The sequence below is a fragment of the Lissotriton vulgaris genome, chromosome 5 (assembly GCF_964263255.1).
Source record: "Lissotriton vulgaris chromosome 5, aLisVul1.2, whole genome shotgun sequence".
Taxonomy (NCBI): domain Eukaryota; kingdom Metazoa; phylum Chordata; class Amphibia; order Caudata; family Salamandridae; genus Lissotriton; species Lissotriton vulgaris.
In genome coordinates this window covers 1,929,804,869-1,929,926,764 of record NC_141693.1, presented here as the reverse complement: position 1 = coordinate 1,929,926,764, position 121,896 = coordinate 1,929,804,869, and the positions used below count along the sequence as shown (strand labels likewise).

The following is a 121,896-nucleotide window of genomic DNA, read 5'->3' as shown; positions in this document are numbered from 1 at the left end:
CATTTGCGAAAGGTGTAACTATTGGCACTGTAAATGACAAAGCTATTAATTTCACTATTTTCAAAACTAACACATAAATAAAAAGTGTTTAATTTACAATACCAATAGCTCAAACTTTCCTAATGCGAGACCTATTGCATTGCAAATGCTTGTTAATATGGGTTATGTGTGAGACTAGTTTACTGCAGACATTTGACGGAGAAATGTTGAGTTGTTTCCTGCAACATCCTTAAAAAAGTTTCTTATAGATCTGAACAGGACCTCACAAAGAAAAAACGGGAGGGTGTCACAGAGATTATTTAAATTAGTGAGCTGCTACTGTGTTACAATATTTGAAACACACCTAACTATACCTGAATGTTTAGGTGTGTACACATTTCGAATTTGGACATGTGCCTGTATTGTAGACGAATCTAGGACTCTAGTTAATATTCCCGATGTATGCCCTTATGTAGTTATATCAAATCATATCCTTATATAGGCATAAGAATCATACCCATATTAAGACATAGCCAATGCAGTCCAAATACGGCAAGGCTACTCCCATAGACTCCTAGAAAGCACAATGTGTTCTTAGATAAACCAAGCCTCCAGCAGCCTGGTTCTTCCCCCTGCTTCTGTATAGATTTGTCCTAGAACTCCTGGAGTCCTGAAAGAACTGCGAGTTCTTAGTGACGTCTTATGTCCAACCTTACGTCAAACTCGGCACTTTCCAGGTATAAATATATCAGCATCCGCCCTAGCAAAACACACAGTGGTTTGGAGCAGATCGACTAACTACTTGCCCGACGCCCAGCTGTAGCGAGTGCCGAAGGAAGCTGACCCTCCCGCTGACGCACTGAGAGAGACGCTGTCTTTTCTCCTGCCGAGAAATCCAGCTCCAGTGTTTCCCTGCTACCCTTGCGGGTTGCTGGGGGATCGAGTCCTGAGAGAGAGACACAAGACCTCCTTCATTCTATAACTAAGGTACAGAGCTGATTGGACCTTTAGAGAATTCTTGGTTTAGATACTTGGCAGCAACTATTGGACCTTTAGAGTAATCTTGGTTTAGATTCTTGGCAGCAACTATTTAACTTTAAACTACTTCTCCCGTACTTCTTCCCATGTACTAGGCTTAGGTTAGGTACACCGGGGTAGGCGTATCTTAGAAGCACCAGTTGAGTATTTTTTGTCATTATTTATCATTGTATGTATTTTATCCATTTTAAGTACCGTATGGCTTAGAAACCATACCATGCTTTTACAGTATTATTTTATAATATTCTTTTTACTGTACGCACTTTACTTTATGACAAGTATTGCAATTGTAGCAATTCACTTCTCTTGCATGAGAAAGAAGACTGCTCAATAAATAACCTCTTTTATTGAAAACACCCGTCTCTCTATTTCTCTGCACTCCTGGTGAAACTAAGCATGCAGGATTGACTGAGTAAAATAGCTATCTATTGTTTCCGCGAATCTAGAGATATACTCCTTATTCTTGGGGGAGCAAAGTTGTCATGTTTATGCGGTTGTCAGAAACGGATCCCTTCTTGTGTACTCAAGAAAGTTTCTAGTGACCTCTGAGCTAGCTGGCATTCATAATTAAGTCTAACATATTCAATAGAGACCTAGTAGACCTAAGTCTTATGTCTAAACTATCATTTATGTTATTCCAATGCCCAGAGCCTATTGGGAATATAGGAACTACACTACACCTGTGCACTGGCTAAAGAGGGCCTGAAAGAGTAGAAACTGGATCAGAAGTTGAAAGCTGTCCTGAACAGGGGCCCTCCAAAATAGGTTTGGCCCAGGGCCTCCAAAATCCTTAAGTTATCCCTGTGGCACGCACCATTGTGACCCTGCGTGCTAATGCTCTTTTTTTAAAAACTTTATTTTTAATGCAGAAATATACAGAAGGCATCCAACTGTTCTGGGTACCGCGCCAGTGACATAAATCAATGCTTCATCATCATTATAACTCTGATATAACACAGCCATTTAGCCCACATCCCGGAGGTCGGGCGGCAATAGCAAATCAGTGTCATAATTATTGATTCCTGTGGTGGCCTCCAATCTCCGCTCCACGGATCATCTAGTTTCTGCTTTTCTTGTGATCCCAGACGTGCGACCCCACTGCGTGCTAATGCTCTTAGATTCAGAAACATTTCTATCTACACAATAGAAATGTTACTAAAGCTAAGAGCATTGGCACGCAAGGTGTATGCTTCCCTGTGGTGCGCAGAGATTTTTTTTCACTCTTATGAAACGCTTTGGCAAGTCCCGAACTAGAAAGAGAATGGCCTGGAAGGGAGTGCCCTGTAATTGGTGGAGATGTGGGGTTTCTCCACAAAAAACAGTACAGTTCTCATTTGCAACTACACTTCTGCAAAGTGTTTTCACATGTAAATAAATGCACAGCTCATAAATATATATGCATATGTTACTGCTTATAGTTGTGTGCAGTTTCATAACGCTGTGACAATTGCAGCTTCCCAGGAGGACTCCGATAATTTTTTGGTGACTTCCCAAAAAACTCATAAATCTACCCAAACATAAGGGTAAAACTATGGTTGAAGATTTACATTGTTTTTTGTAAATTAGGACCAGGACCATTTTATGTAGGGACATCAGAGGTTTGCTCAGTACAGACGTAAGCAAAATGAATGAAACATTATCCCTTACCCCTCAACCAGGTAGAGACATTTTTAAGCCATGGGAAAAGTGGGCTCTGGCCCAGGTCCCCAGCCTATCAGGCTGAGCGAGTCCGGTCTGTCTGCAGAGTTTTGCCCTGATTACCTTCAAAAATTCTGAAACATATTTTATTGACTATCATTTTCCTGTCATTTATTTTTAATGTGGGTGATGGTGCATTTGCTCTATTACTCAGTCCTGCTATTACATTTTGCAACATTACTTTGCGATCAAGACAGGACCTCACATATGAGAAATGGGAGGGTGTCACAGAGATTGTTTGCATTAATATTAGTGAACTACTGCCGTCATAATATTGAAAACACACGGCCCCCAAAATCCTTAGGATGTCCCTGGAAGTGTGTGCCAGGAGGGCCTAGCTTCCGAAACATAACATTTATATTTTGTAAATAGAAATGTTTCTGAAGCTAACAGCATTGGCAGCAGTGTGCTTCTCAGAGTGTAGCTTCAGAAACATTTCTATCTTGTAGATAGATGTTTCTAAACCTAGGCCATGCTGTCACGCACCTCTGAGAAGCATAGATGCTGCTGTCAGTCTGTGAGGTACTCAGCATTGTTATGTCTGTTGTGAAGCTCTGTGGTAATACTGAATAAGCAGCTACCTATATTAGTATATGACATCTCTTTAGTAATGCAATAACTGCACTTTCACTATTCCTTCATTAACCTTCTTGCTTTCTCAAATTTCCTTAAATATGCACCATTTGCCCACTCTTTTTTCCAATATTTTCACCGGGGGGGGGGGGGAGCCCCCCTTAAGTTGTTCAGGCTCCCTCGCCATACTCGCTCGACGCCGTGCACTCAAACACAGATTTTAAGCCTCACCATTTTCAAATGTCACCAGCCGCTACTGGGGCGAACATAGCAAACACAACAAGATGATGGACGGAGTGCTGAAACATTTCATCCACTCACCCTTAGTCGCATATCTGGGTTTAATCCATCATTTGTTTGCTCACTATGCCCCCCCAGTTTGAACCCAGTGATATGCAAATCAGTCTTGAACCTGTTCCTCATGGATTCAAGCTAGCTTGGCCAATGAGGGGTGTTACCCTGAAACTGGTCCCAGAATGCTTCTTTCTGGTCTGGGGAAGACCTGACTTGGTAGTTCGGGCTGGACTGTTCGAATGAGGAACAGGGTCAAGACTGATTTGCATATAGCTGAGTCTGAACTGAGATGGCGAAGTCAGCTTAAGAACGATGAAGGATTCAACCCAGATCTGTGACTGGGGGTGAGTGTCTGAAAAGTTTCAGTGCTCTGTCCATCATCTCCTTGTGTTTGAGTGTCTCATCTTTAAGGCATAACCCTTTCCTTATTTTATCACTGGAACATTTCAGAACACACTGATCATGTAATCTTTCTTCAAGCAACGCATCAAATTTGCAGCTTGCCGCCAACTTTCTTAAACTAGTCACAAACTCTTCTACCGTCTCTACTTTCCCTTGCTCCCTCAACCCAAAATAATACCTTTCCATGATGGTGCTCACTTTTGGTAGAAAATAAAGATCGAGCTGCAGGATACACATCTCATACTCATTCAATCCTCTTTGGACAGAATCGCTCAATTATGGCAAATTTTCAAAAACTTCCTGCCCCTCTCCTCCCAAACAGTGTAGCAACAGCACCTGCGTACGTACAGCATTTAGATTTGTCACATACTCTGGCATCATTTTCAAAAATCTTTTTCCAACTTTTGCCACTTCACAGGTGGTTCCACTGGACTTGTCATAAAAAATGGAGGAGCTGTAACATTCTACATGTTTTACAATTTTCCACAAAAAAAATGACTTTCCCACAGCAAAATATATTTAAATATGCCAATAACCTAAAATAAAGTAGCTAATGACTGTTGTCCTCAACGCAAAACCAAGCAAGCTTAGTCTGAATAAGATAACAAGAAAATGTGTTACCTCACAATCTAAGTCTCAAACCTCCAAATGTGTCAGTCATGAACAGGTGTGCCTGTCACTGATATGAAAAGAGATGGTATGCCTGTCACCGTTCCTACCACACTGAAACAAGCTGGTGTGCTTGTAACCGTTATGACAAGCAAAAGAGGTGTGCCTGTCACCACTCACTTGTCGTTTCTGCCGCAAATGCCACAAATAGGCCGTTTTTCCACAAATCAACACCTTTCCCGTTAAAAATGTTATTTACAAAATGGCCGCCAAAGTTGCTGCGTAAACCTTTAGATCTCTTTCTGCGCTTGGTTGGGCTTGTTTGCTTTCTTACGATGCGCCCAACACTTTGATCAATTTTACTGTACAAACGAGCTTGCTTTCCGCCCTGCCTGTTGGCGCCCATATCCCGACGTGCAGATCAGTGAAATGCACAGCCGCAACATGCGTTTCACCAGCTACATGCTCAGTCAGTTAATGCCTCAACGGATTTTCGCTCTGCGACTCTTCGACAAGTAGCATACTGCCCACAAACTCTGGACCAGATGTCTTCCACGCACCGCGCCGCTTTACCAGCACTCTTGTGTCGTCTCCAATCTGCCACAGGAATCCAAGCATTGGCTTTCTTCAACACAATGTTGAGGCGTTACCAATCAGAGATGCCGACATAAAAGTCAGGGGGGGGGGGGTTTAACCGGAGAAGAAAACCTAATAGCCTGCACTATTTAAACGGACTGATGATAGGTAACCTCTCAAAGTTTAAATATCTACAACTAAAAAGTTGGGCACAAAGCAGGGAATCGACTTTGTTTATTGTCAATATCTTAGAAGATCAATTGATAACTAAACTACCAGGAAACAAAGAAGTAGCACTCTGGTACTGGCATCTTCAAGACATCATGGATGGAGAATTCATCTTGGAGGAGGAGCTATGGGGAAATTACTTGCCTCGGGCGCAGTTGCAGAATATTTGTCAAGTATCTATGCGCACAATTTATATCACAGTTAAACCTGCTTTTTTAGAAGAAACAACCCTTTTTCACTCCATAGGACATATATAACACCTGAAAAACTAGCTAAGATGGGGAAAGGAAGACGAACCTGCTGTGCTGAATGTGGTTTGGAAAAGGTGTCAGACATCCATATGTTCTTCCAATGCCCCACAATCCGCGAGTTCAGGGAAAAAGTACAAACAACAACGACAGGTATTTTGGGTAAAAAAATAAAGGTATGCCTTTCTTTAGTTCTCTTTGGGGTGATTGACGAACTTGTAGGTAACATCAGAGATATGTTGTTTTATGCAATATTACTGGCTAGTAGGGAAGCTTGTCGCAAATGGATGCACAGCATGCCTCCACAACACTCAGAATGATTGAAATCATTCATATATATTTCTAAGATAGGACAGGTAAAAAAAATCTAAGAAAAAAGCTTTCAGGAACCACCTATTAGCATGGTTGGAGCGCCCAGGAGGCTTGTGAAAAAAGAAAATCCTTGAGGGCAAATTGCTGATACAAATATATAATTATATCCAATGATTACACCGGCTAACACTCCTGAACTGCTACAGGGCCCCTATGTACGTCGCAAATCTAAGCAGTATCGGTGTTATACCGTGTGAGAGAGACAGCCACAGAAAGGTTGGTGCCTATTGTAGTATGCCCGGTAGCGGTTGGTATCTCTTCCATTAACAAGGGCAGAAAAAATTGACATCTTTCTATTTTTCTGAGGTGAATGAGGAGAAAAAAAGTTGAAAAAATAATGTTGAGGTGAGTCTGCAATCGTCGCCAGTGTAATAATGTAAATCATGATCCAGACAGGCAATATATGTTCAAGACCAAGACTCTTTATTCTCACCTCAACCATCGGCGAGCACGGCCAACCGTCCATCTTGCGAATGCTCGCTTCACACACACACACACCATGTTCTAACATGGAATTCAGCTACATCACATGTGTTGGCTGGCTATGTTCTGGTTTAGAGTTCTGTAATGGAATAAAGATACAACTTGTTTTGTAACTTTACCTGATATCACACTTACAAGGTAACAAATAATATAAGAATAATAATAAAGACCATTTTAAATGCTGAATTAATTTGATATTGGACCTCAGCATCTTCTTATCCCCTTGAGTTAGTTTATGTCTTTACCAAGGTACTTAGGAAGGACCATATCATGGATTGCTTGATCTCTCAGACCATCCTCCCTGATTATTCTCGTGTGAGCTCTGAAATTTGTGAGATTGTTAGGCCATGCAGACGTTTATGAGACTAAAGATTTATTACCTCCTTGATTATAGAATCCTCCATTGCTCCATTGGGGAAGGTTGTCTCTGAGATGATGTTTTGCAAAGAAGAGCTTGTTCTGGTTTGGCATCTTCCTCAGTGTCCCTTGATGAGGGTTGGAGCTTCTTGTGGTGTGTCAAGGTGGACATCTCAAGCCTATTCACATATGGGCAAAAGACTTGGGATGATGATCTGTTCTTGGATATTGTTTTACCTAATCGGATTGGACCGATTTAAAAAGGAATGCTAGCATATGGTGAAAACTATTCTTAATTGATCTGTACATCAACTCCCAAGAGTTTCTGGGTATTTTACAAAGTACTGGATGTATACAAACGGAAACCTTGATGTCAGTAGTCCCAAGGGTTCCAACTCTGCTGCAGACTGACTCGCCCAACACTTGTTCCCTTCTACAATATATAAGAAGGAGGTAGTGGTGGCATAGAGAGGTCCCACCTCAGAAAAAGAACATTTATTCTTAATGTGGGTATTGTAATGTTATTTGAATCTCAGGCAATATACGTCTCCGTGCCAATCGAGGTAACGCAAACACCCCACTACCTAGGGTGTTAATGCATGAAAATCAAGAAGATTCCTGTGCTAACATTAATTTGACGATTATACCTCGGCACTCTTATTATTTGTAATCACATTTAGTACTTGTGATCATCCGTTTTACATACATTTAAGGGAGCTTTACACACAGGAAAACCAGATCTTTACAATTTGAAACTTATACTTTATTTTAGGTATTTTAAAAACCATACAGAACATTGTATGACCATGCATACTTAAACTTTAGACATTTAATGATGGTGAACATTTATACATGGAGAAACAGCATGGTCCGAAGGTGAAGAGATGAAGCACACACAACAGTTGACACGAGTTTCGTTACAAAGATGGTACAGTAGCATCCCTGTTCTCTGCTGATGAACAGCAAAGACCAAGGTACACATGCCCAAGTCCACTGATGTCAAACTCTTCTATTTTCATGTAACATAAACAAATTACTGCTTGCTGAAGCAGATCTTCTGCAGGCTCAGGTCTGTTGACCTGCTTCCAGTCTTCTGCCTGTCCTTCCAGTGCTCCGTGCAATTGTACAGACTGACTACCAAGACCATCATTAGCAGCAAGAAACACAAAGTGAGCTCAAAGTGGGGTCTACCACTCGCGTAAATCAAAGTTGAGTTGATGCCATTCAATGTACAATGCTCCAACGTCATGTCAAAATTTTTTGAATTTGGATTGGCTACAGCGGCACTCCATTTGCATTTCTGTTGCGAGTCCATGGCTCATTCCAAAGTAAACACAAGGTAAGTTTGGTTAAAGCCAAAATCTCAGATAAAGTAACCAAAGATCTTTTTTTTTTAGAAGAGACTGCTAATTTTAAAAAGCTACCAACTTTAAAACGGACATGAACAATAAGTAGCCTATGTAAAAATTACAGAGAAGGCTTCCCTTGTTGAAATCTGTACACCTTAAAAATTGTTTTTAAAACATTTGAGTTAGTGGTGCATACAATTTGCAGAAGAAGACAAAACGCTCAAGGGATTGTACATCAGACTCATCACATGGGCAAACTAAAACAGCATTGTTGTCGTACTGGCCCACGGGAAACAAAGTAAATATATTATAGTCCCTACACAAAACTTTGATAATAGGGATCACAACTCAGCTCAAATATTTCCAACAGTGTCTTTTTTCATGAAAAATATATTACCTTATGCCCCATTATCCTGTTTTTATCCCATATCCCACCTTTCCTATATTTTAAACTTGCTTAAAATAGTATAATCTTATATTTATGCTTCTTGTCAGGGCATAATGCAAAAGATTTGTAAGTGTTTGTCACACAATGGATGATGTCTGAATGGATCTATAAGAAGGTGGCATCAGGTCCCCAATTCTGTTAGCTCTCTCAGCAGCTTTTTATCTTCATCACTCATCCAGTTGAAGGTGTTTGTGGCTCTTCAGGTAATCTGTGAAGTAAGCCTCCTTTTCCACTAAATAAATGGAAGTCCCACCAGCCCAAAAGATCTCTGCTCTGGATTCCGGTCACTTTTGAGTGTTTGCGACTATCCCTGTTAATGCCTTCCTTTGTGTTACAGCAAAGCTAGGCTTCCAGCAGGGCTTGATGTGGCGGCGTCAAGAACAACCCATTGGCGGCGATGGAATGTCCCAGAAACTGATATTTTCTTCCTTACTGTTTAGTATGTTGGATAAGCCAGGCTTGGGTACAGGCTGGGTGTAGTGTAAGGTATTAGCAATACAAGTGTGTTCTGGCGATGGAGAGCATGTCAAGGAGCCGCCATCTTGCTCATCCCAAGACCAGACCCTATTTCAGTGATTTGGTACCCAAACTATGGAGTACTGTTCCCCCAGTTGTATGCTAGAGTTGGATGTGTGTGGATCGGAAAATTTCCATTGTATATAATGTATGCCTGTTTATTTTATCCGCAAGAAACATATAGTAGCATCTACCCAATACAAAAAAATCACAACATTCGCTCCTACAGGTTGTACCCGACATGGGTGTCTCCCAGACGCCTAATTTAATCTTTTCTTTCTATGGTATTTTTTATATTTGCCTCTGAACAAGTCTCAAACAAAACATATAACATGGAGGGTATATTAGTGCTGTGTTATATCAGTCCCTTTCTTAACGTCTATGTTATAACACTGTGAAACATATTGTTCCCTTGTGGTATTAAGTACTTTATTTCTGGAGACAGTGATGGGGAACCTTCTAATTGTATCATCTCTTTACTTCAAAACATTAGGTGGCCTTTTCCTCTCATTTTGTTTAGCTTACCCCTCAAAAAGCGTTCTCTGCTACAGCACTGACCTTTGGCATGAGTCAGAAGGTACGTGTGCTTTGCACAGTGCTGTGCGCACAATCTGATCGATGTTCTGACAGACTGAGACTTACCTTTGAACTCGAGATCTACAGTCTTCAAAACTGAGCACTAGACCCTTGATTAATGAAGCAGCCCCACCCCAGTGGGCTTCACCAGTCAAAGCTTTTATGTAGACCCATCTGGGCTTAAGCAACAGAATTGACTTTCAGCTTTCTCTCAGAGTCGACTATTGACCCCACCTCCCCCTGCAGCGATCTAACATTTATTGCTCTTTGGTGCTCATTAACTTTGAGTGGTAATGGAGTTTCCAAAACGTGTACTTGATCTGCTCCAAATATTTTGGTGGTCCTCGCGTGTGTTTGTCAAATAATATAAAAAAATAAAACCCGGCAGCATCCTCGCTCTGGACCTCTTCTTTGGCTGACACAGGAACCGGATGCTGGAACTCCCTTGGCCAATCCCGGTGCTGCTTTTACCAGCATGAGATGAGCGCTAGGATTGGTGGGAGCGGCATCACTCGGTGCTCTACAGCACTCTGGAGGCTTTGGCTTGCTCTAACCCAGCTGTCTTAAGACAGCTGAATAAGAAATGTTGAAAGTGTGCATGCGTGGCTGGCCTTCATAAGACGGCCAGCCAAAAAGACATGAGCCCTATAAACAGTGCAATACCAGCCCACCCTCCTCCCTGCTGCTGCCACGTAGCAGCGGCCGGCCCCCTTCCTGATGCTTGGCTCGGGGCAAGAAAAATTAAATGGTATTTAATTACCATTTTACTTTTCATCTCTGGGGCTTTGGATGGATTTTTAAGTGGGGCGACGATCCACCGCTCAGAGGAAGAACCGTCCCTGCACATTGTAGAAAATCCTGCACTATTAAGAACAGTGGGGTGATACTGGAAGAAGGCTGTGGTATTGTGCAGATGGCTGGCCAGGCACATCATGCAGCGCCCGGGTCTGGAGCGGAATCGGGCCACTTACACCAAGCATGAGAGACAGGGCTTCCTGCCTGTCACAAAGATGAATGGTAGGAACTCCAGACGTAGTCATGAGGTAAGTTTCATGTAGAGGTTTATTTAGGCTAGATGGAAGATGGTATATTCAAGTATAATTCAAGGCCCCACCAGGAGCAGGTTCTTAGCTGCTCAGCCCTCAGGCTCCAACTGTCTGTTCTCTCACAACCAGGCACACCAACATTCTGCTCTCACATCAACATTCTAGCATTCCAATACACATTCATACAGGCTGAGCAGCAAGACCAGGAGATCAAAGTACAACACTGCCCAAACAAGTCAACAGCATGGAAGGAATCAGGGAGTTACTAGACTTGTCTTCAAACAACAGTGCTCCCTTGAGGACGTGAGTAACCGATTGTTGGAATGCTCAATGTCTGAATCAATCTGAAAGTAAGAGCAACATACATGTTTACCTTTTCTCTCTACACACTCGTACGTGCAAAATACTGGCATGTACATTATAAAACAGTGTGTGACTACAGGGGTATGCCTCCACACCTTCCTGTGTCACAGTAGAGAGTTCCATAATTGGGTAAGGTAACATAGTGTTACATGTTTACCATCACTTCACCTTTTATCGTGCAGTGTATTGCATTGAGTGAACTGCACTGAGTGCTCACATACATGTTTTCAAGCTAACGCAAAGAGGTAGAAATCCCTCTTGGATTTATGTTTTTAAAACATTGTGTCTCTGTCCTGCCCCACTCGATATGCCTGTATATAAGAGTGCTATAATTCAATTTGTATGTGGTGTGACACGTGCTCTCAACAGGAAAGAAAATATGGGCAATGACCAGATATATTACTTTTTTATTATAAATGTTTTTATTCATTATTTGCAATATAAACATGTAATTAAAAAAAATCATGCACACATGATACAAATTGGATGGTGAGCAATGACATGTTGTACAGAATAAACAATCCAGCACCGCAGTCATGAAATGAGAGAAAGAGATAAGACATCAATTTCAAAGATGAACATAGGTTGATAATCACATCAAGATTGTCTATATTGGTCGACATTGGGTCAGACTTCACAACTGTAAGAGCACAATCTCATGTGTTCCCAATAAGGGATCAACTCCCTCCCCCTCCTCCAGATATATTACTTTTGATCGGCATACAATCAATGATTTGTTTTTCTTTCCAACAGGAACCGGAAATGACTGACTCAATTATTGTGTGAGTAGCCCCTTTGCATGTTTTGCGTATTTGTTTGTTTGCCCCACCAAAATTGGATAGTTCAGGAGGCCCTCTTCATTTAGACCAGGGCATACTCTAGTCATGATGAAAGTCCACGGACCTTTTCAGACCAGTTACAAGTAAGGGCTGAAACATGTTGACTCAGTCGAAGGGTGCAGAGATATAATCTCCCTGATTGCCCAAGATACATTTTTATCTATACCTACAACAATAGTTATTAAAACCTATGTGTTTTAGTGTATTTTTATTTCAGACCCTGGTAAAACAATATTCTCAAAAGTGCTCCCTGGGATACAGTTGTGCCCATCCTGGTTTTTAGGGACCAAGATGTGACCCGATGATGAACTGTGCCACTTCTAAAGCGTGTGAGGGTCACTAATAGAAACAATTAGGATTGTTGGGTTATTGTCACAAAGAGGATGTACCTTAGACAGTCTTCAACCCCACCTTCTGGGTTGGAATATGACAGGCCAGTAGGATACATTTAGTGTGATGCCTTTCCTGTTTGGCATGTGATTGGGAGAAATGCTGTACTATTGCGTGTAAGACTCAGATTTTCAGTAGACATCCATGCCACTGATAGGACTATGCTGCTGCAGAGATGGCTGTGCTGTGAAGCAGGAGGTTCTGCCTTTTAGTAGACAGCCATGTCACCGAGGATTGCTTCTGGAGAGAAGGCAACTCTGTTGGTAGAAGGCGGCTGTGATTTGGATAGAAGGCTCTACTTTTGGTAGACAGTCAAGCCAATGAGAAGCTCATGCTGCTGGGGAGAAGACCGTGCTGCTGGGGAGAAGACCGTGCTGCTGGAGAGAAGACCGTGCTGCTGGATAGGAGGCCGTGCTGCTGGGTAGGAGGCCGTGCTGCTGGGTAGGAGGCTGTGTCATTGGGTATGGTGCTGTGCTAGTGAGCAGAAAGCCATACCACTGTATAAAAGGATATTATGTTGGGTGGAAGGCCAGGCTTTTGAGGAAGTAGACGTGTCATTTAGAAGATTGCCATTAGAGACAAGGTACTGGGACTTGGCGAGAAAGATGCGCCTTTGTGTGGAAAGCATCTTGTTGTGGAGCCATTGATGTAATTTAGAAGGTGTTCTATTACAGAGAAAACTGTTTCACATGAGAGAGTGATGTATCATTGGGCAAGGGATGTCTCACTGGAGAGAAGGCAAACCCATGTGGGATAATTATAAAAAAATTTGAAAGGTCATGGTCTTGAGAAGAGAAGGCTTTGCCACCGGGTAGGACTCCTTGTTTTTGCGGGCCTATTGTGGTGATTTCTGCATGATTAGGCAGAAGATCTCTAGCTAGGTATTAATGGGTGTTGGGTTTGTGGTCTCCATGGTGCGCTGATTTATGGTTTGGAATCTTGGTAGGGAGCTGCTGGTGACACCTGGTATGTGGGTTGTGGTGGCAGCTGGTAGGAGGGTGCACAGGCCTCCTGGTAGGTAGGTAGTGGTGCTGACATCGGGTACTGCCCTGGTGCAGGTGGCTGGTAGCTGGGCGGCTGGAAACCGGGTGGTGCTGGGGAAGACTGACATGGTTGTTGAGGTGGGTACCCAGCTGGTGCAAGTGACTGCTGGGCAGAAGGCATCTGGGGGGCTGAAGTACCACAGCTGCCTGAAATGAAAAAACAAACAAAAAAGACGTGAGAGGCTGTGATAAAATGAGACAGCCTAAAGAGGTGGACATGGAGCAGGTCTGCAGACATCAGCCACTCACTAACCATTCACTTCAGGCAAATGCCACTCATTGACCATTCACCACAGGCAACATCCACTCACTAACCATTCACCATGGTCAACAGCCACTCACTAACCATTCATCACAGGCAACAGCCACTCACTGACCATTCACAACAAGGAACAGCCACTCACAGGCCATTCACAGCAGGCAACATCCACTCACTAACCATTCACCATGGGCAACAGCCACTCACTAACCATTCACCACAGGCACCAACCACTCACTGACCATTCACTGCAGGCAACTGCCACTCATTGACCATTCACATCAGGTAACAGACACTCACTGGCTATTCACCACAGGCAACAGCCACTCACTGACCCTTCACCACAGGCAACAGCCACTCACTAACCATTCATCACAGGCAACAGCCACTCACTGACCATTCACAACAAGGAACAGCCACCCACAGGCCCTTTGCAGCAGGCAACATCCACTCACTGACCATTCACCATGGGCAACAGCCACTCACTAACCATTCACCACAGGCAACAACCACTCACTGACCATTCACCACAGGTAACAGCTACTTACTGATCATTTACAGAGAACAGGTCAAATACTATTCACTGAAGAGATTGGTTACTTACTGACCCTTCACTACAGAGAAAAGCTACTCAATGACTAATCACCCCAGAAAACATACTCACTGACCATTCATCGCATAGTTCAGTTATTAAGTTACCAGTCATAAAAGAGAACAACTGCTTATTGACCATTCACTATTTATTACATCAATCACTGGCTATTCATCACAGAATGTAACTACTCATTGACCATTCTCCAAAGAGAGCAGCTATTTGCTATTCCTAGCCAATCATCACAGAGAGGAGCCATCCACTGTCAGATCATTAGAGAGATCATTAACCAATAAGAAGATCCTCTCACTGGCCAGTCAGCAGTGAGTAGCAACTCAGTAAGCATTTACTAATAAGAACAACCATTCCCTGACCATTTATATGAAAGAGCAGCCACTCACTTACAGTTTTACCATTGAAAATAAATTCATGTGGACCGCTCACTGAATACAACTACTCACTGAAAATTCCCTACTGCGAAACAATAAGTGCTGTCTAATCATTACAGAGATTAGTCACTCACCATCTGTTCATTCACCACTAAGAACAGTTCTTCTCTGAACACTCACCATTAGGAGCTGCCACATGTTGAGAATTCACTCACAACAGCCACTCTTTGACTATTCACTGCTGAGAAATAGTACTTAGTGTCCGTCCCCTTTAGAGAACAGCAGCTCACCATTTGGTCATTCACAGCAACTCACTGTGACTGATCACGTTTGGCTTTGGTCAAATTGCAGGAGCCTGACCTTGCTGAATATGTGCACAGAAGGAGTGACAGAATGGGCTAAACTTAGTTTCAAAGAAGGGGGCGGGGGTGTCTCCAAAATGTCTCTTGACATCTGCTGGACTATACCACCACATCTCTCCATCCGAGTGGCATTTCTGTGTGCCTCTCTGAGAAAATCTGATCGATAAAAAGCTTCAACTAATCTTAGCCACTGGTAGTTACTCTGGGTCATATTCTACTCCAACCTTTTTCTTCACTTTTCCTCCACAGTCTGCTTCCAAACATAAATGAGCGCATCAGTCCTGTCCCCGCACAATGCGAGACAGTCTTAACCAAACTGCTAGTTGTCATCCCCTCTGCATGGGAGTACAAACAACTGTCGACAAGTTTTAGCCTTGTTGAACCCCATAAGTGAACTACAACTGGAGGTCAATCCAGCTGCTGCAGTCGATGAGCTGAGACTCACCTTTTATTTCCACTGGGTCTTCTTTGAACATTGAGAAAGGACTGGTGATATACAGATTACTTTTCTATTAAGGCGCACCTATTAAGTCACTGTTGACCAAATAGGGACCCTTGTGTCTAGTCAGGGTAATGGGGTACACTCCTAAAATAACCCCTGCTCACCCCTTGGTAGCTTGGCACGAGCAGACAGGCTTATCTCAGAGGCAGTGTGTTAAAGCATTTGTAAACACATACAGTAACATTGGAGATGGACACCACACAGGTTGTAATATTGAAATAATTATTTGTATATAGACTTAACACAAGACCACAAACGACAAAATCCACAACACTGTACTTCAAAAATGGTAGAAATAGCTTAGTTCTCTTTAGATGTAAAATGCAACACTTTGAGTTCAATGTACCTTTGGCTGCGTAACGCTATACAACGAACGTGTTGCAGGGAAGGTGATGCTTCGGTTCCTTACACGCAAGAACGGTGATGCATCGGGTCCCTACTGTTGCATAGGGGATGTGTCAGTTCTTCTCTGGTGAGGAGATGATGCGGCCGTTTCTTACTGCGCTCCAGTGGCCTTGCAACCAACAGCCCCGTAATCCGATGAAGATCCGGTGCAATAAAACAAAATGGCGTCTTCTTCTTGATTCGACAACGATGCGTGCTCGCCCAACGGCCGTGCGGCGACTCAACGATTCTTCTGAGCCGCGACAGGCCCTGCGACACACTTCTCTGGCGATGCGAGGTGCTTCGGGTAATGCAATGGCGACAGCGGCAGCACGCTTCTCCAGTGATATGACGGCGTCTGCTGCGACAGCGACACTCATCTCTGGTGATGCAACAACAACAGCTGTGGCGGCGACACGCTTCTTCGCCTTGAGTCGCGCTTCCAGCTGCCAGCGACATGCAGTCTCTCAGAAGGCCCAGCACAACAGCTAGCACTTCCATTCCCAGCAAGGGAAGGCAGGGGAGCTGGTTGGTAATGTCTGTGGTCCCTGAGACTTCAGCAGGAGGCAAGTTCTATCTCAAGACCTTGGATATCCTTTACAAGTTGATCTGAAAGTAGCACAAAGTCGTTTCTCCTTTCTTTGGCAGTCGGGCAACCACTGCAGGCCAATCCCCCAAACAGCACTCAGCTTAGGGATAAGTTTCCTCCTCAGTTTCTTTGGTTCCTCTCCTCAGCAAAGGTTCTTCTTGTTTCCCAAAAGTGATCTAAAGTTCTGAAGTTGGGTACCCATATTTATCCTAGCAAATACTTTGTCCTCCGAAGGCAGAGGGTCCTGTACCTAATCCAAACAGACTCCTTCTTTCCTTTGACAGTGTGGGCCATGGACATCAGACGTACCACAGGAGGTGGAGCCAGCATTGTGGATGGCAGGCCCAGACCTATTCAGATCCCAGGTGCAACTCTTCCCACCCATCTACATGCAAAATGCTCTATTCAGCCCTGTGCTGACTCACCCCGCCTCCAGCAATCCCCCAGGCCCTGTCACTCAAACTCCAGACAAGGAATACACAACCTAGCAGAGGCAGGCTTGGATAGTTAGGCAAGAAAATACCTACATTCTAAAAGTGGTACTTTCAAAAACAGAATGTTAAAACCAACTTCATTAAAAGATGTATTTTATCATTCTGAGTTCAGGCATACTAAACTCGAATTTCTACCTAATTCCCTCTAAACTCGAATTTCTACCTAGGATTATAAGATGTTATGATCAAACTGCCCATTCTGGCCTATGGGAAACAGGTAGCCTTGCAATAGTGAAACACGAAAATGGCTGTAATTCACTATCAGGACATGCCACACACATCAGGGCATTTCCTACCTTTTACCTACAGTGCACCCTGCCCTTGGGCCTACCATAGGGGTGACTAATATGCAGAAAAGGGAAGGTTTAGGGACTGGCAAGGGGGATGCACTTGCCCAGTCAACATGGGAGTACCAGACTGCACACAGGCTCTGCAATGGCAGACCTGAGACACACTTTACAGACTGCTTCTGTGGATGGCACAACCAGTTCTGCAAGCCCACCAGCAGCATTTGATTTACAAGCCCTGGGCACACGCAGAGCACTGTACTCGGGTCTGACAAGTAAACCAAACCAGTTGATTATGGCGTCACTAATCCATACATCAATTTACAATAGGGAGAGCATATGCACTTTAGCACTGATGAGCAGTGGTAAAGTGCCCAGAGTCATAAAACAGCCAACAACAGGTCAGAAGAAATACAGGAGGAAGGCAAAAAGTTCAGGGATGACCCTGCAAAAAGGGCCAAGTCCAACAGTCCCACCTAAAAACAGATGCGTTCATGCTACATAGAGAATCAACAGTACAGAGGGGTATGGTCATGGCCACTGGAATTATGTTTCACATTATAGATTTGCCGCCTTAGCCACATAATCCAGCATCTGCTGCATAATCTGCTGATTTTAACAAAAACCTGGAGTATTTCATCCAATTCTGGAGGCCTCAGCTAGAGTACTGCGACCGGCCTGTAGACATGACCTGGAGTACTCTATCCAGTTTTGGAGGCCTTACCTGGAGCGTTAGGTTCAGGTCTGGAGCCCACACTGCATCAAGTGCAGCTGAGTGGGGCTCACCTCAAGTGTCAAGTCCTACTCAAGTATTTGTCCTATTCTTGAGGTTTTAAGTGGATTATTGTACTCTCTTTGACTATTCACTGCTGAGAAACAGTACTTAGTGTCCGTCCCCTTTAGAGAACAGCAGCTCACCATTTGGTCATTCACAGCAACTCACTGTGACTGATCACGTTTGGCTTTGGTCAAATTGCAGGAGCCTGACCTTGCTGAATATGTGCACAGAAGGAGTGACAGAATGGGCTAAACTTAGTTTCAAAGAAGGGGGCGGGGGTGTCTCCAAAATGTCTCTTGACATCTGCTGGACTGTACCACCACATCTCTCCATCCGAGTGGCATTTCTGTGTGCCTCTCTGAGTAAATCTGATCAATAAAAAGCTTCAACTAATCTTAGCCACTGGTAGTTACTCTGGGTCATATTCTACTCCAACCTTTTTCTTTACTTTTCCTCCACAGTCTGCTTCCAAACATAAATGAGCGCATCAGTCCTGTCCCCGCACAATGCGAGACAGTCCTAACCAAACTGCTAGTTGTCATCCCCTCTGCATGGGAGTACAAACAACTGTCGACAAGTTTTAGCCTTGTTGAACCCCATAAGTGAACTACAACTGGAGGTCAATCCAGCTGCTGCAGTCGATGAGCTGAGACTCACCTTTTATTTCCACTGGGTCTTCTTTGAACATTGAGAAAGGACTGGTGATATACAGATTACTTTTCTATTAAGGCGCACCTATTAAGTCACTGTTGACCAAATAGGGACCCTTGTGTCTAGTCAGGGTAATGGGGTACACTCCTAAAATAACCCCTGCTCACCCCTTGGTAGCTTGGCACGAGCAGACAGGCTTATCTCAGAGGCAGTGTGTTAAAGCATTTGTAAACACATACAGTAACATTGGAGATGGACACCACACAGGTTGTATTATTAAAATAATTATTTGTATATAGACTTAACACAAGACCACAAACGACAAAAATCCACAACACTGTACTTCAAAAATGGTAGAAATAGCTTAGTTCTCTTTAGATGTAAAATGCAACACTTTGAGTTCAATGTACCTTTGGCTGCGTAACGCTATACAACGAACGTGTTGCAGGGAAGGTGAAGCTTCGGTTCCTTACACGCAAGAACGGTGATGCATCGGGTCCCTACTGTTGCATAGGGGATGTGTCAGTTCTTCTCTGGTGAGGAGATGATGCGTCGGTTTCTTACTGCGCTCCAGTGGCCTTGCAACCAACAGCCCTGTGATCCGATGAAGATCCGGTGCAATAAAACAAAATGGCGTCTTCTTCTTGATTCGACAACGATGCGTGCCCGCCCAACGGCCGTGCGGCGACTCAACGATTCTTCTGAGCCGCGACAGGCCCTGCGACACACTTCTCTGGCGATGCGAGGTGCTTCGGGTAATGCAATGGCGACAGCGGCAGCACGCTTCTCCAGTGATATGACGGCGTCTGCTGCGACAGCGACACTCATCTCTGGTGATGCAACAACAATAGCTGTGGCGGCGACACGCTTCTTCGCCTTGAGTCGCGCTTCCAGCTGCCAGCGACATGCAGTCTCTCAGAAGGCCCAGCACAACAGCTAGCACTTCCATTCCCAGCAAGGGAAGGCAGGGGAGCTGGTTGGTAATGTCTGTGGTCCCTGAGACTTCAGCAGGAGGCAAGTTCTATCTCAAGACCTTGGATATCCTTTACAAGTTGATCTGAAAGTAGCACAAAGTCGTTTCTCCTTTCTTTGGCAGTCGGGCAACCACTGCAGGCCAATCCCCCAAACAGCACTGAGCTTAGGGATAAGTCTCCTCCTCAGTTTCTTTGGTTCCTCTCCTCAGCAAAGGTTCTTCTTGTTTCCCAAAAGTGATCTAAAGTTCTGAGGTTGGGTACCCATATTTATCCTAGCAAATACTTTGTCCTCCGAAGGCAGAGGGTCCTGTACCTAATCCAAACAGACTCCTTCTTTCCTTTGACAGTGTGGGCCATGGACATCAGACGTACCACAGGAGGTGGAGCCAGCATTGTGGATGGCAGGCCCAGACCTATTCAGATCCCAGGTGCAACTCTCCCCACTCATCTACATGCAAAATGCTCTATTCAGCCCTGTGCTGACTCACCCCGCCTCCAGCAATCCCCCAGGCCCTGTCACTCAAACTCCAGACAAGGAATACACAACCTAGCAGAGGCAGGCTTGGATAGTTAGGCAAGAAAATACCTACATTCTAAAAGTGATACTTTCAAAAACAGAATGTTAAAACCAACTTCATTAAAAGATGTATTTTATCATTCTGAGTTCAGGCATACTAAACTCGAATTTCTACCTAATTCCCTCTAAACTCGAATTTCTACCTAGGATTATAAGATGTTATGATCAAACTGCCCATTCTGGCCTATGGGAAACAGGTAGCCTTGCAATAGTGAAACACGAAAATGACTGTAATTCACTATCAGGACATGCCACACACATCAGGGCATTTCCTACCTTTTACCTACAATGCACCCTGCCCTTGGGCCTACCATAGGGGTGACTAATATGCAGAAAAGGGAAGGTTTAGGGACTGGCAAGGGGGATGCACTTGCCCAGTCAACATGGGAGTACCAGACTGCACACAGGCTCTGCAATGGCAGACCTGAGACACACTTTACAGACTGCTTCTGTGGATGGCACAACCAGTTCTGCAAGTCCACCAGCAGCATTTGATTTACAAGCCCTGGGCACACGCAGAGCACTGTACTCGGGTCTGACAAGTAAACCAAACCAGTTGATTATGGAGTCACTAATCCATACATCAATTTACAATAGGGAGAGCATATGCACTTTAGCACTGATGAGCAGTGGTAAAGTGCCCAGAGTCATAAAACAGCCAACAACAGGTCAGAAGAAATACAGGAGGAAGGCAAAAAGTTCAGGGATGACCCTGCAAAAAGGGCCAAGTCCAACAGTCCCACCTAAAAACAGATGCGTTCATGCTACATAGAGAATCAACAGTACAGAGGGGTATGGTCATGGCCACTGGAATTATGTTTCACATTATAGATTTGCCGCCTTAGCCACATAATCCAGCATCTGCTGCATAATCTGCTGATTTTAACAAAAACCTGGAGTATTTCATCCAATTCTGGAGGCCTCAGCTAGAGTACTGCGACCGGCCTGTAGACATGACCTGGAGTACTCTATCCAGTTTTGGAGGCCTTACCTGGAGCGTTAGGTTCAGGTCTGGAGCCCACACTGCATCAAGTGCAGCTGAGTGGGGCTCACCTCAAGTGTCAAGTCCTACTCAAGTATTTGTCCTATTCTTGAGGTTTTAAGTGGATTATTGTACTCTCTTTGACTATTCACTGCTGAGAAACAGTACTTAGTGTCCGTCCCCTTTAGAGAACAGCAGCTCACCATTTGGTCATTCACAGCAACTCACTGTGACTGATCACGTTTGGCTTTGGTCAAATTGCAGGAGCCTGACCTTGCTGAATATGTGCACAGAAGGAGTGACAGAATGGGCTAAACTTAGTTTCAAAGAAGGGGGCGGGGGTGTCTCCAAAATGTCTCTTGACATCTGCTGGACTGTACCACCACATCTCTCCATCCGAGTGGCATTTCTGTGTGCCTCCCTGAGTAAATCTGATCAATAAAAAGCTTCAACTAATCTTAGCCACTGGTAGTTACTCTGGGTCATATTCTACTCCAACCTTTTTCTTTACTTTTCCTCCACAGTCTGCTTCCAAACATAAATGAGCGCATCAGTCCTGTCCCCGCACAATGCGAGACAGTCCTAACCAAACTGCTAGTTGTCATCCCCTCTGCATGGGAGTACAAACAACTGTCGACAAGTTTTAGCCTTGTTGAACCCCATAAGTGAACTACAACTGGAGGTCAATCCAGCTGCTGCAGTCGATGAGCTGAGACTCACCTTTTATTTCCACTGGGTCTTCTTTGAACATTGAGAAAGGACTGGTGATATACAGATTACTTTTCTATTAAGGCGCACCTATTAAGTCACTGTTGACCAAATAGGGACCCTTGTGTCTAGTCAGGGTAATGGGGTACACTCCTAAAATAACCCCTGCTCACCCCTTGGTAGCTTGGCACGAGCAGACAGGCTTATCTCAGAGGCAGTGTGTTAAAGCATTTGTAAACACATACAGTAACATTGGAGATGGACACCACACAGGTTGTATTATTAAAATAATTATTTGTATATAGACTTAACACAAGACCACAAACGACAAAAATCCACAACACTGTACTTCAAAAATGGTAGAAATAGCTTAGTTCTCTTTAGATGTAAAATGCAACACTTTGAGTTCAATGTACCTTTGGCTGCGTAACGCTCTACAACGAACGTGTTGCAGGGAAGGTGAAGCTTCGGTTCCTTACACGCAAGAACGGTGATGCATCGGGTCCCTACTGTTGCATAGGGGATGTGTCAGTTCTTCTCTGGTGAGGAGATGATGCGTCGGTTTCTTACTGCGCTCCAGTGGCCTTGCAACCAACAGCCCTGTGATCCGATGAAGATCCGGTGCAATAAAACAAAATGGCGTCTTCTTCTTGATTCGACAACGATGCGTGCCCGCCCAACGGCCGTGCGGCGACTCAACGATTCTTCTGAGCCGCGACAGGCCCTGCGACACACTTCTCTGGCGATGCGAGGTGCTTCGGGTAATGCAATGGCGACAGCGGCAGCACGCTTCTCCAGTGATATGACGGCGTCTGCTGCGACAGCGACACTCATCTCTGGTGATGCAACAACAATAGCTGTGGCGGCGACACGCTTCTTCGCCTTGAGTCGTGCTTCCAGCTGCCAGCGACATGCAGTCTCTCAGAAGGCCCAGCACAACAGCTAGCACTTCCATTCCCAGCAAGGGAAGGCAGGGGAGCTGGTTGGTAATGTCTGTGGTCCCTGAGACTTCAGCAGGAGGCAAGTTCTATCTCAAGACCTTGGATATCCTTTACAAGTTGATCTGAAAGTAGCACAAAGTCGTTTCTCCTTTCTTTGGCAGTCGGGCAACCACTGCAGGCCAATCCCCCAAACAGCACTGAGCTTAGGGATAAGTCTCCTCCTCAGTTTCTTTGGTTCCTCTCCTCAGCAAAGGTTCTTCTTGTTTCCCAAAAGTGATCTAAAGTTCTGAGGTTGGGTACCCATATTTATCCTAGCAAATACTTTGTCCTCCGAAGGCAGAGGGTCCTGTACCTAATCCAAACAGACTCCTTCTTTCCTTTGACAGTGTGGGCCATGGACATCAGACGTACCACAGGAGGTGGAGCCAGCATTGTGGATGGCAGGCCCAGACCTATTCAGATCCCAGGTGCAACTCTCCCCACCCATCTACATGCAAAATGCTCTATTCAGCCCTGTGCTGACTCACCCCGCCTCCAGCAATCCCCCAGGCCCTGTCACTCAAACTCCAGACAAGGAATACACAACCTAGCAGAGGCAGGCTTGGATAGTTAGGCAAGAAAATACCTACATTCTAAAAGTGGTACTTTCAAAAACAGAATGTTAAAACCAACTTCATTAAAAGATGTATTTTATCATTCTGAGTTCAGGCATACTAAACTCGAATTTCTACCTAATTCCCTCTAAACTCGAATTTCTACCTAGGATTATAAGATGTTATGATCAAACTGCCCATTCTGGCCTATGGGAAACAGGTAGCCTTGCAATAGTGAAACACGAAAATGACTGTAATTCACTATCAGGACATGCCACACACATCAGGGCATTTCCTACCTTTTACCTACAATGCACCCTGCCCTTGGGCCTACCATAGGGGTGACTAATATGCAGAAAAGGGAAGGTTTAGGGACTGCCAAGGGGGATGCACTTGCCCAGTCAACATGGGAGTACCAGACTGCACACAGGCTCTGCAATGGCAAACCTGAGACACACTTTACAGACTGCTTCTGTGGATGGCACAACCAGTTCTGCAAGTCCACCAGCAGCATTTGATTTACAAGCCCTGGGCACACGCAGAGCACTGTACTCGGGTCTGACAAGTAAACCAAACCAGTTGATTATGGAGTCACTAATCCATACATCAATTTACAATAGGGAGAGCATATGCACTTTAGCACTGATGAGCAGTGGTAAAGTGCCCAGAGTCATAAAACAGCCAACAACAGGTCAGAAGAAATACAGGAGGAAGGCAAAAAGTTCAGGGATGACCCTGCAAAAAGGGCCAAGTCCAACAGTCCCACCTAAAAACAGATGCGTTCATGCTACATAGAGAATCAACAGTACAGAGGGGTATGGTCATGGCCACTGGAATTATGTTTCACATTATAGATTTGCCGCCTTTGCCACATAATCCATCATCTGCTGCATAATCTGCTGATTTTAACAAACACATTGTTTCTACTCAAATACTTCAAAAGTTACTAAAAACGAAGTGACACCTGTTGCCGCACAGTGAAAGGCCCTTTTCAAAGGTTGACTGGTCACCTTTCTTTTGTTTATTGCAAATGAGGTGCAACCAATGCCCAGACAGTGTTAAGTTTAAAAATGAAGTAATATCACAAAATGCGTCACATTATGCTTCATAATTTTCCTTTTCTTACAGCATAATTTATTTAACCCTGCTGGATAATTTGGCCCTCGCCTGCTGCATAATTCCAGAGGCCTTGGGTATGGTAAATCCTTGGTGTAGAACTACCGTACACTTAAGGACTTTGCTCCTCGGAATGGAGGGTAACCTTGGAACTCGGTGTTTCTTCACAGATTACTACAAACTTTTCTCTATGCCCCAGTACTGTTCCATGAATATATTCCAATGGTGAAATGTGTCTTGAGTAAAAGCTGGGTTTCCTGCACAGCCCTTAGCCCAGGTTTACCAGACTTGGCAGTAGGTAAGAGGTTGATTACTTGGAAACTGTATTTTACAGAAGGCACTGCCCTTTACAACTACTGTCACTAGAACACAAGCAGAGCGATGGGGGTTAGAAGTCCCTTGAGTAAAGAATGAGAGATGGAGAATGAGAGGAGGGCATGGGTTCTTATACCCCTGGTCTGTAACATTATGTCCTGGCTGATAGCATAATTTCATTGTGTCACTTCTGCTGGACGTATGGAGTAATGTGCCAAGACGGGAAGACCTCACCTTGAGTTTTGTGTATAGCCTGGAGACTTGACTTGGAGTACTTTTCACCTAGGTATGGAGGCCTCACCTGGAGTACTGTATCTGGGCTGCAGCATTAACCTGGTGTATTTCATGCTGTTGTGGAGGCCTCAACTGGAGTACTGTATCTGTCCTGCAGACTTTACCTGGATTATTCCATTAATTTCTAGAGGCCTCATCTGGGGTACTGTGACCGGCCTGCAGACATGACCTGGAGTATTCAATGCAGTATTTCATTCAGTTCTGGAGGCCTCTCCTAGAGTACTGTGACCAGCCTGCAGACATGACCTGGAGTATTCCATGCGGTATTTCATTCAGTTCTGGAGGCCTCTCCTAGAGTACTGTGACCAGCCTGCAGACATGACCTGGTGTATTCCATCCAGTTCTGGAAGCATCTCCTAGAGTACTGGGACCCGCCTGAAGGCATAACCTGGAGTATTTCATCCAGTTCTGGAGGCCTCAGCTAGAGTACTGCGACCGGCCTGCAGACATGACCCGATGTATTCCATCCAGTTCTGGAAGCATCTCCCAGACTACTGGGACTCACCTGAAGGCATAACCTGGAGTATTTCATCCAGTTCTGGAGGCCTCAGCTAGAGTACTGCGACCGGCCTGTAGACATGACCTGGAGTACTCCATCCAGTTTTGGAGGCCTTACCTGGAGTGTTGGGTTCAGGTCTGGAGTCCACACTGCATCAAGTGCAGCTGAGTGGGGCTCACCTCAAGTGTCAAGTCCTACTCAAGTATTGGTCCTATTCTTGAGGTTTTAAGTGGATTATTGTACTCAGTTTGAGAGTCCACACTGCTAATGTTGTGTCCAGTACAGTAAACCTTTTCTTGAGCATGGTGTTTGGGGATTCATCTGGACAGTAAGACCTACATTTCTGTAGGTCTTATATTGTAATTGGTATTTATATAGCACTTACTACCCCAAACAAGGGGTCAATGAGCTTTATGGTGAGTAGCACGCTACTCCGAACCCAAAATGGATTTTGTGCTCTGTTCTGAAAGCAATTTAATGATTTTTATCCCCTTTATGAGACCACATGTGCAGTACAGTACTCAGTTCTGGAAGTCACATCTGCAGTCTTGTGTCTAGTTGTGGAAGCCACGTCTGCAGTAGTGTGTCTAGTTCTGGAAGCCACATCTGCAGTATTGTGTCCAGTTCTGGAAGCCACATCTGCAGTATTGTGTCTAGTTCTAAAAGCCACATCTGCAGTATTGTGTCTCGTTCTGGAAGCCACATCTGCAGTATTGTGTCTAGTTCTGGAAGCCACATCTGAAGTATTGTATTCAGTTCTGGAAGCCACATCTGCAGTATTGTGTCTAGTTCTGGAAGCCACATCTGCAGTATTGTGTCTTTTTCTCGGGAGGGGTACACTTTCAGTACCACGTCCGGTGTAGTGTGCCCAGCACAGGAGGCTCTACAGGTAGCATTATGTCCAGCATTCTAAATATTATGTCAATATAGCGAGGTAATATCTGGAGAGTTGAGTTCAGCTGCAGAGGCACACAGCCTTTCATACTTCCAAGGTTGGTAAACTTGAGTACCATTAAATTGTTAATCAGCATTGTCTGATAATCACATTTATTAATTGCAGTACTTACTAATGGTGGATGTGCTATATGAAACATTGGATAAAACATGTATTTTCCTCCTGCTCCCCCAACTCGTTTTTGCGCCCTCTATGGAACTATCACTCACCGATCATTGTGTGGTATCGAACTGCAACTAACCATTCACGACTGTCTGTAAAACGGAGAGCAACTACTTAAGATGATCTACCAGTGTCTGTACCATAGAGAGCAGGTACCGAGTGACCGCTCACTACTCTGTCTCTTGTTCTAGTGCGAGGGGTTCAGGCCACGTTTTGGTGGACATGGAGGGATTAGCCTTGACTGCCGCACTCTCAAAGCAAAGTGTTCATCACACTCTGCGCCACTCAGAGCAGGGACTCAGTGACCATTCACCACCATCTGTACCACTGAGAGCAGCTACTCGGTGACCATTCACCACCATCTGTACCACTGAGAGCAGCGATTCAGAGACCGTTCACCACCATCTGTACCACTGAGAGCAGCTACTCAGTGACCATTCATCACTCTCTGTACCACTAAGAACAGCTACTCAGTGGCCATTCACCACCATCTGTACCACTCAGAGCAGCGACTTAGTGACCATTCACCATCGCCTGAACCACTAAGAACAGCTACTCAGTGACCATTCACCACCGTCTGTACCACTGAGAGAGAGCAGCTACTCAGTGGCCTTTCACCATCATCTGTACCATTGAAAGCAGCTACTCAGTGGCCCTTCACCACCGTCTGTTCCACTGAGAGCAGCTACTCAGTGACCATTCACCATTCTCTGTACCACTGAAATCACTTCCCTCTGCCTTTACCACTGGGAACAGCTACTCAGCAGCCGTTTACCACTCTAGCACCACAGACTAGCTGCTTGCTAACCATGTATCAGTGCCTGCACCACTATCATTTTCAATCCAAATAAGAGACTAACATGTCCACTGCTCACATTAATTTCAAATATCACTATGCTAATTCACAACTAAGCCTTTTTGGGTTCTGGAGTTGTGTGTTACTCACAGAAAAATCTCTTTGATGCCTTGTCAGATGTAGTAAGCGCTATATAAATGCAATTACAATTAACTACTCTGAGTGATCAAAATACTCACAGTGCCCACAGTGGCATGGCCCGTCTCGCCTCCGTCGACGCTCGCGGCGACGCTGCCTGGCACTCCCATGGTCACAGCTGCAGCTGCAGGGGGCCTGCTGAGGTGCTTGCTGCGCATTACGACTCGCCTCTGCACGTTCACGCTTCTTTTTCACTGCATAACGTATACCTACGTGCAAGGGGAGAAAAAGCAGAAAAGATAAATTAGTGTATTGCAGCAATGCTCCTGTGGCACCAGGAACTGGAAACCCGCAGCTATCCCCAGATTTGAGGTGGGCGAGCCACTTAAAGCTCGAGCCAGGCTCCAGCTAGATGCCAGGCTCTGGCTCTGCTCAAGGTCTTCTTGGAACCTCCAGCCCAATATGAGGGGATGGGGTCCCAGGGGATTATTAAAAATTAGTAAAAGAGGCTATTTTTTTGTTACGATAGATTTACCGTACGCGGACGGTGCGATTTACGTAAGTCGTCCCATGAGCGTACCTAAGCAAAAAAAAGTAAAATATTTTTAGATATTTATGAAGTGTATGTGTTTAGATGTTTGGTGGCTCTAAAAAGAGCCCTTGTGTTTATTGGGAGATTTTAGTACCTACAAGTAAGTACTGAGGCAGAGTATTAAGTTTATAAGGAAGACTCTGTTTCCCTCATCTGTAAAATCTACACCATCTCTCCTATAGATGCCTTGCATATTGAAGCGCAGATTGTTGTTGTAAATGGAACCCATTCTATAGTCTCGGAGAAAGGCAGAAACTGATTTATTCACATGTTTCCTAGCTTTCTCAATCTGTGGACAATATTGGTTGGACCAGTTCCATTTCTGCCTTTGGCATATATTAGAATAGACAAAGGCAGTTTGGGGGAAAAGTGTCATCAGTTGTCGAAAGGTGTCCTTCATAAACATTTCCAGTCCTACCCCAGTCAAAGTGCCTAGGTCATTGCCACCACAGTGCAGAATTATGAGGTCAGGGTGATGGAGATGCATAAAGGATTTCAGCAATGGCATCAATTGCTGCCACTTTCATCCCCTCTGTCCAATCCATTTAATGTCTACATTTGATAAACCTAGGTCTTTGTGAGTTCCTTTCTGTTGTGCATACCTTTCACGCCAGAAAATATAGCTATGTCCCACAATCCACACTTTAAACATCTTGAAGATAGGTCTGGATGCATTCAGATGGTCTCTGTAAATGAAAGGGCAGTTTGAAGTTTTTTTTTCTAAAATGGTGGATAAGTGGACGTTTGAAAAAATCAATGAAGTGATTGGTTGTTTGAAATGTTACTAGCTACAAAAATAGTGTGCATGTTTCTGTTTTTTAAAAGCCTGATTTTTATTGGTTAAGAAAAACTGATAGAAAAGAACGTTACATAAGATAAGCTGGTATATTCTGAAGTCAAGCACACTTGCTGTTTTAATTTGCAACAATGTATGATGAACTTTTCACCTGTGTGCTTAGTTAGGTGTTTCCTGAAGTGTTTCTATGGTAACTGGTAGAATGTGGTTGGGGGAATGGTTGAAAGTTTTGTCAGTTAGAAAGGGTTGAAAAGTTCAAGCAATATAAAAGTGTGTTTCATTTTGTTTTAATGTGGGAATAAATGTGATTTGTTACTTATTTGTGTATGTGTGTAGATTGAGTATGTAGATTGATAAGAAAAGTTTGCTTTTTGGGATAGTACTTTTTTTTTACCTCCTAGGGTTGATTAGGGAGTTTTTCCAATGATACTCAATGTTCAATTTTTTTTATTTCTTGCTTAGGTACGCTTACGGGACAAATTCCGAAATTCGCACCGTCCGCGTATGGGAAATCTATCGTAAAAAAACAATAGCCTCTTTTACTAATTTTTAATAATCCCCGGGGACCCCATCCCCCGGGGCTTTAACTATATGTTTGCGGGGGAGCTCATGGCCCCCCCGCAGCCCGGGGACCACCACCCCTGGGGCTTTTCTATGTTGGGAGGGAGGCCGCGCGGCCCCCCTCCTGAAGCCATTGAAGGCCCTGGGGATCACCACCTCCTCAGGGCCGGCTCCTGCAGTGTCCTGGGGTGCCTACCCCTGGGACACTGCTGTTTGCTATGGTAGGGTAGGAGCCTCGTGGCTCCCACCCTACCATAGCAAACTGCTTTTCGTCAGAGAGAGCACCATGTCAGCTGCTCTCTCTGATGAAAAGCAATGCCGGCTCTCTAAGGACCTGGGGAGCCGGCTGGGACTTTGGGGGCTTTGGGGCTCCCCCCACGGTCCCCAATGTTTTTTAGTAAAAGAGGCAATTTTTTTTTACGATAGATTTACCGTACACGGACGGTGCAAATTCTGTAAGTCGTCCCATAAGCGTACCTAACCAAGTAAAAATCAATTTAAAAAATACATTTTACAGATATCTTTCAATTTTATATGTTTATGTGTTGGTTGGTTCTATTGAAACTTTTTCTGTTTATTAATACTTGTAAGTAAATACTTAAGCATAGTCTAAAGTTATTGAGGAGAAGTGTTTTACAGTGTGCTGAACTTTTGACCTTTGTTGATAGTTGAGTTTTGCATAATCTGTTGGGGGTAGGGTGGAAAGTTATGTCAGTTTGAAAGGTTTGAAATGTTGAGCCAATGGAAATGTGTATTTGTTTTTGAATTATTGTGTGAAGGAATTTGATTTGTTAGTAATGTGTATATATGTGTAAAAAGAGAGGGAAAATGTGCCATTTCTTTGGTTCTGCTGCAAGCACTGGAGCAGAGAGATTCTGTATAAGGTTATCTGCTGTGTGAGTGGCATTCTTCTTAATCTACCAAACTATTTGAAAGGTGAGTTGATGACTTTAAAGGGATTGCGTGTGGTGCATTTTATTTTTTGTAAGAGTAATGTGTTTATCTTTGTAAAGTTTGTAGAATCATATTCTGAGTTTGTCTACTTTTGGATAACTATTATGGTCTAATCATTTGGTAAGTTAATGTGTTTAGTTAGTCAGCTTTTTGGAATAAAGTGCAGTACTAAAAAAAGTAGAATGTTTGCAGTCACTTATGTAATGCCTTTAGTCAGTATTCATAGACTGCTGCATACACTGATATTGTGTGTCATGTTTGGAAGTAATGCTGGCAAAAAAGTAATGCTGGAAATTGGAAATGTATTTTGAAAATGACTCAGGTTTCGGCACTGTAATGTAGTGCTCGTATACATGGACCGTGTTCTGTCTCTTAAACGTTTTAGTGTGGGGAATGTGTTTTTATAAAAGGTATGGTTTTAACAGAAATTTTTGACTAGGATCACACTGAGTGTCTGTGTAAATGAAATAATTATATTTGCACCTTTTTTATAATGTTACCTGTCTCTCCTCACAGTCTACCTCTCTCTGCTTATAGTGTTTTCTTTCTTCTGATATTGTGTCTCATGTTTGGAAGTAATGCTGGCAAAAAAGTAATGCTGGAAATTGGAAATGTATTTTGAAAACGACTCTGGTTTATGCACTGTAATGTAGTGCTCATATACATGGGCTGTGTTCTCTCTCTTAAACGTTTTAGTGTGGGGAATGTGTTTTGGTGAAATTATGGTTTTACAATTTTTGACCAGGATCACACTGAGTGTCTGTGTAAATGAAAGAATTATATTTGCACCTTTTTTTATAATGTCACCTGTCTCTCCTCACAGTCAACCTCTCTCTGCTTATAGTGTTTTCTTTCTTCTGATATTGCGTCTCATGTTTGGAAGTAATGCTGACAGAAAAGTAATGCTGGACCACTGACTGGAAGGGACGTTTATCTGTGGGGCGGAGTCAAGGAACATGGTGGCGGCAGGCTAGCGGCTGTCGCGGAGCTCTCCACCCGAGTGTACGAGTAGCGAAGACCCGGCAGAGCTTAGCGGTAAGAAATTGATGGCCGGAGGCTCGTGAGCTTCCCTATGCCTTGAGAATGAGCGGCTTTGTTGTTTTTTCCTTGTTTTGAGGAGAGCCGAGGCGGCGAAGGAGAAACAGAAACGCAGCGGTCGGCACTAGGACCGCGGGACTGGGAAATGGTTATAGCGATCGTAAGCTGGGAGGACGTCGACGGAGGAAGTACGCGGGACCCGAAAAGCAAGACTTTGCAAGCGGCAAGAGCTGATCTGGAAGCCATAACGGAGGAGCCTGTCACGAGTGTAGGAGCTAAGATAAGTGGTGAAATACGAGAGGGGGGAACTTGGAAGTGGGGTAGATGCCAGTATTTAAGAAGCGTTTTCACATTACAGCAATACAGAGGTCCAGTATTTTGGGGGCATTTGTCGATAAGTAGATATCCCTTCCCTGCCATATTATTCACCCTTGCTAGAGGTAAAGCTCGTATGGAGGCAGCCTCACCAGCGGCAACAGCAATAGCACCAATCATATTTCACCAGAGGGAAGGGGGCCTAGAGACCGAGGCTGGCACTGGAGCTCCTACACTAACAGACTCTAATTTAGCTAAACCAGAGTATAAGGGGAAGGACCAGGTTAACAGCAAGCTGGTTAAAAACCGAGGAGAGGTAGTTAAAAATAGATATCAGTTGAGGTCCAAACAAGAGCTCAAGCAGCGGGGGGTTCTAGATTCAACTGAACTTGGAGAGAGGGTGAGACCCTCACCTCTTATTCCACATAAAAGCAAGAGGAAACCTAGTTCCAAGAAATCAATTATTAGTAAGCCTCTTCAGCAGATTCCAACGCTAAAAAATACCCCCTCCCTCAAAAGTTACTTTAAGGTGCTAGAGAATATGAATTCCTCAAAAGAGGGAGCAGGTGTAGAAGAGGTCCAGCAGCCTATGCAGGAGTCGGTGCCTACCCCCGCACCTGGTCTGGTTCTCTCTAACAGGTATTCCCCATTGATTGAGATTAGAACCGAGGAGGCTTTAGTGGACCCAGAGAGTCCAGTAAATACAGACAGTGACACTCTATTAAGTTGTGGCGGTACCGACATTACCTCTGATAACTCCTCACTCCATCATGAACTCTTGAGTCATAGTGAGTCGGCGGGAATTCATACAAGTGTATGGGACTCAGATACTGCTCTTATAGATCGGGCCTTACCAGAAAAAGAAAAAGAAAAGGGAACAGAGGAAGATACAGGCGTGTTTTCTACTTCCCCGCAGGCGATAGATAAGATTGGGCTTTTGCTTCATTCCCTGAGAAGCGATCTATTGGAGAAGTTCGAAATCTCTGAGACTAACCAAAAAAGATTACAGGATAGGTTTGACCTACTAGAAACTAGAATGGAAGGAATAGAAGCACGAACAGTTACCCTGGAGAAAAAGGTCTCTACTTTGTCAGGGATCACAACATAAACCAGTGAGGAACTAAGTGCCTTAAGGAAACAGAATGAGGCGCTAATGATGGACATGGAGAGATTGGAGACGCACTCAAGACGGAACAACCTCCGTATTCTAAAAATACCTGAAGGAGAGGAAGTAGGGGATATAAAGGCCTTTGTCTGCAGACTCCTTAGAGAGGGGGTACTAAAAGACCATACAGACATAGATCTTGAAGCGGAGATACAGAGAGTGCATAGGGACCCCTTCAGGATACACCAAGACCGCAAAGGGCCTAGGAAAATATTGGTTTACTTTCAGACTTTTTCTGTGAAAGAGCTGATATTGAGTAAAGCTTTAGCTAGTGCTTCTCTTCACTACCGGGCCAACCCATACCAAATCAGGTCTGACATAGGAGGAAGAACGGCTCAGAGGCAATGGGAACTGGGGTCAAGAATGCCAGAGTTGAGATCTTTTGGAGCAAAAGTGCAGATGAAATTCCCAGCCCTGCTCAAGGTCATGTGGAACAATAAAACATATACTTGCAATCAGCCGGAAGAGGTAGATGATCTGTTAAAGAGAATGAGGGAGTAGGTAAGGTCAGGTCGATGATTTCCTGTCCTAAATTCTAAAACATCTAAATACCTAGCCTTCATTTGTAATAATTAAAAATACATACATTTGTATATACTCCTGTATTTAGATGGTGTCTGAAGGGCATGATATAATTCTGAGACGTAGGACAATTATTAAAACAAGATATTAAATAATTAAATGATATACCAAACTACACGAAGTGTTGTTAAAAAAACAAACAAAAAAAAAAAAACACATAATCACACAGTTTTTGGGGTTTACACATTAGGTATGAATAAATTCACGTAAAAGGAGGGAGATGAGGTGGGAAAGGACCGAACTTAGGGAAGCATTAAAATTATACTAATCTGCATCGATTAACTAACTTGTGTTGCTATTAGTAGACGTGGACACGGGACAAGGGACTAGAGTGATAGAGAGGGCTCGGCAGGTGGAGAGCTCCACAAGGGCAGGACAAATGCCCAAGATGAAGGGGGGGTTCCTTGAGGAGGGGGGTGTGGGGGAAGAGGGGGGGAGGGTGGAAAAAAAAGAAAAAAGTCCTCATCTAAATATAGAAACTCTAAAACAACTATCTATACACATAGACAAACACAGAAACATAAACACACAATTAGCTATTTAGGTAATATAATAGAGCTGAACAGGGAGAGTAAAATATGGTTATGGCTACTAACCCCCATATAGCAGTAAAATCATATCTTGGAATCTTAACGGAATAGGAAATCGAATGAAACAGCAGAGGGTTTGTGATTTTTTAAAGAAGCTTGAAGCTAGTATATACTTACTTCAGGAGACCCACATTGAGGAAAATTAGTGTAAGAAGGTCTTTGAGAAAAGGCATTGGGTACAGGACATTTTCACCCACATGCATCAAACTCCCGTTTTGCGTTTCCAAATTTGCGATTTTTACCGAATCGCAAATATGGATTCGCAAAACATGATGCATCATTGAAAATGCTAAATATTTCCGAATCGGTAAAAATCGCAATTTTTACCGAATCGCAAATATTATGCGAATTCAAAATTGCGAATTCGCTATTCTCATTGATTCCTATGGGCCAAAAGGCCCATAGGAATCAATGGAAATTGCGAATTCGCAATTTTGAATTCGCAAATGTTGATGCATTACATGGGTGCAGGGGGGGGGGTCCAAAGGACCCCCCCCTGCACCCCTGAAATGTATTTTTAAATGGATGTTTCACACACACATGTCCTAAGGACATGTGTGTCTGTAACATGACATTGTTTAAAATGTAAATAAGAACATTTTAAACATTTTTCGCAAATTACCACGAGGTTCAACCTCGTGGTAATTTGCACTTCCAAACTTTGTTTTCGCAATTTGGTTTCAGAATGATGCATTGCATTTAAGGAATCGCAAATTTGCGATTCCTTAAATGCAATCGCATTCTGGAAAGTCGCAAAATTAGCGATTTTCATTACAAAATAATGATGCATCTGAAAAAGCATTTTTGGAGTCGCAAACGGACGATTTTAAGGAATCGCACCGTTTGCGACTCCAAAAATGCTTGATGCATGTGGGCATTTATGCTCTAGGCAAAAGGGAACAAATAAAGGAGTAGCAATAATCATTAGAGCAAACAGGAGTATTAAAGTTCAGAGGTGGGATACAGACCAGACAGGGAGATGGTTGGCAGCTGAGTTCTCAGTAGCAGGTACACTTTACAATGTTGCAGTCTATTATGGCCCTAATGAGGATAATGAAACTTTCTTGGTTAAACTCGAGAGGGTTTTAATTTCCAGTAGGGCACCTCTGATTTTAGGGGGAGACTTCAATCTTGTCCTAGACACTCAATTAGATCGTACCTCAAGAGCGAAATATACCTTGCCGAAGAAATCCCTCACTGCTCTTAAAAATATAATGAAAGAACATAATTTGTTGGATGCATGGAGAACCAAAAACGGTGATCTCAGAGAATACTCTTTCTATAGTAAAAAATACAAGCAATTTTCGAGAATTGATTTATTCTTGGTAGATCACCTTTTGGAACCAGTCCTGACCTCGGTTACTCACATCCCAGTAGGCCTTTCTGATCACTCAGTAGTACAACTCAACATTAACCTTTCAAATGCTACCATTGAACGCAGATGGACCCCGGATAGAACAGTTCTCTTAGATGTCAATATTAAAGCTAAAATCAGAAATAGCATAAAGGGATTATTTCTTATTTAATGTGGGCTCAGCACTAGAACAGACGGTTTGGGAATCATTTAAGGCTTTCCTCAGAGGTGTGTTGGGATCCCACATGAGATTAAAAAGAAAAGAGATTAAAGACACAGAAATTAAAGATCTTGATTCTATTAAAAAGAAAGAGCTGGAGCTTCAACATGCAGCTTTGGAGGAAAGGGAGAGGATTCCAGAACTAGAAAAAGAACTTTTTGAGCTACAGTTGAGTCTTAAAGCCAGTGCTGACAAACAGATTCACGACAGATGGGAAGTTCGCAAACTAAAAAACTTCGAATACGGAGAAAGATGTGGGGCACTTCTGGGGTGGAAAGCAAGAGCAGACAGGACCAGAAATAACATTGACACCTTGATCCAAAGGGCCTCTGGAAAACAGTTATTTAAGGAAGAAGAAATTAGGAAGGAAGCCAGAGGATTTATGGAAGAGTTATTTCAAGAAAACATCAAGGTCGGCATAGAAGACTTAAAGAAGTGGTGGAACCAAAGGGCATTACCCCAATTGAACGAAGAAGATAAGAGGACCCTGTCAAGAGATATCACTGAGGGGGAAATAAGAGCTTAATTAAAGAAAATGAGTAGGAATAAAGCCCCAGGCCCTGATGGTCTGCCAACAGAGATTTATAAAGATTATGAGGATGAGATCACTCCACACTTATTGACTCTTTTTAATAACATCTATCAGCTAAAAGGGGATATCCCACCTTCCTGGTTTGAGGCCACCATCACCCTAATCGCAAAACCAAACAAAGATCCAAAGAATATAGAATCATATAGACCCATATCTCTTTTAAACCCGGACCTTAAAATATTTTCTGGAATTTTGGCCGAAAGACTATCTAAAGTTATTAAAACTGTTATTCACCCTGACCAAAGGGGCTTCATTCCAGGACGACAACTTAATGAGCTGACCTTTCAGGTCATAGGCGCAATAGATTATGCTGTAATTAAAGGATTGCCACTCACCATCGTGGCAATTGATGCCGCGAAGGCTTTCGACCAAGTCAACTGGGTATTTCTGTGGGATACCCTAACAAGGTTTGGTTTTCCACCACCTTTTATTCAGGCTGTTAAAAACCTTTTACGGACATCCACGAGCTAAGGTTTTAGTTAACGGGGCCTTGTCAGACTGGTTCGAGATATCGAGAGGGACGAGGCAGGGCTGTCCCCTGTCTCCTCTCCTTTTTGATTTATATATAGAGCCTTTTGTTACGGTGATTAGGTCTGACCCAACAATTTCTCCTTTTAATATGGGTGGGCTGGAACTTAAAACTGCGTTATATGCTGATGACTTGTTGTTATATACTACCAACCCATTAGAAGCGATCCCAAAGTTATTTACTCTTGCAGAAGAATATGGAGCAGTCTCAGGATACGGCATCAACAAAAATAAAACAGACATAATGAACTGGAATAGTCCTATCCCCATTCCTGATGTAAAGATCAAGATTAGATACTTAGGTATACATATTACTGAAGATCTACTAGACATACCTAAAGTGTCTTGGCAGGTCGTGGTGAAAGATATAACTAAACTCCTTCAAAGATGGTCTAATCTTCCTCTTAGTATTTATGGAAGAGTTAATTTAATTAAAATGGTAGTATTTCCAAAAGTGACATTCTTATTTAACAGTATTCCGCTAACATTCCACAATAAAGATATTTCAAACCTTCAGGGGAAAATAAGTTCATTTATTTGGGCATCTAAGTCTCCAAGAATTGCTTAGAAGAAGTTAAGGAGAGGGCTAAAAATAGGTGGATTGGCTCTCCCTGATTTGCTTACTTACTGTCATGCATTTCACGTAAAAAATTTTAGACTCCTGGCCAATAAATTAGACGCATCGTCACATGGTCGTTTGTTTCAAGCTCTATTATCTGACTTACCTCAGGGCCTCGAATTTTTCTTGTTTAAATTTGGCGCCCAAAAATTCTACAAAAAAGTCCGCCTCAAAATTTTACTAACAGCCCTAAAAGTTTGGCAAACAGCATGTAAAATATGGAAGATTCCATATTACAATTTTTCGGCACCAATCTGGGACTCCCCCGGAACACCAGAATGTTTATTAGATAGGCTCTCATCCCCCCTGAGAGAGGCGGGTTTAAATCGCTAGGGAGATCTCCTGGTGAATCAAGAACTAATAGACTGGGCATCCTGATCCAATATAACAGGAGGATCTCTAGCTAGGTTTAAATATTATCAGTTATCATCATGGTGGGGAAGCCAAAACTGGATGTCAGAAACTGAAGGCTGTGACTTTTTAGACCTAGCAAACAGACAAGTAGGTTGGAAGGGTGAGGTCTCAGCGTGGTATAATGCACTAATTAGGGCAAATGATAGTCAAGAGGCAGAGATTTCAAAACTCTGGGGAGACATAATAGGAGAAGATCCAGAGAAACAATTGGAGGTGTGGTTAGATTAATTTGCAATATCTCAAAAAACAATAAAACCCGCTAATCTTAGACGAAACCATCTTTTTACGGCACACAGGGTATACTGGACCCCCTCCAAGCTCTCAAAAATATCTGGAACACTAAATGTATGCCCCAGATGTAAACATGCAGAGGCAGATGATATACATATTTTTGTAGAATGTAGTGAGATCAAAAACTACTGGTTATCGGTCTGCACCTTCTTGGGGGAGGTACTGGTTAGAACAATTACAGGTAGCCCTAGATTGATCCTTATGGGCCTGTTAGAAGAATATGACTTGACAGATAATACCAATCAGTTTATATTTTATGTGATTGTCATCGCCAGAAGAGAGATGTGCAAAGAATGGAAATCCCCAACCCCTCCTAGGTTTGCAGACTGTTTAAAGAACATCATGGCTATCAGTAAAATAGATCTCCAATGTGGTGGAGAGGAGGCGGAAAAGATCTGGGCACCATTGCTTAAATGGTCGGACAGTTAGACACTAAACGTCCAATGATTAAGCCAGGGGTTTGCGGTCTGGTCCTCCCCAGGACAAGGTACAGGAACATCGAACAGGGGAGTTGGACTATTAGAAAACCCACCTCTGGGAGAATTCTCGAAGGCCATACATATAACAAAATATTCCAGGGCGCACAGTAATGTTTTTGTGTTGGCAGAGTTGAGAGTTTCCATCTGGAGTCATTTTATCTGGTGGCAAATATGAGGACAAAAAAAAAGAAAAAAAAAAAAGAAAAGTAATGCTGGAAATTGGAAATGTATTTTGAAAATGACTTTGGTTTATGCACTGTAATGTAGTGCTCATATACATGGGCTGTGTTCTCTCTCTTAAACGTTTTAGTGTGGGGGATGTGTTTTGGTGAAATGTATGGTTTTACAATTTTTGACCAGGATCACACTGAGTGTCTGTGTAAATGAAAGAATTATATTTGCACCTTTTTTTATAATGCCACCTGTCTCTCCTCACAGTCTACCTCTCTCTTTTTATAGTGTTCTCCTTCTGATATTGTGTCTCATGTTTGGAGGTAATGCTGGCAAAAAAGTAATGCTGGAAATTGGAAATGTATTTTGAAAATGACTCAAGTTTTTGCACTGTAATGTAGTGCTCATATACATGGGCTGTGTGCTCTCCCTTTAAAGTTTTAGTGTGGTAAATGTGTTTTGTTAAAATGTATGGTTTTACAATTTTTGACCAGGATCACACTGAGTGTTTGTGTAGATTAAAGAATTATATTTGCACCTTTTTTTATAATGTCACCTGTCTCTCCTCACAGTCTACCTCTTTCTGCTTATAGTGTTCTCTTTCCTCTGATATTGTGTATCATGTTTGGAAGTAATGCTGGCAAAAAAGTAATGCTGCAAATTGGAAATGTATTTTGAAAATTACTCAGGTTTCTGCACTGTAATGTAGTGCTCATATACATGGGCTGTGTTCTCTCTCTTAAACGTTTTAGTGTGGTAAATGTCTTTTGGTAAAATGTAGGATTTTAAAATTTTTGACCAGGATCACACTGAGTGTCCGTGTAAATCAAAGAATTATATGTGCACCTTTTTCTATAATGTCACTTGTCTCTCCTCACAGTCTGCCTCTGTCTGCTTATAGTGTTCTGTTTTTTCTGATATTGTGTCTCATGTTTGGATGTAATGGTGGAAAAAAAGTAATGCTGCATATTGGAAATGTCTCTGCCTGAACCATCTCACCCTCTCTCTGCACCATCTCTTCTCTGCCTGCACCATCTCTCTCTCTTCCTGCAGCCCTGCTGCCTGCACCAGCTTGCTCTCTGCCTACACCATCTCCTTTTCTGTCTGCACCATTCCTCTCCCTCTGCCTGCTTCCTCTCCTTTGCATCTGCAGAGACCTATTATGATATGGCTGGTGGTGTGTATTAGACAGCGCTACCATGTTAAATCTTTTCCCTTTCTGCTTGTAGCCTCTCACCCTCTGCCTGTATTATTTTCTCTTTGTCGGTGTTACCCCCCCCACCCCCTCTGTGTGCTCCATCTCCCCTCTGCATGTAACATTTCTCCCTCTGTTTGCAGCATTTCCTCTCTGCTGCACCATGTCACCCCCTGTGTGCATCATCTCTGTCTCTGCCTGTACCATCTGTTTCTCTGCTTGAACCATGTCACCCTGTCTCTGCATCTTCTCCCCTCTGCCTGCACCAACTCTCCTTCTGCCTTTAGCCCTTCCCCATCTATATATATATATATATATATATATATATATATATATATATATATATATATATATATATATATATATATATATATATATATATATATATATATATATATATATCTCCATCATTTTATTGTGGGGAATATGTTTTGGTAAAATGTATGGTTTTAAATAATGTGTCTAGAATCACACTGAGCATCTGTGTAAATTAAGGATTTATAGTTGCTCCTTTTTCCATAATTTTCAGTTTCTGCTGACAGTCTACCTCTCTCTGCTTATACTGTCTCCTCTCTTGTGATATTTTTCCTCTTTCTTTATTTTCATTTGTCTTTCGTTATAGTGCTGCTTGTTCTCACAGTCTGTTCTGTACTCTTAGTATGTTTTTGTGCTCATTGTCCCCTCTGTCTCTTAATAGTATCCCTTATTTTTATAATCCGTTGTCTGATCTTTTGATCGTCTCTCTCTCATTATACGACGCTCTGCCTGCTTGTTCTCTCCTCTGTCTGCACTATCTCTCTCTTTGTCCATACATCTCCCTTCTGTCTGCATTATCTCTCCCTCTGCCTGCACCATCTCTCCATCTGTGTGTACCATCTCCCTTTCAACCTGCACTATTTCACCCTCTGCCTGTACCATGTCCCTCTGTGCCTGCAGTATCTCACCCTCTGCCTGCATCATCTCTTCCTTTCTGTCTGCATCATCTCCCCCTCTGTCTGCACCATCTCCCCTCCTCCTGTAACATCACTACCTCTGTCTGCATCATCTTCATTTTATGTATGTGAATGTTGGGAGATACCACAGGTTTCTCTCATGTGCACTGTCAATTACACTTTTACTCTGGGGGCGTACAAGAGGCCCACACAATAAAGACCGCATGCAGTTCTGTGACAGTATTGCTGCTACGGAAAGGCATCTGCAGAGTCCCAATATGGTATGGCTGGCGGTGTGTATTAGATATCACTACCATGTTAAACCCTTTTTGCCCCGGTCGTAAGGTGACCGGGGCAGAAAAGCGGTGGACGATGTTTCCCACTGCTGTGGAGCTGTTAGTCATGGCGGGAGGTCATTCTAGGTGGTGGGTTTTGGAAGCCTGGTGGGGGCAATCTGCCTGCCATTGTAATGGGCCCTTTAATGTCTCTCAGTCCTTATTGTCTTCTTATAAGTAATGTAATAGTGTATTTGATATAATTTATTTTTCTAAAGTGATATATACTTTTTATAATAGATTCTTTTGGTCACCACTAAAAAAAAATCATCATGCCTACTAAAATTGAGAAGAAAGGACAAAAGAAAGCCGTTTATTTAAAGAGGACTCATCTACAACATTTACCTGAAGATCAATGAGAGAGAAAAAGAAAAAAAAGTCCTGGTAAGAAAACTAAGACTTTTCTGCAAAGATTGACAACCGCTAACAGTAGTGTGCGCAGAGTAAACAATACTGTGAGTGTTTCTGTAACTAAGAGAAAAAAGAAGACTCATAGAACTCCAGAAAAAAACGGTATATAGTAAAAGAAGGATCAATCAATTTATCGACATAAGAAGAAAGATGTTTTATAATAGAAGTTTGTTTAATTTGACTTAGTTAATAAAGAATTGTAAGAAGAAAACCACATTTTCATAAGAAGAGAAAATGTATTAAAATTGTAGTTGAGAAAGCATTTAAATTGAAAAAAAAACTTTTCATTTTAGTAATCAATAGAATTCGATCACTAGATAAGGCAATGCATTCAATGAAGAGCAAAAGTAAGTGGAGAAGAGTAATTAACAGAACTAATTTTTCTGAGATGTTTCTGGGTGAATGGAAACATGGTTCAAGTTCTGAGCCTTTTTTTAATGAAGAAAGTTATCTGCAGAGTAATGATTTGTTGCATGCAGTTGACACTACTGGTCGTGCTTATGAAGTTAAAAATGGTTGTCCTATTGAGAAAGAGCAAATTGTTCCTAGAAATGAGGAAGAGTTGTTAGCTGATGAAGTTTTAGGGAGACATCCTAAAGCTCCAGTGTACACTTGGAATTGTAGTAGTATTTGTAGTGTACGGCAGGAGTCTATTGATTTTTTAAGCAATTTCTTACGTAACTATACTAAGAAAAGTGTTAAACAAAAGATTAAGATGTTGAAAGGATTAGACCCTTGCAGAGTGAGACAAATTACTGGATTGCAAGGACATTCTTTAGCTTGTCTTTCTAAAAAAGTGTGTTGAATGTTTTTCACCATTTCAGGATGTTAGCAGTTCATCATACTCAAATGAGGAAATTAGTGAGAAGGTTGTATTATGCAAAAAGTCCAGCACTAATGTTAAAAAAGTTGAACAGTGCTCTTTTGCATGGATCTGTATCAGATGTAATAAAGGTTTGTGATGAAATTGAGGTTAGTTATTTTGGTCCTGAAGAACACTGTGCAGAAATTGATCCGTTAATTGAAGGATGTGTAGAAGAGAATGTACAGCATTGTAGTACAGAAAAATTTGAGCAAGAAATAATTAAGTTTGAGGTGAATTCTGGTGAAAGGCCAAATTCTTGTATCTGTTGTCGACGTACTCACTATAATAATCAGACCAGGACTGTTGATCTGTATTTAAAAAGTGAAAAGAAAAATAATAATGAGTGGAAGGATTTTGCATCTTATTTGATGGTAGAGATTTGGGTTCTGATCAGCGTATTTGGAAATATTGTTATAATAAATTAGATGAGAATAAAATGCCTGCTGGAGCTGTGTATAATAATCTTGAGTTGGTAAATATTCCTTCTGAATTGATGGATTTAAATATTTATGAGTCCATTCTTATTCAATGTGTTCAACCATTTCAAGCTATTGTTTGTATGGAGCCTAAGACAGGGAAATTGCCTCCTTCAGATTTACAGAGAGGGTTAAAAGGAAGAGTTGCATATTTGCCTCTAGATTTAAAGAAACATTTTGAAACAATTGGTGTAGAAAATGTAGAAGATGAACCTTTAGTTATTTTAGTTAATGGTGTTCCTACTAAGTGTAAGAAAATCTGGCAGGAATTAGTGGATGTTTGGAAAGTGAAAAAGGCAACGTTGTATCTGATAAGAAACAATCAATATTATGAAAATGTGTTTCTGAGAGAAGAAGAAATAACTGTAGAAGAAGACAGTGACTTACCATCTGGACAGATTGAAAAAGTGGATGTGTCCAGAATAGAAGAAATCTACTAACATTATAGTATTCATCGACTTCATTCTAAAGAAGTGATGGGGGATACTATAGAGTTGTTCCAAATGAAAGAAGCAAAGGAAAATCCCATTAGTGTATGGGAAAAAAGCTTGGAAGCTCGCTGCTTTCCACAGTTGTTTCCAACAGGGAAAGGTGGACGATATGATGACCGACCTGTGCAGATTCCTGCATCTGAATACCAAACATCAAGATTGTATGCTGAAGATCCAAGATTTCAACAGTGTATTCCATATTTGTTTCATCTATTATTTGAGAGTGACTTGTCTGGACTTTCTTATGCAGTAAATCATATATTGAAAACAGGTGTACATCTGCAAAATGTTTCAGCAAAGGAATTTATGGATAAAGTACACCTGAAAGATAATGTTTTGGAATCTCATCTGATTAATCTCATGGCATGTCAGCGTGGTACTAATGGGTATTGGTACCGTCGTCATGGAGAACTTAAATGTATGCTAAGGAACTTAGGACCTCCTACATGGTTCCCTACTCTAAGCTGTGCTGAATATGCTTGGGATGATTTACTTCAATTTCTTCGAGTGGCGAATGCAAATATAGTAAATATTGAATACAAGACACCTGGAGAATTGTGTTCTTTGGATCCAGTTAATGTATGCAGGTATTTCAATCATAGATTTGAAGCTATGATGTCTTTTATCACCAATAAAAAAAATCCTCCTCTTGGAGAGGTTTTGGATTTCTTTTGTTAATATGGATTAAAGATGCTCCCAAATTTGGAACAGAGTCAGATGACACTGTAATGTCTTTCATTGAAAAATATGCAACATGTCATATACCAAAAAGTACAAAAGATAAGGACTTAAGAGAAAAAGTCTTATGATTTCAAAGCCATCGTTGTGGCAAATACTGTCGGCGAAAGTACAAATCAAAGGAAAAATTCTATAGTAAATGTCGTTTTGGATTCCCATGTCCTGTAATATCGAAAGGAAGAGTGAACAATTTTTGGTCATCTCTGCGACATAGTATCAGAAGAAAGTCTCCAAAAAATACCTACAACTGAAGAAGAAATGAAGAGTCAAAATATATAAATGATTACAACCCAGTAATTGTGTCTATGTGGAATGCTAACATGGATATTCAATACGTAGCGGACAATTCCATAGCTGTTGCTTGATATGTAACATCTTACATTACCAAATCAGAAAAGACAGAATTGAAGGAATTGTGGCAAGAGATTTCTCACGAGAAAGAGTCTAAGTAAGAAATTATATACTTACAGTTTGAAGATGTTATCTCATCGAGAAATTGGAGCGTATGAATGTTCGGATCGCTTATCATCTGCAAGTCCTTACTCTAAATCTAGAAGAATCATTTGGGTGAGTCTTGGTCTTGCTGCAACACGAAACAGAGTACTTAAGTCTGTTCAAGAAATTTAATATTTAGCTGAAAAGGAGCCAGAAAGTACAGATATTGTGAAAACAAATATGTTGGATACATATTATCCAAATAGAAGTCATCATCTTGAGAACATGTGTCTGTATGAAGTGTTACAAAACTATATTTTTAAACGGAATATACCAGAAAACAGCAAAAATGGTATATATGCCGTGATTGGTTCTGAAGGATGTCTGGTGAAACAAAGAAAAGTACATTTGATTAATCACCGTAAACTGAGTTGTGAAACACCTGACAGAAGGGAATTTTACTATTTAGCTCTTTTGCAACTTTTCAAGCGATGGCGTTCAGAATTGGAATTACTTGGAGATTTTGAGAGCTATGAAGATTCCTTCAATGCTACTAAAGACACTATAGGATATCATGTTTTTGCTAATTATGTGAAGGTGTTGAATGATGAAATCGAGCAAGAAGCTGCAATTGCAGCTGAGATTGCTAGAGACAGTTCTCAGGATAGTCACACTTCGGTTTCATTAAGTCAGGATCCATTAGGAGAACCAATTATTCAAAATGAAGCAGCAACTGCTATGGAAGAGGTGGAAACAGCAATGTATCAAGCTCTAGAAGATGTAAGAAACTTAGGAAACTTGGAAGAACAACTAAATGTTGAGCAAAAAGAAATATATGAGCAAGTGAGAGAACAGTAAGTAAGTAAGTAAGTAAGTATTTTTATTGTTTTTAGGTTAATTAAAACCATTACAAAAGTACATTGATAGTTCATGCATTCAGATAAAAGATTGTAAAGAAAGATATATTATTTTTTAAAACAAGAGAACTTAATAAAAACGTTTTGGTACGGGTATGTGGTCATGGTGTAAAGTCTTGGCCATTTTCCAACTAGTCCAGTCTGGTGCTCTCTGCCAGATTTTTTAGTTTCAGTTCCAGACATTTCAAGAATTTTACCAACTTCCCGTTTAGTGGGGGAAGGCCTGGGTCAAAACAAGCAAGAACCGCTTGTCTACGTGTGCGGATTTTTTGTTCGTTGAAGGCAGTTTTTAACAGGGCTACTCTTTCCTCTTTCAGCCTTGGGCAGATACATAATAGGTGTTCGAGATCTTCATTTTCTGCCCCGCACAGCCTGCCTTTTGTCCCACAGTCCCTTCTCAACCATGGTTGCAGATGTGGAATAGAGGATAAAATTCCTAGCCTGTATTTTAAAAAGGCTTCTTTTGATTTCCTGCCGTACCCCAGACTAAAGTATGCCTGTCGCCCAGGCGATTTATATGTGGCCAGAGTTATCCATGCGTGTCGCCTTTGTGAAAAGGTCGCTTTATCTTCCAAGTGTGATTGGCTTTTTATGCTCTTGTTTACAACACGCTTGAACTGCACATGCGGTAAAGGAGTTTCCCATAGTTCTTTGAGACCTGTGACAGTCAGGGATTCCTCTAAGAAAGTTTTCGCCGGCAATTGAAGAGAGCTGCTTAAGTCTAGCCATTTTTTAAAACCAACATTGGCTCGGCGTCACACAGTTTAGTATGGGATGCATTCAAATGTTCTTTGAGAGGGATTGTCAAGAACAAAACTTCATACCGTAAGAAGCAATATACTCAAGAGGTTTCACAGATAGAGGCCAATATACTAAAAGCTGAATCATATTTAGAAAATACAAACAACAGCTCAGACTATGCTATACAGACCAAACAGGAGGAGCTCACGAAACTTAAAGGACAAATGGCTTCTGTACTAAATCAGCGAATCCTGCAGAGGTGGGAAGCTAGTAAATTAGCTAATTTCGAATTTGGCGAAGGGGCAGGCAAACTGTTAGCCTGGAAGTCCAGAACAGATCAAAAACCTAATAATATCATTTCTATAATAACGAATTCTGGTACAGCGACTTCAGACCCAGAAATAAGATTAGCTTTTAAAGACTTTTTTCAAGCTATCTATAGGGAGGACAATAATATCACCCCAATTCAGATAGAAAACTGGCTTAACAAAATCACCCTACCGACTCTCCCTAAAGAGCAGGCGAACCTATTAGACCACCCAATTATGTTAGAGGAGGTAACATCAGCCATATTAAACAGTAAAAATGGGAAGGCGGCAGGCCCGGATGGTCTTCCGGTAGAGATTTATAAGCATATTGTAGCCGATATCGCCCCTTTTCTTACCAATTTATTTAATCTGATACTGGTTGAGGGAGACTTCCCCCCTCCATCATGGAACAAAGCTTCCATTACGCTTATCTTGAAACCAGGCAAAGTAGCTACAGCCTGTGGCTCATATCGCCCAATTTCAGTCCTCAACGCTGACTATAAGATTTTAGCGTCTATACTAGCTAAACGAATGGGACAGGTAGCCCCCTTAATTTTACACTCTAACCAGAAGGGTTTTGTTAAGGGTCGCCAACTCTACGAATTAATTTACGACCTTATAGGTGCAATTGACATGGCAACTACTTCATCACTGCCCTTGGCCATTCTTGCTTTAGACGCTGCCAAGGCCTTCGACAGGGTCAATTGGAAATACCTGTCGGGGGCCTTGGAAAAATTTGGGGTGGGCCGAGCTTTTCGTAGAACGGTGGAACTATTATACCATGAACCTTCAGCCTCGGTCTTGGTCAATGGTGGGCTGTCGGAACCCTTTACCATTACAAGAGGCACCCGGCAGGGTTGCCCGCTCTCGCCCTTACTTTTTGATATCTATATGGAGCCTTTCGCCCAATTGATTCGTGAAGAAATTAACATCGCTCCATTTAGTCACAGAAATTGGGGAAAAAAAGTGTCTCTATACGCGGATGATCTTATGATCTTAACATCTGATATCAACACAGCATTCCCATTAGTAATTAATCTGGCACAAAAATTCGGCAAAATTTCTGGCTATGAAATCAACGCCACAAAAACCGAGGTAATGGTATGGAACATTACTAATACGACATTACCAGTACAACCCTGTGACAATATGAGATATTTAGGTATTAAAATTTTAAATGATATCAACCAGATTGCCCACATAAATTTTACCCAGGTAGCTAAAGACTGCAGGAACTTAATGAATTCTTGGAGACATCTCCCATTGACGCTCTTAGGCCGCTCGAATCTGGTCAAGATGTCCATCCTGCCTAAATTGACCTTTATTTTCAACAGTTTACCACTTTACTTTGAGAAGAAAATGATAGCAAAGATGCAAAGTGACATTACTTCATTTATATGGAGGAATAAGTCTGTAAGAATCTCTTGGAATAAACTAAGGCGCCGTAGGGAGAAGGGGGGTCTGGCTGGCCCCGATATCCAAATCTATGCCTGGGCATTTCAGTTGGCACATGCTCGAATCCTATTTAAAACTCCAAAAGATCAGGGCATAGGCCTTATGTTTTCTACACTACTAAAATGTGAAGGTTTAAATCAAACAGGATTTTTATTTAAGTTTGGAGATCCAAAATTTTTTAAGAAAATTAAGTTGAAGATACTACAGGGCCTAGCAAGAACCTGGTACAACCTTAGAACTACTACCAAAATAGGCTACTATTCCAACGGTTCTCCTATATGGGATCTTCCAGCTCCACCTGAATGGACTAAAGATGCATTGATAAGCCCGCTAAAAGAAGCTGGGATTTTGACTTGGGGAGATCTCTTTTTTGAAGGGGAAATGTATTCCTGGGAACATCTAGTGAGTAGGGTAGGCTCAAACTTATCAAGACTGAAATTTCTCCAGATCTCCAGTTGGGCGGCAGCACAAAAATCTGACTCCACTCGCCAACTAATCCCTTCATTGGGTGATATCAGCCAACTAGAATCCTCCCTACTTGACAATGCCCTAAAAACCAAAGAGGTTTCCCATTTCTATAATTTAATCTTAGAGGAAATAGACGGAATATTCCACCTTCCAGATCATCTTTGGGGTCGTCTATTGCCGATAACTAATCTGCATGAACTTTGGGAAATATCCTTTACCGTGTTATGGGATATTGTAAAACCAGCGTGGCTGCGAAGAAACCACCTCTTTACCCTCCATAGGGCTTATTATTCGCCTCAGAGGTTGTCCAAATTCTCACCTGGTACACCAGTGGCCTGCCCTCGGCGTGGACAAGTCGAAGCCTCAGATGCACATATGTTTCACGATTGCCCACATTTAACATTTTACTGGCAATCAATAAGCAACAGACTAACATCTTCTATAGGTACCATGGTGAATATAGATTTAGGCCTTGTAATCTTTGGAGTAAAAGACAAAAAGCGTAGTGCAAATAATAACCTTTTGTTCTACTCAATTTTGGTGGCTCGACGAGAGATTTGTAAGCGTTGGAAAGAGGCCTCCCCACCGACACTACAAGATTGGAGTTCCTCCATGCTTTCTATATCGAAACTAGATTTATCTAGAGGAGGTAAACCAGAAAAAAGAGCTTTTTGGTTGAAACTCGATTGGTCTCAATGAGTAGAAACTGGGTTTTTTTTTGTTTTTTTTTCCCAGTTCCTATGATTACGAAGCCATGTCGAACTCCTTTTTGCTTATTCACATCTGTCCTTCATACCTAAGGTCAATTGTGGCATAGGCGGTGGTGTAATTTGGCTAATGGCAAGTTCCATCTTATATTGTTAAAGGGGTTGTGACTTAGCGTTAAGCTAATCTAGCTGTAGGGTCTTGGCGCTCCCTCTTAAACGACCGACCCCTACCAGTCATGTACTGAGACAGCATTTTAGTCTTCCAAGTCACACTCTTTCGAGCCCACGGCTCTGATGGTTCAGCCATGGTTGAGATGAGGAACAAAAAAAAAAAAAAAAGAAAAAAAAAAAAAAAAAAGAAGTCTAGCCATAGCAGATGGTTAAGTGAATTTTCTGGCGAGTTCTTGATTTTCTGCCAGCACTTTATGTACGCGCCTCTCCTCGCAAGGTTTTGGGAGGTCAGTCCAAACTCTAGCCGGATCTGGGCCTGTGAGGTATAGGTTGGCAGGTTAAAGAGAAGTCGATAAGCCTTTGCAATTGTTGTGTCCAGCAGTTTCGCGTCTTTGCCTTTTAGAGCCTCACTGCCGTATGTACTAGATGACTCTAGCTTAACTTGTACCACACAGAGCAGTGGGAGTGGAGTAGGACCATTTAGATTAGACTTTAGCTGTTTGAGCATGGTCGCTATCAGCATCCCTTTCCTCCTGATTCCCTCTAATTGGTTCGAGAAGCGACCTCCTTTGTCGAACAATATTCCCAGGTATTTATATTCTAGACAGTTTGCGACAACCTTTGTTCCAAGGAACCAAGTATGCAGCTTTTTGTTCCCATTTATAGACAGAACTTTGGTCTTGTCAAGATTTATTTCTAACAGGTTCGCTTCGGCATATCCTTGCCGTGCGTTGATGAGGTTTTGGAGACCTATTTTGGTGTGGCTGACCAGGACCACGTCGTCTGCGTAAGATATACTGGGCAACGCTTTACCTCCCAAGCGTGGGGCGTGCCCATTGCAGATTTCTAGGGCGGGTAGTAAGTCGGCTGTAAATAAGTGGAAGAGGGTCGGTGCTAAAACGCACCCTTGCTTTAGGCCGTTGGTGGTCGGAATGCGCCTGGAGAGGTGTGTGCCGTTGCCGAGTTTTACCTGGACCCACGTGTTGGTGTGCAGTTCGATCAAAAAGTGCAAAAGGGGGTCGGGGATCCCCCAGGAGGCCAATTTTCTCCAGAGGAGACCCCGGTTAACGTTATCAAACGCCGCCTTAAAGTCGACAAAGCAAAGGTGAAGAGCCTGTTTATTCACCCTCGCTTTGTCGATAAGTTGCGAAATTGCCAGCAAGTTTGTCGTAGTTCCCGTTTCTCTGCTGAACCCAGTTTGACTCGAAGGAATTATGTTGTGGTGTGTTGCCCATTCGCACAGGTGGGTCAGCAGGAGCCCCGCAAAATATTTGGCCTCAATATCCAGGAGTGCTATCAGCCGATAATTTTTTGGCAACGTTCTATCCCCCGCTTTATAAATTGGTGAAATGATTGAACCCCTCCATGAGGCAGGAAGAGTTCTAAATCGGCTCACAGATATGTAAAGAGAGGTCAGCGTTTTTGCCCAGTATTCTGGCTCAAGTTTGAAGAGGGCCGGAGGAATCCCGTTTGGCCCTGCTGCATCGTCCTTCCTTCCCTTCGCGATTAGCTTAACCAGAGCCGCGGAGATTCCAGATTCAAATTCGAACCAAGTTTTTATTGTTTGTGACGGTTGGCCCTCTAGGACTCCCTGGGGCTTACTTGTGGTGGCGACCTGCTGGTTAAAATGCGAGTCTAAGAAGGATTTCCATGAAGATTTGGTGATGTGGGACGTTATTCCGCTGTTTTTTGGATTTATAATTTTGTTTATTGTTGACCAAAACTGGGAGCTGTTGTTGCCCTTTGAGTCATAATGAAGTTTTGCCCAGAGGTCCTCTTCGTTGGATCTTTTGACTCTCCATTTCAGTTTTTTAAGGTCCGTCCGAACCTTCTGAAGTTTTGCAAGAAGGACCTTATCCCCCGGGTTTTTTCTTAGCATTCTTAGCTGCCTGTTAATCTCTTTTTTGTGGGTTTTTAGGGCTGATTTCTGGGAGCTTGAGATCCTCGTTAGGGCACCGGAGCCAGCAGATGAGCTGTGCCGTACGATAGATGAATATTGGTTTGCAAAATTGGCCGTAAATTGTTCCCAGCCTGCTACAGGATCGCCTGTGGGGTAGTTTATGCTTTTTAGTTGGTGTTTAGCAGCTTGTAATACCTCAGGCGTATTGGCGTATTGGCAACTAAATGTTGAGCAAAAAGAAATATATGAGCAAGTGAGAGAACCGATTAACCATGGATTACTTCATGAAAAGAAAGAGTGCCCTTGCTCATCATTTGAACCTATCCAATTGTACGAGAGTGGACAAGCTGGAACACCAAAAAGTTTTTTAATAAAAGTAATTTCAACTTATCTACACAAAAGAACTGACTCATGTTTGTCTTGTGTTGTCACTGCTCCAACTGGGTTGGCGGCACACAATATTAAAGGAATTACTTTACATCGTTTATTAATGCTACCAGTAGAGCATGAAAACAAATTGGAATACTACAAGCTATCTGGAGAAGCTTCTTGTGAAGTTTCAAGAGTGTTGAGGAAAATTAAGTTTCTCTTTATTGATGAGGTAAGCATGGTATCCAACTTAATGCTTGCCTTTGTGCATTTATGAATGCAGCAAGTTCTTAAAACAAGTATGACGTACTATTTGGAGGAAAACACGTCATAGTTTTTGGAGATCTTCTACAACTTACTCCAGTAAAAGGACAACCAGTGTTCAAAACACTGACACATAAAGATACCAAAAAGTCTTTGGGGAGTATTGGAAATGTTAACATTTGGTCATATTTTCAATATAAGGACTTATTATAAAATATGCGTCAGGCAAATGATGCAGATTATGGAAAAATTCTTCAAGATATAAGGATTGGAAAACTGACTGAACATGGCAAACAAGCATTACAGAAACAATTCTTTCCCAATTTGTTTCCAAATAAAAATATTGTTCCTGAAAAAATATATATGAAAATTGCAGAAAACAACTCTGTAATCTGTTTAATGCCAACACTACGTGAATGTTCTGTATTCAATGAAGAAATGTTAAAGTCGGAAAATTAGGAAATTATAAAATTGGAAGCTATTGACAAAATTGAACATGAAGGAATCACTATTATTTTGACTGAAAAGTTGAAGAAGAAATTGGATTCTTTAGAGAAGTCGATAAGTAAAACTGCTGGTTTAGAAAAGAATTTGTATGCATGTGTAAATTGTAGGGTAATTTTACGCCGTAATTTGAATGTGGAAAAACGTTTAGTAAATGGAGCAAGGGGTAAAATTGTTGGTTTTGTTAATTATGTAAATAGAGATGGGATTGAATTTTTGAAAATCAAATTTGATGAAATTGCTGAAGTACAACAACTTAGTCATTACAGCTTGATTTTTGCTTGTAAAAGATTTGTATGTCTGCAGAAAACAGTTTCCTGTTTCTTTGGCGTATGCGGTGACCATTCATAAATCTCAAGGTTTAAGTGTAGATAGTGCTTTAGTGAATATTGGAAGTACTGTGTTTAAAGAGGGTATGGCATATGTTGCTTTGTTCCGAGTGAGAACTTTATCTGGATTGTATTTGATTGATTTTGATGAGACAAAGGTTACTGCAGATGTAAATTGTGTGAAAGAGTATAATAGATTAAGAAGAGAATATGAAGATGTTGAATAGCGTTGGGCTGACGGATCAGCACTGGGGGACGGTGCAAATGATATCAATGGATGGTGCAAATGATATCAATGGTTTTGGATCAAAACACTGAAAGGCAAATGTTCAGAGTTACTATTGAACAACTTTCAAAGTAAGAATTTCACACATACTATTTGGCCACGGGGAAAAGTTTGTGAAACCTTTAATAAAATGTTTTCAAGTTTGTCATGGAATAAAATTAATGATGGTGTTTTGTTATTTCAGGATTGTTTGACATACCTCATAGTTTCGTAAGAAATTGGTCTTAGCAAAAAACATTTAAGATATGTTTTATTTCTATTTTTTAGATTCTTAATGAGATTGTTGTTTGGGTTTTTTTAAGACAATCATTTTGATTGTCTTTTTTTTCCGCTGTTATGTGATGAGTACTATTGAACTCACTGTTTCTAGTGAAATTCAATATATTCTGAGAACAGCAAAAAAGGAAAATGAAATGCTTTAGAAATGATTTTGTGTTGTAAAAGATAAATTGTAACTGTATTTTTTGTCTTCTACAGATGCTTAATTTGCAATAATTCTTATTTTGTTTATTAATTATTTTGAAGGTAAGTATAATTAAGTATCAAAAATAATCGATGGGATGTAGTTCTACAAAAGTGAAGTAACACAACGTTTATGGTGTATAAAAGTTTGTAAAGAAGGTCTATATCTTTGAAACACATTTGAAGAATTTAAAATAAATATATAGTGAGTGTACCTGTGTTCTTTGTATTCTACTACAACACATCAACGGCTTTGGAATTGGTAAGCTGAATAGATATTTTGTACTTTTTTTAGTAGTGCACTTTATTATAATAGCCTTAGTTTATTCTTATAATGATAAACAGTGACTGGATTGATAATGCAAGGAAATTTTACAACCAAAAATTCATATAAGCAAATTTATTTGATATAATCATATAAAGTACTTCAGAAAGGTTTTTGCATAATATTTTTTAAAGGACAAAATAGTTGATAAAGCTAGTTTTGTATTATGTATTAGGGAAAATGATAAAATGAAGTGTTTATGTTTTTGTGCAAGGAACTACAACATAAGAAATTCAGTATGGAAAATCAACAAAACAATTTGGAAGACGGTTTCAAAAATAGTAACAGTGTCATAGAAGAGCTGAACATATCTTTTACAAGTATTGACAATGAAGAGGAAGAAATGAATTCTGCAGATATCAGCTGTGACTTTTTAGATGGAAGTTTGGACAATGTGTTTGGTGAAGCATTAGATGACATTGAGTTAAATGTGATGAGTTTTGAAATTGATGAAGAAGAAAATGAAATTTCTGATGAAATCATGCTAGATGTTCTATTAAAATATGAAATGGTACAATAATACATTTATGATTAAAAATTAAAAATGGTTTGAGAGAGTCTTCTTGTACAATTGTAATCACTGAGCTAGTAGCCAAGTTAATACGGTATAAACTGAGTCTTAGAGCATGGAGTGCTTTAACCTTTATAGATTAAGTATACACTGTTCTATGCACTTCCAAACTTGTGTTTTATAGTTTTTATTTCCAGGTGTATATCCTTTTACTACCAGCTAAGTCTCTGTGATTGCTGATCCAGTATTAAACAGAGCTATTCAACAGAATGTCCTTCTGTATGCAGTGGGTAAAAAATGAGGCTACTTAAAATACAGTAGGCATTCTGCTTGCAGAACTGTAATCATGTAGTCAGTATCCAAATATTCATGGAGGACAGTACGTCTTAGGCCGAGGACTGCTTTAAACCTGCATAGATTACAAACTAATCTTTTATATATTGAATTCTTCAGTGTGTATTATTACACTTTCAGCAATCATTCTAACTCTACTGTTTCAGTATTGTATTGAGTCATACAGCAGTATCTGCTTATCTACAAACTATTAGAGCATTGGAATGCTGGGAGCTCCACTGATAAAAATGGAGTGCTCTGGGCTTATAATGACTGCCATAAGTCTAGACCTCCAACATTCCAATCTTTCTTTGTTCTCAACTCTGGCTGTGAACAAAGGCTTCAGAGAGCCTGAGGGGATTCCAATCCACTTGCACTCCCTGAAGGCTTTGTTCTTTTTTGCTACAACATTCTTACTTCTAATAGTAGAATGTTCTAATTGCCTTAAAGCCCTTTGTAGCTGGGCCTTACTGGCTATTAAAGTCCTGTGGAAAAAGGGTAGGGCTATGACCTTTTTCAAGATTTGCCCGGCGCTAACCGCCTTTGTACCATTCGAATTACCAAGCAATGAGGCAGGCGCCGGAGACCAGAAGGCAGGAAACAGAAGTTTTATTCCGACGGAGCAGAACACATCAGATCAGACAACAAGGTATTGTCTCGAGGTGCTCTAACAGCCTCTCTGAGGCCTGGCCTCTTAAACACTGGTTTATGGCATGTGACCTTTCTTTATTACAATCAAGATATTGTGAAGTAAGGAAAAAACATCCCCGTAATCCTCGTGTCAATCCCACCCAACATGCCTCCACAATAGAGGTCCTCAACCTGCTGATAAGAGGAGGGGTCATCACGCAGCTGAGTGTTCTGCCGATTCTTTAGGATGTGTGCGCCTGATCATATCCCCTGGGGTGGGGAGGCCATGATCAATAGTGGGTCCTTTGAAGAGGAGTGACTTCATACAATAAGGGGCAGTAAATGGTATCTCCCGGCTTAGGCGATGGCCTTGGATCTGTGTGGACAGTCGGACTCGGGGGAAGGGGTCATCAAAGGAGTGGTATTCATGCCGCGTGGACAATTGAACATCGGAGGGATGGCTCATCAACAGAGGGGTATTCATGGAAGGAGAGGAGGTGTTGGTCAGGCTCGGGCGTGATTTGCCAAGGACAGGGTCATGCAGGAGGAGAAGGGTTATGCTCATGTGAGGGAGGGAGGGGGGAGCCAGGGTGCACGGAGGATGCCTGCAGGGTCAGAGGAGCGCGCTGGCGATCGATCGTGGACAGGGACACCATGATACCTAAAATGGCTGTCGTGTACATTGTGCGTGGGTGACAAGCTGGCGCAGATGATGTTCAGCTCGTAAACTAAAATTCCACAGTCCTCCCTTTTAACATGTCTCGCCAACTTGTCAGTTCGGATTTATCCCCATAAGGCCACGTATTTCCACTTTATAGAGGGGACTCATGTGCTCATTTCGGAGGTCCAAAGTCTTTGGGCACATACAGTTAGAAACGAAGCTGCACAAAGATGGCAGACATTGAATACCTAAACAACACCCACATAATATCACAACAGGTATCAGTACGAAGGAAAACAACTTCCAACCCCAGTCCTTCAAAGTGTCCCAAAACCAGCTCCCAAGCGACCATCCTTCTTATTCTTGGTGAACCTCCGAGGAAAGTCTGTGGAGGTGCTCAATTGCTTTGTAGACTGAAGGCGAGTTGTCTGGCACGTAGGTGCAGCAGCTAGATCCGATGATGCGGCATGCTCCTCCTCGATCGGCTAGAACAACATCTAGAACAAGGCGGTTTTGAAGGGCCACAAGGCGGACCGCCTGAAGCTCAGCCGTGTTGTTAGCGAGGATGCCAGCCGTGATGTTGATCGTTGTTTCTACTGCCTGGGTCAGGTGTCGGATAGCGCGGCTGTTTGCCATTGGGCCCCACAGAGGAACAAGTCCCTTTGCGGCATCCAGGAACTGTGCTCCAGTGGAGTCGGCTTGTTCAATGTCATTTGCACGCCTCTGCCGGTGATGGGTAGCAGGGGCTACATACGTTGGGGGAAGAACGAAGGCAATGTAGCAGATACCCTTCCAACCTTTCGGGAGCCAGGTGTAAGCTCTGGTGCCACACACAAAGTACATGTTTGGAGAAGCAACAAAGGAAGGGGGGTCGACTGAGTCCAATGTTCTGATGACCCGGCAGGAACTGCGACCCACCAGCTGTGTTCCCTGGCCTTCGAGACACACAAGACCTGTGACATTGATAACAGACAGAGCCACAGTCAGAGTGGCGGTAGTTTGTTTTTGCAGATGAGAGAAGGTGGATCTAGCTGGATTGTGGAGCACCTGTACTTCGACACGTTCTTTGGCTGGAATGTCTTTAAGGAAGGTGGCGCCGGTGAGCGCAGGACACAGAAGAGCAGAGGTCTTTCCGGTTTTATTCAGCCAGAACCCAGAGTAGAAGTGCGACACCGTCTGGCTGGAAGTGGCGTTGTCCTTGTGGCTCTCTTGCATGAGGATCAACCAGGCGAGGCAGGAGCCGTGAACTGAGAAAGGAGAAGGGATGAAGGGGATGGAGTGTCCAGTGGCATGCGGGAGCAACCCGCAGATCCAGCAGTTCGTAGCATTTGCAGCAAGGTTGTGTTGGTGCAACAGTTGCACGAGGAATTGTTCCAAAATTCCCTGCGCCTTTCTCGGAGCTGAGGCGACAGGGAGATTAGGTGATGCTCTTTCATAGGGGTTGGTCGTGCAGTGGGCAGCAAAGCCTCATGAGCCGGTGCGCTTTCCTCCAGAAGCCAGAAGGAGGTCATGAGGAGGAGGCAGAAGAGGAAGACAATAAAGGTGGCTATTGTCTTTGATTTGTGCAAATTGTCAGTCTTTGGATTTCTATAGTGGGTATTTCCTGTTGCTTCCATCATCTTCTTATCTGGCGCTTCCATCATCTTCTTATCTGGCGCTTCCATCATCTTCAAGGGGCTCGGTAGCGGGCAGAACCACAGAGTTCGTTTAGCTTCTCTCCCGGTAACCCTCGGTTGCGTTTAGGTCACCGTTCTGAGATTCCACTTAGTCCGTGGCCTACTTAGCCGAAGCTCCCTCCTTTCGACGCAGGAAATACCCTTCTCTGGTTGGCACAGTGGGGTCAGAGAATTTTGCAAGTTCAAGTGCCTCAGTATCGGGATAACAGTTCAATGTTGTTCGATCTTTGTTCAGGAGCTCTTCTTGGGTGTTGACGTTGTCTGTCTTGGCCAGGGTCGAGGAGATCTTCCTGCAGTGGTGTGCGTGCAGCCAGTGCCGCTTCCCCTCCACTCGAAGTGCTGTCCGGGTGGTGATAAGCACTTGCCAGGGGCCCGTCCACCGGGGTTCCAGACTCTTGGTCCGCTGGAAGTTTCGTATTAGAACGAAATCTCCCGGTTGGATGTCGTGGCCGGGGCCCCTGGAAGCATCGGGGATGGCCTGCTGCACCTGTTGATGAATGACAGACAATGTTTTAGTTAACTTGCACAAGTAATCAGATAGTGGGACGTCCGGGACGTCATGAATGGAGGTAGGTTTGGGAGCAGTCCAGAGGTTCATCGGTCGCCCGAATACAACCTCGTAGGGGGTCAAATGGTGTTTGGTGGGAGTGGAGCGCATCGATAACAAGGCCAGTGGGAGGGCATCTGGCCATTTAAGTCCAGTGGTGGCCACTATTTTCGACAATTTCAACTTCAGTGTGGCATTATGGCGTTCCACCAGGCCGGCGGATTGGGGGTGGAAGACTGCGTGAAATCTCTGTTTCACCCCCAATCCCTTTAGGATCAGTTGGATAACCTCGGCTATGAAGTGGGGGCCATTGTCGCTCCATAAAATTCGACAAAGGCCGTAGCGAGGAAAGAATTCTTTCAGTAGTACTTTGGCAGTAGTCATGGCAGTGTTGTCACGGGTTGGATAGGCCTCTACCCATTTGCTGAAGGCGCATACAATGACTAGCACATACTTCAAGCCTTGGCATCTCTCTAGCTGGATGTAGTCCATCTGAAGGACCTCAAAGGGGTGATTGGGGGTCCCGAACCCTCCCCGGGGTACCACAGTTCCTTTCCCGGGGTTGTGCTGTAGACAGATAAGGCACTGCTGGACTAGGCGTCTGGCTGAGTCGGGGATTTTATCATTGTGCCAGACTTTGGAAATGAGTTCGATCATGGGTGCAGATCCTATGTGTGCGGGGGAATGAGCCATTGTCAGTATGGGGATCAGGTATGAGTCAGGCAGCAACCATTTGTTTGCATCTTTTGTTCACCAGCAGCCCTCATCGTCCTTCAAACCCACCCCTGCCCACTTAGTCAGTTCGTGAGGGGTGCTGGCCGACTGGATGTCTCTGATCATTTCCCTTGCGTCGGTCCATTTCTCTGCTTGTGACCTGGTCACATACATGCGTGTCATCGTCCTATTCTCAGCTGTGGTTCGTGCAGTGATGTCGGCCAGTGCATTCCCTTGTCCGACTAAGTCTGTCATCTTCTTGTGTGCCTGGCATTTGATCACTGCTAGTCGTTTGGGGAGGAGAACCGCTTCAATCAGGGCAGAAACCAGATCTCCGTGAAGGATAGGGGTGCCGTGGGACGTCAGGAATCCCCTCTCCCTCCACAGGAGCCCAAAATGGTGAACCACCCCGAAGGCATACTGGCTGTCTGTATATACGTTCGCGGTGGTCCCCGTGGCTATGATGCATGCTCGTGTGAGGGCTATCAGGTCTGCTGCCTGGGCAGATCGTTGTGTGATGCAGGCTGTCTCAACTACTGTTCGGGCTGTCGTGACTGCATAGGCAGCTGAAGTGGTGCCATCTGGGAGTTTGATGCATGAGCCGTCTACCCATAGCTCTCCATCGGGGTCAGTGAAAGCAGTATCTCGGAGGTCAACTCTCCTCCTAGTTTGTTCGTCCGTGAGGGTCACACAGTTGTGTATGGGAGGAACGTCGGGGTCATTTTCAGGTAGGGGCAACAATGTGGCCGGATTCAAAGTCGTGCATCTCTTTAGTGTGATGTGGGGTGCAAGTAGCGTCAATTCGTACCCTGTCAGTCGTGCGCTAGTCAGATGTTGAGTCTTGGTTTGGTTCAGAAGGGTGTCGACTGCATGGGGTACTAACACAGTGAGGGAGTTGGAAAGTACGATTCCCTCGCTCTGACGGATAGAGACAGCAGCGGCAGCTACTGCTCGAAGGCAGGCGGGCAAAGCTCTGGCTACAGGATCAAGAGTGGCGGAGAAGTAGGCACAAGGGCGCTGCTTTGGACCTATAGACTGAGTCAGGACAGACAATGCACACCCCTCCCTTTCGTGGGTGAAGAGGGAGAAGGGTTTGGAGTAATCCGGGGTTCCCAGGACGGGCGCTGAACAGAGGGCGTCTCGTAATTCCTTAAAGGATGCTTGACACTCAGGGGTCCAAGGGAGCGGGAAGGGGGCATCTTTGGCCAACAGGGCAAGTAGGGGTTTTACAATGAGGCTGAAATTGGGTAACCATTGTCTACAGAAAGAGGTTAGGCCAACCAGGGAGCGGACTTGTTTTTGTGTCTTTGGGATGGGGGTGTCTAGGATGGTTTGGATCCGGTCGGGTGTGAGTTTCCTCCCTTCTTTGGACAGGAGATGGCCTAGGTATGTCACTTGCGGCTGGCAGAACTGCAATTTCTTTTTGGAAACTTTATGGCCATTTTCCGCAAGAAAGTGTAGGAGTTGAACAGTGGCTGTGATTGCAAGTGGGGTGGTGTCGGCCGCCAAAAGGATATCATCGACATATTGGATCAACACCACTCCATCCGGTAGCTGGACAGCGTCCAGCTGTCTTTTGAGGGCCTGGCTGTAAATACTAGGACTTTCAGTGTACCCCTGGGGAGCTCTGCAAAATCGGTACGAGCGGGATTTCAGGGTGAGACTGAATGATCGCTACCAGTGCCTTCTCGCCCTCGGGCGATATCCGATATTGTGGGAGTTTCGGGAGCATAGCGTCCTGTCTTACAGTTATATGAATAGGGTCAATCATCATTCGTCCCACATCGGAGTCATTTTTGGCCCATAGGTACGGAGGCAGGGTATCAAGCAAGGACAGGTCAGCATCAGTTATGGAGCACATGTGTCGTGAGGGGCAGGATTTGGGTATGTCTGGGTTGTCGTACAGGATGACTCGGATTCCATCTGGGGAGCACCTAATGGTAGCTCGAAAATGTTTCAGTAAGTCAATGCCCATAATGGCGTCGGGGGAGTTGGAGGAGAGCAGAAATGTTGTGTCAGTGGTGTTGCTTTCTAGGTCAAAGGTGATAGGCACGGACAGGGGGTTAGTGGAGGGCGTCCCATCGAAACCTATCGATGTAATGTGTGAGCCAGACAAGGGTGCCCTTGGAATCAGTCGTTTCGATAACACACTACGTGTCGCCCCAGTGTCTACCAAAAATGGAGACTCTGTACCCAGGACCTTAGCAGTGACATAAGGACCTTGCTGGTCAACACAGAGCTCGACTGGATCCCTCCCTTGCCCCTGGCAGTCCTATGCAAAATCGGGGGCATTCTCACCGTCGGATAGTTGATACTGGTTCTGTCGGGGGCGGTCAAATGTGTTCGATCTCCCTGATCTGTCATTGTTGGTGTCGTGTGTGTGCCTTTGCCCTTGTCCTCTATTCCTCGGACCACCCGCCACATCCCTGGGGTCCCTATTTCTGTTCATCTCTAGCAGAACCGGACACTGGGATTTCCAATGGCCGAATCCTTTGCAGAAGGCGCATTGGTCATTGTTAATGTCTCTACGTCCAGTGTGGGGTGTTGGGGTGTTATCTTTAGGAGGGGGATTTCTGGGGGCGGTCGATTGGTAGTTCCCCCTTTGGGGTTCCCGTCCTATCGCTATACCTTGTATCTGGGCTATCATCACCCTTTCTTTCAAATCTTTCTTCTTTTTCTCGGACGCCCTATCATTCTCATTCTTCTGGTGCTCGTAATACTGAGCCATCTGAAGGATAGCTGCGGGTTTGGAGGCCCCCCAACTACTCTCGCTCGTCTGCAGTTTTTGGGAGACCTCCTGTGACAGACCCTTCACATAGTTATGTACAAACAGGTGTTGTCCGGTTGCGGTGGTCATGTCTTGGCCGCTGTAGTCGGAGAACACTGTCTCGAATCGGGAGAAGTACTCTGATACATCTTCCTGGGGTTTCTGACGACAGGCCGTGACTATCGACCAATCTACCTTTTTCTCTGGGATCAGTGTCTTTAACTTCTGAACTAATTTGTCTGGGAGTTCTAGTATGTCTTTTACTGGTTTCCTTCCAGGCTCTCGCTGTCTATCTAGTTCACCGAGTTGCTCCCAGGTGTGCCCGAACAGATCTGTGTGGTCAGCCTTCCGGATTTGCTTCCACACGTCAGTAGGCAGGCATAACCCGAAAAACAAGTCAATGTCCGCTAAAGTCATTATCGTTGAACCCAGAGCTGTGTTCATCTCGGTATAGAACGCTGTCGGGTTCTTTCTTAAATCGGGCAGAGTTTGTCTAAAGGTTAGGATATCTTGTCGGTCCCATGGTTGGTAAACCCAATTGTACACAACCCTCCCTTTTGCATCTGCGTTATTAATATCATCGTTTGTCCCCAGACCACGTGGCGGAATCCAATATGGAGCCGCTTCTCTGATGGGCATCATAGTGTTGGCTACTTCTACTGAGGTCGTATCAGGGACTGTAACCTTGGTTTCTGGTTTTTGTTCCGTGAGGTGGCGGAAGACCTCAAGCGTCTGCATGAAGAGATCCGTCGCCTCACATTCAGTCCCATCTCCGACATCAATCTTCCTATACAGTGTGGTCAGTTTAGCGGGGCCCTTACTTTGATACCTATCTTCATATGCTTTCAGGGTGTGGTAGCCGAATCGCAAAATGAAATGCCGTCTGTGGCTATCGGCATGCGAGTTATACATGCTCATAGTGTACTCTTCGCTCTCCCTTCGTTCCACTAGTGTCTTTGCTATTTTGTCAATCCCATCCCGTTCATCTTTGCTCAATCTGTTTGATCTGGCTGGTGGGTGCTCGCTAGCCTCGGGGGCATCTGTTGGTGCTGCTAATGTGGCTGGTGCGGAGGCCGTGAGGGCTGGTGCACTAGCGCTAAGGCCGTTCTCGCTCGTACTCAGGGCCTGCAGGCGTTGTTGGCAGGGAGCATATGGAGGGGGCATGTAGATGATTGGGGGACCTAGCAGTAACTCATCGTTCGCCCGCTGTTTGGAGGGCAATTCAGGGTAGAGCGTAGAGGGGGTCCTAACAGGACATTGACCTGTCGACCCTGATTCTTGGTTTTGTGCAGCTTCTTTTCTTTCTTTTATTTCTTCTTCTAGTTGCTTGGCGGCTAGGTGGGCTGCCTTTCGTAATTCTTTCCCTATTTTTGCTTCTTCTCTTTTCTGTCGTTGTTCCGTTTCTTTGCGCCACATGCCAATACTATCGAGCATAGTGGGCGTGGTCTTATTTTTCTGGAGCGCTATTTCTAATGTTTTTATTTTATTTTCATCAAAGGAACCTATCAGTGGCCACTGACTTTCGGGGTTCTTCTTTGTATATTTATGCCATAGCTTAGTATAATATATAGCGACTAGTCCATGCTTAGTGAACATGTCCTTATTAGGGGTGCCCTCCAGTGGAGCTGGATGGTTCATCTCTAATAAGCGGTCCGGGCTGTACAGGCTACCAATCAGTGGGGAGAAGATAGGCATGACGGGTTACAACGGGGACAAAGGTCTGCACTACCTATCTTATCACGGCGGACAAAGACTAGACAGAATATTTCTATTCTACGTTGTTTGTAGGCCGTGAATACCTCAAAAGAACCAATACCGAACAGTCAATGTTCGGTCAATCAAACAATCAGTGGGGAGAATAAGTGGGTACAACGTGTTAAAGTTTTGCGTTACCCACTCTTTCTCTACCTGCAAAGAGAGACCTTGTTCTTCCCTGTTTGCAGACAGAGAATCTCCAGACAACAATCCTCGAACGATAGTTCGGGAAAACAGTGGGGGAGGAAGATAGGCACGACGGATTACAATGGGGACAAAAGTCTGCGTTACCTATCCTTCACTGTTTGCAAAGAGAGAGCCTGTTGTTTCTCCGTTGGCAGACGGTGAATCTCCAGAGGGATCAACAAAGCGTAATACTAGTATTATCCAAAACAAACAATCATTTCTCAGTTTGTCGTGTTTACGCGACCTTACCCGGACCGCATGGACGGTTTCCTGTCTTCCGAATCCAGCGCCCGATCGTCCTCTCTTCTTCGCGATGTTCGTGGCACTCCTGATGGTTGCCAGTCAGGACCGTAGATCACTCGAGAGAGGTCTGTTCGGATCTAGTGAAGGTCGGATGATCGGCTGTCAGACGAGGGTCTATCGGACACGAGCTCTCCCGATCGTTGCAGTCGTTCACTCTGTCGTCGGGACCTCTCCCACTGGATCCACGAGTCGCTGATGGGCCCCACGCTTTGGGACGCCAATTGTGGAAAAAGGGTAGGGCTATGACCTTTTTCAAGATTTGCCCGGCGCTAACCGCCTTTGTACCATTCGAATTACCAAGCAATGAGGCAGGCGCCGGAGACCAGAAGGCAGGAAACAGAAGTTTTATTCCGACGGAGCAGAACACATCAGATCAGACAACAAGGTATCGTCTCGAGGTGCTCTAACAGCCTCTCTGAGGCCTGGCCTCTTATACACTGGTTTATGGCATGTGACCTTTCTTTATTACAATCAAGATATTGTGAAGTAAGGAAAAAACATCCCCGTAATCCTCGTGTCAATCCCACCCCACATGCCCCCACAATAGAGGTCCTCAACCTGCTGATAAGAGGAGGGGGTCATCACGCAGCTGAGTGTTCTGCCGATTCTTTAGGATGTGTGCGCCTGATCATATCCCCTGGGGTGGGGAGGCCATGATCAATAGTGGGTCCTTTGAAGAGGAGTGACTTCATACAATAAGGGGCAGTAAATGGTATCTCCCGGCTTAGGCGATGGCCTTGGATCTGTGTGGACAGTCGGACTCGGGGGAAGGGGTCATCAAAGGAGTGGTATTCATGCCGCGTGGACAATTGAACATCGGAGGGATGGCTCATCAACAGAGGGGTATTCATGGAAGGAGAGGAGGTGTTGGTCAAGCGCGGGCGTGATTTGCCAAGGACAGGGTCATGCAGGAGGAGAAGGGTTATGCTCATGTGAGGGAGGGAGGGGGGAGCCAGGGTGCGCGGAGGTTGCCTGCAGGGTCAGAGGAGCGCGCTGGCGATCGATCGTGGACAGGGACACCATGATACCTAAAATGGCTGTCGTGTACATTGTGCGTGGGTGACAAGCTGGCGCAGATGATGTTCAGCTCGTAAACTAAAATTCCACAGTCCGTCTCCCTTGTTAAAGGCCCTTGCCTTTGACTCAAGCCTTTAACGCTGGAGAGGGCCTTTAATACCTGGTATAGTCCTCTAAGCAGGCTATAAGGCTATTTTACAACACTGGAATGTTCGGAACTCCATTGATAACAATGTACTGCTGCGAGCTTATAATGGATGGTATAACGCTGGAGCTTTAACATTGCAATGTTACTTTGTTCACTGCTCTGACTATGAATAAAGGCTTTAGAGAGCCTAAGGGGATTTCAATCCCCTCACACTCCCTGAAGGGTTTGTTCTTTTGTGTTAGAACATTCTGCATTACAATGGCAGAATGTGTTAATAGCTTTATAGCATTTTGTAGCTGGCCTGTACTGGCTATTAAAGTCCCTCTACCTTGTTAAAGGCTCTCACCTTCAACTTGGGCCTTTATTGTTGGAGAGGGTCTTTAATAGCCAGTATAGTTCTCTACGGCGAGCTATAAGGCTATATTCTAAAAGTGAAGCTGCTATGCATTCAACCAGATAGTTTCCTTGCAGGTTTCTAATCATTCAGGCAGTACCAAAGTACTTAGGAGGTAAAGTAGGCTTAGGGCATGCACTGTTTCAAACCCCTTTAGACAGTCTACTTGCAGAATTGTAATCATTCACGGCCTCATTTATTAGACTTCTTGCGGCATTGGAATGTCACTTTTTGTGATGTTCTGTGGCACAGCTGTCAGTGTATTATTTTTAAGATAGCTGTAAGGCACTTTTTTGGTGTACTATTGCCTGATAAATATCAGACCCTTTAATACAATGTTATGTGTTAAAGGGGTGTGCAATGGTTGTTGGTGGGGGTGTTTCTAGCAACAACCATGGGCTTTTTACGCTGTCCTACATTTACAGTACAAATATTTTTGGGCCCTATGCTCATAATGCTGTATCAATCTTTGACGCAGTATAAGCCCAAAAGTGACTGAATGAAATTTTATAAATTTCACTTAGTCACTTTTGGGAGGCGTTCCTGCAGTAGAACATCCCTCATCTACGCAGGATAGCTTCCTTTTGGCGCATGGGTTTACAATGTGACGCACCTTCCAATTACGTCAGATTGTAAATAGCATACATCATGGTACATCTTTTGCACCACTGCTGCATCACAAATATGATGCAACGGTTGTGTAAAAGAGGCACAAGGGGGTTGTAAAATCACCCTTAATCCATACAAATTCATTCAGGCAGTTTCACCAATAGTGCAAATTGAAGCATAGACTTGCAACATATTTATATGCATATGTTACATTCAAGTGCTTCAAAGGTACTACAGCATACTATAGGTAAACACTCTATAGATTTATGCTGTAGTACATCCTTATAGTTTTGCACTTTCATATTCATTCATTCATTTATGAACTACACATTCTTCAAACCTTTACAGACAAACATAGAAATATAGTTCTTTTTTTTACCAGTAGAGGTAGTTCTAAAAAGAACTGGGTTTTTTTTCATTTTTCTTTTGTATTTTTATGTAGTTTTTTTAACAATTTAGTGTTTAAAAAAATAACAATTTGTAGCAATAAAAACTAGAAAAATAGAACTGTGGACCTGCAACGCAAAATTTTTAAAAAAATCATTTTTGGGGGCATTTGTGCTGTTCCTCCCTCCTAACAATAAGCTCCACTGACTGCTCCCCATAACATAAAACTTCATTGCAAAACTTGCAGTGGAACTTGATGTTTGCAAATTGAGGAACAATAACTTGAGTAGGAGTGCTTCCTGATGGTGGTGGTGGAGCACTTGAGGTGCTCGGCACTTCAGGTGGTGGAAAATCCTGCAGACTGCGAGTCTTCCCCATTGCATAGTTGTGAGGATGCACATTTTTCACATGTCGATACATACTTGCAGTCCCAAAAGAAAATTTTTTGGTTGAGTCCCCGCGAGAAAGAGTTGTACCGCAAATTTGGCAGGTCACTATTGATGCGTTCACTTTTTTTTGGTCTTCTGGAAAAGTGAAGAATTTCCAAATAAATGCCTCCTTCCTTTTTTTCTGAGGAGGTTCTGCTAGAAAGGTGTTGTCATCTGAAGAATGCTCAGAAGATGCTGGAGACTGAGCAGCCATAATAGTCAAATAAAGTTTGAAATTAGTTCAGCTAGAAAGAAAGGGTCCTACTCCTCCAAAAGTCAAAGTAGAATGAACAAAATGGGAGGGGTCCTTCAACAATTGCAGTAGGAAGTATTATGAACCAATGAAATCTCTTCTTTTCATGTCACATGACTGTACCTGCGCTTACGGAGCTCTTACGGTGCGCTTACGCTCCTCTTACGATGCGACGTTCGAAAGATGTACCCTTGCGATATTCGTAATTACTTTTAAATTCAATATACTGTTCTTAAAACGTAAAAAAATTGGGGGGAAGGGAATATCCCAGATAATGTCTACCTTTAAAATTTACAATAAATATATAGATATAAAGTTTTTAATATTTTGAAAGTTTTGGAGGTACACGCACGGCAAGTCGCACAAGCGTGGATGACATCACGCGGTAGCGCCGATGCGCTGCGTAACGTCAAAACGTATGCGTAACGTGTGCGCGGGTACGCGCAAAGGACAATTTACCGTACAAAGGGCTGTGCGCTCACTGTAAGCGCACGGTGAGATTGTCCCCCCCCAAAAAAAGGAATATTATCATATTTTATTTTTATGTTTGTCAAAAAAAAATGTTATAGAAAAAATATATTTTTATATTTAGTTTTATTATTTTACAGTACAATATGAAATATAAATAAAATAATATCTAAATATTTATTATAAAAATGAGTAAAATTAGTAAAAAAAATTTTTTTCATTAATAGATATAGGAATTATCATTTTCAAAACCTTTGAAATTCACTGAAAAAAACATAGGTTTCACAAACGTTGTAGTTAAAAATTAGCATTTAAAAAGCCTTTGAAATTCACTGAAAAAACCATAGGTTTCAGCCATGTTATAGTTCAAAATTAGCATTTAAATAACCTTTAGAAATTCACTGAAAAACCATAGGTTTCACACATGTTATAGTTAGCTGGACATTTCACTCATACAAAACCATTGAAATTCCCTCGTTATAGTTAACTTTAACTCACGCACCCGCAATGCACTGCTGATGACTTCACATATTACATCACTCATGACATGGTCAGTGACATCACTCATGACATCACTGATGACATCTCAAATGACATCACTGATGACATCATCCAGTGAATGTGTGTCTTTCTGAAAAATAAATATGTTTTATATATGTATATCTAAAGGTCGATGGAAGAAAAAATTTGTAAATAAGTGTCTAAATGGATGTTTTTTTTGTAAAAATGATTGTATAACTGACTTATTAAGTGTATCTTAGTGAATACATGTATTAGCGAGTAATGTTTAAATATGTAAATATCTGTATCAGTGTCTCACTTTGTGTATAAGTGGCTGCATGGGTTGGTGACTAGCTACATGAGTGTCGATATGGGTTATTATTTGGTTTTTAGAGTATCAGTATGAGTGTCTGTATGGTTTGGTGGGGGTATTACTTACCGCATAGATGCATGAATGGGTGACTCACTGTTTGTATGTGTTTTGAAGACAGCATGTCTGCAGGACTGTATGGGTGGATGAATGTGTGTATGGGTGTGTTAGTGAGTGAATCACTGTCTCAATAGTATCTTTATGAGTAACTACATATGTGTTAAACTAGTATATGTGAGTATTGATGTATATAAGTGAGTATATGTGAGAGCGAGAGATTGTAAGAGTTCCTGTATTTCTAAGGTTTTTTAAATGCTAATTTTTAACTATAACGTGTGCGAAACCTATGGTTTTTTCAGTGAATATATATATATACATGTTTATTCACAAAAAATACTTTAATATATAGAAATTGATACATTTAATAATAACTATCTACATTCAATTTTCTGAACAATGAAGTTAATTCATATTAGCGACTCCACCCATATACAGTGAAGGAATTTGAGAATTTCTAGATAGAAACAGAAAAGAAGAAGGATAAAGCCTATCAAGAAATGCTACTAGTAATAGAATCCCTCGAACCCAAAGTAACCATTCAATCGATTAATGTAGTGCAAAAATGAATAATAAGAAAACAATTTAAAAAAACGCAATGAAAAAACACACAATCTAAACATGTGGTGCCCTGCTTAAATTCTAATACCTGAGCTCTAATATTGACAATTTCGTTGTTAGTGAGACATATATTGCCTACACGTTCTAATCGTCATATAGTACATACTGTAAACATTGGTGGTACATGGGATGAACCAACTTTAGTTTCCCCGTATCTTATTGGAGTCCACCATGAACTAGCTGGCCACAATGCCATGTTTTAAATTACGTGCACGCAGCGTCTCTGCAAAATGCCTCCATGTTTGGAAACCTGCATTTTTTAGAATAATTACCGACTCCTATCAGCAAAGGTGTTAAACGGCCAGATTTAAACTGAAATACTGCAGTATAAAAAGAGAAAAATGGCTCCTCGTAATTGTTAAGGGGTCTAAAGCATAAATGGATTTCATTTATTATGACATATTACAGAATATATATGGTAATGATGATGTAACTGGCAAAACTTACTATGTGTATTTCACATGCTATTGTGGAACAAGCTCATTGACAGGCCGAGACCTAAAAACAACCAGCTCAGTCTGTAGTGTAGAATGAAGCGGACCACGATAAATATAGATGTAGGCGAAGGCGCCAAAATGAGTCTTACTGGCGTACTTCTAGGAAAAACCCCCGACCTAATGCATCTGTCAAGATAATCATGGCGAAAGGCATCACATGAATAAAGAGTAGATTAATAAAGAATGAGAGATATAACGATGTGGAACAAAAATGAACTACATGTGTAGATTCAAGTAATGGGCTTACTTTTAAAGAGTCCAAAATGGATCTTAACTCGTATGGTTTCTATCGATCAACAGCGAAATTTGAATCTGAAAGAAGAATATATGGCACATGGTTTTGTTTACTACAGAAGCTGTATGATGGTTTTTATGCCTGTGCTAGACCACAAAATTACTCACTATTTATCTTGAAACGGGGCTCCTTCCCATAAGGAGAGTGTGTCCACAATAAAGGGGTAGCATCCTTAAGTACAGGGGGTTTCCATGCTGTAAATATTGCATAGAAATGTATTAAATGTAGTAGCTATGGTGAAAGTTAGTATATTTAAATCACCATTCTAAACATTGGTCGGCAACTTGCTTACCTGCCTGTGGCAACAGACCCTTCGATAATATGGCTCCAAGTAGCTCAATGCGCAGTCTGTGTCTTGTTTTCGTCTGTCAGATGCCTTCTGACAGTGGTGAGTTTTTGGATACCGAGGCGGTAGCCTCAATACTCCACATTAATTTTGAGTTTTTTAGTCGCTGTTTAGGTTGTCTTATTGATGTGTGACGCTTTGTCACAGTTGAGGTTGTATCACCAGGTCAGCGCTGTGATAGGCCGCAGGTTGCGGGCAATTTGGTGTGCAGAGGTGTCAGCAAGTTTTATTGCAGAGTCTTGTTTTCGTCTGTCAAGTGCCTCTGGCGGTGGTCAGCTTTTGATGGCTGCCGCGACGATTGCCTTCTGACAGTGATGAGTTTTGGGTGCCTGCCGGGGCGGTTGCCGTCTGGCAGTGATGAGTTTTTGGATGCTGTGTTGCTGTTTCAGTTTCACAAGGTTAGCGCTTCGATGGGCCGCAGGTAGCGGTCAAATGGGTTTGTAGAAATGTCAGCAAGTTTCCGGATCAGTTGGTTTTCTTTTTGATCCAATCCTTTGTAGAATGTCCTGTTGAGTTTGCGGAGATGGTCGTTAAACATCTCAACGCCTAGGTCTCTGTAGAGGTCTGCTGTTCTTGTGAACATTGGAGCACCTGCTGCAATCCGTAAGGCCTTGCTCTGTAGTCTCTGTAGGTCTTTCCGAAGCTGAGGGCGGCAGCTACTCCAAACTGGTGAAGCGTATGTCATAGTTGGTCGCATTATTGTGGTGATTGTGGTGCTCTGCATGGGCATCGACTTGGTCTTCAGGAGTGGGTATAATGCAGCCAGTTTGGTTGCTGCTTTCTAGTAGGTCTACTCTATGTGGTTTCTCCAGCTAAGTTTAGAGTCCAGAGTCAACCCCAGGTAGGAGCTGCTGTTTTCCCATTTGATCTCTTCCCCATTGAGGAGGATCTGTGGATATTTCCTGTTCAGCTCCCTGGTGAATAAGGTTGCTGTGGTTTTGCTTGTGTTCAGGGTGATCTGCCAGTCGTTGTACCATCCGGAGAGTCTGCAGAGCGATGTCTCAAGGTTCTTAGCCACTTCTTTGTCGCTGATGGATTGGGAGAGGACTGCAGCAGCATCGGCGTAAAAGGCAAGATCAGTCTTCTTTAGGTCCGTGGGGATGTCGTTTGTGAATATGTTGAAGAGGAATGGTCTTAGGATTGATCCCTGAGGCACTCCATCAAGAATTGGGCCTGGCGTTGAGCATTCTTCTCGTACCGCCACATGAAAGGTCAATTTTGACAAGTAGCTAGACAGCAGCTTAACCAGGTAGCTTGGAAACTTGAGCTTTATAAGTTTGTAGAGCAGTCCCTCATGCCATACTCAGTCGAATGCTTTGGCTACATCCAGAAAGACTACTCCAGTAGATTTGTTGATGTTGAATCCATGGCTAATGATGTCCACAACTCTGAGAAGTTGGTGGTTGGTTGAGTGGTCTTTCCTGAACCCAAACTGTTCTTTGGGAAGGAGGATTTCGCTTGTTGCAAAGTCCACGAAAACGGGCGCGGATAACTTTTTTGAAGACCTTTGATAGGCCAGATAGCAGACTTATAGGGCGGTAATTTTTCAGGATCTCGTAGTGGTTTCCCAGCCTTGGGGAATACGACAACACTTGCTTCTTTCCAGGCGTTAGGGAAATACTGGTGTTGCATACACGCGTTGAATATCTCAGCAAGATGATCCCCTGTGGTATCTTGGTTGGCTATTCTGTCCTTTCCTGGTGCCTTGTTGTTTTTTAGTGTCTTTACCAGGGCCAGTAGTTCGCCCATTGAGCAATCCTAAATGATTGCAGCTTCTGTTTCTGGTGGGTGCTACCGGTGCTGCTTAGCGACCTCTTGCTCGACTTCTGCTGCCAGTTTGCTTGCCTGGTTAGGCCTGAAGGACGCTTCCAGTGTGTCAGCGCAAACCTCAGCCTTGTCCCTGTTGCTCCATGCCAAATGAGTCTTTCCTTGTATCAGTGGGTTTGGTTCCTTCTTTCCATTCAAGCGTCGGGTCATTCTCCAGAGAGAGTTGTCTGAGTCCTTCAAGTTAGCTGTAGCTGCTTCTTATTTTTCACCTCTGTGCTGGTTTATTTGCATCTTCAGCTGTCTTGTCAGCTCATTGTACTTCTTCAGCAGGTCAGGGTGTGATTCCTTTGCCATTCTCTCCGGGCTCTGTTCTTGTCAGCTATTGACTGCTTGATGCCCTTCGGGAGCTCGTAGCTAGAGCATCGTTGGAGTTTCTGCTCAGGAACGCTGCGCTCAATAGCATTGTGGACTGCAGCTGTGAAGTGGTGAACCACCTGGTCAATGTCTTCAATGCAGCGTAGGGGGCCAGGGACCAGTGTCTCCTCCAGGCTTCTCTTGTATAGGCTCCAGACCACCTTCTTGAAGTTGTGCCTGGTGCCCTGTTGCTGGTCTTCAAGTACGTCTCCAACTGTGATCAACACTGGGTTGTGGTCGGACGTCAGTGCTATTAAGGTTTCAAGCTCCATAGACTAGGAGAGATTCTTCATGACGACAATGTCCAGAACATCCGGTTTATGCAGTGCAGAGCCTGAATAATGTGTTGGTTGAGTCGGGCCAGTCACTACAAAGTCCTCCTTCTTTGAGTGGGCAAGTAGGGTGTGTCCTCTGCTGTTTACCGTGCAAGAGTTCCAGCACTGATGCTTGGCATTAAGGTCACCTCCAATTAGTGTTGGAATGCTGGGGTCCAGTAAAGCATCCAAGTCCTTTGGGCTTAGCTTGCCGGGGGGTGAGTAGGTGGCAATCAGCCGTAGATGGTCTGCAGATGGCTGGATCTGTATGCCAGTTGCTTCAATAGTCCACACTGGTGGTAGTGAGATCTCATGGTGCTTTTCTTTTGTGCTGACAATCACCGCTGTTCCTCCGCCCTTGGCTCCAGTGGTGCGATCTGTGCGGTACACCCTGTGGTTTGCTATGTTGAGCTTCTGGCTTCCTTGGAGGTGGGTCTCGGAGATAAGCACTATACTCACATCCATGGTTTCCATCAGGTGCAGGAGTTCTGCAGTTTTCTTCTGAATGCTGTTAGCATTCCACATCAAGAAGAGGGAGTTTCCTTTAGATTTTGCGCCATTGCAGGTGTTTTCTTCACCGTGGAAAAGTCCGGTGATAAGATTCACCACCATTGTTACCACAGGGTGGATGTTCATATCTGCAACTGTTTTCGCAATCTTCGTGATGAGTTCCTGCCAGTTGATGGCTGAGCCTATTTCACAGGATGGTGCAGGGGCAGTTGTTTGTGGTGGGCTGTCCTGTTTGGGTTTTGTTGCTTCTGCATATGTTCTTCCATCCACGCGCGCGTTGCTATGGCTGTTGGTTGGATTGCCAGTTGGGATCCTGTGTGCCAATATGGGTTTGTAAGTCTTCCTTTGTCCCTGGTCTGTTGCTGTTGGGTGTAGGGAAGTCTTTTGCGGTTGGGGGGGTTTGCGCGGTCCATCCTTCTTTGCCTTCTGCAGGTAGGGACAGCCGCGATAGCTTGCTGGGTATGGTCCTGTGCAGTTGGCACATATTGCTGGTTCGGTTTCCCGGTTCCTTGTGCAATGGTTAGAGGTGTGTTCGCCTCCACTGCGTTCGCACTTTGGCTTCTGATGGCAGAAAGCAGAGGTGTGCAGCAAGCGCTGGAAGTTGTAGCACATGACTGGTCCTCGTTTTCCTCTAAGCGCTTCTGTGGTGACGGTGCAGCTGCAGAGCCGTGAGACTGCTGAGAGGTCTGCTGGGTTCCCATCATGGCTTGCCGACAGGGTTACAACAAAGAGTCAACAATGGATCTTAACTCGTATGGTTTCAATCGATCAACAGAAAAATTTGAATCTGAAAGAAGAATATATGGCACATGGTTTCATTTACTACAGAAGCTGTATGATGGTTTTTAGGCCTGTGCTAAACCACAAAATTACTCACTATTTATCTTTAAACGGGGCTCCTTCCCATAAGGAGAGTGTGTCCACAATAAAGGGGTAGCATCCTTAAGTACAGGGGTTTTCCATGCTGTAAATATTGCATAGAAATGTATTAAATGTAGAAGCTATGGTGAAAGTTAGTATATTTAAATCACCATTCTAAATCTAGGTCGGCAACGTGCTTACCTGCCTGTGGCAACAGACCCTTCAATAATATGGCTCCCACTCGCTCAATGTACCATTTCTAATGGCTCTATTTATACCAGCCCCGGAATGGCGTGCAATGCGCCTAATTAGCCAAGGTGATAGAAAGCGGACTAAAAGAGAAGATGACAAACCTCAACTGCGGATGTCAGCCGCCATAGTGATTACCGTGCACTCGATTTAAAATGATGCCTAAATCCTCTGTACTCTTCGAAAAACCATACGTTGGATAAAAAAGATATGGCGCATAATTCCATTGGATGAAGACAATGTCAAGAATAGCAAGTATACAAGCTTGCTTTTTGCTCATGTGAAGGACCTAAATTCAATATTGCGACTCAAAACAAGAAAGGGGTCTGAAAATGATAAAGAAAAATGAACACTATAAATAATAACAGTGAGGCTGTGCAACCCTTACTATCTATGTATAAAAAAACACCCAAATATATTTAACCCAAAATATTGCGATGTGAGGATAGTGATGATAAAAACAGAAATCGGGTTGAAAACACCATTTGAAGGAATTCTATTCAATGAACCAAATTATTAGTCTACATTAAAAGCAGTAGTAATATATCGATCCCGATATTATTACAGAAAAGCTGGCCAGGGGATAATCATTGCTGAGTGGAGATCTACATAGTGGATATGCCCTAGTGGTGTCGATGAAAATATACATGTTACCGGCATTATCTCTAATGGTTGGATGAAGACAATTAGAGGATATAACATGAATCATTATCAACAATAGAAAATACTGCAGTAATCTAAGTGCTAATACCATGGTCCCCTGAGGCTGCGTAGGGGTGACATGAAAAGATAGAACCAAATAGATGGTTAAATCACATAATGGATCATAGATACTAAGTGTTGGACTTGTCCCTTTTTGCAGGGTCATCCCTAAACTTTTTGCCTTCCTCCTACCTTTTTTGCTGACGTAGTGTTGGTGGTTTTAGGACTCTGGGCACTTTAGCACTGGTTAGCAGTGCAAAGTGCGTGCGCTCTCTGCCCTCCATAGGCTAACATTGGGAACTCCCCCCTTATGGGATAATTCCTAAATAAAACAAAATCAGTATGGCATGTTTGGTATGTGTGGAATGAAAATGATAAATACTGCGCAATGGTGCGCACAGATTTACTTTTAATATTTTAGGAATGGCACTTTTAGAAGTTGGGATTTCTGTGTGCTGTGTACCTGCCTGCATGTCTGTTTCTAGAAGTGACCGGGGCTGGTGAGGGGTGGGTGTCTCCATGGAGGCAGGATCAGGCTGAGTGGGAGGTCTGCAACTGGAGTAGTGGGCGGAGAAATCCCCTGTCCCTGACTAGGTCAGTGCCTGCCCTGTACAAGACTAGCTCTGCCCACTACTAACACCCCTCCCAGTGCCAGTTGGGACTAGAACTTCCAAGACCCTTTCAGAAACCCCTACCCCCAGACCCTTCCAGAAGATTCTACCCCCTTCCAGTCTCAGGGCAGGGAGGTGTATAAATACAGAGGCTGTGAGCCCATGTGGTTGGTTGTGCTTACTGAACTGGAGGGGACACTCTGCCAGGAGAAACCGCTGCAGGGCCCTGAGTACTGGCCCCTGTGCCCAACTTTACCCCTCTGCCTTCTACAGGACCTGGAAGAGACTCTGCCAGAGTAAAGTCTGCTGTACTGGAAGGATTGCCTCTTTGCTGCGCTTGACTGTTCCCCGTAACTGCTGCCCTGCCTAGTTGTGCTGTCCCCCGGTCTGCTGACCTTGCCCAGCTTTGCCTCTACATTTTGGGACCTTTGCCCAAATCTGCCTGTTTTCTAGCGCCTCGTGAAGTGCTACAACTTTATTCTGAGGGACCCCGAACCGGTGAGGACCCTAGCCCCTTGCAAGCGCTGTATTTCATCACCCCAAGATCACCCCAAGAGAAGAGGGGAGCGTGGACCCTGCAGCGCTGGACTGTCAGCCTGCTACGAGGGAATCCCGGCGTGTGGGAATCCCCCTCTCGCAATTCTTTCTGCATATCTAAACTGCAGGAGCCCACCCTGCGTTTTCCCTGCCTTTTTCTTTCAACCAAGAGCGGGTGTCCACCCCGCGTTCCTATTTTTGTTTTTCTCGCGGGTGCCTATCCTGCTTTCTGCCTGTTTTTTTTTTAAAGCCAAGAGCGGGTGCCCACCCCGCTCTCTGAAATCGCCGGGAAGAATCACTGCCACGACTCAAGGTTCCATGGAGGGCCGCCGCTCCCGTGTTGCAGAGGAAACCCCGTGCATGACAAGAAGCCAAGTGGGAGCCTACCCCATGCTGGCACATCGCTGAGAGGAAGCTGGAGACTTTGCTCCATAGGTGGGGGCTCCCCGTGAGCAGAGGGGAGCCTCGTGCGTGTGCCAAGTTCGCCGGCCACCGGAGAGAGGACCAGTGCAGTGGCGGGAGTCAGGCGAGTGCGGGCCTGTTCATCGGCGGGGCTCCCGTGATTGGAGAGAGCCCCACATGCTGACTGCCTGGACCCTGCAGCACCAGCGAGTCCGGCTGTGATCTCACCGGCCAAGCCCCCAAGGAGTGGTGAGTGGGGCTGGGCTCTGGCTGTTGGACGGTGGGGGCTGCCTTCCATGTGTTGCGGGCCCAGTGTTTGGGAAACTGCACAGCGGCACCAGATAATTTTAATTTAGAACCCCAGGGAGGGGGGCTCCAACGTGCCAGTGTCTGTGCGGCTCCAGCTGCCCACAGGAAAGGAGGCAGCTGCACCGAGGGGGCCATATTGTTGTTAAGTCCTGGAGGGGAACTCACCCGGCCCGAAGTGGTGGAGTGCCACGGTACTAACTTTGGCCACTTTCAATTTCAGAGTCCAGAAGAGGGACTCCAACTTGGGGCGTGACGTGTGAACCTCATTTTGCACAGCTGCGCCGCGCAGGAGTGGGCAGCTGCAACGTTTTGGGAGAAGGAGGCCTAACGTCAGGGTATGATGTTCTAGGTGCATGCCTTATCTAATGTGTTTATGCCTCATGTTGATAGGATACTAAGTTTATGATCTTGCCAGTAGGTACTGGGTGTTCTATATTGCTTACTTGTACTTTTGCAATGGTTCTGGCAGTGACCCGATTGGCGCTGGCATGTACATAGTCCCCTCTAAATTGCTACCTGGTGTCAGTTGGCACAGTGTATATATCTGTGATTGTGATTCTAATGTGTTTTTATAATACAAAGGCTATTTTTACATAACCTTGGGTGGAGTCCCTTTTGTAGTGTGCCTAGTGTGTCGCCGCTGTGTGTGGTGCGCAAACGCTTTACACATTGCCTCTGGGATAAGCCTGACTGCTCGTGCCAAGCTACCAAGGGTTTGAGCAGGGGTTAACCTCGGGGTGAGGCTCTCCCATTCTGACAAGACTGGCGGCTTCTGCCTGGCTCTGGCATGTGCCCTAGCCTACCGGGAATCCCCGCTTCTAACACTGGCAATCCAAAGATTGGGACAATATTAATGGCAAACTTACAAGGGACAAGCTAAAACGACAGAATAGCCTGTTCCATGGCATATCTAAATTTAACCCAATATTGAACGTATCTAGTAAAAAAAATCCCCCAAACTTCTCGTTTCTTTCTGATGGATTCGGCACATTGACCTTGCTTAGTCTCAATTTTTTCCACAATGAACCAACGAATGTCATCCGGTGTATGGTTATTTTCTACAAAATGCAGTACCATTGGAGATGATAATTTTTTTGTGCGGATTGCTGATCTATGTTCAGTCAGTCTAACATTTAAAGTCCATGAAGTTTCACCCACATAACCTTGATTACAGGGACATATCAGCAGATAAATTATATTTTTAGTATTACAGTTAGTCATTCCAACAGATGTAATTGTTTGGCCATTAAAACTAGCTTATCTGTTCCCATGGCCAGAGGACATACTTTACAGTGTTTTTTTCATTGTGTTTTTTTAAATTGTTTTCTCATTATTAAGTTTTGCACTACATTCTGTATCTATTGAATGGTTACTTTGGGTTTGAGGGATTCTATTACTAGTAGGATTTCTTGATAGGTTTTATCCTTCTTCTTTTCTGTTTCTATCTAGAAATTCTCAATTCCTTCACTGTACATGGGTGGAGTCGCTAATATGAATTAGCTTCATTGTTCAGAAAATTGAATGTAGATAGTTATTATTAAATGTATCAATTTCTATATATTAGATAAAGTGTTTTTTTGTGAATGAACATATATATATATATATATATATATATATATATGTGTTGTATATTCCTATATGTTTATCGACCGTCATTTGACATAATCTTTTTTATCAAATTTAATAACAATAATATAAATAATGATGAGGTAATTTGTACATTCTAGGTTTATGTCTATATGTGTGTAATAATTGTACTTAAAATCTGCATCTGGGGAGCCAAGATGGCGGCGTAGACGGACGTGTAGTCTCCCGGCTCCCCGAGCCTTTGTTCCCTGCAGCACTATCCTGTCCTTTCTCCTGCGATAGCACTACCCCGGGATGTAGATGAGAGCGCGCTGTTGCTGAGGGTGTTTCTCCGGTGTCCCTGCCTGCCTGCTAGCCGTAGATATTGCCGTGCTGATCTGTCGGCTTTGTCTAGCCCTGGGACCGGACCCGTGTCGCTGTGCACCGCCGGGGGCGGCTGGAGCTCCCTGGGCTGCCTGATCTGGGGCGAAACGGGAGTCTAGTGCCCAGCTGCTTGCTGGGGATAAACCTGCACTGGCCTTCAGTGGAACGCGGACATCGACTGTTTGGAAGTTTCTCCTGCGGAATCTCCTCTGTGTGACGCTACGGTGAGCCGCGCTGCTTCCCTTTCTTTTGTTCGGCGTGGATTTGCTTGCCGTGGCTCACCTCTGTGGCTGCCCCTGCCTAGAGTCGCATGAAGGGAGAATCTCACTGGCTGCCGCCCGGTGTCGGCGGGCCCTGACTGTATCAGGAGATTGGGCCCCAACCGACCATTGTGTATTTCGCCTAAGCGCTTTAGTGAGCCCCTTGGTGGAACTAACATGGCGGCCGGCTCCTATGGGGTGATGGTGGGTTACGCCTCGGATCCTGACTGTGTCGCCCTCCGTGGACCCGAGCGAGGGGTGGATCAGTGTGCTGCGCCTCGGCTAGTGGACATGAGCGATCACCAGCCTGTTTACACTTGTGCCTCTGTTCTTGCCGCACTTGCCGAATTGAGGGCAGAATGGCGTGAGCGTTCTCTGGCGCTGTGCGTCCGGCTGGAAGAAGCCGCATCCGACTCGAGGTGTGTAGCGTCTGCCTATTTTCCTCGCTGCTCTAATCGGCCCACGCTATGCCATGGCCGGGATACAATGTTGCCGCGCGAGCGCACGACGGAGCAATTGTCTGGCAGTGAAAATGCCTGCGGCTTGTTATCCGCCTCTTCCAGCGCTACTACAGTGTTGCCATTTCTGCCACAACTTTTGGTTTCGCCTACAACATCGATATCCCTGTTCATGGTGCCGCTGGCGCAGCGACTGGTTCTATTGACTGCCTACGTTATGCAAGCTACGCTCTTATTTCTTAGTGTTATGCAACATCTGGCGAACCTGGGAGCACCGCTCTTCTGGATTGATGGCACTGTATGTGACTGGCGTTGTCCGTTTTGTTTTTGGGAGTCTTCTCACTGCCGAGGGCGGCCATCTTACCCCTTTGTTCTGTCTGGGGCGGGACCTCCTTGGAAGCCATCTTCGGGGAGACGCTTACGATCTGGCCAGGGCTAGGGGACCTTTCTCTACGAACTGTGTTTGAACGGCGGATGGTGACTCGAGATGGGACGCTTTCTCAACGCGTGCGATGTTCTGTGGGATGTCTCTCCCTATTTCACTCCGTACTTGATGTGATCTAATTTTGATATTGCATATGGGGTAGAAGGTATTTTACGGCTGGGGAGTCCGGGGGACCTGGTATTTGGTGGGCTCCTCCCCACCTTTTCTCTTTAATGGGAGTTATAGATTAGAACACTCTTTTCTTACTCTCTATATTTCAGATGTTATATTTATTCCTTTCTTTTTCTCCTCTTTTTTCCTTGTTCTATATTTCGGGTTTATTGGGCGACAGACACACTGCTGGGGGGGGTAGGCCGTAGCCTCTGCATGCGTGTAGGGTGGGGGGTTGGGGGATGGGATTTTAGTTTCTTGATTTCAGTTTCTATGGTGCCTTGATTTTTTTCTCTGCTTTCGTTTCTCTCTCTTTACTCTATCTTGGGTCCGTGTCTGAGACAGCTAAAGGGTGGGTGGCGGTGGACACTGGAATGATATTAGGTATGTAACTCCTGCTGCACAAACTTTGAGCCGCCATGCTGCCTGGGGGGACTTGAATATTGGGTAATTTGATTATGTGGTAAAATTGTTGCTATTGTCACATCACTCCAGCACGGACTCCGCTTTATTAGCCTATTGTTTATGTAAAAATTAAAATGTCGAACTTCAATAGCTGCAACAAAAATACAAAACAAACCTTCATTACTCCTGTGACACAGTATCACGATAATCTACAGTGTAACTCTTGAATGCTTGCTTCTTGTACTAATGTGTTACTGTGTCGCCGTATTGCTTGCTTTGGTGCTTCAAATGTATCCGTGGCCGGCCAATGGGTTGTGGGCCCTTATTTGTTCTTTTACTAATGCACAATAAAGGTTTCCAAAAATAAAAAAAATAAAAAAAAATCTGCATCTGCATTAGATAGTTGTAACCACTGTCTAATTAATTTCTCAGTGTTTTATACAGTCTGGTTTGCTATAGACGGTGTCCTGACGAAGGCAGAAGTGCCGAAACGCACGTAGTTGTCATCTACTGCTAGCCTTCATCAAACCTGTCATATTTTAAATATTGATTGTAATAATTGAACTGAGTTCTTTGCTCTTTATATACATATTATATGTGTCTATCTATTTTTTTTAATTATGTACATTTATAATCTAATTTGATTCAGATAAAACAAACATATATATAAAAAAAGACTAAATAAATAAATAAATAATTTCATAATAACAAAAAAGGACTCTTTGTGGAATGTTTATACCCTATTATTGATTGAAAGATTGCTACGGTTTCTTTACCTAAAGGCGGGGCTGGTGTCACAGGAGGAGGAGTAGTGATAACATCTTTATCATTTTATTTTTCATAGCTATGGGGCTGAGCTAGGAAAGGAGGGGCTATTGTCACAGGGGAGGAGTGGTTCACATACTTATGTGCGCATGACTGTGTTGCCGGCTGTCTCGGGCCGGCCAAACAGTCATGCATTGCTCACCTAGCATGTTCTCCATTGGGCTGTAATTCACAGCCTGGGTGGAGAACATGCACAGGCTCCCAGTCCCCGTCTGAGTGCCAAACCCCGCCACTCAGACCAATCACGACTCTGCTGTCATAGTGACAGCAGAGTCGTGATTGACTTAGGGGAGTCTGTGTGCTTCCTGCACTCGTCAGGGGGAGAAGCAACGAGGGAGGAGCGATGGCTGTGTGAATAGATAAGTGATCTTTTTTTGTTTTTTCAAACCCTCACACCACCAGCTCCGCCACCCCAATTCTCTGCCAGCCGCCACACTGCCCTTAAGCCGCCCCTGGTTTACCCACTCAGTCCATATGATTAAAACTCACAGAGCAACACCTCACTGGGCTGCAGTTGAACGACAGCTCTTCAATATGGGGAAGACCTTGCTGTTTACTACACAAATCAGCCTCTAAACACACCCCTGGTCCCCTAAACCTCGGCCTCTAAACACTACCTGTCCACCTCTCGACATGCAGGGAAAGGGGCACCCAAGCTATGGAGGGCTCCTGACCACCTACATTCAAAAGTGCCTTCATGTTGGTGGGGGGATAACTGAACACCATGGGTGGGGGAATAACTGGGCACCATGGAAAGTGCCTAAGAGATGAAGGCTGTGTTTTCACATGCAGCCCTGGAAACCTTTTCTCAACATCTTCACTGATCTCTGCTTCTCTCGAGGTTCGTCAGCCTTATTGCACACTTGGTGGTGAAGGCGAGCAAATGCTGACTTCCGGGAAGAAGGGTGGAAATAATACTGGCTAACAAGCATTGGACACCAGCAAAACTTTATAGTGTTAAACTGTGTAATGACTCCCGATGCTGGTGATATGGGGAACGTGACATTTTTTATTTATTTGAAAGGTTTTATATGGCGCAGGCTAGACCCGGATATATCAGAGCGCTTTACAAGAGCAAAGGCATTCAACAAAAACAAAACAAAGAGCAAAGAGAACGGAAGTCAGGAGTGAGCACATCTCTCAGTTTCTAAGAACAGCCAGGATTCTGGATGATTCACAAGTTAAAGTGCATATAGAAATAAAATGGAGGTACCAACTCAAGGCAGACGGAAGAGTAACAACAGGGAGAATACAAATTGAAGAGGAGGAGGGCAGGGAAACAGAGAGGGGGAGGGGAGCTACGGACAAGGACAGGGGAGAATGTCCTTCAACAGCTAGCAGAACATGAGTTAGAGCTGCTAGGATAGGAGCAAGTGAGGGGTACACAGAAGGGAAGAGTACAGGTCGAACAGGATAGCAGAAAGGCAACCAATACAGGGGAGACAGTCCGTCAGGTCGGAAGAGAAATTATAGACTCCTGTACTTGTTGAGTAGGTAACATTTTAGGTCTTTTTTCAAAGCTGAGGTAGGAGGGGTTGCAGCGCAAGTCTCTCGAGAGGGCATTCCAGATGCTCAGAGCATTTCCAGAGAAGGAGCGAGTTTGGGTGCATTTCTTTTTTGGTAATGAGGGGGCGAGGAGGATTACCGTGGAGCATCTCATCAGTCTGGAGCGGCCAGCTATTTTGAGTTTGTTTGTTAGGTGTGACGATGGTTGTGTGTGGAGAGCTTTGTGTGTGATGCAGTCAGTCATATAAAAGCATCTACCTTCAATGGGCAGCCAATTTAGGGATTTGAGGGCAGGCGTGATGTGGTCAAATCTTTTACAGACAGTAGTGAGTCTGGCCGCCAGGTTGAGCACAGCTCTAGGAGGGGCGAGGAGGATTTTTGGGGTTCCCGTGAGGATGGCATTGCGTAGTCAACTTTGTAGAGTACTACACATTTGACATTGACATTGTACATGTTTTGTGGGAATGTGGAAAGCTATTGGAAGAACTCTGCGGTTCTTTCCATGCGGAGGACCTCGTGGGTGAGGCATGGACGTCATTTAGGGGCCGCCAGGGGTCGCTGCTGCGACCCCTGCCACTGCGACCTCTAGCTTCAGCAGTAGCAAAATCAGTGTCAAGAACAAAAGCAGCGGTAAGTGTGGGATGTTTCTCCATTTTTTCTTACTAGCGAATTGTAACGTTATTGCATTCAGTATTGTGTTGCCTGATGTGGCAATAAAAAACAAACAGAAACCGACAAAAATAGTAAATAGGTGCCCTCCAGCCTATAAACATTTTTTCATAATTAATAATGATGAAGAAAATATGTGTTTTTGCTTTTTTTTGTGAACATTTTTTAATTGTTTTTATTATTTTAAATGCAGGTACATCATACAGATGACGATAACAGCATAAACTAATAATATTAGCCCTGCACGACATATTCAGCAAATCTTCAGTTTAGTAAATTATTTGATTCCATACAGTGGACACCTTAAGCATTATACACTTATCTAACTAACCAGCCATATATTTATTTTATTTATGCCTGATTCTTAAGGTAAAAAAATCACCCATGTCAGCAGCTTTATCATCATGGAAAAATACACTCCTCTCTGCCACGCCCCCTGCGCGCTCCTGCGTAAAAACACATATTTACCATTCTTGTTTCAGGAGCACAACGAGTGCCTGACTGAACAGCAATGAGTCAAGGATTGGCAGTCTGGGTCTATGTTATGTTATGTTACAGAAGTTTATAACGCGCACAGATACTCCAAGGAGTGTCCCAGCGCGAGCCCTGGGGTGCTGAGAATAAAAACTAATTAGAACAGGAAAGTTTTGAGCTGTTTCTTAACCCTTTCGATGCTGATGACGAGCTCAGCTCGTCATGATGCACAGTTGAGCTGTGCTGATGACGAGCTGAGCTCGTCATGAATACATAGTAAGAGCAATTTCCAGCACAGGGGGGGAAAACGCCTAGCAGCCAAGGTGTTAAATTGCCCCAGATCCTGAATGCTGCACAAAGAATAAGGCAGAGAGTTCCAGACTGTAGCGGCCCCAAAGGCCTATGGGTCTGGTTGGCATGGTGGTACCCACAGGGTGGAACCAAGGGTGCCATTGAAAGGCTAGTGATGGATGGGGCATTCAGCCACGGTAATATAATGTAAATATACTCCAGGCCATCTCTCGCGGACTGATCATCAAGGACAGGTCAGTGCCTTGGAAACACGGGTGATGCTGGAACAGAGTCAGGCACATGTGGTGTAGAGCAGAGACCAGACAGAATGCGTGTACCTTGTGTGTCCTGCCTTCTCTCATCTACTGTTGGTTTACGTCAACAGTCTATTGTTATTGGCAGAGTACCAGCCACTGTGCCATTTATACCAGAGAATGTAAGGTTCTTTCTATTGGCTGTGTTGTTTTGGGAGTGTTGTGGTTTCAGTGGTACAGATAACTAGTCAGTTTAATATTTGTTTAGATCTTAAACGGATCACAGCTAGATGCAAGCTTACACAGAATTCTGATTTGTAGATTTTAACCTACCAAATTTTCAAATTATATGGGAAATTTGGCAATTTTCTGCCTAGCTGAATTTTTTTTTCATCAGTTTTAGGACTCATATGTCTCAGGGGTGGTCTGCGGGTCCTGGGACTCTGAATAACAGCAACTGATTAGGTTGTGTTAGAAACTGTAAAATACACATCTGAGAATTCATTTATGGATCCGAAAGGTACGGTCATATGAAAAATGTAATATTGCAAGTGTGGATGGATGAACTGTATTTGCTCATAGTTCCACAAACACTAAACAGACTTACACCCCCTACATAAAGTACTTTTCACTTTTAACATAGAAATCTCCATGCACGACTTTAAGCAGCAAAGCAAACAAAAGGGCTGAATGCAGCTCTGCCCATCTCAACAGGCTGGTAAGGTTTAGTTTCATTTGACACCTTTCCTTGGGTTGGAGTATTCTCGTTCAAGGGGTGCTGGGCCAAGAAGGGAACAAAAAGCAGCCCTGGCAGATATGTTCAAAGCTGCACAGCTCCGGGCTCCCCTTTTACCCCCACCCACCCACCCATTCTCTCTCTCTCTCTCTCTCTCTCTTTCTCTCTCTCTCTCTTTCTCTCTCCTCCTTCCCCCTCTCCTCCTACTCACTCTCCTCCTTTGTCTTCTCTCTCTCTCTCTCTCTGTCTGTTCTTCTACTCTCACTCTGTCTCGGTCTCACCCTCTCTCTCCTCCTCCTTTCTCTCACGCTGTCTGTCTGTCTCTCTCTCACCCTCTCTCTCTCCTCCTTTGTCCTCTCTCCCTCTCTCTGTCTCTCTCTCCCTCTCCTCCTTTGTCCTCTCTCCCTCTGTCTCTCTACCTCTCTATCTCTCTCTACTCTCTCTCACTGTGTCTCTGTCTGACCCTCTCTCTCCTCCTCCTTCCTCACTCTCTCCCCCCTCTCTCCATCTCTCTCTCTCCCTCTGTGTCCCCCTCTCTCTCCTCCTTTGTCTTCTCTCCCACTCTCTCCTTGCCACTCTCTGCCACTCTCTCTGTCTCTCCGGTTTCTCTCCCTCTGTCTCTCCCTCTCTCTCCTTGCCACTCTCTGCCTCTCCGTTTCTCTCTCTCCTTGTCACTCTCTGCCTCTCTCTCTCTCTGTCTCTCCGGTTTCTCTCCCTCTCTGTCTCTCTCTGTCTCTCTCACTCTCTCTCCTTGCCACTCTCTGCCTCTCAGTTTCTCTCTCTCCTTGTCACTCTCTGCCTCTCTCCATCTGTCTCTCCGTTTTTCTCCCTCTCTGCCTCTCTCTCTCTGTCTCTCCGGTTTCTCTCCCTCTCTGTCTCTCTCTGTCTCTCTCCCTCCCTCTCCTTGCCACTCTCTGCTTCTCCGTTTCTCTCTCTCCTTGTCACTCTCTGCCTCTCTCCCTCTGTCTCTCCGTTTCTCTCCCTCTCTGTCTCTCTCTTTCTCTTTCTCTTTCTCTCACTCTATATAGTAATCCAGATTTTAAGGAAGGAAGACGAAAACCAACTTTTGATGTAGGCTTTCTTACCATGAATTATCAGCAGGGTGGTCATGCTTCGAGGGAGGAGGGCGATTTGTGAAACTTCTGATGTATTCTTGACTCCTTCTGATTTCCAACTTGTGATGAATCTTCACTTCCTTCTCCAGGCTTGAGGCTCTCAGTAATTCCTTCTGGGGGTTTGCCTCCACCGAGTCTTCACAATCCTCGGTCGCGTCAGTCCTGACGCTGAAGTCTTCTATCAGGTTGAGCTGGGGGCGGGGCCTGTGACATGCACCCTGGTGGGATTGTGTTTAAGCGAATGTAGGCGAGGGTTTGTTGTTCGAACAAAGAGGAGGTGCGCGTAGGCGGCCTTATCTCTGGGACCTGCCCAGTAAGTCAACAGATGGAGGAGACCTGTTCCAAAGAGCTGCCTGGCACGTGCTATCCATCCGGAAGGAGTCACAGGTGCCAATGAAAGGCTAATGCGGAGTGAGACAAAGGTAGCCACAGTAATGTAAGGTAGAAACACTATGGAAACAACCATGCTGATAGAGTCAGGACAGCCCGGCCGGCACCTCTAAAAACACCAGTGAATAAGAATAAGAAAACATTCATGCAGAGGCGCGAGTTGAGCATGAGTTATAGTTACCAGAGATAACTATAACTGATGAACCTCAGTGGTTTTGTAAGTTTAAAATGTTGTGTTGTCACTGGACTTGTCACCTGACTAAAGCGTTAGTTTAACCTTTGTTTGTTTCAGTCAAACAAAGAAATATATATATCTATCTATCACTGTGCTAATCCTACGCTTAAAGACTTTGATAGAAAAGCAGACATTTGAGGTGAGCAAATTAAGAGTGTCGCTGGTGTTGAGAGTGCTCCATACAGGAGCTGCTTCCAGAAATATCTGGAGGAAGCCTACAAGCAACTGAATAACAAAAATGATTATGTTAGAATTCCCACCCATGTGATGACAGCCAGCCATCGTATGTACAACACACATTTACAACAGTGCTTTGAGCAAAATCTATTAACCCATGACGAATTGAGGTACCTCGAAATTAATAACCCGGTCACTCCAGCATTTGACCTAATACCCAAGGTGCATAAAGATCTAAATAACCCACCTGGGAGGCCGATTATTTTGGCGATTGGGAGTGCCTTAGAACACATCTCTAGGTTTATTGACTCATTTCTGTGCCCACTAGCGAAGGTACTAACATCATTTATTCAAGACACAGGTGACTTTTTAAAGGGCATCTATGATCTACCATGGGAGGATGATATGCTTCTAATGACTATCGATGTTACTACGCTATATTCGATCATTAGACATAATGATGGCCTTAATGCCATTAAACATTTTTTGGGAACAAGACCAATCTCTCTGTGGGCTCACACTCAAATGCTAGTTGCGATGGTAGAAACTTGCCTAAAAAATATTTATTTTCTCTTTAACCCCTTCGATGCTCATGACGGAATGGTTCCGTCATGAGCATCGGTTGAGCTGTGCTCATGATGGAACCGTTCCGTCATGACCACGCCCGTTTGCATTGGGGCCCAGCACAGGGGGGAATCTGGATAGCATGCATGGGGTTAATGGGGAATTGTTCCATCAGCTGTGTAGTACTGCGATGGGCACCTGCTTCGCCCCCAGCTATGCGTATCTGCATATAGGCTGGTGGGAGGAGCAGGTGATCCGGAAGCAGTACCAAGAGGAATAGCACAACAACATCCTTCACTGGAGTAGTTATATAGACTTGCAATAACAAAAAGGGGAGAGAGAGAAATTAAATCGAAATGGATTTGTTCTCCCTGGACAAATGTAAATAAACAAATCGAATCCACTCCTCGTGTTGTGGGTGTGGTCTCCGCAGTGGGGAGCACCCTACTGGTTATTAGGTCCCCTCACACACCAACAGGCCCCTTGGTGTCATGCTTCATCATCGGGGTCATCGTACCCCTCTACGGGGTACGGCGTGCTGCAACCTACAGGTGCGTGGGAACACTTGATAGACTATGTGTGGTGTAGGTGAGGGGTTGTGTATGTGAGTGTATGGTGGGGTTTTAAAACTAAGTGAAAGTTAAAAAGGACCTGGCTCGTGGGGTGACTAAAAATTATTTAATAAGCCCCCGGGCTGGTGCTATTAAAATTAAAAAGTGGGAGGTTGTGCCGCAGTCAATGTGCGTTACCTCCTTCCTTTGTGTGTCGACATGTTTTGGTGTAAATCACCTTCTTCAGGACGGGGTACACAAATCCCCACCTTACTCACGTTTCTCTAACTCGTATTCAGGATTTACAGGATTTTCCTAATAAAAGTGAGAAATATAGTGCTGGGTAAGACAATGTACCTAGCAAAAAACATTGTTGTTTCTTAATCAACTGTTTGAAAAGGATGAAAAAGGCTTCATGAGTCCTACGAACGGATCTGGTGTGCTATTTAGCACGATTTCAGCAAGGAAATTCCTCCCGATCGATCCTTTCGTGGCTCCAAAAACAGTTGATTAAGAAACAACAATGTTTTTTTGCTAGGTACATTGTCCTACTCAGCATATATTTCTCACTTTTATTAGGAAAATCCTGAATACGAGTTAGAGAAACGTGAGTAAGGTGGGGATTTGTGTACCCCGTCCTGAAGTAGGTGTTTTACACCGAAACATGTCGACACACACAGCAAGGAGGTAACGCACATTGACTGCGGCACAACCTCCCACTTTTTAATTTTAATAGCACCAGCCCGGGGGCTTATTAAATAATTTTTAGTCACCCCACGAGCCAGGTCCTTTTTATCTTTCACTTAGTTTTAAAACCCCACCATACACTCACATAAACAACCCCTCACCTACACCACGCATAGTCTATCAAGTGCTCCCACGCACCCGTAGGTTGCAGCACGCCGTACCCCGTAGAGGGGAACGATGACCCCGATGATGAAGCATGACACCAAGGGGCCTGTTGGTGTGTGAGGGGACCTAATAACCAGTAGGGCGCTCCCCACTGCGGAGACCACACCCACAAGACGAGGAGTGGATTCTATTTGTTTATGTAGTTACATAGACGACTTGTTTGTTGTCTGGCGCGGAACTGAGTTATCTGCCAAGCAATTTGTTAAAAAACTTCAAACAAATAATTTGAATTTGAAGTTTACTAGCACTATAAGCGACAGTGAAGTGAATTTTCTTGACCTAACAGTTTGTGTTAAAAATGCTAAACTGCACACTAAGATCTACCGCAAACCAACAGCGAGGAATACGTTGCTTCATGCGACTAGGAGAAGTGTGGCTCAATGGTTAGAGCGGCAGACCCTGATGCAGAGGTCTAGCCCGGGACCAGGGTTCAATTCCCCGCCTCGGCGGGTCTTGGGCTCAAAATTCCACGGACCTGATCATTCTCGCCTCGGTGCCTATTCCAATCGTGGAGTCCCACTTTGCAACTCTGGGCAATAGCTTGCTTAATCTCCACAACGGCCCCAACAACGCTAAGGATGCCTGGCCTCCACCTTGGGGGTGCCCAGGAGTGGACGCCTCACAGGGAAAGCCAGGATGGGTTCCACAGCGGTATTCGTACAAGCACCTTGAGACCCTTGCGGGTGAGTAGTGCGCTATACAAGTATCAATTTACATTTAACAATTTACTAGCTTCCACCCCAATAATTTAATCAGAAGCATCCCCTATGGGGAATGCTGAAGAACTGCACGCAATTGTAGTGAACCTGCCATCAATGAAATAGAACTAAAAACCCTTCATTCTCGCTTTAAATCAAGAGGATAAGGGGAGGATTGTTTCCAAAATGCAGTATATAAGGTCAAACAGAAAACAAGGGATGAAATTCTATTCCAACCATCAGAAACCAGTATACGCAAAGCTGTTGGTACGAATGATTGCAGAATGATAACATCATACAATAAACAGCATGGGCTTGTAAGAAACCTTTTAACCAAAGATTGGCATGTGATTCGGAATGGCCCAGTGCTAGGAGCTATTGTATCCAAAAAACCCTTGGTAACCTTTCGCAGGGCAAAATCTTTCAAACAAATGCTTGTGAGCAATATGGCACCCAAATCCATGAAGCAGCCTAGTAAACCATCTTGGCTGCAACGAACAAATGGGTTTATTAAATGTATAAAGTGCAAGGCATGTCAGCACGGTAAAAATACAGCAAAATACTTAAATGGCTGCTCGAAAATCAATTGAAAAACTGAATTTGCTGTGCACGTATTGAGCTACACCTGCAATCTGCAATTCTTGGGCAGCACAATTCTTCCAGTACATAGAAGGGTCTCCAACATCTGAGAGCTATCAAACATGTAGATAAAGCGTACCCTGTACCGCGCCATTTTGCGACATTTCATGAAAGTAATGTGGCCGGTCTTTCGTACTTTGTCATTGATGCTATCTCTCCCAATGTAAGAGGGGGTGATAGGCAGAAAAGTCTGAGAAAACTCGAATCGTGCTATATTGTAGAGCTAAACACCAAAGACCCGATGGGCCATTATATGGAAGAAGATTTGTATACTCATCTTTAATGTATCTAAGAATAGGGTCAACAGAAAAAATCTGTAATGAATTTATTAGTTAGTCTTCCTGAAATTCCATTTTTAAATTCATTTTTATGTTTTTGTTTTGTTGGGTAGTTAGCACTTTTTCTTTGCACTTTTTGTGAAAAACTACTTTGCTAAGGGACAGAAAATGATATGCCCACTTGGGCGGGATCAGAAGTAAAGAAATGATTAGATGCCTGCCCACTGGGGCTTTTACAGTGAAATCTACGTGTCCGCGCATGTATATGTATTCTGTTGTGCGTAAAACTCTGAAGTTAACAATGTTTTAATTTGAGATGTGAAATCTGATTTTGCACTATTTTGCACTTTATCACTTGATTCAATTTGTAATGCCTTGCTCTGTTGTATCGCACTGCATAGGAGGCTTTTGATGCAAAAAAACTACGAGTCTGTTGTCTAGCTCAATGATGGTAGTTTTCACGTGATTTTATCACATGCACAGTTTACAAATGGTGACTTTTGATAAAAACGACGTTGGTGAACAAGCCTGCTGGTTCAGGCAAAACACGTCTGACACAGCCGTTGATTAAATACTGCTGGTGAATTGTCAAGACACTGTGTCGTCGTCTCTTTCTTTAGGAGGATTCTGTTCCAGGTTAATTTAGTGACTTTCATGGTCCATCCTGACAAGGATTGTGGTTGTTGCATGACTGGGGCTTCCACCCCCCTCAACCAATAACCCAATTTCTTACAATATCTATATCTAGTTTAGGGGTGGGCGGACAATTCCATTCCGCCCACGGAATGTGCGGAGATTTGCCCCTTCCGCCTTCCGCGATGTAGGCAGAGAATCAAGGTAAATCTTCGCACACTCAGGTGGAACGGAGTTGGCTTCCCGCCCGCAGTATTAACACTTTAAAAAACATTATAAATAACAATTTAAATAACCTTACCTGATCTTAGGCATCCCCTGGCTTCCCTGCGTCTCCATCACGTCTTCTTCTGGGAACTGCGCATGCACAGGCACCCGCGCATGCGCAGGTTATTGTTATTTATAATGTTTTGTAAGGTATTAATACAGCAGGCAGGAGGCGGGCGGTGCGTAATGGAGCTATGCGGAGACTGCGGAGATTGGTTCCATCTCCGTGCCTCTCCGCGTAGACCCGTTACGCAATATTTCCCCACCCTTAATCTAGATCCATAGCATTAAAATCATAAAACTAAGTACATAAGAATATACGTGGTGGCTTGATACAAAGTAGTCAGGCTTAAGTTAGAGGCAAAGTGTAAACAGTAATAAAGTAAAAGCACAACACTAGAGAAAAGACCAAGTCATTTTAGAAAACGAAATTACATTTTAATAGACAAAATAATACCAGAATAACTAATATCCAGGCAGTGGAACCAGAGGCATTCAATTTTGACGTTTTATGTAAATATAGCACCTTAAAGCAGAAAGCACCACTTGTGGTCATCTGGTCATGCAAGAGCAGGAGAAAAGTCGCATCTTCAGGTCAACCACGATGGAGTCCGGGTAAGAAACAGGTACCAGGTTAGTCTTGCTGAAAGAGTTTCCTTCTCAAATTCTGGTGCATAGAGTTCCGTTCGTGGTGGCTAAGGCTGCAAGAAGCAGGGAGAGTGCTGCGGATGATCATCATTGTAACGCAAAGAGTAGGTCAGGTGGCATAGGCTGTCCTCCTGTTCTGCAAAAAGTTGGTCAGGTATCGATGCTGTGCACTTTGGGGCTTTACGTTTGCGGTCACCAAAGCTGTAGTTGCTGTAACACGAAGTGCAGATCTTAAGTTGCCAGTCATACTGGTGGTCACTGCAGTGCAAAGAGTAGGTCTTCACTGGAGATTCCAATTGTCGGTCATTGTGCAGAGTTTCGGTGCAGAGGGGCACGTTGGTTTGCACCTTTTCTTTTTCGGATGAGTTCAGACTGATGCCGGGCAAGGGCCTAGACCTGGGGGACACCTCTTGGGAATCAGAAATTGATGCCAGCAGAAGCCAGCAGGTCAAGTTGCAGTTCTAGGTGCAGCAGGTCAGACGGTCATTGACAGGGAGGTCTTTAGAGCTTGTTATGTTTCTGTAGGTCACCCGGGAGGTCAGCAACTGACCTTTGGAGTCACTCAGGTTTGCCTGCGCTGAAGGAATCCAGGGCCTGTCATCCTTTTCAGACAGTAAGGCAGTCCTTAAGCAGCAGGCCAGTCCTCTGGCATTGGGACAGCCCTTCTTCTGTAATGTCCACTGGTCCAGAAGTGGTTTGCAGAGTGACTCTAGAGGTCCACTATTTATATCTGGTACCAGCCGCAGTTTGGGGGATTCCCTATACTAACCTACCACATCTTATTTTAGAAAGTTGTTCTCCTTCCCCTATCCAGACTCCAAGACATCTAGTGTTAAAAACACAGGACAGGTCTTGTGTCAGATTCCTTTGTGTGTGCAGGAGGCAAATCCTTTTGAAGTGTGAGTGAGACTGGGTACAGCCCCTCCAAGTCATCCTGCTAGGACGGCCCATCCTGTTCACACTTAAGCCCCTTTATGTTACTGTCTGGCAGCAACAGACAAACCCCACCAGCAGAGCAGTTCACAGTCATTTGACCGAGGACACTGGCAGAAGGCACAAATGCTTAGCACAAGAAAAAGCCAACTTTCTAAAAATGGCATTTTCAGAATTATGACTTAAAATCCGACTTTACCATTAAAGAAGGTTTTGAATGTGAACAGCATTTCTCTATCTGATCCCAACTCAAAGTTATCACTCAATTACAGTGATAAGGTAACCCAGTGTTAGACAATTGGTTACCTTATCACTTTAAAAAAAAATGAATGTGTCCTTGTGTAACGTAACTGATGCTCATGTAAAGCGCTCCAATACCTTTGGGTCCTGTTCGCACTATATAAATCTGCCAAAAAAATGGGACAGACAGACCCTACAACAGTGAAAATTGACTTTAGGGGGTTTTCACTGTCAGGATTTGCCAAACTAATGTAAACATGTCCTAATTAGGTCGAGCCTAGAGTCAGCGCGCAAGCGCTGCTCTAGGGAAAATCTGTGGTAGTTCAGTAGGTGAGGGAAGCTCCGCTCACTCCTCGCCCATATTTTTCATTGACTTGTGTCTTTGTCCTTAGTAAATGCTGCCTTCGGATTCGTGTATAGGCTTGCTAGTCCCTCATTATTATGTCAATATCATCATTTGTACCCTCCCATGGCTATTGGCCCCTTTACTTCGAGTGTTACACAGTATGTGTTATTTAGACTGTGAGCACTATTTTTTTAATGAGGTTCTCCTACTGCCTTCCCCCTTCCCTCCCGTTGTCCGTCCCGTCTCACCCCCTCCCTCCGCTTGCACTCCTGTTTTCAGTGCCTTCACGCCCCCTTCTCCACCAACCCCCTGCCCGCACTCCCGTTTCCCAAGCCTTTCCCCTCTCCCCCACCCACACTCCCATTGTCTGTGCCTTTCCACCCCTCCCCCGCCCTCACTTCCATTGTCCGTGCCTTCCCCTCCTCCCTCCCGTTGTCTGTGATGCAATGCGATAGGTCTCGCGTAAATGCGAGTCCTATTGCATTGCAAATGCTTGCTTACTCAAGTCTTAACGAAAGCGCAGAGATGTTATTGGTGCACTTCCGCAAACCATGGAGGCGACAAATTGACTTTTTACTGGAAGTCTGACTGTTTCCTGGGAGTTTTGAGGGATGGTGCTCGGTCCTCTGATATCCCATTCTTTCAGTGACTGCTGTGGTGGAGAACGGGCCGGCTGGATCAGGGCCTCCTCTTCGTTTTCGGCTGCCCATGCCTGCAGGGAATGGAACAGGTTTCCCCTGAAGTCAAAAGAACACTCGCTGTTACCTTTCAAGCTATTCGGGATCCATGCATGATCTCACCCGTGAAAAACAGAACCATATTTTGTATTTTACAGAAAAACAATTGCTATAAATGAACAGATTGTATATAGCTAGCTCTAAAAATAGTGGCATGACATTTGATAAGGCCACCTATCTTTTTTAAATTTCACGTTTCATGTCCGTTTGGCAGCTGTCTCAGGCCTTGGACTTCAGAGCTGTCCCTCAGGTTAGACATATCGGTCTGAAAGCAGAGCTTGAGCTACCACTCAACTTGGAATGATCGCACAGGATCAGACCGCAGATATTTCCCACAGGTGAGATCTGTCTACAGGCTCAGGCCTCGGAAGGCAGTTCTACCTAGTTATAATCCAATTATGCATAATGATGATGGGGGCAGAAACAATGTCCACCAATAGCTAGCAATAATTGTTATATTGATCAGAATATCTTTATTATTATTATTGAGATTTTTGTTTCTCTTATTTCTTAGACAAGGTGGTGCTGAAAATGTTGTAGAGACGCTCCAGGCCAGGTTTGTTGAAGACTGCCCGAGGATGAAACAAGTTAGCCCAGAGGTGGAGAGGAAGTAAATATCTCAGTTTTTACATGAGGAATCTGAAGTCAAAGTACAGGGTGTTTATTCAAGGGGAAAAAGTTTGCATTGCTTTGATGAGCTCTCAAATAACATACCCAAGGCCACCTAGACTAATAACTTGCAGATATTTTAGAGCATGGTTGCAGTGGGTGGGAGTTTAACAGCCAGAGCATGAACTATTATACCTGGTCATGTCTGTTGTGAGCCTTTTTAGAATTCTTTTAGAAGTGGCACAAATAAATCTCATCCTATTCATGTTTTTATGAGTAGTGGTATGGGTTGGGATGGTCAATGCTGATTATAGAATGAAACAGGTAAAACATTTAATGTGCCAGGGACAGACAGAGTTTTTAAATCATTGGCTAAGATTAGTTGGACATGGTGGGCTGCTCTGCTTGCCCTCGCATTCAATCAAGATAGGCTTTCTGCAAGGAAAGTCCCCGGGCAGTACCAAGATTTAAGATGGGTCATCAAACAAATCTAGATACTTTCTACCTTTTTTTGCAACTGGATTGTCAGGGGTCTGTAAAAAACATATACCTCAAGAATGGAATGACTGGTTTGTTAAAAGCGTATCATATGATTTGAGCTGGTTGGTTTTAGAGTTGGTTGTATCACTTCAGACCATATTAAATTATCAACATATCACTGAGATACAAAAGGCAGAGAAAATATAAACTCTATTGCTACTTTATGGTTGTGGATTTCAGGGCACGATTTCCAAAGTCAATGAAGAATGTTGAGGTGCAAATAAAAACATGGGACAATGACAACGCCTTGTATATTGGGTACTCGCAAACATTTGCCCAGGGTCCACAACGTATGGTCAGTGGTGTGGCAGAGGGCTGAACTGATGCCAGCAGGGTGGCGGTAGGGGTCCGGTGGGTCAGGGATTGCATAAGGTGGTCATAGGGGGACGCAAAGCATGTTCATCTAAAGACTTAATGGTACAATGTTAAACCAGAAAACCTGGGATCATCCTGGTTTTTCCCATGACCAAACTGTGTGATCCTAGGCACTTTGGGGCATATTATCAAGGGGGTTTATCTCCGCTTTTTTGGCTTTAAAAAGCGGAGATAAAATTATCTCCCTATTACCTAGCTGCCGCTAACACCAGTTAGCAACAGCTAGTAGGAGATAGCGACCATCTTGGGCCCCACTTTGCATGTCAGTGATATTTATCACTAATGACATGCAAAGTGGGCGTGCCAAGATGTTAGAGACTGAAAACAGTTGCTAACATCGCTATCTCCTATTACCAACTTTTGGAGATATTCGCGCTGAGCGGGAATATCTCCAAAAGCTAACACCTGCCCTGAGCAGTTCTTAGCCATGTTATCCAATGGGAGGTGGATAACATGGCTAAGAGCATTTGCTCGATAATGCATGAATATCGCTGACTTTTCAGCGATATTCATGCATTGCGGCCGTTTTTTATCGCATTTGCGATAAACCTTGCTAATAGCAAGGTTTATCTGCGATAAAAATCGCCGATGTGCGGCGATACATTTTGTCTCTAAACAAGTTAGAGACAAAAATTATCGCTAGTTGTTGGTAATATGCCCCTTGGTTTTCACTTTGCCTCCTTTTTAGGTCGAGCCTAGCGGCAGGGCGAGTATGGGAGAGAAGCTGCGCCCATATTTTTCATTGGCTTTTGTCATTGTCTTTCCTAAATGCTGCCGTTGGATTCGTTAATAGGCTTGTTAGTCCCTCCTTAGTAAGGCCTTGTCTTCATTTTTAACCTCCCATGGCTACTGGCCCCTTTACTTCAGTTGTTACACAGGACCTGTTATTGAGTCTGTAAGCACTATTTACTTTATGGAGTTTCTCTTACTGCAGGCTGGACAAGCCCTGCTTCAGCTGAAACCGCTTGTGTTTTTTTAAGCAGCATGGCCGCCCTCGTAACACGGGGACGCCCACTTTCAATCACTTTAACCCGGCATTATCTCGTGTCTGTTTCAACCCCCCCCAAGCAAAAATGGATTTAGAAATGATTCGCAAATTAATTCATGTGAATTCCAGGTAGCACATAATTGTGAGCTAATGGGCTGAAGCTGGCAACAGCACATCTGTGTTACATGTCATCTGCACTAAGCCACCTGACCAGTTGTTTTCAAAGTCTGTTTAATTAACAACAACACCACCACCACCTCCAATACCACCACCACCAATACCACCACCACCAATACCACCACCACCATTACCACCACCACGACCAATACCACCAATACTACTACCACCATCAATACCACCATCACCAACACCACCACCACCAACACCACCACCAATATCTCCACCAATACCACCACCAATACCAGCACCACCAATACCACCACCAATACTACCACCACCAATAACACCAAAAACAATGCTACCACCATTACCAATACCACCAACACCCCCACCAATACCACCACCACCAATACCACCAGCACCACCAATCCCACCACCACTACTTATACCACCACCACCAATACCACTACCAATAACACTAATACCACCAATACCACCACCAATACCCCCACCACTAATACCACCACCAACAATACCCCACCAATACCACCACCAATATCCCCAATACCAGCACCACCAATACCACCACCACCATCACCACCAATACCACCACCACCAACACCACCGCCGCCACCAATACCACGAACACCGCCACCAATACCATCACCAATACCACTAGCACCACCAATCCAATACCACCACCAATACTGCCACCACCAAAGCCAACAACACCAATACCAACATAACATACCACTTGTATTTGTAAAGTGCGCTTATCACCCAGGGGTCTCAAGGCGCTGAATAGCAGATGCTTATTGTTACCCAACTCAATGGTACTCATTTTATCGACCTCAAATGGATGAAAGGCTGAGTGAACCCGCCAGGATTTGAACCTGTGACCATGAAGTCAAACCAGGCCCCTGCACTGGATGCATTAGTCCACTAAGCCACCAGACCCGGCCACCACCAATACCACCACCAATATCATCACCACCAATAACACCACCAATAACAACAATACCACTCCAACAATACCACCACCACCACCACCACCACCAGTACCACCACCAACACCATCACCCATACCACCAATAGCATCACCAATACCACCACCACCACCAATACCACCCCCACCGACAATACCACCACCAATACCACCATTCCCAATACCACCACCACCAATACCACCATCAATACCACCACCAATACCACCACCAATACCATCACCAATACCACCAATACCACCACCACCACCACCAATACCACCACCAATACCTCCACCACCAATACCCCACCACCAGTACCACCACCACCAATACCAGTACCACCACCACGATACCAATACCACCACCAATACCACCTCCACCAATACCACCACCACCACCAATACCAATACCACCACCAATACCACCACCACCAATACCAATACCACCACCTTAGCGCCTCTCTTTCAGTAGTAATAGCATGGGCACTGTATGAGGCTATAGCTGCAGCCAAGACCATCCGTCCCTCCCTCCATGCCTGTCATAAAGCACAGCCCGCCCTGCACCAGGGGTGAAGCCAGGGCCCTACTGCAGCGGGAGTGTTTTTTATTAGGCCAAAAATAGCAATGACATTGCGCAATGCCACACTGCACAATCAAATCACGGAGAAGGCAGGAAATTCCTTCTGAGCCGTGACAGGCTAATAACAGAGCGAAAGGTGTTGGATCGCTTTGTTAGTGTTTATAGCTCGCAAATTATGTTAACTCTCACTTCACACTTTGTGTCTGTGTAATTTACAACCCTTACACAGCTTCTTCACTGCACTATGTATCACTAGTTTGAAGACGTCGCAGGCCGATCTCTTCCTCTGATATTTGCAATCTAACAAGCGGCCGAGAAGACCCTTTATTGCAATGCCATAGGTCTCGCATTTGCGAGAGTTTAAGCTATTAGTATTGTAAATGACAATGCCTTTTATTTATGTTTTAAAAGCCAAAACATAAATAAAAGGCATTGTCATTCACAATACCAATAGCTCAAACTGGCGTGGATGCGAGCCCTATTGAATTGCAAATGCTTGTTTTTAAATCGAGTGCAATGTGCCCTATGATCCCTTAAGTCCTACATTAGGAGTGACTTACATGTATTAAAAAGGAAAGTTTAGGCCTAGGGAAAGATTTATTTTGGCAGGGCAGTTTAAACTGCATTACTAGCTGCAGTGGCAGACCGGAAAATGTTTTAAAAGGCTACATTAGTCGGTGGCACAATGAGTGCTGCAGGCCCCCTAGCATTGTGGAATTTTAGTTTACGAACTGAACATCATCTGCGCCAGCTTGTCACCCATGTACAACGTGCAAGACAACCATTTTAGGTATCATGGTCTCCCTGTCCACGATCGATCGCCAGCGCGCCCCTCTGACCCAGCAGGCATCCTCCGCGCACCCTGGCTCCCCCTCCCTCCCTCTCATGAGCATAGCCCTTCTGCATGACCCTGTCCTTGGGAGTCACGCCTGCGCCTGACCAGCATCTCCTCTCCTCCCATGAATGCCCCTCTGTTGATAAACCTTCCCTCCGCGCTCGATTGTCCACGCGGCATGAATACCACTCCTTTGATGACCTCTTCCCCCGTGTCCAGCTGTCCACACAGGTCCGAGGCCATCGCCTAAGCCGGGAGATATCTTTTACTGCCCCTTATTGTATGAAGTCACTCTTCTTCAAAGGACCCTCTATTGATCAAGACCTCCCCACCCCCCGGGATATGATCAGGCGCACACATCCTAAGAATCGGCAGAATACTCAGCTGCGTGATGACCCTCTCCTCTTATCAGCAGGTCGAGGACCTCTATTGTGGAAGTGTATGAGGGTGGGATTGACACGAGGATTACGGGGATGTCTTTTTCCTTGTTGTTCACAATGTTCTGATTGTAATAAAGAAAGGTCACATGCCATAAACCAGTGTATAAGAGGCCAGGCCTCCGAGAGGCTGTTAGAGCACCTCGAGACGATACCTTGTTGTCTGATCTGATGTGTTCTGCTCCGTCGGAATAAAAAACTTCTGTTTCCTGCCTTCTGGTCTCCGGCGCCTGCCTCATTGCTTGGTAATTTGAATGGTACAAAGGCGGTTAGCGCCGGGCAAATCTTGAAAAAGGTCATAGCCGTACCCTTTTTCCACAATTGGCGTCCCAAAGCGTGGGGCCCATCAGCGACACGTGGATCCAGTGGGAGAGGTCCCGACGACAGAGTGAACGACTGCAACGATCGGGAGAGCTCGTGTCCGATAGACCCTCGTCTGACAGCCGATCATCCGACCTTCACTAGTTCCGAACAGACCTCTCTCGAGTGATCTACGGTCCTGACTGGGAACCATCAGGAGTGCCACGAACATCACGAAGAAGAGAGGACGATCGGGCGCTGGATTCAGAAGACAGGAAACCGTCCATGCGGTCCGGGTAAGGTCGTGTAGACACGACAAACTGAGAAATGATTGTTTGGTTTGGATAATACTAGTATTACGCTTTGTTGAACCCTCTGGAGATTCACCGTCTGCAAACGGAGAAAACAACAGGCTCTCTCTTTGCAAGCAGTGAAGGATAGATAACGCAGACTTTTGTCCCCATTGTAATCCGTCGTGCCTATCTTCCTCCCCCACTGTTTTCCCGAACTATCGTTCGTGGATTATTGTCTGGAGATTCTTTGTCTGCAAACAGGGAAGAACAAGGTCTCTCTTTGCAGGTAGAGAAAGAGTGGGTAACGCAAACTTTTCGTACCCACTTATTCTCCCCACTGATTGTTTGATTGACCGAACACTGATTGTTCGGTATTGGTTCTTTTGAGGTATTCACCGCCGGCAAACAACGGAGAATAGAAAAATTCTGTCTAGTCTTTGCCCGCCGTGATAAGATAGGTAGTGCAGACCTTTGTCCCCGTTGTAACCCGTCATGCCTATCTTCTCCCCACTGATTGGTAGCCTGTACAGCCCGGACCGCTTATTAGAGATGAACCATCCGGCTCCACTGGAAGGCACCCCTAATAAGGACATGTTCACTAAGCATGGACTAGTCGCTATAGCTTATACTAAGCTATGGCATAAATATACAAAGAAGAACCCTGAAAGTCAGTGGCCACTGATAGGTTCCTTCGATGAAAACAAAATAAAAACATTGGAAATAGCGCTCCAGAAAAATAGGACCACGCCCACTATGCTCGATAGTATAGGCATGTGGCGCAAAGAAACGGAACAACGAAAGAAAAGAGAAGAAGCAAAAATAGGGAAAGAATTGCGAAAGGCAGCCCACCTAGCCGCTAGGCAACTAGAAGAAGAAATAAAAGAAAGAAAGGAAGCTACACAAAACCAAGAATCAGGGTCGACAGGTCAATGTCCTGTTAGGACCCCCTCTGCGCTCTACCCTGAATTGCCCTCCAAACAGCGGGCGAACGATGAGTTACTGCTAGGTCGCCCAATCATCGACATGCCCCCTCCATATGCCCCCTGCCACCAAAGCTTGCAAGCCCCGAGTGCGAGCGAAAGTGACCTTAGTGCTAGTGCACCAGCCCTCACGGCCTCCGCACCAGCCACATTAACAACATCGTCAGACGACCCTGAGGCTAGCAAACAACCACCAGCCAGACCAAATAGGTTGAGCAAAGATGAGCGGGATGGGATCGACAAAATAGCAAAGACATTAGTAGAACGAAGGGAGAGCGAAGAGTACACAATGAGCATATATAATTCACATGCCGACAGCCACAGACGGCATTTCGTTTTGCGACTCAGCTACCACATCCTGAACGCATATGAAGATAGGTATCAAAGTAAGGGCCCCGCTAAACTAACAACGCTGTATAGGAAGATTGATGTTGGAGATGGGACTGAATGTGAGGCGACGGAGCTCTTCATGCAGATGCTTGAGGTCCTCCGCCACCTCACGGAACAAAAACCAGAAGCCAAGGTTACAGTCCCTGAAACGACCTCAGTAGAAGTAGCCAATACTATGATGCCCATCAGAGAGGCGGCCCCTTACTGGATCCCGCCACGTGGCCTGGGAACAAGCGACGATATTAATCACGCAGATGCAAAAGGGAGAGTCGTGTATAATTGGGTTTACCAACCATGGGACCGACAAGATATCCTAACCTTTAAACAAACTCTGCCCGATTTGAGAAAGAACCCGACAGCATTCTATACCGAATTAGGCACAGCCTTGGGTTCGACGATAATGACTTTAGCGGACATTGACTTGTTCTTCGGGTTATGCCTGCCAGCTGACGTGTGGAAGCAAATCCGGAAGGCTGACCACACGGATCTGTTTGGACATACCTGGGACCAACTCGGTAAATTAGATAGACAGCGAGAGCCAGGAAGGAAACCAGTAAAGGACATACTGGAACTCCCAGACAAACTAGTTCAGAAGTTAAAGACACTGATCCCAGAAAGAAAGGTAGACTGGTCGATAGTCACGGCCTGTCGACAGAAACCCCAGGAAGATGTGTCAGAATACTTCTCCCGATTCGAGACAGTGTTCTCCGACTACAGTGGCCAAGACATGACCACTGCAACCGGACAGCACCTGTTTGTACAAAATTATGTAAAGGGCCTAACACAAGAGGTCTCCCAAAAACTGCAGACGAGTGAGAGTAGTTGGGGGGCCTCCAAACCCGCAGCTATCCTTCAGATGGCTCAGTATTACGAGCACCAAAAGAATGAGAATGATAGGGCGTCCGAGAAAAAGAAGAAAGATTTAAAGGAAAGGGTAATGATAGCCCAGATACAAGGTATAGCGGTAGGACGGGAACACCAAAGGGGGAACTACCAATCGACCACCCCCAGAAATCTACCTCCTAAAGATCACTCCCCAACACCACACACTGGACGTAGAGACATTAGCAATGACCAATGCGCCTTCTGCAAAGGATTCGGCCACTGGAAATCCGAGTGTCCGGTTCTGCTAGAGATGAATAGAAATAGGGACCCCAGGGATGTGGCAGGTGGTCAGAGAAACAGAGGACAAGGACGAGGGCACACAAACGACACCAACAATGACAGATCAGGGAGATTGAACACATTTGACCGCCCCGACAGAACCAATATCAACTATCCGATGGTGAGAATGCCCCCGATTTTGCATAGGACTGCCAGGGGCAAGGGAGGGATCCAGTCGAGCTCTGTGTTGACCAGCAAGGTCCTTATGTCACCGCTAAGGTCCTGGGTATTGAGTCTCCATTTTTGGTAGACACTGGGGCGACACGTAGTGTGTTATCAAAACGACTGATTCCAAGGGCACCCTTGTCTGGCTCACACATTACATCGATAGGTTTCGATGGGACGCCCTCCACTAACCCCCTGTCCGTACCTATCACCTTTGACCTAGAAAGCAACACCACTGACACGACATTTCTGCTCTCCTCCAACTCCCCTGACGCCATTATGGGCATTGACTTACTGAAACATTTTCGAGCTACCATTAGGTGTTCCCCAGATGGAATCCGAGTCATCCTGTACGACAACCCAGGCATGCCCAGATCCTGCCCCTCACGACACATGTGCTCCATAACTGACGCTGACCTGTCCTTGCTTGACACCCTGCCTCCGTACCTGTGGGCCAAAAATGACTCTGATGTGGGACGAATGATGATTGACCCTATTCATATAACTGTAGGACAGGACGCTATGCTCCCGAAACTCCCACAATATCGGATATCCCCAGAGGGAGAGAAGGCACTGGTAGCGATCATTCAGTCTCTGGTAGATGCAGGAGTGGTTGAAGAGGTGGTTAGCAACGTCTGCAACAGCCCAATCCTACCTATTGTTAAGAAGCAAGGCGAAGGAGATGAGAAAGCCTACCGCTTCATCATCGACTTGCGAGAAATTAACAAAGTGGTTGTACCCCAATACCCTGTAGTCTCCGATATCACCACCATTCTGACCCTCATCCCGTCCACTGCCACCACCTTCACTGTTATCGACCTTAAGAATGCGTTTTTCTCTATCCCCATCCATCCAGACAGCCGTTATCTCTTCGGCTTCACTTTAAAATCCCGCTCGTACCGATTTTGTAGAGCTCCCCAGGGGTACACTGAAAGCCCCAGCATTTACAGCCAGGCCCTCAAAAGACAGCTGGATGCCTTCCAGCTACCAGATGGAGTGGTGTTGATCCAATATGTCGATGATATCCTTTTGGCGGCCGACACCACCCCACTTGCAATCACAGCCACTATCCAACTCCTACACTTTCTTGCAGAGAATGGCCATAAAGTTTCCAAAAAGAAATTACAGTTCTGCCAGCCACAAGTGACATACCTAGGCCATCTCCTGTCCAAAGAAGGGAGGAAACTCACGCCCGACCGAATCCAAACCATCCTAGACACCCCCGTCCCAAAAACACAAAAGCAAGTCCGCTCTTTGGTTGGCCTAACCTCTTTTTGCAGACAGTGGTTACCTAATTTCAGCCTCATTGTAAAGCCCCTACTTGCCCTGTTGGCCAAAGATGTCCCCTCCCCGCTCCCTTGGACCCCTGAGTGTCAAACATCCTTTTGTGAATTACGAAATGCACTCTGTTCAGCACCCGTCCTAGGAACCCCGGATTACTCCAAACCCTTCTCCCTCTTCACCCACGAAAGGGAGGGGTGTGCATCGTCTGTCCTGACTCAATCAATTGGTCCTAAGCAGCGCCCTTGTGCCTACTTCTCCGCCACTCTTGATCCTGTAGCCAGAGCTTTGCCTGCCTGCCTTCGAGCAGTAGCTGCCGCTGCTGTCTCTATCCGTCAGAGCGAGGGAATCGTACTTTCCAACTCCCTCACTGTGCTAGTACCCCATGCTGTCGACACCCTTCTGAACCAAACCAAGACTCAACATCTGACTAGCGCACGACTGACAGGGTACGAACTGACGCTACTTGCACTCCACATCGCACTAAAGAGATGCACGACTTTGAATCCTGCCACATTGTTGCCCTTGCCTGAAAATGACCCCGACGTTCCTCCCATACACGACTGTGTGACCCTCACGGACGAACAAACTAGGAGTAGAGTTGACCTCCGAGATACTGCTTTCACTGACCCCGATGGAGAGCTATGGGTAGACGGCTCATGCATCAAACTCCCAGATGGCACCACTTCAGCTGCCTATGCAGTTACGACAGCCCGAACAGTAGTTGAGACAGCCTGCATCACACAACGATCTGCCCAGGCAGCAGAGCTGATAGCCCTCACACGAGCATGCATCATAGCCACGGGGACCACTGCGAACGTATATACAGACAGCCAGTATGCCTTCGGGGTGGTTCACCATTTTGGGCTCCTGTGGAGGGAGAGGGGATTCCTGACGTCCCACGGCACCCCTATCCTCCACGGAGATCTAGTCTCCGCCCTGATTGATGCAGTTCTCCTCCCCAAACGACTAGCAGTGATCAAATGTCAGGCACACAAAAGGGTGACAGACATAGTCGGACAAGGGAATGCACTGGCCGACATCACTGCACGAACCACAGCTGAGAATAGGACGGTGACACGCATGTATGTGACCAGGTCACAAGCAGAGAAATGGACTGACACAAGGGAAATGATCAGAGACATCCAGTCGGCCAGCACCCCTCACGAACTAATTAAATGGGCGGGGGTGGGTTTGAAGGATGATGAGGGCTGCTGGCGAACAAAGGATGCCAACAGATGGTTGCTACCTGACTCATATCTGATCCCCATACTGACGATGGCACATTCCCCTGCACACATAGGATCCGCACCCATGATCGAACTCATTTCCAAAGTCTGGCACAACGACAAAATCCCCGACTCAGCCAGACGCCTAGTCCAACAGTGCCTTATCTGTCTGCAACACAACCCCGGGAAAGGAACTGTGGTACCCCGGGGAGGGTTTGGGACCCCCAATCACCCCTTTGAGGTCCTGCAGATGGACTACATCCAACTAGAGAGATGCCAAAGCTTGAAGTATGTACTAGTCATCGTATGTGCCTTCAGCAAATGGGTAGAGGCCTATCCAACCCGTGACAACACCGCCATGACTACTGCCAAAGTACTACTGAAAGAATTCTTCCCTCGCTATGGCCTTTGTCGAATTTTATGGAGCGACAATGGCCCCCACTTCATAGCTGAGGTTATCCAATTAATCTTAAAGGGGTTGGGGGTGAAGCAAAGGTTTCATGCGGTCTTCCACCCCCAATCCGCCGGCCTGGTGGAACGCCATAATGCCACACTGAAGCTGAAATTGTCAAAAATAGGGGCCACCACTGGACTTAAATGGCCGGATGCCCTCCCACTGGCATTGTTATCGATGCGCTCCACTCCCACCAAACATCATTTGACCCCCTACGAGGTTGTATTCGGGCGACCGATGAACCTCTGGACTGCTCCCAAACCAACCTCCATTCATGACGTCCCGGACGTCCTACTGTCTGATTATTTGTGCAAATTAACTAAAACGTTGTCTGTCATTCATCAACAGGTGCAGCAGGCCATCCCCGATGCTTCCAGGGGCCCCGGCCACGACATCCAGCCGGGAGATTTCGTGCTAATACGAAATTTCCAACGGACCAAGAGTCTGGAACCCCGGTGGACGGGCCCCTGGCAAGTGCTGATTACCACACGGACGGCGCTTCGAGTGGAGGGGAAGAGGCACTGGCTGCACGCGCATCACTGCCGGAAGGTCTCTGCAAACCTGGCCACGACAGAAAACGTCAACACCCAAGAAGAGCTCCTGAACAAAGACCGACCGACATTGAACTGTTATCCCGATACTGAGGCACTCGAACTTGCAAAATTCTCTGATCCCACTGTGCCATCCAGAGAAGGGTATTTCCTGCGTCGAAAGGAGGGAGCTTCGGCTAAGTAGGCCTCGGACTAAGTTGAATCTCAGAACGGTGACCTAAGCACAACCAAGGGTTGCCGGGAGAGAAGCTAAGCGAAGTCTGTGGTTCTGCCCGCTACCGAGCCCCTTGAAGGTGATGGAAGCGCCAGATAAGAAGATGATGGAAGCGCCAGATAAGAAGATGATGGAAGCAACAGGAAATACCCACTATAGAAACCCAAAGACTGACAACTTGCACAAATCAAAGACAATCGCCCTCTTTATTGTCTTCCTCTTCTGCCTCCTTCTCATGACCTCCTTCTGGATTCTGGAGGAAAGCACACCGGCTCATGAGGCATTGCTACCTACTGCACAACCAACACCCCTAAAAGAGCATCACCTAATCTCTCTGTCGCCTCAGCTCCGAGAAAGGCGCAGGGAATTCTGGAACAATTCCTTTGTGCAACTGTTGCACCAACACAACCTTGCTGCAAATGCTACGAACTGCTGGATCTGCGGGTTGCTCCCGCATGCCACTGGACACTCCATCCCCTTCATCCCTTCTCCTTTCTCAGTTCACGGCTCTTGCCTCGCCTGGTTGATCCTCATGCAAGAGAGCCACAAGGACAACGCCACCTCCAGCCAGACAGTGTCGCACTTCTACTCTGGTTTCCGGCTGAACAAAACCGGAAAGACCTCTGCTGCCCTGTGTCCTGCGCTCACGGGCGCCACCTTCCTTAAAGACATTGCAGCCAAAGAACGAGTCGAAGTACAGGTGCTCCACAATCCAGCCAGAACCACCTTCTCTCATCTGCAAAAACAAACTACCGCCACTCTGACTGTGGCTCTGTCTGTTATCAATGCCACAGGTCTTGTGTGTCTCGAAGGCCAGGGAACACAGCCGGTGGGTCGCAGTTCCTGCCGAATCATCAGAACCTTGGACTCAGCCGACCCCCCTTCCTTTGTTGCTTCTCCAAACATGTACTTTGTGTGTGGCACCAAAGCTTACACCTGGCTCCCGAAAGGTTGGAAGGGTATCTGTTACATTGCCTTCGTTCTCCCCCCCACGTATGTAGCCCCTGCCAACCATCACCGGCAGAGGCGTGCAGATGACATTGGACAAGCCGACTCCACTGGAGCACAGTTCCTAGATGCAGCAAAGGGACTTGTTCCTCTGTGGGGCCCAATGGCAAATAGCCGCGCTATCCGACACTTGACCCAGGCAGTAGAAACAACGATCAACATCACGGCTGGCATCCTCGCTAACAACACGGCTGAGCTTCAGGCGGTCCGCCTTGTGACCCTACAAAACCGCCTTGTCCTAGACGTGGTCCTAGCCGACCGAGGAGGAGCATGCCGCATCATCGGATCTAGCTGCTGCACCTACGTGCCTGACAACTCGCCTTCAGTCTACAAGGCAATTGAGCACCTCCACAGACTTTCCTCGGAGGTTCACCAAGAACAAGAAGGATGGTCGCTTGGGAGCTGGTTTTGGGACACTTTGAAGGGCTGGGGTTGGAAGTTGTTTTCCTTCATACTGATACCTGTTGTGATATTATGTGGGTGTTGCTTGGGTATTCAATGTCTACCCTCCTTGTGCAGCTTCGTTTCTAACTGTATGTGCCCAAAGACTTTGGACTTCCGAACTGAGCACATGAGTCCCCTCTATGAAGTAGAAATATGTGGCCTTATGGGGATAAATCCGAACTGACAAGTTGGCGAGACATGTTAAAAGGGAGGACTGTGGAATTTTAGTTTCCGAACTGAACATCATCTGCGCCAGCTTGTCACCCATGTACAACGTGCACGACAACCATTTTAGGTATCATGGTCTCCCTGTCCACGATCGATCGCCAGCGCGCCCCTCTGACCCAGCAGGCATCCTCCGCGCACCCTGGCTCCCCCTCCCTCCCTCTCATGAGCATAACCCTTCTGCATGACCCTGTCCTTGGGAGTCACGCCTGCGCCTGACCAGCATCTCCTCTCCTCCCATGAATGCCCCTCTGTTGATAAACCTTCCCTCCGCGCTCGATTGTCCACGCGGCATGAATACCACTCCTTTGATGACCTCTTCCCCCGTGTCCAGCTGTCCACACAGGTCCGAGGCCATCGCCTAAGCCGGGAGATATCTTTTACTGCCAATTATTGTATGAAGTCACTCTTCTTCAAAGGACCCTCTATTGATCAAGACCTCCCCACCCCCCGGGATATGATCAGGCGCACACATCCTAAGAATCGGCAGAATACTCAGCTGCGTGATGACCCTCTCCTCTTATCAGCAGGTCGAGGACCTCTATTGTGGAAGTGTATGAGGGTGGGATTGACACGAGGATTACGGGGATGTCTTTTTCCTTGTTGTTCACAATGTTCTGATTGTAATAAAGAAAGGTCACATGCCATAAACCAGTGTATAAGAGGCCAGGCCTCCGAGAGGCTGTTAGAGCACCTCGAGACGATACCTTGTTGTCTGATCTGATGTGTTCTGCTCCGTCGGAATAAAAAACTTCTGTTTCCTGCCTTCTGGTCTCCGGCGCCTGCCTCATTGCTTGGTAATTTGAATGGTACAAAGGCGGTTAGCGCCGGGCAAATCTTGAAAAAGGTCATAGCCGTACCCTTTTTCCACAGCATTTCATTTACAGGCCCTGGGTATATGCAGTACCTACCTACTATCTACTAGTAAATTAAATGTATCAATCATGTGGATGCCAATTGCACCATATTTTTGGGAGAGAGCACACACTATTTACAACTGGTTAGCAGGGAAAAGTTGCACAGAGTATGAATGCAAACCGAAATGGATTCACCAACATCTGGGGGAGACCCTGCAAAAAGGGCCAGGTTGAACATAATATAGATTTAGATATACATACAGACAATTACATTACACGGTGGCAGTTGCCACTGTGTAGGCATAGTTAGAGTTACTATAGGAAGATCGTTTTTGTTTTACCAATAACTTTGACACTGTTTAACGAATTTTCAAGAAACGTTCCAAAAAATGTTCATTCACCTTAGCACCTTCCTGGAAAATTTCAGTGTGATTCATCAAGCAGGAGCAGATAACAAAATGGGGGGTGGGGCGGGGGGTGGGGGGGGGGCACTAAACACATTTTTCCAATGTAATTTCCCATAGGAATTTTTGACACTGCTACTGAAAAAACTGTTGAATAGAATTTTACTGGGTTTGGTAAACAGCTCAACTCAGAAAGCTTTTTGTGATTTGGTGTAAATCTATTAAGTATTTTAGAGAATTTAATTAATTAATTTATTGGTCCAGCGTGAATCCTGAGGGATCGCAAATTCAGAAATTAGATTTAGATTGGCCGAGAGGGCTTCTTTTCTCATCTGACATCTTGATCTTGAGACCAATGATGTAATTTGAAATGTCTTCTCTGATGTCATCAATGATGGCATTGAACATTACACAAGTGGTGTAATAGGCGAGGTTAGAAGCGGTGTATGGCAGGGGTGCAAGTTATAGTGAGCTCAGTAAGCTATAACCGTTAATTGATTTTTTTTTTAAAAAACATTAGGGGGCTTATTTGCAAGTCTCTTGCGATGCAGTTATGTCACTTTTTGCCATATTAAAAGTGACGCACCGGCAGCGCAAGGGGCTTGTAAATAAGCTAATAGGTTTTGTATTATTACAAGGCCTAACTATAACATAACTTTAACCTTTGTTTTTTCAGTTAGATAGATAGATATTGATGTAGATAGATATAGATATATAGAAATAGAGTGCATGTGAACAAAAACAAGGAGACCAGGTGGAGAAGATGAAAAAAATGTTTTATCCTGAACAGAGACAAAAAGAACAATTGATGAACAGAATGCAGAACATTGTCACACATTCACCCCAGTACTGAGATTGGGGCCTAAAATCCATTGTTTTTTTGCTCCCCATGCCATTCCAGTTTGAACCAGTCATATGCAAATCAGGCTTGACCCTGCGTCCAATGGGAACAGTCCAGCCCGAACTGCCAGGTCATCCTGAACAGAGAAACATGTCCACACACACTGTGTTAGAAAAGGTACAAGACATGACCATCCCAATGGGGCTGTACTGTAAGAAAAAAACAGTCACTGACCCTGTGCTTACCCCAGGAGCCAACACCATCCAGACAGATATGCATACAAAAGATTATACGAAAACGGTGTACGGTAATTTAACAAACACTCCACCAACAAAGTGACAACACAAGTCACAAAACCACTGTGGGAGAAGTTGCGACTAGCCAGTGACACTGCTGACAGACAGCACAAGATCCAATAGGTTCTGTTATTCTTGCATTGAACGACTGTGCTGAAATTGGAATATTTACTCCAACCACCTAATAAATGTGGTTGTGGTTGAGTGGAAGAGCACTTTACAAGTCCCGTTTAATTCATTCTCTTACATCGGTCTAGGTAAACAGGATCTGTGTGTGAGTTTAGCACCGGGATGCTCAGTTTGAGTGGTTGTGTGCTTTACAAGTACCAGTTTCATCCATTCATTCATTCATAAATCCAGCCCATGAAGGAGCATTAGAAGCAGGGGCTGCTGTAGCCCCACAGCATGGGTTGACCTCTGTTAAAATGCCTTTGCTTCTGTCCATGAATCTGTATGTATTAGCAGGAAGGGAATGGAAATGTCTGGGAAAAAAAGTAAACAGTGCAGAGGGAGACCACCTGGTTTACATACAACATCAAGAGGGTCTTGGGTAGGTAAAATATAATTCTCATGAGGAGATTGGGGGAAAGAGTGGGGGATTTAAGGGCCACAGGTCAGCCTTGCTTTTCAAAACATTAGCCTACCAGCAGTTTCAGATCTCACTGTGGCATGTGTTGGAAGGGTGCAAGTCCAGCAAGGACATGAGATATTGACACACCAGGAGATCCCGGGCTTTAGAGCGGTTCCTCCCACAAACCTCTGCTTGAAACCGGTCTCTCTCTAGCAAGAGGAAGTAGGTAAACTCTGCCTCAAAGGTTGAAGAAGTTCTGCTTACTTCACACCCTTCACTGGCACTTTATACCCAACAATACATCAGCCAGGCTTCAGCCTATTGTACAACCCAGTCCCAGTGTGGAGACACAGATGAACTAACTCAAAGAGTGACGAGGCCGGTCCCAGTGGCAGCTAGGCCATACAAAAGACCAACATAACTTACCTAGGGCTCCTAACTTTATAGTAATTGTTTTTCAAGTGTCTGTGTTTATCCAGATTTATATTTTCTCATCTTATTGGTATTTAACCTGATTTATTTTGAAGACATAAAGTAATATTTTGTATATTTCCACATTTATTAAACTAATAAATGATAACTCATCACCGTTCCAAAATCTGCCTACCTGACTAGCAATCTTTTATAAGGTGTTATGACATTGTTCTGCTCCAGGAAACCTGGTACATTCAGCCAATAGATATTGATGATTTCCAGTCCAACAGAGTACCAGCTACACCCTCATGTGATTCGGGAATCTTAGCTGTTTGTGTAAATATAGTTACCGGTGACTGTGGTAGGGCCATGGAGACCTCTGATAATAGTTTCTAGGTGGCAGGGACCTGAGTCTGTATTTGGTCAATTTTTATAATGACGATGTCATCAATATTCCAAATACTAAATTTCAATCTCTATTTGGCTATATCAATCTATTGCTTAGCAGCTTTACTAATAAGGGGCATCTAGCCTACATCTGTCTGTAGGGAGATTTTAAATTAAGACTTTCCCCGCAACCTAATTTAGCCCGCGCTGTCACACGTCCCTCTGTGAGCGCAGATCCTAAAAGCCAGGGGCTGATGACATATATTGCCGTTCTAGATCTACATTATGTTATGGCGGGGGCAAGCATAATTAGTTCTGACCCACCCACCTATAGAGGGTAATAGATTACATTTTTTTTACGAGTAACTTGAAAGATATATTTTTAAATTCAACAGTAATCCCTACAAATGTTCGAGATCATGACCCCATTGAAGCAGCCCTCCTCACAGCACAGCACCAAAGCTACAAATCAGAATGAATAGTGGGGCGAGTAATCTCCAGCCATCAACAGATAATCTCAGATTGGCATGGAGACTTTGAGAACCAGCGCACTTTTTAGATCAATAATGAAGGAGAACTTAGGGCTGGTGGGGGCCTGTCTAGTGGATGAAGATGTAGAGCATAAGGTCGTTGGATCTTTTAACAGTCTTTGTATAAATATATGAAAAGCCCTTTTAACACCTTGGGTGCTCACGGCGCTGTGCTCATGACGAGCTGAGCTCGTCATGACCGCCGCAGAACGCCCACATGGGGATCATTCCCCATCTGTGCTGAGCGTTCCATGGAAACGGGCATGGTCATGACGAGCTCAGCACCACGGGGGAATTAGCCCCGCAGCGAAGGGGTTAAAACGATGCCGACCTGTGCACAACACCCCATGATGGTTAAATCATGATTGCTTGACGACAAACCGCTCTTGCGTATGGCTCTAGTGGCTAAACCGAGTGTTTCCTCAGTGGTGACTACTTTACATAAGTAATATAAAGAGGTCACCTCTAAACGCTGGAGGGAAGTAATAGTGCAGTAATGGGATTCACTATCGCGGGCTCCTTCTGTGAAGGACAGCAAATCCTTCTGGCCAAATGTCTTGAAGATGAGACAAATAAATCAATCTGTGACCCCAATTAGTTGTTTCATTGCTAGTGAGACATGGGAGGCTCATTTTTCAAAAATATATGCAAGTTCCCTATAATTCCCACTGTAGTTTTCCTGTAAGTTAGCCTAACTGCAGGTTGTAGGCCGCTTATGCTTTGCACATGTTACGAAGTAACATGTTTGTTTTTGTGCCACACTATTATTCTTGAAATAGGTTGCACATGCTTCGTTATTCAGCTCTTCTGCTGGGATTCATTCTGAACATTTTGTACAAGGTCAAACAACATTGTGCCTTGTTTTTGTCTGCGGTCAGCCAAAAATAGAGAGGAGAATTTCTAGCAGAGGAAAGGTTCTTGGATGAGCTCGTCAGCTTTGCACAATCCGCGATGCAGCCCAGTTAACATTGAATGCCAGGTTTGGGGCCTGATTCTAATCCCAGAGATCTCTGATATATCATTGTTCCCGTGTGGTTAGGTTAGGCTTAGGCAAATATATAATTCGTCATGTTAGGGTATTTCATTGTTTACAGTTTATTAGTAATGCTAATTACTTTGCTCATTTGCATATGTTTTCAAACAGCAGCACAGTTGCTGCACGATAGAGCACAATAGTTTCCATAAATATTGTAAAGTTAAATATTGACAGTCAGGGTCTGTCCGGGACTATGTCAGGAACACAGTCAGGGACTTGGGCAAGGACTGGGCACTGAGTAGAAAACATACACAGAGAGGAGTACAGTGCTGCCCAGGATCACTCAGGAAGTCAGAAGAGGAAAAGGGAACCAAAAGGGAAGCCTGTACAAGTGAACAAGATGGTTAAGACTCAGAAAGGAAGGGCACTCACAAGGCAATTTAGCATTCAGACTAACTACACCCAGGACGGACGTGCAAGACATATATAGTATACAACATTAACAATAAAGAGGAGTGTGGGGTAAAGTAATTAGGAGCCACACACGGTAATTCTGAAGCTCAGTAAGTTTCTCACCCACAATTGCTGTTACAGATACTGACTGTAAATACCCACATGTAGGATATGCATGCAAAGGCAAGGTCTGTGGAGCTTATACCTATGGTGATGTTATAAATGTAACTCAAAGACAATACTCACAGTGAACAAGAAACACCAACTAGGTAGTCATCTGTGCCTACGGATCCTGGCAATCAAACAGGAACACGCAAGGCAGTAACTGCAATAGTGTAGAACTAAACACAAGCACAAGATAAAGAGACAGCTAGGAGGAGTACTTAACAGGAAAGGATGGAAATCACAGGGCACACTTCGCAGAAAGCAGGTAACAAACATACAAGGCAACAGAAGCAAGCCAGCAGAATAGAAAGACAGCAAACTAGGAACTGGAACCAAGGAATTGGGTAGACAGGCAGGGACTGGAAAGGGATATACAGTAGGGGAGGCTACAAGGGTGTACTAGAATAGTGCAGGTTAAGGAATCAAGAAAACAAAGTAGCATAGAAGGCAATGCTGGGGTAGGAACAAGAATTGAGCTAAAGCTCAGGAGTCTAGGTAGCACTGCAGGCAGTGCTAGTACAGGAATAGGGAATTACTAAAGCTTTAGGAGTCAAGGTAGCACTGCAGGAAGGGCTAGTTCAGGAACAGGAAATTAGCTACAGCTCAGGAAACAAGGAGTCAATAGAGCACTGCAAGCAATGCAAATCAGGAACAAGAAATAGCTGAAGCCCAAGAACAGCAACAAAGAATAACTATAGCTCAGAAACTCAGGAAACAGGAGCACTGCAGGCAGTGCTAATTCAGGTACAAGGAATAGCTATAGCTCAAGAAATCAGGAAACAAGGTAGCATTGCAAGCAGTGCTAATTCTGGAGAAGGGAAACTGCTGCAGTTCAGGAACAAGGAATACTAAGGCCCAGGGGTCAAGGTAGCACTGCAGGCAGAGCTAATTCAAGAACAAGGAAAACAGCAGCAGGTCAGGAACAAGGCATAACTAAAGCTCAAGAAACACTGGAAACAAGAATAGCAACATCTCAGGGAGCACTGGAAACAAGGATCGGTATCACCGGTAAACAGCTACAATGACCAACCTTGGCCTGAATGGAGTTGGGGCTTAAAAGAGCGCACAGTAATCATATGCATCAGGTGTGAGCAGGCCAGCAGCAGCCAGCCACAGGTGAGCAGAATTCCTCTACCCATCCTTGGCCTGCAGGGCTGGAGACAAAGCAGTGAGCAGGGAATTCTGGGTAATAGAATTTCAGGCATGAGTAGGCTGGCTTCAAGTATAAGCAGACTGGCTTTCACAAAACCTGGCATGGATTGGGAGTGGATGTCAGTTTCCAATAAGTGTCCAAATGGCTGGAAGTCAGGATATGATGCAGGGGAGGGTCTGGAAGCTTATTAGAAGACTGGAAAGTCCCACTATGTGGCCCCCTGGTGATGGGTACGAGAGCACAGGGAGCTAATCACAACACTTTCCTCATGTCCTTCAATTGTTTATTATGGACATGCATGAGTGAGAGAACGAAAGGTTATGACCTGTTACCACAGTTCCCTGAGGGGACTAGAGTTATGTGTTCTGGGGCGCCAACTTCTTGTTTCTCTGGGAAGGTTAGGAGGGCAGGTAAGGCACTATGAGCTAGTCAGGATTTGGGCCAATAGGTACTGATGTGGTATAGAGACTCAGTCCCTACATACTGAGTCACCATATGAAAGGTCTGTGATCCGAGGCATACTTCTGTTTCCTAACAGAATCCCTGCAACACCACCCCCTCAGATACCGAGTTTTGACTGGATATAAAAAAACAGTTAGGTATCAAGGTAACTCTGTGTGAAGTAGAAAATGCCATTAATCAGAGTGTCAGCGGCAAGGCCTCTAGTGCAGATGGTGTGCCAACTGAACTGTTAAAATGTAGCACTGAGTTCTGGGCCCCATTACTTACACATGTTTTTAATAATCTTGCTCACTCCCTGGTACCTAATTCTTGGCAAACATCTGTTATAGTGCCTATATTTAAAAAAAGGTGACTGGTCAACACCCGATTATTTTAGGCCGATTTCATTAATTGATTCAATGGTTAAAATATTGGGAAGAGACTTGTATAATCGGATTATGGAGTAGATACAAGATGAGTCCATTTTATATCCTTGTCAGTATGGGTTCAGAAAGCATGTAGGGACAATAGGGCAGTGTCTGAACTTGAGCCTGGTTATAGGTTAATACACCATTGCCAAACAAACACCCTTATATTTGGCATTCATGGACCCGACCTCAGACAGGGTCAACCGCTCAAAGTTATGGCAAAGTCTCTTTGGCTGAGGGATGGACGCAGCACTTGTAAACTTTTTGGCAAATCTGCACAAGAACATAAAAGCCAGAGAGTTTTCTGGCGACATAAATCAGGCCAGCTATCCCAGATAATCCCAATTAAGAATGGCCTTCAGCAGGGATGTGTTTTAGCCCCCCTGCTTTTTAGTTTATTTCTAGCTGACCTCCCTATTTTCACATCCCAAACAAAGTCCTTTTCCTCTAAAGTTTAAAAAAAAATAAGTTTTATTGAACATTTGCTCACCTGCACAGTAACAGTTGTATACTGGTAAATGATCGACAGTAAGTATCTCTCCTAAAGTTTGGTATCAGCACATTGCCTGTATGCTTTATGCAGATAACCTGGTGCTGTTGGACTGCACCCCATTTGGTCTTTTGCACAGGAAACTATATGCTCTTAAAACATATAGTAGGCAGAACAAGTTGAACATTAGTTTAGAGAAGACTGAGGTGTTGGTCTTTGGTAAAAGAGTAAAAATATTTATCTGGCTGCTATATGCCAGAGAGGTGGAGTTAGTTGACTCCTATAAATAGGTTTGACTTTTAGAAGTAGCTTACAGTGGGACACACATTGGGATAGTATTAGCCGAATTCATTGCTGCAAGCCAGCTCCAGATTTAATTGGAAATATGGAGAGTTTTCTCTTACTCCTTTATTGAAGGCTTATGAAGCGAAAATACCCCCCTGGGTTTACATGGCGCCAAGGTAATTTCTCCTGGTCCCTCCTGTGAGTGGGACCGGCTAGAGGGGGCGGTCCTTAGAAGGCTTCAGTCGCTTCCACCAGGCTCCATGGTCCAGGGTATAAGAAGGGAACGGAATCTTACCTCCTGGAATTTGTTGACATTTTCCCGGGCTTCAAGATTTTTTAACCAGCTCTCGGAGGATGGGGAAGTGATAAAGGTCTCTAAACTCTGCTGGGATGAGATCCAAGGTAGCGAAAGAAGGTGGGAAAGAGAAGTAAGAAATATATTAAGAGGTATTAGAACATTTTAATGTTGGGAGCTCCATTGCAGACAATGGAGGGCTCCCTGCTTCTACGGGCCGGTAAAGGCCCGCAGAGCAACATTCCAATGTGCTACAAAGGCTTCTCGAAGCTCGAGGGGATTTATATCCCCTTGAGCTTCGAGAACCCTTTGTTTAATCTGTTAGAATATTCTGCCCTCTAGTGGCAGAATGTTCTCATAGCCTTATAGCCCTTCGTAGCAGGGTTATACCGCCTATTAAAGTCCCGCTGTCTCGTTAAAGTCCCTCGCCTTCGGCTCGGGCCTTTAACGATTCAGCGGGCCTTTAATAGCCGGTATAGCCCGCTACGGCGGGCTATAAGGCTATATTAAGAATCAACATTCAGAGTATTACAATTACTTCTTGGTCCCCTTTTCCAGATAAACTAAGATTGAAAGAGTCTGCAGCAAAGGTATCCGGGATTCTAGACCTAGCCTACCTGAGTGAGAAACTCTTGATTAGTTTTTCAATGCCCTCTATAGGTCTGGGTACAGTTTTCCCCTAACTGGCCTTCGGAATGAAATTCTAAGGGTAAGAGTGGGATGTGATCCAATCTGCTTATCCCGCTCCTGTTGGGTTAGGGTCCAGGCCAGGGTAATAATGGTCTCTGTCCCTTCCACTGAGTGTAAAATGCACTTTGTTACATATACTGATGGACTGTGCTTTTTATCTTCCAAACCGAATGAAGTTTCTTGTACCTTTGTTTTAAAAATACAGAACAGTACAAGAGGCTGTAGGGCTGCTGTCAGAAATGTGTTATTTAGAAGAGGCAGTAGAAATTGCTCGGTTTTTATGTTCTGCTAAATAGAGTTTTAATGATGGGTTACAGTTGGGGTGCAATGGATGGGCTCAATGGGGTTTAAGTCAATTTTATGCTGTAACTGTTTTTATGTATTGTTTAGAATGTTTAATGGACAATTGTCCCAATAAACTTGTTTTCTACCTACCTGCCTTGTGACGTAGATGTTGTCCATGATGTATCTAAAATCAAAGACAGGCTGCTCCCGACACTTCTATAAGTGGACCACAAAGTGCTGATGGCACGAATGTCAAAAGCATGGCGTCTGCTGGTGGACTCGTTTGTAGAGTTTATGGCCACTTTGGACCTAGAAACAAATTGTACTAAATCCTACACCATGGCCTGCGGTTCAAAGCAAAAGGGCTTTCAACCCTTTTCATTGGTACTAATTCTCTGAAAAGTACAAGCCACTTTTCACATCTGGGAGTCACTTTTGCTACAACGGGATTCTGGACACCTAATATTGCGCAGTGCAGGATAAAGTGATCAAGGGCAATTGGTTCATTATATAATCTACCTCAACCACCAGATCTGTCCTATTTAGAAGATCATACCAGGGCCCGTTCCGCCATATTGTGGTTGGCAGTTTGGAGAAGTGAGGAGGCCTGTTTGACTAGAAACATTATTAAAGACTGTCTTGAGTGTGAGAGGGGACACCCAACGCCCTGGTTAGCATAAGTGAAACACACTTTTCAAAAGATTGACTTGCAACATGCCTTTACGGAGCTGGAGTCCACTTTTTAAAGTTTATAAGTAAAGTTCTTTAAAGTTTAACTAAAAAATGCGTGCAGGAAGCCATATAAAACTCTAACCATTCCCTGAGACTCAACAAGGAGTGGGGGAAGCAGACTGTAGCCGCCTTTTTTAGCCCGACTCTTGAAAGTCGATGCACTAATGACCTTTTCTGTACGCAGAGGTACTGGGGACGCACCTTGCTGTTCCGCTTGAGAGCGACACAATAAAATATCTGCTGTGTTTCACTTTGGGCTTCCAGAAAAATCTTGATACTCCCCCTTGCCACTGCGATGGCAAGCCTGGGTAGTCTATGCTGCACTTTGCACTTTTCTGTAAGTTGTATGCAAGATATATTAATATTTTTTTAATTTCACTTATCAAACATTGTAATATTAGACAATAAGGGCTAGCTATTTCTTTTCTGTTACAACTATCAGGTGACGAGACTGGTCTGCAAGTTGGCTCATTTTTTAGATCTGCTCTGCGGGTTCGGGGCACAATGCACCTCTAATTAAGTTGGCACAACCGCTTTTAGTTGTAAGTATGCAAACCTACTGTCGCAACTGAATATTGTTATTCTTTCAGCAGTTTTAATATTCTGCATGATTTTTATGTGTTTGAATGATTCTACTTTCATGGATGCTTTTTGCACCCGAATAAAGAGACTTCTGATTCTGACACCTCTTGCTTCATGTCTTCATCTTGGCTATTTCCAGCTGGCTCACAGAGAACTGCCTCCAGTTGAATTCGTCTAAAACAGAGGTTCTTCTTATTGGTAGGGACACTCAGAAGTGGGATGAGCAGTGGTGGCCCTCCAAATTGGGTCCACCTCCTACTCCTAAGAAAAGTTAAAAATTTGGGTGTGATTATAGACCACTCACTTACCCTTGAATCCCATGCCAAAAGAGTGGCTGGCACTTGTTACGGCTGCTTACGTTCTCTTAAACCTATTCTTGGCTTTTTTGAACCCCCCATTCGTCAGACAATTATCCAAGTTATGGTCTTATCCCATCTAGACTATTGCAATGTCCTCATGCTTGGTTCCAACTTGGCAGTCATTAACAGACTGCAAAGGGCTCAGAATGCTGCTGCTCGCACTCTGTTCGGACTACCAAAACATTGCCATACTTCCCAGGTTCTGCGTAGGCTGCAATGGCTGCCTGTTAAACAACGCATACAATTCAAAACCCTTTGTCTCATTCACAAAATGCTCTATCGCCTTGGCCCTCAAATTTTGCAAGGACTCTGTTATGTCCCGTCGCGTGCTCTCCGCTCTGCGGACCTCTCTTTTGCCTGTACTATCAAGATTCGGAGGTGCAGAGCTGGGGGCCGGACATTCAGGAATCTTGCTCCAAAACTTTGGAATTCTATTCCTTTAAGTATGCGCACTATTTCTAACCATCTACTCTTTCGAAAACACATTAAAACCTGGTTGTTTTCTTCTGTTTAGGATCCCCTTGTGTTTTGGCACCTTGTCACTTCCATTCTGGACGTACTATGATTAGGCATGTCCGCAAGCGCTGGGACGCCTTGTTGCTGGGGTAGCCATGCGCTATATAAACAATTATAACATAACATAACATATAGGATTCTAGTAGTTCAGCAGCCAATACAACATAGAAATAGACTCACATCATGACGTCAGCTTTGTTGTACCTGCACATGTAAACAGATACCTATATTTAAGTTTTGTGATAAAATCGCATACTTTTTTAAACCCCCCAACATGCTTCAGTATGCTCAGCTTTTAGCCTGGAATTCACGAGTGATGACACTGAGAGACACTCAGTAAAGGCTATTTTTCCTTTTTTATAAAATAAATACAAATAAGGAAATAATGTGCTACTGTTTACATGTAGAACTGAGTAAAAACTGAAATATCTGAGCCTTGAACATAACTTTACACGCACCTCTAGAGAAACTAGATAGGATTCTCAGTTTTGTTAATTAGAAATTAATGGACATCTGACGAAATGATCATGAATC

General features: G+C 44.3%; 1 protein-coding gene across 1 annotated transcript; it reads right to left on the bottom strand.

The window, feature by feature from the left end:
• Positions 1 to 11,558: 11,558 nt before the first annotated feature.
• LOC147717758 (uncharacterized) lies at positions 11,559 to 87,038 on the bottom strand. The gene is made up of 3 exons (XM_086924546.1): positions 86,768 to 87,038; positions 27,866 to 28,033; positions 11,559 to 13,574 (listed from the first exon to the last, which is right to left on the bottom strand). The coding sequence occupies exons 1-3, from the start codon at positions 86,790 to 86,792 to the stop codon at positions 13,309 to 13,311; spliced, it is 459 nt and encodes a 152-aa protein (XP_086780672.1). The 5' UTR covers positions 86,793 to 87,038; the 3' UTR covers positions 11,559 to 13,308.
• Positions 87,039 to 121,896: the final 34,858 nt, after the last annotated feature.

Bases quoted from the DNA above. Each gene is read 5' to 3' on its own strand.
- LOC147717758 (XM_086924546.1), bottom strand. From the start codon at position 86,792: ATGACCACCCTGCTGATAATTCATG. The intron at 28,034-86,767 runs GTAAGAAAGCCT...CCTTGCACGTAG, and splicing joins CACCCTGCTGATAATTCATG to GTATACGTTATGCAGTGAAA. The intron at 13,575-27,865 runs GTGAGTATTTTG...TTTTCATTTCAG, and splicing joins GCCATGCCACTGTGGGCACT to GCAGCTGTGGTACTTCAGCC.